The sequence below is a fragment of the Podarcis muralis genome, chromosome 3, assembly GCF_964188315.1.
Source record: "Podarcis muralis chromosome 3, rPodMur119.hap1.1, whole genome shotgun sequence".
Classification (NCBI taxonomy): domain Eukaryota; kingdom Metazoa; phylum Chordata; class Lepidosauria; order Squamata; family Lacertidae; genus Podarcis; species Podarcis muralis.
In genome coordinates this window covers 18053301-18163278 of record NC_135657.1, presented here as the reverse complement: position 1 = coordinate 18163278, position 109978 = coordinate 18053301, and the positions used below count along the sequence as shown (strand labels likewise).

The 109978-nt window shown below is 45.4% G+C and overlaps 2 protein-coding genes across 6 annotated transcripts; both read right to left on the bottom strand.

The window, feature by feature from the left end:
- Positions 1-24830: 24830 nt before the first annotated feature.
- Positions 24831-50060, bottom strand: FBLN7 (fibulin 7). 2 transcript variants are annotated; one of them, XM_028724921.2, is made up of 8 exons: positions 49702-50059; positions 42010-42169; positions 40826-40996; positions 33729-33854; positions 33133-33270; positions 30960-31097; positions 29588-29726; positions 24831-27434 (listed from the first exon to the last, which is right to left on the bottom strand). In XM_028724921.2, the coding sequence occupies exons 1-8, from the start codon at positions 49774-49776 to the stop codon at positions 27062-27064; spliced, it is 1320 nt and encodes a 439-aa protein (XP_028580754.2). In that variant the 5' UTR covers positions 49777-50059; the 3' UTR covers positions 24831-27061. The 2 variants fall into 2 exon arrangements, with proteins under 2 accessions (XP_028580754.2, XP_077781628.1); XM_077925502.1 differs by lacking the exon at positions 33133-33270 and having other exon boundaries at positions 49702-50060.
- Positions 50061-55676: 5616 nt separating this feature from the next.
- Positions 55677-107783, bottom strand: MERTK (MER proto-oncogene, tyrosine kinase). Of its 4 annotated transcripts, none has more exons than XM_077925501.1 (20): positions 107374-107783; positions 104071-104124; positions 101342-101789; positions 99700-99800; positions 97727-97900; positions 93936-94022; positions 89266-89381; positions 82314-82497; positions 81696-81847; positions 77061-77214; positions 74846-75002; positions 71314-71399; positions 70055-70150; positions 69122-69202; positions 66123-66215; positions 65548-65666; positions 61751-61860; positions 59288-59447; positions 58182-58318; positions 55677-56392 (listed from the first exon to the last, which is right to left on the bottom strand). In XM_077925501.1, the coding sequence occupies exons 1-20, from the start codon at positions 107423-107425 to the stop codon at positions 55891-55893; spliced, it is 3063 nt and encodes a 1020-aa protein (XP_077781627.1). In that variant the 5' UTR covers positions 107426-107783; the 3' UTR covers positions 55677-55890. The 4 variants fall into 4 exon arrangements, with proteins under 4 accessions (XP_077781627.1, XP_077781625.1, XP_077781626.1 ...); XM_077925499.1 differs by having other exon boundaries at positions 77061-77211; positions 107374-107593; XM_077925500.1 differs by having other exon boundaries at positions 74846-74969; positions 107374-107592.
- Between the last annotated feature and the right edge of the window lie 2195 nt (positions 107784-109978).

Sequence of the window (109978 nt, the reverse complement as noted above, 5' to 3'; positions counted from 1 at the left end):
TGTCTGTCTAACCTGTCTAGCTACCTAAACAACATCCATATTTGTAGTGGGGGTAATTGCGGACTTTTGCTAATGTTACGGCTAAACAGTTGCTTCTCAGTAAGAATCAAGTTGTAGGCAAATTAATTTCAGGGACGGAAACTGTAGATGCCTTGCCACTTTGAAGGGCTTACATTTAAACACTTTCCCTAAATCCAAGAAGCGAGAACACATTCCAAAACACTTATTAATCCCACTGCTGACTTTAATGAAACTTTGAAGCATAATATTTTTATTTGTTATGGTTGCTAAGTATGTTGCTAAGTTATACACTCAGAAGCCTGGCTCCTATGATGTTTGTGTAATCTGACCGTGTATACTGTACTGAGGGATTTCTTTAGTCGAACGGGCCAAATTTAGTTGTACTTCGAAGCTACGAAAAAGTGCCATTTATTCGCTTCCCATGTGCTATTTTTTCCTTGACAACACAAACACATGTAATTATAGGTAAACAAATGTTTGTTGGAGGGGCTTGGTCTTTACATCGCCTTCTGTTAATTTTGTACAGTATTTGTTTTGCACCTGTAAGAGGAAAAAGTTTGACTGTAGAATATACTGTTAGAGATTTATTCAATAAACTAACAAAATAGAAATGAAATATTTATTGGGTAACACAGTGCATGTGTATGGAGGTTTCCTCTCTTGACTTTCTTAAATGATAGTCACTTTGAGATGATTCTTTTCCATATAAATAACACCAAGGTTGCAGGTTCAATCCCTGTATGAGATAGCTGCATATTCCTGCATTGGAGAATATGGTTCAAATGCAGTATTTTAATGAAAGATGTACGGTAGTTTGCATGCTTCCCTTCAGTTTTTCCATTGCCCTGGTCATTTGAACCAAGGAAAAGAATATTTATATGATTCTTTTCCATATAAATAACACCAAGGTTGCAGGTTCAATCCCTGTATGAGATAGCTGCATATTCCTGCATTGGAGAGATTATCCTCAGGATCCCTTCCAACCCTAAAATTCTATGATTCTATAAGGTAAAGGTAAAGGTAAAAGGACCCCTGACCATTAGGTCCAGTCGTGACCGACTCTGGGGTTACGGCACTCATCTCGCTTTATTGGCCGAGGGAGCTGGCGTACAGCTTCTGGGTCATGTGGCCAGCATGACTAAGCCGCTTCTGGCAAACCAGAGCAGCAGACGGAAATGCTGTTTACCTTCCCACCAGAGCGGTACCTATTTATCTACTTGCACTTTGACTTGCTTTCGAACTGCTAGGTTGGCAGGAGCAGGGACCGAGCAACAGGAGCTCACCCCGTCGCGGGGATTCGAACCGCTGACCTTCTGATCGGCAAGTCTTAGGCTCTGTGATTTAACCCACAGTGCCACCTGCGTCCCATTATTCTATAAAGCAGCTAACAAATGTGCCGTATTTTTCCATCTATAAGACGCCCCCATGTATAAGACTATTTTTGGGGACTCCAATTTAAGAAAATGTGGGGAGATACTATCTGTGTATAAGACGAGCCCAGATCTTGAACATTATTTTAGAGTAAAAAACCATAGTCTTATACACGGAAAAGTACAGTAATTAATAACAACACCATCCTTCCTTTTTATGTGCATGAGAAGACTAAAAATACACTGGAATTTACATGCCCCAAACAATGACTTGAGTTGAGTAGGAATGACACTATGGTAAATTTAGAGTAGCCTTCCTTCTCCAGATTTTGTTGGACTCTACCTCCAGTAAGTCTCAGGCAGCACAGTACTATGCAGGACCAAGAATAAATGATTTTAAAACTTTTTAATTAATTAATGGCTCAGTTTTCCATGGTCAGTGTATGTCTTGTTGTCATAAACCTTCCTTAAATAATGTAACTGCTATTTAAACAAGCCATGCTCAGCCAATCCCAAGTTTCCCTGACTTTATTTCCTACATGAGTAGAGTGATGTTAACAGATTTGATCCAGCCGTAGTTCAGTAATTTTTAAACACCATTGATTTCAGTGGGGGACAGTTAGTCTGCAATCCGATACCCATGTACCTGGGAGCAAGACTCATTGAACTGAGGCTTAATTCTAAAAATGCATGTATGGACATGAATATATGCATTGTCACGAAGCAGTTTCCTGCAAAACAACATCCAATATAGCACACTTCTGCATGTTATTTTTTGCTAGTATATGCATTTTTAGGCAAACTTTGTCCCAGTTTATGCATTTCTGTACACTTTAATTGGCTAGAGAACCACACTGCAAATATGGAGGCGTGTGAGTTTCAAAGAATAGAAGTTTCGGTTCACATATTGTTTTGCAAAGTGAGAATTGGGTAGCTTCAACTTTTTTAAAAAAGATGCACCTCTTTACTCTGGCTTTTGGTGCTTGAGATCCAGCTTAATTATGTGATTATAAATTGTTTTAAGCTGGTTTTAATTGCTGCGATGCACTCTGGGACCTTAGGGCGAAGGGAATTAATAATAACCATACTAATGAATGCAAACTGAATCTATTTTCTCCCTGATTCTACTGGTAGCTCTCCTAGCAATTTGCAATAGATTGGCAAGGGCTTATGACTTCCGGTTGTCTAACAATGGCCCTATTCCTGCCTATAATCGTCAGTCTACAGAGCTTGGACTGTTAGAAGTGTCGTTTAATGTTCATTCCACATCTGTTAGGAATCCCGCTTTACATGTGGCAGCATCTATATTTTGGAAGTCCCCGCCTATTAACATGAGACAAGCATGTTCTTTATACTGTTTTAGACTCATTTTTAATTGGACCATCTACAGTAGCTTTGGATTGTTTATGTCGCTGGCAGTGGCTCTCCAGGGTTATGGATGGCAACGGAGAGAAGGGGGACATGTATTCAGATTAACTGGAACAGTTGGACGGGAATCACCTGGTGGGCTTTTCAAACAACCTAGGGGATCATCTGAGTCTTGCTGATGCAAGTCTTTGCTGCAGCAGAGGAAGGCAGCCCGCACCAGAACTGGAGACAGTATTCCTGGTGTGGTCTGACCAAGGCAGAATAGAGTGAAACTATTACTTCCCTTGATCTGGACGCTATGCTTCTGTTGTTGCAGCCCAGATTAGCTAGACTCAGCTTGGCTCATGATATATTGGCCCTACATCTGAACAATTTATGAAATTACAGTGGTACCTCTGGTTCAGAACTTAATTCGTTCCGGAGATCCATTCTTAACCTGAAACTGTTCTTAACCTGAGGTACCACTTCAGCTAATGGGGCCTCCCGCTGCTGCTGCTGCCACGCCGCTAGAGCACGATATCAGTTCTCATCCTGAAGCAAAGTTCTTAACCTGAGGTACTATTTCTGGGTTAGCGGAGTCTGTAACCTGAAGCATCTGTAACCTGAGGTACCACTGAACCTTTTTGGGGACCAATATACTAAAAACTGATATAGAAAAAATAGGGGTGCTTGGCTTTTGCTGCCCAACTCCCCAAGGCACTGAGCCCCCTAAGTCCATGATCATTCAGAGATGAATGGATGGAGGCAGGATGCAGTGGAAGCAAGGCAGATCTTTATTTTTCTGTTGCAACTGAGTTCCCTCCCCTCCTTGCAAGGAGGCAAGAGCAGTGGCGTCGCAAAGGGGGTGGGGGTGGGCGGTTCGCCCCGGGTGCCATGTCTGGAGGGATGACAAGAAGGCACCCCGCAGGGTGCTCACCCCGCCACCCCTGAGCGTGGCAATGCAGGCAGCTATCACGCTGCCACAGCCGCATGTGTAGGATCCCTCCGCTATCACCACCGTGAGCAGAGGATCCCGCCACTGTCTGTACGGTGCTCGGGCAGCAAACCCATATGTACAACACATGCGCAGTGTCGCATGCATGCGCTGTACGTAGCAATGCCGCACATGCGTCATACTTAGCGACACCACACATGCGCTGTATGTAGCAACGCCGCACATGCATTGTACGTAACAATGACACGCATGCGTCATACGTAGCAGTGCAACGCATGCGCAGCCAGCGGTTTGCCCCGCCCCTGGTGTCCGTTAACCTTTGTTTGCCCCTGGGTAAGAGAGAGACAGAACCAAGAAGAAACATCTTTTTTAAGGGTTTGCATTTTGGCGTGGGGAAGAAGCACATCTCCTGTACAAACAGAAATTGCATCACACATAAGGTGGGGTTATCATAACAAACACACGTGCAGAATCCCAGCGCTTGACACTGCTGCTATTTCATCAACACTCTCTGTAGCCTTCGGCAGCAACATAGATGATCACGGGTTTATTAGGTAACAATACGGCACTGACAGGCCTGAAACCAAAGGTGATCTTGCAGGCTTGAGAAAAAAACGAGTATTTCCTACGAAGAAAGAAATCCTTCCAGGAAACAACATCGTCCGACAATGGATTCCATATGTACAAATAAAAACCTGAAGGTTAGCATGGGATTGTGCAGGATCCAAAACCGTTCTCAGCTGCCACAGGAGCATATTCTCTGCGGTCAGCCATGTGACTTCAACGAGCTTGACACTAATGACTTTTCAGTGTTTCTTGGAGATCGCCCACACTTGAGGGCTTAAGGACTGTTCCAAAGCCAGCTGAACTCAAGGCAACATTTCCATCTAATGGTAGATCATGTCCTAGTAGTGTAAGCTTTATTAAGGCACCGGGATCAGATTATCAGAATATCCAGGGACTCGCAGTCACCACTCGCTAGCGAATGAGCCTCTCTGCTTGCCGTTATGTAATGCTGTGTGCGCGTTTCACTTTGGCTGGTAAGCTCCGTTTTTATGTAACTCATCCCAGATCAGCTGATTTCCTTCAGAGCCCTAGAGCTGATTCTCCACCAGTATAAGTGGATAGAAGAACTTGTTTGAAATTAACCTATCCATTCAAGGTTTTTGTTCATAGAATCATAGAATCATAGAGTTGGAAGAGACCACAAGGGCCATCGAGTCCAACCCCCTGCCAAGCAGGAAACACCATCAGAGCACTCCTGACATATGGTTGTCAAGCCTCTGCTTAAAGACCTCCAAAGAAGGAGACTCCACCACACTCCTTGGCAGCAAATCCCACTGTCGAACAGCTCTTACTGTCAGGAAGTTCTTCCTAATGTTTAGGTGGAATTTTCTTTCTTGTAGTTTGGATCCATTGCTCCGTGTCCGCTTCTCTGGAGCAGCAGAAAACAACCTTTCTCCCTCCTCTATATGACATCCTTTTATATATTTGAACATGGCTATCATATCACTCCTTAACCTCCTCTTCTCCAGGCTAAACATGCCCAGCTCCCTCAGCCATTCCTCATAAGGCATCGTTTCCAGGCCTTTGACCATTTTCGTTGCCCTCCTCTGGACACATTCCAGTTTGTCAGTGTCCTTCTTGAACTGTGGTGCCCAGAATTGGACACAGTACTCCAGGTGAGGTCTGACCAGAGCAGAATACAGGGGCACTATTCTGCTCAGGTCAGACCTCACCTGGAGTACTGTGTCCAGTTCTGGGCACCACAGTTCAAGAAGGACACTGACAAACTGGAACGTGTTGTTGTTGTTGTTTAGTCGTGTCCGACTCTTCGCGACCCCATGGACCAGAGCACGCCAGGCACTCCTGTCTTCCTCTGCCTCCCGCAGTTTGGTCAGACTCATGCTGGTAGTTTCGAAAACACTGTCCAACCATCTCGTCCTCTGTCGTCCCCTTCTCCTTCTGCCCTCCATCTTTCCCAACATCAGGGTCTTTTCCAGGGAGTCTTCTCTTCTCATGAGGTGGCCAAAGTATTGGAGCCACAGCTTCAGGATCTGTCCTTCCAGTGAGCACTCATGGAATGTAACCTATGGTACAAAGGTAAGCATCAGATCCATTGCCCAAGCCATGTTTGCCTCTGGCCTCACTCACTACTAGCATGGAGACCCCAGACTGAAAAAGCCCCCCCCCAATTTATTTCATCCAGTTTAATAATAATAATAATAATAATAATAATAATAATAATAATAATAATAATAATTTATTATTTGTACCCCGCCCATCTGGCTGGGTTTCCCCAGCCACTCTGAGTGGCTTCCTCAAAGACCAAAAATACACTAATATGTCATACATTAAATTCTTCCCTGAACAGGGCTGCCTTAAGATGTCTTCTGAATGTCAGGTAGTTGTTTTTCTCTTGGACATCTGGTGGGAGGGCATTCTACAGGGCGGGCGCCACTACCGAGAAGGATCTCTGCCTGGTTACTTGTAACTTGGCTTCTCACAGTGAGGGAACCACCAGAAGGCCCTCAGTGCTGGACCTCAGTGTCTGGGCAGAACGATGGGGGTGGAGACGCTCCTTCAGGTATACTGGGCTGAGGCCGTTTAGGGCTTTAAAGGTCAACACCAATACTTTGAATTGTGCTCGGAAACGTAGTATTCTACAGTGCCAATTATTTTATATAAGCTCAAGTTTATCAGATCTCCCATCACCTAAAAACTGCACATGCCATGCTATTTGGCTTAGATTGACCAAAGATTGATTGGGGAGGAGAAGAAGCCCAGTTTCCAGCTGCTTGCTAGCACACATATGGAAGTCATTCGGACCAAAGCCTCATCTTTGGAAGACGCAGATGAGCCCCTGCTAAAACTGAGTGCTAGAGGAATTATATAATGGATCCATCACCAAGCAGACCATCTCAGGGTATGATTTATGCCTTTGCATTTTTCCAGGAGTTATTTTTGTTTTCATTTCCTAAACGCTCGCACAAGTAGTGCTTCCTCTCTAAGGGCTATTGCTTTATTTGCGACTGCCTTTCTTACGCACAGATGGAACGATGCATTAGGGTTTTGCTTTTCGATAAAAAGAGATTGGACAATATGCAGAGCTGAGTAGACCGCCGGTCTCCAAAGTGCTTTGCTGGCATCAATTTCTGGTAGTGCTTTAAAGTATTAATTAGGGTGGGTCATCACTAATTCCTTGCAGGCAATTTGTCTCCCCCTCCAGATTGTGCTTCAGCTGTAGGGATTTCATCAGCATTTCCGATAATATTTTGAAAAATATGGTGTGTAGGTTTCCCCCTCACAGCTACCTCACCCTGACAAATTCATAGAGAATAAGGCTTCCAATGGCTACTAGCCGTGATGGCTATGCCTACATGGTCAGAGACATTCTTGCTTTCGAATACCAGTTGCCTGAAACCACGGGAAGAGAGAATGCTCTTGAGCGTGAATCCCGCTTGCGAGTTTCCTCCAGGCGTCTGGGTGGCCACAGTGAGAACATAACGCTGGACCTGGTGGGCTACTGGCCTCATCCAGCAGGCTGTTCTCATGTGATTATTGTTGTTGTGATTACAGTCATACCTCATGTTACATTTGCTTCATGTTACGTTCTTTAAGGTTACGTCCCGCGACGACCCAGAAGTACCGGAAAGGGTTACTTCCGGGTTTTACCGCTTGCGCATGCGCACAAGCGCCAAATCGCACCGCACACCTGTGCAGATATGGCGCTTTAGGTTGCACTCTTTTCATGTTGCGAACGGGCCTCTGGAATGGATCCTGTTCGCAACCCGAGGTACCACATGACCGAGGGTTGCTCCAAGTATTCATGGCAGCTAGCGGATAGTGTCAGTGCCGCACTACTAAGCATATTTTCCATTGCACCTGAATATTTTTTTCCTACGTTTGTTCTACATCACAGGTTCTTTTACCTATGAAACCATGACTGTTTATCATAATGTGTTCAATGTGTGGTGTGAATGTGGCTCCAGTTGTAGCAGAAGGCCTCTGAAAGGTTAACTCACTACTTTTATAGCTTGCTTGCTTCCATAGGAGCCAACTCCCAGGGGCCGAGGTCCCTTTGCCCCCCACTCAATAAAATATTTGAGGGGGCTGCTCCCCCAATATTTTATTCAAGTTGGAACCCTCCCTCCCTCCCTTCCTTCCTTGTAATCAACACTAGCAAAGAAGATACCGTATTTTTCGCTCTATAAGACGCACCAGACCACAAGACACACCTAGTTTGGGGAGGAGGAAAACAAGAAAAAAAATATTCTGAATCTCAGAAGCCAGAACAGCAAGAGGGATCACTGCGCAGTGAAAGCAGAGATCCCTCTTGCTGTTCTGGCTTCTGGGATAGCTGCGCAGCCTGCATTCACTCCATAAGACGCACACACATTTCCCCTTACTTTTTAGGAGCGAAAAAGTGAGTCTTATAGAGCAAAAAATATGGTAATCTATTATTGCCCACACCAAGTTATCCACTTTACCATTACTGGAATCTGGGAATCCTGGGCTACTGTGCTTGCATACTGTTAGAGATTTTTTTTTTTTTAAAGAAACTAAAATAAACAACCTTGAAGGATTTGGACTGAAACCAAGCTGATGTTGCTCTTCTGCGATTTCTTTTCCCTCCTTTTGCCTGTGTAGTGTTTTTACTGGATTGGTAGATGAGCCCACAACGGAAACCCTCGGAGGGGAACAAGACTGTTTTACAGCTCACTTTGCAGAAGCCAGCTATGTGTCCCAGCGTGATTGGGTGTTTGGTTTTCTTTAACCCAATTTCCTGGCGCAGGTTTTACAAGAGATCTTAGGCTGTAATCCTATATACCAGGTGCAGAGAGCTTTTCTCAACCCGAGGGCCACATTCAATTCTGGAATGGGCTCCATCAGGGTGGTTAGGGGCTCTCCTTCCTTGGAGGTTTATAAGCAGAGATTGGATGGACACCTGTCATGGATGCTGAAATATACTCAGAGTCAAGAGTGGATTGCATGCTCTTTATTCAGCTCATAGTGGTGAGGAGGAATGGAAGTCCCCTCAAAGTATCTGCTTTATATACATTATTTACACAATGGGCTGCACGTGATTGGCTAATTCCAGAATTCTCCTGTAGGCCAATCAGGTTGTGGATTCACTTCCATCTGGAGCTGGATTGGGTGGCTCCTGCAGACCAATCATACTGCTGCATTGTTCTAGGACCAATCAGACTGCTGCATTCTGAATCCTATTGTTCTGGGACCAGACTGCTGCATTTTGGATCCTATTCACAGATGCTTTAGCTGAGATTCCTGCATTGCAGGGGGTTGGGCTAGATGACCCTCGGGATCCTTTCCTATTCTACAGTTCTACGATTCTCTGATTCTATTTCCACAACAAGTAAACTGCTTTCAGGGGACGCCCATAGGAAATGCACACTCACTCACTGATTGCACAAAAAGCTTCATTCTGCGGAACTGCCTGGAGCCACGTAAAAGATGATAGAAATCAACTGCCTCGCAGTTATCGAAACAATCAACCTCTGCCAGTTCTCGCTGTTATTCAAATGTCTGCATTTAGGAAGTACAGCGATGAAGATTTCTCTATTTATTTATTTGTTTTGCTTCAGGCGAACATGTTCCCCGCTCTTTCTTGGAATAAAAGGAAATGCAGGTTTAAGCAGCAGTGGGTGCTTGATGGGCCAAGGCCACAGGGCCTGGCGAAAGGTTCAGCTGTGCCTCGTTTGTTGCTCTCGGATGTTCAAGCCAAAAAGGGGGAGGGGGGGTTGGCTTTCATGCATGCAGGCAAAGCAGCCTGTAATATCTGTTGAATGGTTTCTTTAAATGTAAAGGTTCATCATTGTTCTACCCGATGTGTATGTCTTTAAGGGGCCAGAGTAAGGGCCAGAGCAAACTAACGAGACCCAGCTTTACAGCTGTGAATCATAGCAGGTGCTGCTGAGTTGTATTTGATTAAGGTGTGTCAGCATTTGGGTGTAGTATATAAGGAGCAGCACCTAGCTCTCCCATTACCCTGGGGGATGGGTTGGTGGTTGGGTCTGGTTTGTTGATGTATTAGTGTAAATGGAGTTTTTGTTTTTCTTATTAAAGCCTTGTTTAAGTTATTTTTGAGTCCCTTTTTTTAATGCAAGGTCTCCCCAGCAAGCTTTCCGCTGCACTACCATACTGCAAATAGTCAACAATATCAACATCTGATGAAGGGATGTGATCTCAAATGCCACAAACCAAATTGCAGTGTCAAATAAGAGGCAATATTCAAGCTTTCATATGGAAAATGGAAGCTGCCTTTTACCTGTTTCACCTGTTTGCTCAAGCGTCCCCAGTACAATGGTTTTGCACGGCTACAGGTGAGAGAGAAATGTGGTTCAGGTTGCATCTATTGTTGTTAGTCGTTTAGTCGTGTCTGACTCTTCGTGACCCCATGGACCAGAGCACGCCAGGCACTCCTGTCTTCCACTGCTTCCTGCAGTTTGGTCAGACTCATGCTGGTAGCTTCGAGAACAATGTCCAACCATCTCATCCTCTGTCGTCCCCTTTTCCTTGTGCCCTCCATCTTTCCCAACATCAGGGTCTTTTCCAGGGAGTCTTCTCTTCTCATGAGGTGGCCAAATATTGGAGCCTCAGCTTCAGGATCTGTCCTTCCAGTGAGCACTCAGGGCTGATTTCCTTCAGAATGGAGAGGTTTGATCTTCTTGCAGTCCATGGGACTCTCAAGAGTCTCCTCCAGCACCATAATTCAAAAGCATCAATTCTTCGGCGATCAGCCTTCTTTATGGTCCAGCTCTCACTTCCATACATCACTACTGGGAAAACCATGGCTTTAACTATACGGACCTTTGTTGGCAAGGTGATGTCTTTGCTTGCATCTATAGGCTGCATCTATAGGCAAGCTAACCTAATTTCTACTGAAGCACAGCCCAGCATCCTGTTCTCACAGTGGCCAACAAGATGGCAAAGAGGACCCAAGAACAAGGGCACCCTCTTCCCACCCAGAGAACTTCTCTGAATTTTGTAATGCAGCTTTCCAGCCAAGGCACATGCACAAAAATTCAAGTGTTAGAGTGAAGTGAGCATAAATATTCATATATTAAAGAAAAGCACGTGCATTTTATTTGGCACTGCTATTTTTCTAGAAAAAGAGTTCACCATAAACGCATCCCTTGTTCTTTTATAACGGCAATGGCCGCCTACCTGAGAGGTGTCAGAACTAAGTTCTGGCGAGTTCTGGCTGAAAAAAGCCCTGATACTAGGTATACTTGCATACACAAAGGTATATGTTACAAAAAAATTCTCACTAAAATGCTGGTGTTTTTAAAAAATCGCAAACTGATGTGGAAATATGGAGTATTGAATTTAGGATTGGAAAAAATGAGAAAGCGAGAGAACTCAAGTTTGACAGATTAACCCATCCCTCCTGGCAGCGTCTGTCTTTGTGGTCTTATATGAACCTCTTTCACATTACCTGCTGCCTGACCCTTTTTCAACTGGAGATGTCAGGGACAGAAGCCGCTGCTATTGTTGGACAATTGGGAGTCTGAAATCCTCGTTGATTCAGTTCAAATCACTAGGTCAGGCGTGGATTTCATGCTCTTTATTCAGCTCATAGTGGTGAGGAGGAATGGCTAGTTCCCCCACAGTATCTGCTTTGTTGTTGTTGTTGTTTAGTCGTTTAGTCGTGTCCGACTCTTCGTGACCCCATGGACCAGAGCACGCCAGGCACCTCTGTCCTCCACTACCTCCCGCAGTTTGGTCAAACTCATGCTGGTAACCTCGAAAACACTGTCCAACCATCTCGTCCTCTGTCGCCCCCTTCTCCTTGTGCCCTCCATCTTTCCCAGCATCAGTGTCTTCTCCAGGGAGTCTTCTCTTCTCACGAGGTGGCCAAAGTACTGGAGCCTCAGCTTCACGATCTGTCCTTCCAGTGAGCACTCAGGGCTGATTTCCTTAAGAATAGATGCGTTTGATCTTCTTGCAGTCCATGGGACTCTCAAGAGTCTTCTCCAGCACCATAATTCAAAAGCATAGTTCAAAAGTGATCCCCTTCATGGATCACTGCCTTGCTGTGGCGAAGGGGCTTGAAGAACTCAGAGAAGCTATGAACTACGCCGAGTAGGGCACACAAGATGAACAGGTCATAGTGGAGAGTTTTGACCAAACGTGATCCACCTGGAGGAGGAACCGGCAAGCCACTCCAGTATCCTTGCCAAGAAAACTCCATCTGCTTTATATACATTATTTACACAATGGGCTGCACGTGATTGGCTAATTCCAGGATTCTCCTGTAGGCCAATCAGGTTGTGGATTCACTTCCATCTGCACCTGGATTGGGTGGCTCCTGCGGACCAATCAGACTGCTGCATTGTTCTAGGACCAATCAGACAGCTGCATTTTGGATCCTATTCAACTCAGTACATAACACCTTTTCAGGGCTTAATCCAGCCCGCTGGTCAATTTAATCCAGCCCTCGTGGCAGTGTAAAATTGTAAAAAAAAAAGCTCAACAACTTTGGTCGGCCCTCATGCATGTTCATTTCAGCAAACTGGCCCTCTTTGAAAAAAGTTTGGGCACACCTGCACTAGGTGATCTGCCTTTTGATTATCCTTGCAATGTTCACTGACACTGCATGTGCTTGGGCATTCCGTGCATGAAGGATATTAAAGACTACCAAGACAAGGGAAAACCAGTCTTAAAGGTTCTGTAAGCGTTTAAAATTCCACCAGGTGAAAAAAATGCATTAGATTAACACTTTGCCCTGTGTTTTGCTTTTTCATATGCATACTCTTGGACCCAACAGCTCGGGTGTTAAGTCTGTCTTGTCAAAGGTAGAGGCTATTTTTATGACACTGGGACATAAATGGAACTTTTGCATGAACACACTTGCGATTCCATCGCTACCCCTGCGTCAACAACTTTCAACCTCAAATATATCGCCTGGGGAATTCTAGCTAATGTAAACTTCCTTATGCAACCGAAGTCAGGTAAGAGCGACTGAATAAACACAAGTCTGCCTTATTTAAGCCAAATGCATATAAAACAGCCTTTGCAGTATATTAAAGGGGGGGGGGGGAGCTCAGGGCATGTAAACTCTCTATTGTCCTGGAGACTGAATGTCTACCCTTGTACTGCAATAAAGGTAAAGGTAAAGGACCCCTGACAGTTAAGTCCAGTCGCAGACGACTCTGGGGTTGTGGTGCTCATCTCGCTTTACAGGCCAAGGGAGCCGGTGTTTGTCCTCAGACAGTTTTCCCAGGTCATGTGGCCAGCATGACTAAGCCACTTCTGGCGTATCGGAACATCAAAACCAGAGCAACGCACGGAAACGCCATTTACCTTCCCGCTTGAGTGGGACCTATTTATCTACTTGCACTTTTTCGGCGTGCTTTCGAACTGCTATTGTACAGCAATAGGCAGTTCCATTCTTCATTTCAGGTGAAAGTAGATGTGATGTCACTAAAAGATGCAAAGGTACAGACACCCTGCAACACTGGAGCAAATTGTCTTCTGCAAGGATCTGGTACCCGACGATGGAGCTTCTCGCTTGCAAAGTGAGCCAGAAAGCAGTGTGGGTGGTATATCTGGACTTGTGTTTGTTTGTTTGTTAATAATGTAAGATTCACTTTATACCAAGACACATAAGATATAAACACAAACAAGAGCAAATGTAAGAATACAGGGAAAATCAGAAATGACAAAGGGGTCTACGTATCTTGATTTGTCAGCAAAATTGGAAGATGTGAAGAGATGCCTTTGAGTAGAAACATCAAGAACATTTTTTGTGTGCTGTGAATATTCTAGCTGCTGCCAACAGCCATATTACCAATTCTTTAGATTGCAGTCTTTGAGTGTGACCATCCCATATATTTCGAAGCGAACACTGTTGGGTCATTTGTAACATAGCATATAAGGTAGTGGATACCTTACATAAGACCAGATATTTGTGGGGGGCGGGAGCAGGGACATTGATAATCTTTGGCCAGTTCCTTGGCAAAATATCTGCACTTTGTGATCATATCTTGAGTACTGCCAGGATCAGGAATCCCTTGGTCTGTGTGGTGGAACACCAAATGGTGAGGCATTTGGAATTGTACTGTAGAAGAAGAAGTGGGGTTGATGCTCTTCCAAATCCCAGCATACAGCTACTCCTCAAGAATCCCATTATTTCCTCCTGTCTTGGGCTGGCTAGAAATGCTGTCTAGGCTTGAATTTTGGGCTGAGCAACACTCCACCTAGTATTGAGCTCAAGCAATCGCTTTTTGCTCTTCAACCCTAGACTACAGCCATCATGACGGAAGGCAGGAGTGGGGAACCCTTTTCAGCCTGAGGGTCACCTGAATCCCTTAACCAAAAGAACGCCCAGGGTCAGAGCCCACTCAAAGCGCCAATGAATTGGACCAGCACCACATTCAGCACCAAGGAGAGCAACAGGTAACCATAGTTGTTGCTACAAAGCCCAATGACAACTGTAGTGATTCTAATTCTCCCTCCTGTCAGCTGGAATGATCTTGCAGGGGCAGTGCCCTGATTTCTAGCGTCACATGCTCATGGCACTTCATAGGTGATGTGCCTGGTGCTGCCAGATCAAGCAGAGGTTCCTTGAAATGTGAGGGATCTTGAGTGTTGGTAGATTCCTAGGGAATAGAACTAAGGCTCCATGTACAGAATTCATTGGTCATGGGTAAAGGACCATGTCTCCTCTTGAGTACGTTTCCGAGCACAATTCAAAGTGGTGGTGCTGACCTTTAAAGCCCTAAACAGCCTCGGTCCAGTATACCTGAAGGAGCGTCTCCACCCCCATCGTTCTGCCCGGACACTGAGATCCAACTCCAAGGGCCTTCTGGCGGTTCCCTCGCTGCGAGAAGCCAAGTTACAGGGAACCAGGCAGAGGGCCTTCTCAGTAGTGGCACCTGCCCTGTGGAACGCCCTCCCACCAGATGTCAAAGAGAAAAACAACTACCAGACTTTTAGAAGACATCTGAAGGCAGCCCTGTTTAGGGAAGCTTTTAATGTTTAACAGGTTATTGTATTTTGGTGTTCTGTTGGAAGCCGCCCAGAGTGGCTGGAGAAACCCAGCCAGATGGGCGGGGTATAAATACTAAATTATGATGATGATGATTATTGAGGGGAAAGTGGTTAAGTTCTGAAACACTTCTACCCCAAATGGATCCAGGGGAGGCATTGTTTTCATTCCTCCTGCGTTTTTGTTCTGATATATGCCGTATTTTTCCGTCTATAAGATGCCCCCATGTATAAGACACCCCCTAATTTTTGACATTTTTAAAGGGAAAAAAACTAGTCTTATACAAGTGAAAATATAGTAGTTCTTTCATAAATGGGCTCCAAGAAGCAGCTTGTGAACATGGTCTTCTCCTTGTCGTTCTCCTTCCAAATACATGATCTGTGCTAATCACAAGAAAGCAGAGGAGAGGAGGAAAAGGAAGTGTCTGGATTCAGCCTCTTTGTTAGGGGATCATTTGTTAGCAGAGAATACACTGCTGATTGTTCAGGGATGCATGTGCATTGCAGAACCCTCACGATGTGCCCACAGGATCTTAACGGACCTCCCTTCTCCATCCCACACTAGCATACTTACCTACCTCACCCTTTGGCATAAACATAACTCAGAACCATAGGTATCATCTCGCCCTGAAGATTGTGGGTGCCCACAACAAAGGGTTTCAACTTTGCCCATTGATTTCGTAGGGGCCCAGCCCCACAAATATATTATTGTGGGTGCTGAAGCACCCTTGGCCCCCATGGGTGGTGGGTGTGGAAATTGCTTTTCTCCATAGCTTGCCCTTGCTGGGTCAAGACACATGCATCTTTCTGGTGGTCTTCTGATGTAACGTTGGTGAGTTTTCCACTCACAAGTTCAATTTTAGACAAAGGAATGTCAGTGGAAGGAGGATTTGTTGCCCAGTTAAACTTTGTGAAGACCTAAAACCGGATGAATTCTGTAAGGGTCCCCCCCCTTCTCAAAGGCAGAGTAATAAATTTATTTAACAGAGACTAAATGCTGGTGAGAAAGCAATGGGCAGATCTTGGTACACAGCGTTTCCAACTGGAAATGAACTCTGCATGACAGCTTTATTTTATTTTCCTGGGAATTTAAGGCCCCTGATCTCCTGGATAATAATATTCTGAGTTTATTTTTTTTAAAAAAATAATATTTATTATCTTTTCCAAAAGGTACAAAGCATATAACAAAAAACATAAAAAACACACACAATCATAATAAAAGAAAAAAAAAACAAAAAAAGATTACACCTTTTAAACCTCATTTTCTGTAACATCTTGTCTTGACTTCCCCGCACTTCCCCTTCTTGTATTCCACTTCCACTGTTTTGTCCAGCAAACTTTTAACCTTAGTGTCATAACCGTATATTATCAATACACTTCTTTATAATCAGTTTTAACCATTGTTTCATTATATTTACTTCAGTTTAATCAGTAACTTTTAAATTATATACCTTAATCATATATAAAAAAGATGAAAAGGCAAAAAAGTACAAAAAAACACAGAAGAGAAGAAAGAAATAGCAAAAGAAATAGTACTATTCCTAAGGTTGTCCCTGGTTCCCCTCCATGGATTCCCCATTTTGAAAATAGTAATTGACGTAAAAACATTTTTAACACTGCATAATAAAACAGGCCCCGTTTGGGCTCCCACACCCTCCTTTTCCCTCCCCGGTTTCAACCCCAAACCAAAAGCCATTAATCTGTCTTTTAGCCTGGTGCCCTTACGTCCGAGGCTCTCAAGTCCTTTTCCGTCCCTCTCAGCCGGCTTCTTTGAAAATCTCTTATATTAAGTCCCCAAATTCGAAAAAGAACTTTCTCATTCCTAACAGTGATTCTTTCAGCCAAGGCTAGTTGTTCAAAGGTGAAGCTCCAACTCTGTTTCTTAAGTTCATACATCCCAACTAGTCCAGCTGTCACTCTGGTCGGGTTCAAAATCATCTTGGTAGATCTTCGACTCTCCTTTGTCTTCTGTATCTTTCCGGTCGCCCCCTGTTTGGCAGGTATCATTTCCTCCTCTTCCTTCTTTAATTTCTTTTCTTGTCCAGCTTTTGGTTTCTTTTCTTGTCCGGCTGCCCATGTTTTGAACATCAAGCCCTTTTCCATCTCAGTAGTTACATTTTCTGTTGATTTCGACTTTGTAGGGCTTGTAGACAAAACATGACCTTGCTCATACATCTCTCGCAGTTTTCCCACGAGAACGACCAGCTCTTGCAACTCCGCTCGTATTTCCCGACCGATCTCCATTCTTGTAATGTCCGTAGATCCCCTCTAGAGGGATTCTAGTTACTTAGTATTCCTTTCACTTCCAAACCAAAAGTCAATTTTGTTTGTAACAATCTTCCTTTACTTTCATTACTTTATAACATAATAACCGGCTAGAATTTGAACTTTCAGTTTTTTTGAGCTTTGACACCTAATTTGACAGCTGTCAAAAGCTTCCTGTAGATCCTCAACAGGCTCTTTACACGGGTTACTCCCGGTCCGGGAAAAGTGGTACTTGGTCCAAACACATAAACTCTTGCCCTCCAGCACAATATCTTAGTCTCTTTAAATCCGTGGAATTAATATGTCACCGAAAAGTAGCAAACAGCTCTTCTCACAACCTTAGTTGGCAGATCCTTGCTGTTAAGCTGTTTACAATGGGGGGAAATGGACTTCCTCTTTTCATCTCCCCCGCTCGTACCAAATCCAAAATAAAGTAATTTAAATTCAGTTCCGATTACTCACGGGTTGTTGATTTTGAGTCCAAATTTTAAAAGGAAGAAGTCAGCGCTCACCAGCAAATGGCATGTGGCTTCACTCGGCAGGGGAAGCAGAGGACTCACAGCACCACACCGCTCCCCGGCACCCGTTCCGTAGCCTTTAAAAAGGCTCCTTCGCGAGTCGGGAGGGCGCTAACAGTGCCCGCCGAGTCACCACGTCCACGGGTATTCGCGCCCGTGGTTTTTAAGGGTCCCCGTGTCGCCGGCACGGCAAGACCCAGCCCCCACCGAGCCGATTCCCTCCGGAGCTCGGAGGGAATCCGCCATTAGCCGATCGCGCTAACCCGGAAGTCCAATAATATTCTGAGTTTAATTGCAGATAAATCACAAGCCTTGCTCTTTTTTTGAAATAGACAAATATCTTTTTTTTAAAAAAAGCTATCGCTCCTGAGCATTTTCCCTTAACCCACTGCGCTTATTTTCCTCTGTTGGAGGACAGAGCTATGTTTGTCACATGACCTGCCCTATGTAGGGAAAGAGAGAAATCTAGTTCAGTTCACATTTTAAGGTGCATTGTCCAAAACAATATGAGAACTGAAACACAGTCATTCTTCTGCCTTTGCACTTGTACACATTTTACAATGAAGTTCTACCAGTTTACAAAAATGCATATAATAGGGGGAAGGGTATGCAAAAATGAATATATTAGTGACATAACATAGAAATGTAAATTGTATTCAGGAAATTTGCTTGCCAAAAATGTGTAGGTGACTCAAAACTGCTTACAAAAATGAGTTTATAGTAAGAGAAATTCACACTAAGCTGCCGATGAATTTCATGAGATATATTTTTTTTAATTGCAAATTGCCAAAATGCGGGGAACTGAATTTAAGAGGGGGGAAATAAGAAATTGAGAAAACAGAAATGGACAGATCCTTCCTTCCCTCGTCTTCAGCCCCCTAAATTATCCAGCTGCATCAAGCGCAATGAAGGACACTACCCTGTTGCCAGTAAAATGCAGCTGCCGATCTAGTCATCTTCTGTTTGAGTGAGTACCATGGGCGTCACCTTCGAGGGACACTTTTCTCTGCCGGATGAGCATTAGAGAAACCATGCGCGCACTTAAATGTCACTTATCCAAGAGATTGCGCTAAAAGCTGGACCTGGCAGGATTAATCTGAGCACATAGAGCTGAAAGAGGAAGTGGGAAAGAGCGTCTCTCTTCCAGCTTCCTTCTTCAGCTCTATGTGTTTTCCCTTCAGCTTTATGCATTTTTTGAAGAAGGAAAAAGGCAACCACCCTCAGCAGCTGATGGTCCAGGGGGCAGTGGGGGGGGGGGGAGAGATGACAAAGACCCTTCATAGGTACCAGGGGAATATCTCAAGGGTGCCATCATGTCCATGGGCACCATGCTGGCAACTCCTGGATTATGTGTTTAAATGCTGGAGGTACAAATGCACAGGACTTGTGAGGAACTGGCTGTACATATTGTTATGTATTGAAGTTCTCACCCTGGCCACCAGGAGTATTGTGCATGTAGTTTTCACTCAGGTCCACGTCAGTTATTTTAGGCGGGAAACCCTGGGTTGTTGTTGCTACATTGTTGACAGCCGGCTGCCTATAAAAGCAGGCAGTCTGGCTGAGCTGTTTGCTGTTCAGTTCTGTTCCAGCTTACAAAATAAAGAGCTGCTTTGGAGAAATCGCTGTGTCGTCTGCTATGTCAACCCACAACTTAACACATACGAAGCCCCATCTAAAAAGAAGAGGGAATCTCAAGGAGAGATTTGTTGGCTTATGCTTCCAAAAAAAAAAGGGAGCACAGCTCCAGGTTTGCCTCCACATTTGTTGCATTCCATTCTAACACGATTGCACATGTTCATAGGCAAAAGATACGAGCTGATAAATATGTTATTTGACCTACATAGTTTGAGTACATAGGTACATTGATTTTATTATTTTTATTTTTAAAAAAACCCCTCAGTTTGCATGTTCACTTCCAAGGTACAAATTGGCAAGGGTTCAGCGATTTAAAGAAATCGAAACTCCCAGGCCTGGTATTTCAAGGACACGCTGTTCTCTGATACATGATTTCAAGGGATGGATTGACATGTACAGCCATTGTGTTTCTCTGAGTGGGGAGCCGTGTACATTGTTCATGATAGCACAGAACTTGTCAGGGGGAGAAAATGACATGATTTTTTGGGGATGTTTGGGGCAATTCACAGGACTCAAATGCATGCTAATACGAAGGCCTTCTGGGAAATGATTTATAATGAATTGAAAAAGGTATTTAGGTATACCTTCCCTAAGAAACCAGAGGCCTTCCTGCTGGGCATGGTAGACCAGAAAGTGTCAAAGAAAGACAGAACTTTGTTTATGTATGCTAGCACAGCAGCAAGAATACTCATTGCAAAGAACTGGAAGACACAAGATTTACCCACGTTGGAGGAATGGCAGACGCAGCTGATGGACTACATGGAATTAGCTGAAATGACCGGCAGAATCCGAGATTTGGATGAAGAATCAGTTGAGGGGGATTGGAAAAAATTTAAAGACTATTAGCAAAAATATTATAAGTTGTATGAATCTTAAGATAGTGCATGTTATTGGAAATGTTATGCTTTAGCAAATATGATTAAGCAAATGGTAAAACAAGTGACAAATGAGAAAAGAAGACAAAGTGAACTAAACATATTATGTTTATTTTAAAGGTATCAAAATTGAGACACAATATATTGAACACGGAGACATAATAATTGAAAGTTGCAATAAGGTTTAAAATAAGGTAATAAATTGCTGATATTGTTATTACAAAGAACGCAGATCTGGAAGGTGTGGGGAAGTCCAATGGGGATTTACGGAAAGTGGAACTTATATATACTTATAATCTTATTAAGGTTTTTTCTTTTTTTTTCTTTTTGTTAAAAAAATCAAAAAAATTGTTTCTTGTACTTGGTTTTCTCTGTACTGTTTGGAATATACAAAACTATGAAAAGAAACGCAATAAAAAATATTTATAAAAAAAACAACAAATGCATGCTAATACGCATGGACGGAGCGAGTTGGAGAGACAGTCATGTGACTACTGTTTTCAGTGTCGTTTCACTGTCAGCTCGACCCAAGGCGTTTTGCTTCCTGAGGTGAAGGATAAAGATGGCACCTCTCCCAGTCTGTGTAGAAAAACTGACGAGTGAGCCAAATCTTTTTGTTGAGACAGCACCTTCCACTGCACTTGAAGGCAGCAGGCTAGCTGAGGGAGTGCAGCGTAGGAAGCAAGGAGTTTCAGTGTGCTAGTTTGCTGTGTTCATGAGAAAATAGTAGCTAGTCGCCATTTATAGCCGTCTCCTCTGTGAATTTGTTTAATCTTCTTTAAAAGCCTTCGAAGGTTGAAGATTGAGTTGTGCCATTCCATTTCTGCCCTCAGCAATTGTTACAGAAAGCATGAATAGGTGGATAAAAGTAAGTACAGTGGTACCTTGAGTTACAGACACTTCAGGTTACATATTGTCAGGGCTGCCTCAGGTCCCAGCTCACAAGAGACCAACGCCAAGTCCAGTTTATATACAAAAATGTTTATTGAAGTCCATTGTACGCTCCACAGCCGAGGCGCGCAGCCCCACGTCTGTTACGCTTAGACCGCTGAAGTCCCCTCTGAGTCAGTCCCTCCTCTGCACCAGTTTAAGCGGGCTGTGCTGCTCCACCTCTTCCTTTCTTTCCTTTTCCGCAGGGTCTTCCTGCCCCCTGGGGTTTCGCCCCTCCTGGATTCCCCTGACGCTGAATCCCCAGACAGCTCTTCCCCACTCCTGCGTGCTTTGGGACCTGGCTCCTCCCCCGGGCTCCCTGTTCTTCCGCGCGCCTCCACATTTGAACTTGGCGCGCGTTCGCAACCTCCAACCTTCCTCTTGACAGTTACACTACTCCCTGCACTACTCCCCTCCCTTTCCGGGAGGATGTCTTGCTCCGATCTTCCCTCCCTCTCTGCTTTCGGATCTGCTTCCCCTGTCACACTGGAATCTCCACCCCCTTCACTGCGCTCTGGCGGAGAAGCCGGTCCCGACTCCCAGCTCCCACTTTGGGTTCCCCTGCTGGTCCCCTGCTCCTGACGAGTCCCCCCTGTGACTCCCCTCGGCCTGACCACAGGCGCCCCCTTCTGGGAATCCTCCGATTCACTTGAAAGACTCATGGAATCCCTCACATCATTGTCATCCTCTTCCTCGCTGTCCTGGGATTCTTCCCCCTCGCTCTCCGTCTCCCCCCTCACCTGTGCCTCTGTCCCTGAACCCCTGACACATATGCTTCAGGTTACAAACTCCGCTAACCCAGAAATAGTATCTCGGGTTAAGAACTTTACCTCAGGATGAGAACAGAAATTGTGCGGCGGCGGCGCAGCAGCAGCAGGAGGCCCCATTAGCTAAAGTGGTACCTCAGGTTAAGAACAGTTTCAGGTTAAGAACGGACCTCCAGAACGAATTAAGTTCTTAACCCGAGGTACCACTGTAAATATATTCATGGAGGGCCATAGTGCTAATTTTGTACTCTTGGTTGGAAAAAAAAAGAATGCCAAGTTTCATTTGGTTAATTGACGCGGCTTAGTTAGATCAATTCCCTCTAAATGCACAAGCTAGTTAGCAAAGCACTCAGATGTCCCATAGCCTAAGCTGATCCCTTCCAAACAAACGGCAGCCCTCACATGAGATTTTGGATAGATGCTGATGGGAACCACTGCTGCATGGGAAACTCGAACACCCAGGCCCATGAGCCAGAGGGAACATCCAGTTTTGTTTGCTCCTGTGTGCAGATGACTTCAAATTAGTCCAAGCTTCTTAGCCAATAGCTTAGTCACATCATTGACCCAAATGTTTTGAGATCGCTGGATGTAAAAGGGATTGGATGGAGATAAAAGAGGTATAATCAGCATCTATTTATTCAAAGATTTCCCACTAGTATTGTTAACCTAAATTTTCCTTTTCTCTCCTAGCTCTCCCCGGCAACTCTGTTTTGGGTGGTTTCTCGGAAACCTGTTGCATCAGCTGTCGCTTGAAACCAAATAACATGTTCACATGGCAGGTAAGCAAGAAAAGTCACCTCGTCCCTAGCCTTTTGTATAGCTTATAGCTAGGGGTGTGTGAATATGCCAATTTTTGCCTGTCGATTTCTCATTTTGCCAGCCTTAAATTCACAAATGTCCTCATAAAAAACCACCAGCATTTTAGTGCTCATTTCTCCTCATATATGCAACTTAGTTTGCAAATTTGCCCAGTGCACATCTTTCTGCATAGCTGATTTCCACAATATAATGTCTTTTTGGAGGTGTGTATTCATATGGGCACTTTGTGCATTTATCTACACATTGATTGGCTGGAGAATGGCATTGCGAAAATTCAGAGAAGTGTGAACGTCGAAGGACAGCTTGTGTTTCAGCTCTCATACCATTTCAGAAAAGGTGGCTGCAGTAAATTCATTTTTAGATGCAAATGGAATCAAAATTCTCTCCACCCCTATTTATAGCAGGGGTGAGCCACAAGCTGCTACGGGGCTGCGTGTGGTCCTTGGCCTAATTTCACATGGGTGAGGGAGCTTGGAGGAAGAGAAGTGGGGGGATGCAAGGATGGGGAGGAACCCAAAATGGATGGGGCTTGGGGCAAAGGAGCAGGGAAGTCATCTGCAAGTGCCCAGTTAAGACCTCTGAGAAGAGCAACGAGTCTGCATCCCAGCTAGACAGGGAGAGAGAAAGGAGAGGAGAGGATGTCAGAAAGAAAAACAAAAGGGATGGTCTGTTCTGCTCCACCTTTCCTCTTCTTGTTGTTAGAATTCCTGCTTCATGACTGCAGTCATGGGATTGTTGTCTATCACATGACGGTGTATGTTTAACTCCGTAGAGTGTGAAGTGACAGAGACAGGATGTTTGTGTTACTGTGTTCCGTGAAGTGGGACTATTGTCCTTTGTTTCTTTTCTCTTTGCTGTCTGATGCTAGTGAGAGAGGGAGCCATGTTGCAGTGCTCCATGTGTGTTTATATGTAAATAAAGTAGATTAGCCAAAATGCTGAGTGGCTGAGGTCTGTTACGCAAGCTGTGCAAACTCTGCGGATCCCTAAGTGTGCCAATGTTTGTTGGCATCAGTCGCTGTGATGTTTGGGCTGAAGAAAGCTTTTGAAGCTCCTGAACGATCGACCGGGTGGGAGAGAACATGCCAGTTGGGCATGTATCTCTGCCAGAGTCCTACTCAAGTGTAGGACGAGCTCCTGACACTTGTCACCGCTGGTATGTAGCTTGCAACAGATTATCTCCTGAGGGAATGTGGCCTCCTACTGCTGATTTATAGTGAAAGATGCAACTTCAACGCAAGGTGGGGTAATCTCAGGTCTAGGGGCTGAATGTGGCCCTCCAAACCTCTCTGTCAGGCCCTTGGCGCTTTCTCCAGGCCACACACCCCTGCTCCAAACCCTCTTTGAGTGCTTTTGCCCAGTTGGAAATGGCCCTCGAACTTCAGTAATGACTCTGTAAGACAGAGAGACATGTGTGAATGTGGCTAGAAACCAGCCTATTATACAAGACAAAATTTGCATTTGTTGCTCCGCCCACATTTCCTTCTGGCCCTGCCCACCACTGATATGTGGCCCTCTGGAGGTTCTCCAGAAAGGCATTCTGTACCCTGGCTAGAAAAAACACACATTCCCTAATCCTGCTTTAGTGGGAGGTTGTTCCCGGAGGTGGTTTACCTATCAATCCTTCTTCACAGGCACCTTGGGGAATTGCAGCTCTGGGATGGGAATAGGGGTCTCTTCATAACTCTCTTAACAAACTGCAACTCCTAAGATTCTTTGGGGGAAGCCATGGCCTCACAAAGTGGCACCGTAGTGCTTTAAGTGTATGCTGTAAATTTGGCGTCCATGATATGCTCCTTGCTGGAACTGCTCTGAGAAAATCTAGCATGACTTGCCAGGAAATTTATATAGATGCTCCCCTTCCAATAAGAGACTTTAAAAAAAACCCCGAGGGAACAGCAGCTGATATAGCCTTTTACCAGGTTTCTTATTCTGGCAGAAGCAGATACCTAGTATGCCCCTGGGCGCTGATACCAAAGGAGTGCCAGATTTCTGTGCCAGTGTTGTGACTGTTTCTGCCACTGACGTAGAACTCTCACTCTCTCTCTCTCTCTCTCTCTCTCTCTATATATATATATATATACACACACACACATTTATGTATGCAGGTATTAAAGCAACCTGGATGCTCAATAAACAAGGCAGATCTGGATGAACCGATGCTTGCCATTGTTCATGTTATGTCATAATCCAGATTTCTGTCATGTCAGTTTCGGTGAAACTACATCTGGGTTTTGACGATCCATGATCCCAGGGGCATACATAACTGCAGAAGAAGATAAAATCCAAGGCACTCAATGAAAAACACACACGAAATACAAACAAGGACATGTTTAATGGAATTGTGTTCCCCACATCCCTTTGACCGAACAAGATATCAGAGTTGGAACAAAATTCTTATTATTTTGGAGCTAGGGGGTGGACACAGAGCTATTGCAGAGAGAGTGTAAACAGATCCTTATAAGAGCGATTTGCATTGTATATATAGCCCACTAAACATAATAGGCTTCTAGAAGTAGGAATACCTCAAGGAACCATAATGGGAAAATACATTCATATGTACGTCGGTTCTTTGGGCTATTCCCAGTTATAAATACTCTTAAATTTAGTGGGATTATGAAGCGGGGGGAAGCAAGGTGCAAATCTGACAATTTACTATTTAGCGTAATAGTGTTACATGCCACCCCAGTCTCTGAGTGGTGAGAGAATCCAGGGGTTCAAGGCTCTTTTTTGGGGTTGAGTTTCCTTGGAATGAAGGCCATAGGAAGGAGACTGTGATGCCTCTTGGATAAATCGTTTTATTTACACATATATACAACCTGAGCATAAGATGGAGGGGCTCGCAGCATTAACACCCCGATCTTGCTTCTCTGTTAGTTATAACTTTGGATCCAGCACAGAGCAAACATGTCTCTGCACCTACAGCTTCCAGCCTGCTTCTCCCTCTTTCAGACATGCTACACCGGCTATTATTCTCCTTCCTAGCAGCTGGGGGCAGGGAGACCCACCCACCTGTGCTATGGCAGAAAGCAACTTCTTTGGTTATGCTAATCGTGGTGATTAACTAGTCAGCCAAAACCTTTACCTAGACAAAAGGACTGGTTTGGTAAGTTTGCTCCCCTACGGTTTAGCCCCACAGATACAGGATCCCAATAACTGGAAGGGACTCAGGGCACCATCCAAACTCATAATAACGGTTTCTACAATTCATCATCAAGGCTTAAGATTCGGTTTCCTCAAAGTGTCCCTCAAAGCTATTATTTCACAGGCAAACTATGAAAAATATATATTCAAAATCTAGTTCTGAAGTATGGCTGGAATGGTGAGTTTGTTGCAACGTAATTTAGAACTGATCCAGCTCAGTACTTTAGGGAGCGATCCTAGAAGACCCACTTACCTTGGAGTAAACCCCATTGAACTCAGCGAGACTTACTTGGTCTGAGAGTAGATGTGCATAAGATTGTCCTGTTGTGGTCCCACTGATATCAAAAGGAGGGATGTGCAGTGTAACTCTGTGTACATTGACTAGAGAGTTAGGCTGCAAACTGAACCCCACTCTCAGATATTCCACCAGAATTCAGTAGGACTGGCTTCTGAGTAGACATGGCTAGGGCTGTACGTACGAAATCAGTGGTGCTCACTACCAGGCAAACATGCATAGGTTTGCACTGTTAAGCACACCATTGCTTGTCCTTCCCATTGAAATAAACAGGAATTAAAAAGCGTTTCCATGGTTGCTGAATCATGCTCATGGTTTGTGACATCAGATCAGCATTAGTACTCTACAAACAACAGAAAGTAGAATCAGGTCCCTTGCAACAGAGATATGATGTTTTTGCTCTCATACAGCATCAGAGAGAGGGACAGGGAGAAAAAGAGAGATGACCTGTACTGTACTCTTCCTTAGTTGAACTTCTGCTTGGGATGAGGGCAAAATGTCTGCATTAAGGACAGGTTGTCTGTTTATGTGGCATGCTGGATTGGCTAACAAAGGGCAGGTTAGACGCAGCGGTTCTCAACCTCTGGGTCCCCAGATGGTGTTGGACTACAACTCCCATCATCCCTGAGCTCTGGCCTTGCTAGCTAAGGGTGATGGGAGTTGTAGTTCAACAACATCTGGCTGATGAGAAAGGCTGGGTTAGAGTAAGGGGGCGTTGGTCAAGTTGGGACACCAACCATAGTTGGCAGTCAATCACATTATTATCCCTCCAAGGCACTCAGGACATCGAGTGTTTAAAGTCAAACAGGGATAGCCAATGTGGCACCCTCAAAATGATGCTGAACTCAAACTCCCACCAGCAGCCCACAAGACTGATGGAAGCTGTAGTCTAACAGCATCAGGAGAGAGCCATGCTAGCTACCCCCGGAGGAGAAGCAGAAAGGCGACAGCCATTATATCTGAGGCTGGCATTAACACAGGCAAGTACCCAGACAGCAATGCCTGTTCGGGCTTTTGTAGTACAGCTGGTGGTTAGAACCAAAAGTTCTGGGTGAATAAGAGCAGGCCGCAAGCTGCTTCTTTTCCTCCCCTGTGCAAACGGCTTCCGTTAAAACTCGTAAGCCGACACGAAGACGGTAATCTTCGAGACATGCTTCGCTTGGAAGGTGCGGTCCAGGTACTCGGTCATGTCGACTTCCACTTCTGTGGTCTGAGGGCCTTGCAGGCTCTGGATGAGGATGAGCTCGCCGGTCTGCCTGTCCGAGCGCTGCATGACAAAATGGCCCCGGCCGTTGCCGGCTGCGATCCCAAAGCGCAGGCCGTCGGGGCCAGGCCGCCCAGGAGCCGACGCGGTCGCCATGCGGAAGAGGGCGGTGGGAGTGACGAGGTTGGACGGCAGAGGGAGGTAATGGAAGGAGATGGTCTTCGGGGCGTGGTGGCAGGATCTGCTGTCCATTGGGCATGGGTTCCGTTCACATTGGCTAGGAAGGAAAGTGAGGGAAGAAGCATTTATTTCTTCCTCGTATGGAATATCTTTACATCCTGCCCTCCCTCCAGTCTGGAGCACAGGGCTACAAACAGTGATGACAATAAAGCAGCAGTATAAGTGAATCCGGAGGCGCGGAGTTGCCTCCAAGATTGAGGGTACCCAACGCTCAATGCATTTGCATGGTGTCACACACATTGCATGTTGGGCATCGTGAGTGTGTGACGATGCATGCGCAATGCAGGAAGCCATACACTCTGGAGGAGCCAGCGCTGGACCTGTGCTGTGCATGTTATGTCACACACATGCACCCCATGCAGGGCGGTATGAAGATAAGGGGGGGTCCGATCCCCTTAAAACAAATATCAAGGGGGCCAAGGTGCCTTCAACCCCACAGAGTTGGTGCACCTGAGCGCATCAAAAACCAGAGAGTTGGAAAAAGTGTAGTTAGTGCCAGTGAGAATATATGTTGGGCCCGGCATACCCCTAACGTAATGGTCCAAACACTTGGCCAAATATCTAAACAATATATTAAATCTTTTTTTCTTTTTTTTTTAATACTGCTAAGATTTAGACCCCAGGAGGTCTTTGCAGAATCTTTAACAATGGCTTTTCTTCTTCCCAATAAGGCTCTGAGATGTTGTTGGATTCCATACAGGTCACCCACCTTTGTTTTAGAGTCTGAAGGTGAAATCCAGATGACCTTAGGCACTTTTCATTTCCATTTATTTTGAAGGGTAAAAATTTGGCATACTGGATCGGAATTCAATGTCACGCTTTGATGAATTGAGCGTTCCATCTGCACAAGGGTTTCTGCTTGCCAGCTGGAACAGCTCCCCCCCCCCAGCACCCCCATGCTGTTCTGGGGGTTCTCCCAACCACCTCTCAAGCCAATTTCGGGGGGGGGGGCATACAGCAGGAGAAGAGGCAGGGGAAAGCTCAGGGTGCAAGCAGAAGTCCTTGTGTAAGGTTTCTGCTGATGGGGTTCATGAGGTGAATCCTGCCCGTTACAGTGAACAGCACTAACCTAACCACATCTACTCAGAAATAAGTCCCATTGAATTCAATGGGCTTACTCCCAGGTAAATGGGATTATGGCTGCAGCCTAAGGCTGAAGACACACTGTACATTTAAAGCACATTTTTCATCTGTAAAGAATCCTGTGAACTGTAGTTCACCACTCACAGAGCTACAGTTCATCGTACCCTTTAACAAGCCACAGCCCCCAGGATTCTTTTAGGCGGCGAAGAATAAGGATATGGTGCGTCTGCAGAATAAACCTCTCATGGAAATCAATTGGATTTAAAGGTCTTTAACTTCGTCTGGATTGTGCCCAAAAAGTTGTCTAAACTCAAACAAAGCTCCGTTTGCAAAACACAGCGATGGTGCATAATCAAGGCACAGAACATTGGCCCTGTATCAAAGAAAATATAACAAGTAATCTTACTGGCTGGAGGGGAAATATTCATAAGGTTGTCGTAATGTTTGATCACAGACCAGAAAACAATATGCCAACAGCCTGGATCATCAAGATCTTTTGGTTCTTAGTTTTAAAAGAAAGGAACTGGAACTGCACAGTGGGCAGTCATCATTTCTTTCATTATGCCCAGAACTAGGACCAGCTCTGGGGGACGTGGGTGGTGCTGTGGGTTAAACCACAGAACCTAGGACTTGCCAATCAGAAGGTCGGCGGTTCTAATCCCCGCGACGGGGTGAGCTCCTGTTGCTTGGTCCCTGCTCCTGCCAACCTAGCAGTTCGAAAGCACGTCAAAGTGCAAGTAGATAAATAGGTACCACTCCGATGAGAAGGTAAACGGTGTTTCCGTGCACTGCTCTGGTTCGCCAGAAGCGGCTTAGTGATGCTGGCCACATGACCCGGAAGCCGTATGCCGGCTCCGTCAGTCAATAAAGCGAGATGAGCGCCGCAACCCCAGAGTCAGTCACGACTGGACCTAATGGTCAGGGGTCCCTTTACCTTTAGGGCCGGCTCTATCATTAGGCAGAGTGAGGCAAGGGAGCAGAGCAGGGAGTATGATGAGGTGTTGGAATATAGAGCTCACTCTGTGCCATGCATGACCTGCCCCGGGTGCCTTAAACTAGCCTACTGCCGTCAAAGGTGGCAAACGACAACTTTCCCGTTATACTTACAACGGCGATGTTTTCACATAGCTGATGTTTCCACTGGGCTTGGGGCACTCTGGATTAACACACTGAAAGCTTCCTCCTGTATTAATGCATGTTGTTCCCCTGGTACAGTTGTGCAATGAGAGAGCACACTCATCGATGTCTGTAAAACAAATGGAAACATGGAAAGCAAAGGACCAGAGTCGATGGTTTAGGTGATGCGCTTAACACAGAAAGGGGAAGGTATGATTTTCTCCACCCTTTGGCTCTCAAGGCCAGTGACAATTTGGACATTCTAACTGTTGCACAGAAGTTCCACCTAAATCCTTTCTATGTACATGAGAAGTAGCTGGAGCTGAGCTCTGCCAAGGAAGTTTTCTCCAAATTGGTACCCTCTGACCTCTTCTTTTGGTGGTGCATTTCCTGTTTCCAGATGATGGCCTAAGTGGTCACTCCATAAATATGAGAAGACCCAAGCCTAACTCTACCTCATAGGGTTGTAGGAAGGATAAAATGCATGGATAGCTTAGTCAATAGAGCATGAGACTCTTAATCTCAGGGTTGGGGGTTCAAGCCCCACGTTGGGCAAAAGACTCCTTACATTTAAAGTACCCTCCCCTGCAAGAATCCTGGAAACTGTAGTTTACCCAGAGCTATAGCATCACTAACAAACTATAGTTCCCAGGATTCTTTTTTGGGGGGAGGGGTATGTGTGCGTCAGATGTGCTTCAATTGTGCGGTGTGGATGCAACCAAAGTAAATAATGAGTGGAAATATTCCAGGTTAATTGGCTTGTGGAGTGGACAGAAAATATTTTAAGCTGTGCAATGTCAGTCTGGTTCCCTTACACAAGATGCTTTAATTTTAGAAACAACAACAAAAAAGCCAATCAAATCCCAGCGATTAGCTCTGTTTTATCATAATCTGAAGGCATTTTCTGTAGCCAGCGAGAGCACAGAGTGCATGCTTCAGGCATACAATATCACTATTCAATTCCTTTTGGCGCTTGACCGCCATACCTCCCGACATATCTAAATGGCATTACAATGTCTACCTTGTTTCAGCGGGTCTCCCTCCCTTGGCATTAACAGCCAGAATTTTAAGTAGCCGTGCATTACAAACCGTTACAAAAATCTGGCTTCTTGCACGGCATTTGGGAAGTCCAGCTTCTATTCTGTTAGCATTTCCTTGCATTTATAGTCATAAAATGTATACACGCCTAACCAAGTCCCTGCTGCTAGGAGAGAGTGTGCAGGATTGCAGCATAAACCCTGGTTGCAGAGAAACACACTGCATACAATCTAAGCAGTTTTTGGGGACCGAAAAGTCTGCCTGAAGCCTGCACATTTTGTCATTCAGCTTCTGCGAAATGCCATCTGCCTCATGCTAAAGTCACCTTCACAGCTTTTCCCGTCGCTGAAGATCTGGTATCCTCTGGGGCAGGAACAGCGGTAGGAGCCAGGAATGTTTATGCAGGTGTGCATACAGAGACGAGGGGCTCCCTCCAGCTTGTAAACTTCACATTCATTCACATCTGCAAGGGGGAAGAAAAGCGACGTTATTTCTGCTTGGACAAATTTCATGACAGGCTGCGCAAGGGGTTCTGCGGAATTCTGAGATATGCTACTAGTGTTATATATATTAGCAGCATACATTTTGCCCTTCCAGATCTATGAACTGTGTGGGTTTATTCAAAAGCACAGCCCTTGGTGCTTCCTGCTGGATAACAACGTAAGGAGAGCCTTGCTGTACAGATCTGATTCTTAAGTTGCTGGCCCGTCTTGAAATTGCCTGCCGCTGGAAAACTCTGGAGGGCCTTTTTGTTAAAGCCTGGGATGCTCAGCTTTGAATGATAAATTAGCTCAGGAATGCAGGCCATTGTGCAGATAACAGCAAGCTTGTTCCCGCCAGTAGCTGCCTAAGACACAGTGACCCGGGAGTGACCCAAGGCAGTCCGCAAGGTGGTGTTGAAACCCTTTGGAATTTCTTATATGTGTGGCAGAGTTTGCCGCCTTCAGACATTTTATTGCCAAGATGGTGCCTTCAGCCCATTCTGGCTGGACTAGCTGTTGAATCTTACTTCTCAACACCTGTGATGGGAAATCACCCTCTACCACACCTGAGGAGCAAGGCTAGTTCAGAGGGCCAAGGGTATGTTGCGTATCCAGGGGGAATGGGAGCTTAGGAAGAATAGCTCTGGTGGTGCCCAGACTTGCCCGTCAGCACTTGCCATTTGAGGTGGTGCTAAACCACAGAGCCTAGGACCTGCTGATCAGAAGGTTGGCAGTTCGAATCCCCACGATGGGGTGGATGAGGTGAGCTCCCATTGCTCGGTCCCGGCTCCTGCCAAGCTAGCAGTTCAAAAGCACGTCAAAGTGCAAGTAGATAAATAGGTACCACTCCGGTGGGAAGGTAAACAATGTTTCCGTGCGCTGCTCTGGTTCGCCAGAAGCGGCTTAGTCATGCTGGCCACATGGCCCTGAAGCTGTACGCCGGCTCCCTCGGCCAGTAAAGCAAGATGAGCACCGCAACCCCAGAGTCTGCCACGACTGGACCTAATGGTCAGGGGTCCCTTTACCTTTTGTCTAACGATAGGGCCGGCTGGCCTTTTGCCTTCTATAGTTCTTATCTCCTTATCTTATTACCTTCTGGTTCTTATCCCCAACTGAAGCTAAGGTTGGACTTCTATGTTCACTTGATTTTGGAGTAATCCTCTGTGGTACTTGTTTCCAAGTAAAGGTGCTCAGGGCTTCACCATGAGCTCAAGTGTGTGTGCTGCAACTGCGTTTCGTTTATTGATTTGAAAATGTATAAATCCGCTTTGCTTTTCTAAATCAATTCAAATGGGTTTGCATTGTACATCAATATCAATTTCAAGTCTTCAGCCGCTTGTGTTTTATGTTGGCAAATCTGCGCCACTCATGCTCAAGCAATGGAGCGAGAAGCTTATAGATAGAAAAGTGGTAGAGAGAACCATCTCATTGTCCGGATAGCTTGTTTACTGGTTCAAGCTGAGAAGCTATTTTTAAATATGCTAGGGGACAATTTGTCCTGTCCCCAGTAATCAGTGGAGAATTCCAAGGTTTTAATGTCTCTGATATTGGGCACCTGTGCATACACCCCACCAAAAAATAAACATGCAAAAGCAAAACTGAACTAAATAGCCCAACGAGGACTGAGGATACTTTGGAGATACAGAATTGTGGTTGATTGTTTGGGAAGAGTTGGGGGAGAACTGGAAAACTTTAAGAGAGAGAAGGAAAAGAATGGAGTGCTGGAACCCTTTAACAGAAGCACTCCATGCTGCAATAAGTTGTTGCAGTTCCTACTGTTGTCAACTTTCTTACTGTTGGAATTTACAGTGTTAAGCTCCTTGGATCAGGGATTCATCTTTTTTTTTTAAACTTACGTTACTCTATAACACGCCCCCCCATACAGCACTGAAAGTCTATAAATGAAAGGCCACACCACCATATTCTGAAGTTTAGACATGGCTTTAACTTCGACAGGAAGCAGAAGCAGCTTGTAGCAGCAGACTCCTCAGAGATCTCTTGCAATTGCACTCTTACCCTGGCAGATGCTGTTTTCTGCAGTGCCGCTCATGTGGAAGCCTGCTTCGCAACTGCACTGCTGCATCCGGTCAAACTTGGCGCAGCGAGGTTTACGGCTGAACGCCGGATCATCTGTTACGCTCCATTCTGGTGGTACTAAAGAACAAGTAGGGGAGGGAAGAATTCGCCTCCAGGACAGTGTAAAATCCCAAACCGCAAATGAGAAGACATCCTTACTTTTAATTTTATTTTTACGCAGCTAATAAAATGGAGTGGTGGGCTTGTTCTACATCTGTGACAATGAGGGGAAAACTACATATTACACACAAAGTGTGGGGACGGAGATGGGCAAAACCAGCATTCCCATGACAAGTCCTCTGCCTCTTTCTGTGTAAGCTTTTTGATCACTTCCCCCCACATGGAGGGAAAGGATATCAGTGGAAACCAGCAACTATGGCTATATGGTCACTGTAGCTAATATTGAGCTAAATGAGCAAATCGTCTGATTCTCTATAATGTCCTGTGTTTCCAGGGCCTGCCCTCCCCCCTCTCTCACATTAAGGTTTAAATATTCCTCTTTCCCACCCTCCTTAACCCCTTACCACAATACATACCCGTCTGCGTTTGATATTGGCAGTTGGGGCCTGTCCACTCCTGGGGACAAAAGCATTTGTACTGTTCACCTCGGTCAACACATGTTCCTCCATTCTGGCACAGGTGACTGGTGCAAACCCCAATATCTAAGGAAAGGCCAATAAAATAAGGAGGTTTCAGAGCTTCAAATTATTTCTGTAACCCATAGCCTGCTTTTTAAGTTCTTCAGTGAAAGCCTACAACATTTTAGTACAAATTTCTCCTCATAATTTTCTTTTCGGTATGAAATTTGGATTAAATCTACAGATTTTTCTCAAGCATTTCCCTCTAATTTCTCCCCCAATCCCTAGTTGTAATCGACAAGATCCAGACGGCAGCTCATTGGCTACCCCTGCTCAAGGGCAACCTGTGGTGAACACAACCAACAGCAATATGGCGGCTATTTGCATGTTTGCAACAAGGTTAGGCAGCTTCCTCCTGGTTTTGCAAATGTGCATATCCTCCCCAAGGAAAAATACACTTTAATGGAAGAAGCAAAATCTTTTATTTGCAAGAGCTGGCCAGATTCTCCCCTGCCCCCCCTTAAAAAATCTCTATTCACCTGAGGCACCCTTTCACCTCTCCCTGGCTTATTATGTGTTGAAATAATTAGCGCAGTGGAATTCCTTGAAGAAACAGACTGCGTGAGTGAATGCCTCATGGATTGCCACTGCTTCCCATCTGCCAAAAAGCCAAGCTCCCCTGATCATCAATAGAATACTCTAAATAATCAGGGGTCGCCAGACCATGAAGTTATTGAACAAGCAGCCAAGGAGTTGTAGCCGAATTTTTCCACCCGCTCCTGCTTCCTTGAACTTTCTACAAAGCCGAGATCCGCATCTGGCTTTCCGTGCTGAGTGTGTGCACTAGGCCTCATCGACACCTGGGCAAGGCAACGTGAAGAGGACCAGACACTGCCCAGACGTCCTAAAGAGAACAAATGGTGGTTTTTCACCTGCATAGATGCCAGCTACCCAAGGAAGACATTGGCCATACTGAAGCCATATATGCAAAAACACTATGATACCACTTTAAACAGTCATAGATCCATAGAGTTGGAAGGGACTCTGAGCATCATCTAGTCCAACCCCCTGCAATGCCGGAAGAAGCATATGGGGATTGAACCTGTGTCCATGCCATTATCAGCACCATGCTCTAACCAACTGACCTCTCTACTACTGACAACCCCCAAAGGCTTATGGGAAATGTAGTTTCCTTAAGAGTGCTGAGAGTTGCTAGGAGAACCCCTACTCCCCTCCCAGAGCTGCAATTCACAGAGTTCCCTGTGAAGAGGGATTAATAATAATAATAATACCCCACCCATCTGACCAGGTTTCCTCAGCTACTCTAGGTGGCTTCCAGCACATATAAAAACAGAATGAAACATCAAACCTTAAAAACCGCCTGATACAGGGATGTCTTCAGGTGTCTTCTAAAAGTGGTGTAGTTCTTTATCCCCTTGACATCTGATGGGAGGGTGTTCCACAGGGTGGGTGCCACTGCTGAGAAGGCCCTCTGCCTGGTTCCCTGTGACTTCACTTCTCACAGTGAAGGAACAGCCAGAAGACCCTTGGAGCAGTGGCGAAGCTGCATGCTCCGCTACTGGGGGCGGAAAGCAGGCAGGGGCGTGGCATGCTGCCTGTGGGGATGTGGTGCCCGGTGCATGGGGGTGCACAGCGCATGTCTGGGGGGGCCACCGCAATGGCACCCTACCGGAATAGTGCTGCCGGGGGCTGTCCGCTCCCTCCGCACTCCCGTTCCTCCACCAGTGCCTTGGAGGTGGACCTCAGTGTCCAGCTGAATGGTTTGACCACTCTGAGAATTGTAATTCTGTGAGGGTGAAATATACTCGGAGTTGAGAGTGGATTTCATGCTCTTTATTCAGCTCATAGTGGTGAGGAGGAATGGAAGTTCCTCCAGAATGTCTGCTTTATATATATTATTTACACAATGGGCCCCACGTGATTGGCTAATTCTGGGATTCTCCTGTAGGCCAATCAGGTTGCGGATTCACTTCCACCTCGAGCTGGATTGGGTGGCTCCTGTGGACCAATCAGACTGCTGCATTTTGGATACTATTCAACTCAGTACATAACAGAGGGCAAAAGGGTCTCAGCACCCTTGAGAATTACAGGTCCCAGAATCCTTTTGGAGGGGCACTATTACTATTTACAGTGGCATCATGGTGATCTAAATGTATGTTGTGAATGGGACCGCTGTGGACAACGGCAACGGGCATTCTCCTAATTCCCACTGCTCACTTGATTCTTGGCCAAAGGTCGCAAACCTTGGGCCAGAGGCCAACAGCATCCCCTCTCTATCCGACCTCTATCCAGCCCTCCTGCCTCTCCACAGGCGACACCCCCTTTTAACCCCATCCACTCTTCCTGTGCTTTTGCCCTGCTAGGATGTCTCCTTGAACTCTGGTCATTCCTCTTGGCTGCATGGATGGAAGAGGTGATTGTGCATAGAAACCAACTTACTGTACAGAAGTAGATTTCATCGCTTTGCACCTATTGGCTCCAGCCCCTCCCCACCACTGCCATGTGGCCTCCAGAACATTGCCCAGATGGGGAATACGGCCCTTGGTCTGAAAAGCAGCTCCCCACCCCTGTTCTAGAGTCACATCTGGCTGGCCGTCTAGCGCACTGTGCCATAATCTCTTTAGAAATGTCTGTCTTCTCGAACACAATGGAGAGTGGCAGGTCTCTGGCCTTCGCAGCCGCTTGGTCGGCCAGCGGCTCAATGGCTCATTAGCATTTTGCACAATGAGGTAGGAATTCACTTAAACAAACAGCGCTGTCAATGCACAGGGGCCTAAGCACCCTATGGGGGAGCGTGTGAAAATGTAAACCACACAGACCAGGGCCAAGAATTTTTGCATTGAGTTAACTGAGAAAGACAAAGTCAGGAAAATGGATGCAAATCTCTCTCTCTCTGACGCACGCACACAAACACACACAGCGCGCTATGATACACACTAATTTAATCCAGTGTTTGAGATGGCAATCTCTCCATCAAATGGCAATGTGTGGTGAAGGACCAACATTAATAGGAAATAAAAATTAGCTAGCCATAACATTCCATTTATTTGATGTTATTTACCTGACCCTTGGCTTTAAGGTTTAAGGTGGCTTACGAATACGTATAGTAAGACATAGCACAATAAAAAACCAGCAACATCTCTAAAAAGGAGCAATAAAAGGCAGCTCCCATGATCAGGGTGTGGCTCATGGGAATTGTAGTCCAAAGGATCTTGAGGAGCACCAGTTTGGGGAAGGCTGAAGGCGAAGAATTCCATGTGCTACAAACATTTTTAAATATTCTAAAATGCTCAACAGGGGTTCTAAGGCAGTAGTCCGCAACCTTGGATTGCCAGCTGTTTCCAGACTACAATTCCTATCATCCCTGACCACTGGTCTTGCTAGCTAGGGCTGATGGGAGTTGTAGTCAAAAAACAGCTGGAGACCCAAGGTTGGGAAACACTGTAAGGGACAGAAACCAAGGAAGTAAAGGATTTTTTGGCACAGAGATGATTGATGAGAAAGCTTTGCTGGTGGGATTTTTGTGTGTGAGGCTGCTGTAAAAGACACAGGAGCAAGGCCAGAGGCCAGTTTCTATGGCTTATTGTAGTTAATTTCATTCCCCAATTGCATTTCAATAAGCAAAATACAAGGAAGGCACGCTTTAGGGATAAGTGCAGGTTCAATTCAGAATAAATATCTGTTCAACCCAGAATGTTCATACTAGTAGTTTCAAAATAAAGAAGCATTTTTGGAGAGTCAAAAGACAACTAATATGTTTAAAGAAATTGTAATCCAATATGCATTTTAAAGGTAAAGGTAAAGGTACCCCTGCCCGTATGGGCCAGTCTTGACAGACCCTAGGGTTGTGCGCCCATCTCACTCAAGAGGTCGGGGGCCAGCGCTGTCCGGAGAAACTTCCGGGCCACGTGGCCAGCATGACATCGCTGCTCTGGCGAGCCAGAGCCGCACACAGAACGCCGTTTACCTTCCCGCTAGTAAGCGGTCCCTATTTATCTACTTGCACCCGAGAGTGCTTTCGAACTGCTAGGTTGGCAGGTGCTGGGACCGAGCAACGGGAGCGCACCCCGCCGCGGGGATTCGAACCGCCAACCAGACGATCGGCAAGCCCTAGGCGCTGAGGCTTTTACCCACAGCACCACCCGCGTCCCTAATATGCATTTTGCTGTGCATTAATAGTATCTTGCATCACTCAGGATTCCAGCAAAAGCAATTCTAACAGTCATAATAAAATTAGTCAAGCGATTTCAAATGGGATGGGCTAGCCATCTCTTTTCTGCACCCAGAATCACCGATGGGCTACCGTGGCAACACTGCAGATATACTATTTGTCTGCATTGTATTCTGCATCATATCTTTTTGAATTCCTGCCTGTATTGTATTCCTTTGAAGCTGTCACACACCCTTTTAAAGTACAGTTCTGCATTCAAGTCTCCCTACAGCTAAGAGGCAATTGCTGTTATAGAGGCCCCCCAACCAACATGCTGCACCTGGTCCCTTAGTCTGGTCTCAGATTGGCCTTTCCCATTGTCCCTAGTCCCCATCTGTGGTACAGTATTCTATCCAGAGGTGGGAATCCTCTGGCCCGCAGGTCTAATTACACCAGGCACAAGTTCCTACTTGACCCAAGAGACCATTTCCCCTAAACCACACCTACTTTATGTCATATGTGCTGGCTGGGGCTGATGGGAGTTGTAGTACAGAGCATCTGGAGGGAACCAGATTAGAGAAGGAAAGCTCTAAAGCAGTGTTCCCCAACCTTGGGCCTCCAGCTGTTTTTGGACTACAATTCCCATCATCCTTGACCACTGGTCTTGCTTGCGAGGGATGATGGGAGTTGTAGTCCAAAAACAGCTGGAGGCCCAAGGTTGGGGAACACTGCTCTAAAGCACCCAGCAGGAGAATTCTAGTTTGCAGAGACCTTGGAGTTTAAATTCTCAGCAGAAGTTGAATTTGCTGCAGAATTCCCTGCTGGAGGAGCACACTTTGTTCTGGATGGAATCACATTGTGACTCTTGGAGTTTGGAAAATGAGCTACATTTATTGCAGGAAATATTTACTTTACTGAATTTATATCCCACCTTTTTCTCCAAGGAGTTCAAGGCGATGTATAGGGTTCTCCCAATCTTCATTTAATCCCCACAAAAACCACATGAAGTAGGTTGAACTGAGAGGCAGTGCCTGGCCCAAGGTCACCCAGAGAGGTTCATGAAAAAGTGGGGCCTCCTAGGTCCTAGTCTGACACTCTAACCACTCCACCATGTTGGCTCTTGATAAGAAGGATCCTAGTTCTATCCAAGATGCACCATGCTTGGTCTTCCATCTCAGTGGAAAAAATCTTCAAGTATGTCTGATGTCGTGGCATGGATAGGGTTGCCATATGTCAGCTGAAGCTCACCAAACTTTCTGTCCAGATTTGAAATATGGCAGGAGGAGAAGGAGAAGTGAGTGCCCAAAGAGAATTAATACAGTGGTACCTCAGGTTAAGAACTTAATTCGTTCTGGAGGTCCGTTCTTAACCTGAAACTGTTCTTAACCTGAGGTACCACTTTAGCTAATGGGGCCTCCCGCCGCTGCCGTGCCGCTGCCGCGTGATTTCTGTTCTCATCCTGAGGTAAAGTTCTTAACCTGAGGTAATATTTCTGGGTTAGCAGAATCTGTAACCTGAAGCGTCTGTAACCCGAGGTACCACTGTACTGAAGGAAGAGCAAAAGGTGAGCATAAATAAGCTCGGAGAGTCGTCTCTATGCTTCTCATGCAGGCACACCAGCCTACAGTGTAAGCAGAGTTGCACCCTGAGGCTTCCAACCACGTCTTCCCTCCATGGTTTGACGTTTCTACCACACTTCTCTTGCCTTCTTACAGCTACAGGCAAGCACAGTAACAATGGCTGTTCAGGAATATAAAATGTGTGTGTTATGCCAAATGCCTGCTCATCATCAACAGAACCGACTTCTGCCCAGTAAACAATTTTTTTTAATAGAGGTAATTATGTATGAGTTTCTCGTTTGCCAATCTGGATAACCCTCACGTTGGTCCCCCCCAAAAAAGCACATAAGATTAATTACTGTGTTTGTGCCAGTCGATTTCTCAGATGTTGTCATCTGTTTCCTAGAAATAAACTGCCTATTAAAAGATTTGACATATGCTTGGATCTGCAGCCTCACACACAATGAACAACAGTCGTGTGGATTTAGAGCAATCGGCAATAATTTGGGCACAACAAATCCATTCTGTGAAACAGCTTTTTCTCTTTTTTTTCTTTTCGCATTGCAAAGAAAGCCTCCATTGGCATCAATAGCAGTTTACCCTGCTTGGCAGGGGGTTGGACTCGATGGCCCTTGTGGTCTCTTCCAACTCTATGATTCTATGATTCTACCCTGAAATGCAAATATCAGTTTGGGAAAGAGTTCAACTCGCCCCCCCCTCCTTCACCCCCATCCCTGCAAGTAGTCCTAAGGCTGATCAGCTTCCCCATGGATGCTATTTCCATTCTACAAAAATACGCATGTTCAGTGCATTCAAATTCACTTCTAGTTTGGCCCTAACCCTGCACATCAATGATGAGTAATGCCTGAGGATAAATGCTAAAGTCTTCTAACCATATAATGTGCAAGAAGGATTAGGAGCCTATGACTCCCCAGATGTAATTGTACTCAAGCTCCCATCAGCCTCAACCTGCATAGCCAATGATAAGGTGTTCTGGAAGCTGTAGTCCACAAGAGCCAGCACCGCGGTGTAGTGGTTAGAGTGTTGGACTAGGACCCAGGAGACCAAGGTTCAAATCAGTCATGTAGCTCACTGGATAACCCTGGGCCAGTCACTTCCTCTCAGCCTAACCTACCTCACAGGGTTGTTTGAAGATAAAATTGGGAACAGGGAGAACCATGTATGCCACTCTGAGTTTCTCCGAGGGAAGGTGGGATACAAATTCATTCATCTTCAGCATCTGTGGCTGCTCCTGAAACAGCTATGTTTGATAATCTGAAGGTGAGTGTTTATGCCTGAGCCAAGGGAATAAAAAAGTGAATTACCTGTGCACTCAGGAACATCTCCTGTCCAGCTGCCGTTTGGCTGACACACTCGAGAACTGGAGCCGACAAGTCGGAATCCAGGATCACAGGTGAAATGAACTTCATGGTCCACCATGTTCTTGGTGCCAAATCTTTTGCCATTCAGTGGGGCATCAAGGGCAGGGCAGAACACTGTGAGTTGGGTACACACAAAAAAGACGTGGTTAACGGTGGGCTCGTAATCTGGGGAACCGGGTTCGCGTCTCTGCTCCTCCACATGCAGCTGCTGGGTGATCTTGGGCCAGTCACACTTCTCTGAAGTCTCTCAGCCTCACTCAGCTCACAGAGTGTTTGTTGTGGGGGAGGAAGGGAAAGGAGAATGTTAGCCGCTTTGAGACTCCTTTGGGTAGTGATAAAGCGGGATATCAAATCCAAACTCTTTTTCTTCTTCTTCTTAGAGGAAAGAGGGCAAAAGCATCACCATCACAGAATCATGCTGGGCTGCAGGGGTGTGGTTAGAGGGTGACTCGGGGGGGGGGCAAGACCCATGTCTTTTACAATGGGCCTTGGATCTTGCACCGTCCCACCATTTTATACCCATAAGGTAAAGGTAAAGGGACCCCTGACCATTAGGTCCAGTCGCGGACTCTGGGGTTGCGGTGCTCATCCCGCTTTATTGGCCGAGGGAGCCGGCGTACAGCTTCCAGGTCATGTGGCCAGCATGACCAAGCCGCTTCTGGTGAACCAGAGCAGCACACGGAAACGCTGTTTACCTTCCTGCCAGAGCGGTACCTATTTATCTACTTGCACTTTGACGTGCTTTCGAGCTGCTAGGTTGGCAGGAGCCGGGACCGAACAACGGGAGCTCACCCCGTCGCGGGGATTCGAACCGCCGACCTTCTGATCGGCAAGTCCTAGGCTCTGTGGTTTGACCCACAGCACCACCTGCGTCCCTTTTACACCCATAGTTGTTTTTTTAAAATGTTACTTGTTTTGTTCTAAGACTTTCCTACCTCTATATCCAAGAGAGACTTGCAAATGTCATTTAATAATGGATGGGCAGTATATAGGGGTCATATGACACAAGGAGCCAATGGGGTCTATCTGGTCCTATAACGCTGCTGGCTGTGCCCTGGGTTCTCCGTCTGAGCAATGTTGCTCCTGCTCTTGCACCGCCATCACTTTAGGCTTGTTGTTTTAATTACCAGCTGGTGGGTCAGGGGTGGTTTTCATGACTGTGTTTTGCAGAGTCGTCAGCCGGTGTTTCATGACACGGAGCCCCTCGGCGAATCTCGTTTCCTGCCCCTTTAGAAATTGCTGCATTTGGCGGATGGCAGTCAGAAGCTGCTGCTTGTTCATGCAGTTCTGTGGAAAACACAAAGACTTTAAACAGCTGGATCAGGCCTTTAAATGTGCCTTTATATGTACGGTGTTAAACATGATGGTTGAGTACAATTAGAAAGCCATTTCCCCCAATGTCTTTGTCAGGAGTGCTTGCAGGAGCTGGGCACTGTGACCAGTAGGGCTTCGCAGGACTGGGACCTTCCTAAGTTTGTTCTGGAGAGGCAAGGCGCGGCCTCACAGGTGAGACCGCTTGGTAACTCACTGCACCTGGTGGCTAGAGCCGGAAGGGATATAAGGTCAGAATTTCCCTTCGGCTCTTTGCCATAGCAACACGTTTCCTGCCTTGCTGTGTTTGGCTCCTTGTTTCCTGATCCTCGGACCCCAGCTCCTTGGCTCCTTGACTCCTTGCTTCTTGACCCCCGGACCCTTGACTTTGTGACTCTCTGCTTCCTGATCCTCGGACCCCTGGCTTCTGGACTCGAGTTCCTGTTCCCACCCCACCATCTTGCCCCCGGTCCCAACATCCTCAGCCGGGACTTCGATCACCCGTTGACCGGACCGTGACAGTCTTCCCCTCTTGATTTGTATCATAGAACTGTAGAGTTGGAAGGGACCTTGAGGATACAGGAATATGCAGCTCTCCCATATGGGAATCGAACCTGCAACCTTGGCATTATCAGCACCACACTCTAACCAACTGAGCTATACCGACCTTCCTGCACCTCCTTCAGGGAATCCACAGTACCAGCCTTGTAAGGCAGAATAAGCTGAGTCATTGTGACCTGCCCATGCCACCCACCAAGATCCGTAGCTCAGTGGAGCACGACTTGAGCCCAGTGGTCATTTCACACGTTATATTTTTTATAGCTGGAACCTGAAACAATTTGTGTACTCACAACATTGTAAGATGAGCATCAAGGACTGGCTGGACAAAGAGGAGTGGTGGGAGGCACCAGCTGGGGAACCCCCAAGGGAAACCCCAGAGGAGGAAGGCTCAGAGCCAGGGGGCGGGTGGTGGGACACTGAGGAGAGGTCAGAGGGAGAGGATTGGGAGGCAGGGCTGGATGCTGAAGGGGCAACAGGGTTTAGTGAGCAGGAGGAACCTGTGACAGGGAGCAGTTCAGACACCAAGGCTGAAGCAGAGGAGAGGGACTGAGAGATTGCTGAAAAGACTTCTGAAGAATCCAGGGAGTCTCCCTCTCCTGCTACAACAGGCTCCCCTCCCTGCTGGTCTCCAAGAATGTGCAGGATAATAAGGAAAAGGAGGAGGGCAGAGCAGAGGCCAAAGGTGGGCAGATGCAGTTTGAGACTGCTTGGGAAACATCCGGGACAGGAGAGCCTTAGAAATGGTTGAAGGCAAGGTCCTTCAGTCCTGGCAACTGCTCCATAGAGGCAAGATCTGCTGGGAGGTGTTGCTGAGTTGTACGCCATGTCCTTGAATAAAGAGTTAACCTCACTGACAACGAAGCCCTGCATCTTTCATGCTGACCTGTGTCTCATGCATGTGACAAATGTGTTTCAAAGCAGTTCTGATGTGAGCAATAGTTCCAGCAATTGTCTGGGAACTCTGGACAGCTCCGTGCAGTGCTCAGGTTGAATGCTGTAGAACTTAGATGTTGCTTCAGCAAGAGCAGTTCTTAGGCTGAGGCTTATGGAGGGGTCAGCTCCATCATCAGTGAAAGGTCACTTTTCATTTAAAGGGCCCAAGCCTTCTCTAACATTTGTCAACTCTGACAGAACAGGTTGGCTGAGGCTGATGACAGTTGTAGTCCAAAATATTTGGAGGGTTCCAAGTTGGCAGAGGCTGACCTGGTTCAACATTCAAGCCAGGTGACTGTTGTTTGGCTGCCCTGAGACGTTATCCTTTTGAATAGGTTATAGTTTTCTTCTACTACTGATTTTGTACGGTAATTCAGTAGTATTTATCTATTATAAGGGTGCATTTCATATCAATGGAGGTTGCCAAAAGCAGGAGTTGGCAATCTGTTTTCTGCTGACAGCTGCATTCTTTGGGGGCCACATGCAAGGGGTGGGCAGGGCCAGGGACAAAAATGGGTGGAGCCACTGCTTCCCCCCCAACACCCTTCTTGCTCTTTCACCCATCCCCACCTCCATTTCTTTCTTTCTGCCACCCTCGTTCCCTACCAAATTGGGCTGGGGTGTTTGGGTGTTTTGTTGGGCGAGGTTGTTGCTGCTGTAATTTGTATCTTTATTTTAGATCTGGCTGTCATTTAGGTGGAAATTGTTCAATTTGGTCGTGCATTTTTTAATACTTTGCTTATTGTTTATGTCTACGTTTGTGATGTTGTAGTTATGTATTTTTTCCATGTTCCAGTCACCTTTGAGCATGGTTTGAACTGTGGAAAGGTGGCATAAAAATAAAGTTTTGTATGTATGTACCAGGAGAGGACCAGATTGCTCTTGCCAGGGGTCTGAATTGTACAGGGATTTTTTCATCAGGCTGAAAGCCATACAAGGCTCTAGGACTGAATGTTGCCCGGCCCTGGTCTATGGCTATTTACAAGACTGGCAGAGAACAAATTAAATGTATTAGTGTAACAAATACAGTGGTGCCCTGCAAGACGAATGCCTCGCAAGACGAAAAACCCGCTAGACGAAAGGGTTTTCCGTTTTTGAGTTGCTTCGCAAGATGATTTTCCCTATGGGCTTGCTTGCAAGAAAACGTCTTGCGAGTCTTGCGATTTTTTTTCGCTTTCCCCGCCCTTTTTCTAAGCCGCTAAGCCGCTAATAGCCTTTTAGCCACTAAGCCGCTAAGCCTTTAATAGCCGCTTAGCCGCTAAACCGCTAATAGCGCTAATCCGCTAATAGGGTTGCTTCGCAAGAAGAAAAAACCACTAGACGAAGAGACTCGCGGAACGGATTATTTTCGTCTTGCGAGGCACCACTGTAAATCTGTTGCTATTAAGATAGTGCAAACTTTTCCTTGGTCCAGCAAATGTCAGAATACAGGGCCTTGACAGGGGCCAAGAGTCATAGCTGTCAACTTTTCCCTTTTCGTGCGAGGAATCCTATTCAGAATAAGGGAATTTCCCTTTAAAAAAGGGAAACGTTGACAGCTATGCCAAGAGTGGCTAGCATAGCCGTGAGCTGATGAGATCGTTGGCATATGACTGTCATTGTCACCATGCTAGCATGCATGGCCTGACCCCTTCCGATTCTCCTCTCCTGTGCTAATCAATATACACAACTGGTACTGGCCTTTCCAGCTGGGCCAATGCCCGGGCAGCCAACTTTGGAAGTCAATAATATTGATCTTCTTGGCAGAGTGTTGTACTTGATGGTGCAAGGGTGGAGCTGGGATGAAATCTGGTGAGTGGTGTGTGGACCATCAGATGATATGGCTGGTCCCATATATTTTGTTTTGTTTAATGGGTATTTGGCTGCCCATGGCACTTGATCCCCTTTCTTCCATGGCGACAGGCTTGGTGCAAAGTCGGTGGGTCTCTTGGGCTAGGCAGCTCCTTAACTGGCTGTGGCTCCGATCTGGTGGAACACTCTGTCACAAGAGACCAGGGCCCTGCGGGACTTGACATCTTTCCGCAGGGCCTGCATGACAGAGCTGTTCCGCCAGGCCTTTGGCCAGGGCACAGCCTGACCCCCTCCCTCGGCAATCTTCGTGGAGCTCTGGCCCAATGGTTGCCAGTGGCTTGAATTAATTAATTTATAATGAATGATTTTAGATTGTTGTTTATACTGTACTTTTGTACTGTTTTATTGTTGTTAGCCGCCCTGAGCCCGGCTTCGGCTGGGGAGGGCGGGATATAAATAAAATTTATTATTATTATTATTATTATTATTATTATTATTATTATTATTATTATTATGGTCCGGGTCCCCCAAAAGCACCCAATTTTTCCAGCTGCTAGCACTGACTTTGCCATGCTGGCACAAGCAAAACTGTGAGTGTCTGATTAAAACAACAACATCAACAACAGTTATTTTCTGCTTTGTATCCCACAACATGCTGGAAGAGCCCCCAAAATCACTTTTAGTGTCACACGAGAAATACTTTCATGTGAATGACTGCCAAGAGAGCAAATGGAATGCAAGGATCGCATTCAACAGCTGCTGCCCCCTGCCTTTCCTTTATGCCCTGAGAGTGCCAAGATGTTCAGTTCTGTTTGCCTCCTGCAAGAAAGGAATGTTACCTATTGCACAAGGGTTTAATCCATCTGTTACGCTATTTAAATCCTATATCCACTCAGCCATAAATGCATATCTATGGAGCTGTCTGTGCAAGTGTTATGTGTTGTTGTTTAGTTGTTTAGTCGTGTCCGACTCTTGTCGTGTCGTGTCGTGACCCCATGGACCAGAGCATGCCAGGCACAATTGCTGGAACAATTGCTCACGTCAGAACTGCTTTGAAACACATTTGTCACATGCATGAGACACAGGTCAGCACGAAAGACGCAGGGCTTGGTTGTCAGTAAGGTTAACTCTTTATTCAAGGACATGGCATACAACTCTGCAACGTTTCCCAGCAGATCTTGCCTCTGTGGAGCAATTGCCAGGACTGAAGGTCCCTGCCTTCAACCCTTTCTAAGGCTCTCCTCTCCTGGATGTTTCCCAAGCAGTCTCAAACTGCACCTCTGGCCTCTGTTTTGCTTCCTCCTTATCTTGTGTGTTCTTGGAGACCAGCAGGGAGGGGAGCTTGTCGCAGCAGGAGAGGGAGACTCCCTGGATTCTTCAGAGGTCTTTTCAGCAATCTCTCAGTCCCTCTCCTCTGCTTCAGCCTTGGTGTCTGAACTGCTCCCTGTCACAGGTTCCTCCTGCTCACTAAACCCTGTTGCCCCTTCAGCATCCAGCCCTGCCTCCCAATCCTCTCCCTCTGACCTCTCCTCAGTGTCCCACCACCCGCCCCCTGGCTCTGAGCCTTCCTCCTCTGGGGTTTCCCTTGGGGGTTCTCCAGCTGGTGCCTCCCACCACTCCTCTTTGTCCAGCCACTCCTTGACACACATCAGACAATGTTGTGAGTACACAAATTGTTTCAGCTTCCAGCTATAAAAAATATAACGTGTGAAATGACCACTAGGCTCAAGTCATGCTCCACTGAGCTACGGATCTTGGTGGGTGGCATGGGCAGGTCACAATGACTCAGTTAATTCTGCCTTACAAGGCTGGTACTGTAGATTCCCTGAAGGAGGTGCAGGAAGGTCGGTATAGCTCAGTTGGTTAGAGTGTGGTGCTGATAATGCCAAGGTTGCAGGTTCGATTCCCATATGGGAGAGCTGCATATTCCTGTATCCTCAAGGTCCCTTCCAACTCTACAATTCTATGATTCTATGATACAAATCAAGTGGGGAAGACTGTCACGGTCCAGTCAATGGGTCCTAGAACAATAGGATCCAGAATGCAGCAGTCTGATTGGTCTGCAGGAGCCACCCAATCCAACTCCAGGTGGAAGTGGATCCGCAACCTGATTGGCCTACAGGAGAATCCCAGAATTAGCCAATCACATGGGGCCCATTGTGTAAATAATGTATATAAAGCAGACATTTCGGGGGAACTTCCATTCCTCCTCACTACTATGAGATGAATAAAGAGCATGAAATCCACACTTGACTCCTAGTATATTTCAGCAAGTTTATCAATATCTGTCCATCTATCGCAAATAGGGGTGCACAAACCTGTCATTTTCAGTTTCTTTCGATTTCCCATTTCCCCAGCCTTGCCTATTTCTGCATCAATTCAGCTTGTCTATTTCTGCATCAATTTTAATAAAAAAAGTCAACACGAAAATCAGCATGCATTTCCATGCAGGTTAAGCCTAATATATGCATCTCTTTTTCTTTCTTTTTCAATTTTGCCTATTATACATATGTTTGCAAGCAAATCCATAGGTTAATATAGGTGTCGTCATCCCCGTGCACTCTTCTTGGTTTGAAAACTGCATTGTGAAATCCAAAGAAGTGCAGGTTTTGAAATATAGCTGGGTTTGCAGGGCAGCTTGCATCGAAATCAGGCAAGGTCAAAGTAAAATGTGAACTGAAGAAAATTCTTCTTATTGCTGATCGCACATGCACAGACACACCCACACAAATGCTGCTTTTGCTATGAAATTGACTTTCTTTATCCGTTGCACAACTTCTTCACCAGGATCAAAAGTCAGCACTAAGTACTGGGACAGGAGCCAGTCAAAAAGGAACGACTGCAGACACAATAAACCTGACATTTCCTTACAATTTGAATGAACAAGAATTTAATTGCCATGTTTTATATGAAGCATGTTCTCCGGGTTTGGGGAGTGAACAAGTTTTCTCTTGCCCAAGACTCTTATCATATGTAGCATGCAGCAGGCATTTTTTAAAAAAGTCATACTGGATACCTTTATAATAAGCTCTTTGTTAAAGAGTTATTTTTAACCTGAACTGTTGCGCTACAGTTAAGCATAATAAACTTCATCACTGTGCAGCTCGCTCAGCCCATGTTGATATTCCTGCAAAGTGACTTGAACTCACAAGCTCTGCAATCACTTGACTGCGCTGGTTTATTCAGGCATTAATGGAGGAACAGGTTGAGTTTCTTTCCTAACCCAGCAAGAGGGTTGCAGTTGCATTATTAGCAGGGATACAGGGCAAGAAATGTAAGAATTTTCAGAGGCAGATAGTTTGCAAAAGTAATTACCTGCCCTACACTTCTGGAGGGAGCTGCATTCTTCACCTCGTACCAGTGTCAAGGGATTCGAGAATTAAGTGATGGGAAGGCTATATTTTTAGTCTTCAAATTTCTCCTGATGAAGATTTGCATATTAGTCTGGACTAATGGTGCTTATTTAGCCTTGGACTGGCCTTGTTTCCTGCGTGTCTTTTCTGATTTACACAGAATATTAACCACACCTCTTGTCTGCTGGTGTGAAGTTGAAAATTAGCAACCATCATTTTACTTACCTGTTGCCTTTGCAGAAAGAGACACATGAGGCCGGGGAGGGGGAACTAAAATAAAGTCCAGCCTTTTAAGCAAGAGTTAGCAATAACAATTATAATAAAAAACCACCATTCGTTTTACTGTCAAGGGAAACTTGTCCTTTTTTTCTTTCATGCATTGCATTTATACCCCCTTTAAGATTTTATAGATGTTAAAGATAGATAGATAGATAGATAGATAGATTGATAGATAGATGATAGATGATAGATGATAGATGATAGATGATAGATAGATACCATAGATAGATACCATAGATAGATACCATAGATAGATAATAGATAATAGATAATAGATAATAGATAATAGATAATAGATAATAGATAATAGATAATAGATAATAGATAATAGATAGATAGATAGATAGATTAGATAGATAGATGATAGATAGATTAGATAGATAGATAGATAGATAGATAGATAGATAGATGATAGATAGATAGATAGATAGATAGATAGATAGATAGATAGATAGATATAGATAGATGATAGATAGATAGATAGATAGATAGATAGATAGATAGATAGATAGATAGATAGATAGATGATAGATAGATAGATGAAATTGTATCCAGACCTAACTGGTTGTTGATTGGGAGAATGGGGCTTACCTGGGATGCTGGAGATTCCTGACATGATGTTAGGCACAAGAAGAGAAAGAGGCTGTACTGCAATCCAGAAGGCATGGCACTACTATTCCAAGATAGGTAGATAGATAGAAAAAACTCTTCTCAGATTGCACGGGAACACCTGGCAAAACACTTTCCTCGACAGCCAAGTTGCCCTGGCTGCAGATCAGGAGGGATAGAGAGCACTCCTGTGCTCAGATCAGAAATGACTGCAGCATCACACAGCAGGTTTTCCAAAGATCCAAAGAGTAAAAAAAAAAAAAAGAGAGAGAGAGAGAGCTCAGTTTCCACCTCTCATTGGTAGGCTGCCTTCGCTGCCAGTGTGCTGCCTCCTAGGAGCTGTCCTCCACAGAAACACACCCCAGAGAGAGAGAGAGAGAGAGAGAGAGAGAGAGAGATCTTGCAAAATTGCATCTCAGACTGATGCCTCTAACATGGAAGTTTAGCTTGCTTTATTTCTGCTACTCAAAGACGATGAGTCGCCTCTTCCCCACCACAGTCAAAAACTTGTGTGTGAGAGAGAAATAGGATGACTTTTAAAAATAATGATCACAGTGGCCCATAATTTAGGATATTATTTAGCTATATAACCTGCCCTCCCAAGCCAAGAGCTCACACTAAACATTAGCGTTTAAGTAGTCAGGATCAGTAGGTGCCACTCACGTTTTCTTTAATAGGTTGGAGATTCCTGTTTGTTTTGGCTCGCAAGGATTATTATTATTTTGCATTCATCTGGCATTTGACAAAATTAGCTCAGCAATCCTTACGGCAATAGATTCATATTTGTATACTAAGCTATATTCCAGCCATGCAAAAAGAATTCAGAGGTTTTTGCACATTAAAGGTAAAGATAAAGGACCCCTGGACAGTTAAGTCCAGTCAAAGGTGACTATGGGGTTGTGGTGCTCATCTCGCTTTCAGGCCGAGGGAGCCAGTGTTTGTCCACAGACAGCTTTCTGGGTCATGTGGCCAGCATGACTAAACCGCTTCTGGTGCAATGGGACACCGTGACAGAAACCAGAGCACACGGAAACGCCGTTTACCTTCCTGCCGCAGCGGTCCCTATTTATCTACCTGCACTGGCATGCTTTCAAACTGCTAGGTTGCCAGGAGCTGGGACAGAGCAATGGGAGCTCACCCCATTGAGGGGATTTGAACCGCCAACCTTCCAGTCAGCAAGCCCAAGAGGCACAGTGGTTTAGACCACACCCACACACACCTCTCAAGGACACATTCCAGGCAAAAGCACTCAAGAAGTGTGTGGCTTCTGGGACGCTGTGCAGATCCCCTTTGGCCCATAGGTCTAAGGTTCCGCACCCCTGACCTAGTGTGTCCTCAAGGTGAACATGGTGGGCAGGGAAGTTGGCTGGAGTCCAGGACACGCTGTGTCACCATTCCCTGTGGATACGCTGCAACATTTTGTTGTCGTCATCCCCCAACCTTCTTGCACAAAACAAAATCCCGATAATTTGCATGGGCAAAATTGTCGAGGATTCCCAAAGCACAAGACCCCACTATCGAGATTTTAACAGCTAGACGCATCTGATTGCAACGATTAAGAAAAGTATTCATTTATCCTGACCTCTAGCACCATCTGCTGTAGAAACAGTTAAAAGCGCCGCCAGTGCGAAAGCAAAAGCCACAGATTCAGTAAAGAAAATGAGAGGGGGGGAAACCTTAGGACAAAAGAGAAATTTACCTTTTTTTTACCTTTACATTTCCAGTGAAGAGGTATTACCTTTGGCAAGGAAACATAGGTACTTTGGAACATAGGCTTCTTTCGTATCCTGGGTCACACCATTGGTCCATATAGTTTAGTATTGTCTGCACATACTGGCAGCAGCTCTCTGGGGTTTGGGGTAAGGCCCTCTTCCTGTCCTCCCAGGGCATGCTGGGGATTGAACTCGCAACCTTCTGCATGCAAAGCGGATGCTTTGCCATTCACCTGCGACCCCTTCAGAGCAAGCCAAGCTGCATTATGTCATGGTAGCTTGACGTCTGGTGCCACTCTTATCAGGATAAATTAGTGGACATAGGAAAAAATCACCGTCCTCACTAGCTTACAAGTGTGAACTGCAAATTACTTGGAAGATGCAGTTTGGAGACCGGCTGCTTTAAACATAGTATTAGAAAGATCCTATTGTTTCTATGTGATTTATATTTGTAAAAAAACCAGAAGCATTTTTGTTAGGGATTGTAGGACAAGACCTGCCAAGAAAAACAAAGAACTTATTTATGTATGCTACAACCATAGCAAGATTCTTGATAGCACAAGGATGGAAGAATGAGGAAATCCCAACAAAAGAACAGTGGCAAGAAAAATTGATGAGCTATGCAGAGTTGGCTAAATTGACATACAAATTGTGGGACAAGGACAACTGTGACTTTAAGGCAAAATGGGAGCTTTTTACAACTTATCTAAAAAGACAACAAAATGATTTGGACTCCTTGGCAGGTTTTGAATAAACATACACAAATTTATTAGTTGATAATATGGTAGATGGATAATGTAAGGACATGTATAATTTTATAACATGCAGAGAGTAATATGTGCTGAGAAATCAGAGAGAGGAGCTCAGGGAAGTCTTGGGGGGAGGGAGGGTTTGAACGGGGGGTGGGGGGAAAGGGGAAAAAATAATGAATATGATTTGACAATTTGTTATGTGGAATTTGTTAATAAAAACATTTAAAATGGGGGGGGGGGGCAACAGTATGTGATTTATATTAAGATCTTAAGGTATGGTATCCTCCAGGAAGGAAGATAAAAAGGTAGCAACTGATGCAATATTGCCTTATCCTTGCCTTGTCTTTATGTCAGGGGACGTACAGCCTGCCAGAGATCCCAAAATCTGCCATTTTGCTGAAGAGCAAAAGTGCTCCACCAGTAGAGAACTGAAACTGCAAGTAGCATAGGGTGCCAGGGCCTGCCTAGCAAAAGATGGTTTGGATCTACAGAACTCTGGGTTCTGAATGTAGCACACTCCCTCTGCACCTCTCTGGTGCCTCTGAGCACATTCCCAGCCTAGGAATTTGTTTCAAGCCTGCAGGGATTTTGCACAAGAACCCAAAGCTTTCAATCGATTGGCATGTTTTCTTCAATGGAAATTGCTGCTATACTGTAGTAGTATTTAAAGGAGCAGTGGCCTTTTCAGGGACTGATGTCACACGCGGGTGGCGCTGTGGTCTAAACCACAAAGCCTAGGGCTTGCCGATCAGAAGGTTGGCAGTTCAAATCCCCGCGACGGGGTGAGCTCCTGTTGCACGGTCCCAGTTCCTGCCCACCTAGCAGTTCGAAAGCACGTCAAGTAGAGAAATAGGTACCGCTCCGGCGGGAAGGTAAGCGGCGTTTCCGTGCGCTGCTCTGGTTTCCCAGAAGCGGCTTAGTCATGCTGGCCACATGACCTGGAAGCTGTCTGCGGACAAACGTTGGCTCCCTCGGCCTATAGAGCGAGATGAGTGTGCGACCCCAGAGTTGTCTGCGACTAGACTTAACAGTCAGGGGTACCTTTACCTTTTTAGTATTTAAAAGAACAGTGGCCTTTTCAGGGACTGATGTCAGAGATTTCCTCATGTGATTTATCCTAGGAAATGAGGATGATTGCGCCACTCACCAGCTTTGCACACCATTTTTAAATCATCTTCTGTTCCCCAGTCTCTTTCTACTAGTATATTATGAACATTGTGGTAGTTCCTGTTGCCCTGCTGCTTTACTTTTCACAGCCATTTCCCTCCGCTATGGTGCTTTTGCTTGCTTATGCTTACCTCCAAATTATTTCCTAGTTCAGGGATGAGGAACCTGCTTCCCTCCTGATGTTGTTAAGAGCCTCCCCCCACATCAGCTCCAGCCCGCAGGACCGATGGTCAGGGATGAGCAGAGTCGAGGTCCTACAATACAGTGGTACCTCGGGTTAAGAACTTAATTCGTTCTGGAGGTCTGTTCTTAACCTGAAACTGTTCTTAACCTGAGGTACCACTTTACCTAATGGGGCCTCCCGCCGCCGCCACGTGATTTCTGTTCTCATCCTGAAGCAAAGTTCTTAAACCGAGGTACTATTTCTGGGTTAGCGGAGTCTGTAACCTGAAGCGTCTGTAACCTGAAGCATCTGTAACCTTGAAGCGTCTGTAACCTGAGGTACCACTGTATCTGGAATGCCACAGGCTCCCAATTCCTATTCTAGCTGAAACAACTTAATGAAAAATGAGATTCCAGCTAACAGCAGGAGGAACTTTATGATGGCAAGAGCTGTTTGACCATGGAACGGTCTCCCTCAGGAGGTTGGGGGTTCTCCTTCCTTAGGCAGGGGTTGGATGGCCATTTGTCATGGATGCTTTGGTTGAGATTCCTGCATTGCAGGGGGTTGGCCGAGATGGCCCCCGGAGTCCCTTCCAACTCTATCATTCTATGAATTCCTCTCCCATTCCACTGTGTGCTATAGGAAATACAAACTTTGCTAGCATTTCAGATCCTCGCTCCTTGCCCTATGCTGGGAGATTCTGGTACATGCTCCCAACTTGTAGAGCACTGATCTACGTCCCTAGAGCAGAGTGCTATTGGACTACAGTTCCCACCTGCCCCTGCCAACATCGCCAATGGTGGAGCATGATGGAAGTTGTAGTCCAGTAAAAAGGTAAAAGGTAAAGGACCCCTGGATGGTTAAGTCCCATCAAAGGTGACTATGGGGTTGTGGCACTCCTCTCAGTTTTCAGGCTGAGAGAGCCAGCATTTGTCCAGATAGCATGTGGCCAGCATGACTAAACTGTTTCTGGCGCAATGGGACACCGTGACAGAAGCCAGAGTGCATGGAAACGCCATTTAGCTTCCCACCACAGCGGTACCTATTTATCTACTTGCACCGGCATGCTTTTGAACTGCTAGGTTGGCAGGAGCTGGGACAGAGCAATGGGAACTCACCCGACCTTCTGATCGGCAAGCCCAAGCGGCTCAGTGACTTAGACCACAGCGCCACCCGCTGTCCAGTCTAGATGTCCAGTAATATCTAGAGAGCACCGCCACGTTCACCATCCCTGCTCTAGAGAGATAAACTGTCTTCTTAACTACAAGATGCAACCGTGCTTCCTAATGTTCAAAGCACTTTGTATCTTATTTCAGTAAAACTTACAACCACCCTGTAAGACAGACCACTGTTATAACTGCCATGCTTTAGATGGGACAGGTCTTCTAGTGAGTTTGTGATGGAGGCGAGCTTTGAATGAGGGATATTCTAGCTCACACTTGTAGTCACTGTGCTGTCTTCCTTTGCAGAAGCAACCCCAACCCTTGCTAGAGGTAAGAAGTGCCTTATACTGTCTAGCTCCCACTGACTGTGAGAGGATCCCCAGGGTTTTGGTTAGGGGATATTCCCAGCCCCACCTGCAAATGCCGTCGATTGAACCTGGGGAACTTCTGCATTCAATACAAATCCACTACCACGGTACCTAGGTTCTCAAACACCTTGGTTCTAAATGCCGAAAACCCGGAAGTAAGTGTTCCAGTTTTCAAACGTTTTTCGGAAGCTGAACGCCTGGTGTGGCTGTCGGCTATTGTTTCCGGGGTGCCTGCACCAATCACACCTTGGCTTTCAAACATTTCAGAAGTCAAACGGACATCTGCAACGGATTACATTTGAGAACCAAGTTACCACTGTACAGCCCTTTCCTTGCTATTTAAACAGAAAACAGGATTGCCATATATCCTCTTTTTCATTTTCATGGGTAGAGTCGTCATAGCGATCCCTTGTTAAAAGCAGAAGTCGGCAAATGTGTCCTCTTTTTTGCTCTTCAAAATATGGCAACCTTAATATGTTAACACCATGTTTGGTGAGGATAATACAGAAGTTGTGGAAAGAGCCAGAAGACAATCTGTAGGCAATACCATATCATAGTGAACAGGGGGGGAGAGAGAGAGAGAGAGAGAGAGACCAAAACCCCGTGAAAAGAGCAAATGAAAGAGACCGTCCTAAGGGGGGTGTTGTTTATTAAAATATAATCTCTATAAAGATACTGTATTATACAAAACAGAGAGATAGAACATTCTATTAATCACATGCTGTACACAAGGCTTGGAGAGGTTGCTACACAGGGCTGGCTTTGCACGGCGAGAGCAGGACAAGTCCATTCAGAACATTTCTGGCTGAGGAGACTGCTGCTCATCAGAAAGTCCTGCTCCTTCTTTCACAGCAGAATCTCAGAGTCCTCCAAAGAGTCGTCCGCGTACAGTAGTTCACCGGCTAACGTGCTCCCGACAGGAAGGGTGCTGGCTTGAGACCACAGCAGTCCATTCTGTGAGGGTGTGTGCTGCAGCAAAGGGATATCTTCCTCTTCTGATCTCCTCATACTGCTGAGGTGATCTTCGTTAGCCCCGCTCAAAATGTATCTGTCCCCCATCCCATTGCTGTCATGGACGTCCACGGTGACCACAGTGGTCTCTGGTTTTTGGGAACAGGACTCTATGATGTGGTTAGGGTCAAGGTCCGTGTCTATCCGGGGAAACTCAGAGTCTTCTGTCAGCTCTTCCACACTGTCCTCCATCAAGCTGGTGTTAATATAAATTACGTCCTCGGGTTCGCTGAGGGCGGGCAAACTTTCCGACAGCTTCTCCAGGTGAAGCTTGAGTTCGGAGAAGACGGGCCGCTCCGCGGGATCTGCCCTCCAACAGGAGTACATTATTTCGTACCTGAGGTAGAAAGGAACAGGGTGGAGTGAAGCACGTTCTGTTTGCTTTAGAGAGTTATTGGCCAAAATTCTTCCTGCTGGGGCTTACAACTTTTAAAGCAATTAAAAAATACAATAGAGTCTCACCAGAACAGCAGCAGTAAAAGCATTGCAAATACACCTGTGCCTTAGGAACAATGCTTTGGAGTGGAGAGAACAATGGAGGCTCTCTCTCTCTAATCTGGAGTTTCCCAAACCTGGGTCTCCAGCTGTTTTTGGACTACAGTTCCCATCATCCCTGACCACTGGTCCTGCTAGCTTAAGGACGATGGGAATTGTAGTCCAACTGGAGACCCAAGTTTGGGAAACTCTGCTCTAATCAGTAATAAATTATGGTTGTTGATGTTGACATGAGTCTGAGCTGAGGTGATGCAGCCACCTGCTGAGGCTAAGGAGTTTTTGGCCTAGCCAGTGGTTGATTGGGAGTCCTAGGTGCGCTGCCTTTGAGTTCCATGAAAGAAGGAAGGTGGAAGACAAATAAAATAGCTCTGGGAGTGGTTTTTAATTTTACTTGTGTGTGTACTGGAGAGGAATTCTCTTTATTATTTATTAGACTCCTTATCCTTCCCTTCACCATGAGGATCCTTCAACATAGTGGAGGAGAAGATGTTATAAGGAGGAGGAGCTATAGCAGAACGATGCCCCAAAGTTGCATTTTGAGGACCAAGTGGTCAAAAATAGGATATGATACCATGTATATATATGGCGCATAATACTCAGAAACATAAAGGAGACAAGGCATTCACAAATGCTGGAAATCAGGAGTGGTGTGGAAGGTCAAGCGAAGAAACAGACAGACCTCAGAGCTTCCAGCTTCCCAAGCTGGCAGACTGCAGCAGTGACAATTGTCTTGAGCAAACCATTGTGTTTTGCATTACTGCAGAATCTCAGCCAAATTACAGGGAGGGCTGTATGTAGCTCAGTGGTAGAGCATCTGCTTTGAATGCAGAAGGTCCCAGGTTCAATCCCCAGGAAGGGGGGTTCAGACCCCTGTCTATAACCCTGGAGAGCCACTGCGAGTGAGCACAAACAATACTATGCTGGAACAATGCTGGACTCAAGTATAAGCCTACTTTTTCAGGACATTTTTTATGCTGAAAAAGCCCCCCTTGGCTAATACTCGAGAGCCAGTGTGATGTAGTGGTTAAGAGCAGTAGACTCGTAATCTGGTGAACCGGGTTCGCTTCCCCGCTCCTCCACATGCAGCTGCTGGGTGACCTTGGGCTAGTCACGCTTCTCTGAAGTCTCTCAGCCCCACTCACCTCACAGAGTGTTTGTTGTGGGGGAGGAAGGGAAAGGAGATTGTTAGTTGCTTTGAGACTCCTTAGGGTAGTGATAAAGCGGGATATCAAATCCAAACTCTTCTTCTTCGGGCTGCTCCTTCCTCCTCCTCCGCCTTTGCCGCTGTCGGCAGCGGAGGACAGGCATCCTGAAAGCAGACCTTTCGGGCTGCTTGTTCTTCCTCCGCCACTGCCGCCACCAGCCTCTGCCCCTTGGCACCACCCTAGGTAGGCAGGGGGACGGGAGGGGCTGGGGGGAGAGAGAAGCCCCCTCTGTCATATGCGCATGCACACACACACTCCGGCCCACCAGGAGGTTTGTGGTGTGGTGAACCGGCTTATACTCGAGTCAATGTTTCCCCAGTTTTTTGTGGTAAAGTTAGATGCCTTGGCTTATATTCAGGTCGGCTTATACTCGAGTATATATGGTGCTTCCTATGCGTTATTATTGCAGTGAGATAAAATACTTACAACTCATCTAAGCAGCCTTCTGGCTGCTTCAGCCTGTGCCCATGAAGGAGGTAGTCATAAATTTCATGGTTCTGCACTCCTGGGTACGGAGTCATCCCTCGCGTCGCTATCTCCCACATTGTAACACCGAAAGCCCACTGCAGGCAACACAGAGATAAACATATATTTAGTTGGCGTTACAAAATACCTTGGGAAAGATTATCTCCTAAAGTGCAACCCTCAACACACTGACCTGGGAATAAATCTCACTGAACTCTGTGAGACTGGTGCCCAAGGAAGCTAGGATTGGGCTCTGTTCCCTCATACATTGTTTGAAAATTCTATTTGTGATATTCTCCAAAGTATTTGGTACAAATGTAGTGAAGCTCACATTGGGGGGCGGATTGTAGGTGTTGTCTTCAGATGCAGTTCTTCTGCATCAGAACTAGCTGCACAGGCAAGCGTTAAAATGGACATGAGTACATAAGGGCTACTTTTTCAGTTCAAATGAATGGATAGATGTTGCATGAATTTCTCGTTTTCCCAAATGTCATACAGTATTGAGTTTGCTACATTTTCCACACCAGTTTGCTAATGTCAGGGTGCATTTATCCTATTACAGTCATACCTCGGGTTACAGACGCTTCAGGTTGTGTGTTTTCGGGTTGCGCACCGCGCCGAAACCCAAAAGTACCAGAACGGGTTACTTCCGGGTTTCGGCGCTCACGCATGTGCAGAAGTGCTAAATTGTGCTTTGCGCATGTGCAGAAGCACCGAATCGCAACCCATGTGTGCGCAGAAGTGACGATGTGGGTTGCGAATGTGCCTCCCACACGGATCACGTTTACAACCCGAGTTTTCACTGTATACACTTTTTGGGACTAATTGCTCCAAATACAACACATTTGTGTATATTATTTGCACCAATATATTCATTTTTATGCATACATTCCCCTTATATATACTTTCTTTGGGTGACATGAGTGGAGACATGCATTGCAAAATTCGGACAAGGGCTACTTTCAAAGAAATGCTGTGTTCCATTTTGCATGATGTTTCAGGAAGCCTGAATTACATCGGTGTGCATTAAAATGCAAACCAAACTGAATGTCCCTCCCATTACGTACCACGTCGCTTTTTGTGGTGTAGACGCGGTCGGCAAGACTTTCTATCGCAATCCACTTCACGGGCATCTTTGCGATGCGCCCCTGCCGGTAATAATCGCCGCTGTAAATCTTCTTGGATAAACCAAAGTCTGCCACACACACAGTCATGTCGTCCCGTAACCTGCCATCGATTAATACGAAGTAGCATTAATACAGATTCATGTGAAAAAGACAAAGACAACTGAAATATGTAATATTAGGTGCAGGCTTCTGGAAAAGACAAAAGGCATGGCAATGATGTAGCTTTGAAACCCATGTGGCCCTTCCCACACGGAACCCTTGGGAAAATGAAGACCTATTAAGGGATTAGGGATTTCTAATAAGACAGTTCACAGCATTCTCACAAAAACACAACCCCTGAGAAAGCCCTTGAGGGTTAAATTAGGCCTTTAATTTTATAGCTTGGGTGCACCTTTTAAGTGACTCATGAATACTTCCAAAATAATAATTTGCACTGATGGGAGGTCTCCTGACACGATTCCCATCAATCTACCCATTTATTATTCTCATGCTGTTGCTCCATTGTTTGCCTTTTTAAATTGGTATGTTCTTAATTTATGTTTTATGTACGATTGCATTTTGTGCATTGGCGGAAACCACCCTGAGTTCACATTTACACAGTCAAAAGCTATCTACAAATTGGAGAAAACAAAATAAAATAAATCGCACAGGTCCACAGATAAAGATGTCCTGGATCAGGCATAGGCAAACTCGGCCCTCCAGATGTTTTGGGACTACAACTCCCATCATCCCTAGCTAACAGGACCAGTGGTCAGGGATGATGGGAGTTGCAGTCCCAAAACATCTGAAGGGCTGAGTTTGCCTATGCCTGTTCTGGATCCAGGCAGCTGCAGAAAATAAAAGTGTTCCCCCCTTTTAAGCCCCAAACAAGCTGGAATTGTTGGGTAAGGCCTGCTAGGATCTTTATTGCTGCCTCAACAAATTGCTAGACAGCAGTCTGAATAGCTAGGAAAACCTGGGCTAGACCTGATCCAGATTCTGGCACATTTTGGGCATATCCTTTTATTTGAAGCAGTTCTTCCTTGCAGTTCAGCCAAAAGGGCTCTGAGAGAGGTTTGCATAAGATCAGAGACAGTCCATGCCTGCAGGCTTACAGTCTAAAATAAATTACACCAAAGCAAACAGGGATACAGAAAGGAGAGGGAAACAAGCAAACTCTGACACCAATTCTTAAAGTCACATGACCAGTGTGATAGGAATTTTGAGGTCTTAGATATATGGTAATGTTCATAAGTGTACCAACCAAGCACATACATAGATCAGCACAGGAAGACCGAACTGGAACCATTTTTATTCCTAAACTGACCAAATGTTTTCCCTGCAAGGGGGGGGGGGGGTCAGGGAGCCTTCCCCATTGTCTCAGGAAGTGAGTAATCAGCATTTTAATGGGTGACAGACTATCAGGAAAGGCAAGCAGATAACCTGGCAAACAGGAAAAACAACATTCAAAGTTCTGTTTTAGACTGCCTTTTTTGTGATGTAGGTGTGATGTATCTGAGGGGTGGTCTTAGGTTACACCCCTTCTGTGATGTATGTATGATGTTTCTGGGGGTGGTCTTGATCTACAGAATGGCAATTTCAAAAGTCTTTATAAGGCCTTGCGCACCATTTTTATGGGTCCCTCCTCCTCTCCTGAGTGTGAGGGGAGCACCCTGTTGCAACAGATCAATAAAGATCAGGCTTACTAGCTGCTTTGCTTCTCAATATTCTCTGGTTGGCCTCTGTTATCTTCTCCTACCAATAGGGAACCTACGTAAGGACTCTATATGGGCTCTTAGTTACCCCATAAGGGGAAAAGGGCAATTTTTGTTTACAACACCAGCTTGAATGGAAATAGTTTAGGAAGTGGAGGCCACTTCCCACCATGTCTTTCCTCTGCTCCCTTTTCCCCAGCTACTGCCTCCAAGTCAAGGTCTGCAGTGGTTTGTAGAGAAGAGGTCAGGGAAGTGAAAGTCACTCTTTTACACATCTAAATCATAACTCACTTCCCACCATCACTTTTCACCAGTTCGGTGCCAACCCAGATTCTCAGATCTGGGTTCTGCACCTGGTTCATCTAGGCCAGGCCACAGAAATTTGCAAACTTGAGAGAAGGATTCCTCTTTAATGTGTAAGTTTTCTAAGTGCCGGGAGCCTTTTTGCCTCCGATAGAACATTCAAATCTGAACACTCCCCGCAAATGCAGACTGAAGTTCCAGCATGATTATTCTGAATCTGTTCTTAAAAAAGATGTTCCAAAATTCAGAAATAAAGTAGTTTCTGCTCGACTTTTGCTCAAAGCTGCAGATTCAGAGCAAGATTAACATGCGCTTTTCATTCCTCTTTCTGGAACGGCAAAACCCAGAAAGAAGACTGAAGCTGGACTGTTTATTAAGTGTTGAAGGAAGGAATGTAGAAACTCACATGCAGTTTCGAGCTGCCAGGTCTCTGTGGAGGAAATGCCTGTTGCTGAGGTATTCCATTCCTAGAGCAATATGGATCATAAACTTCAACAAGGTCTGCAGTGGTACATACTGGGAAAGAGGAGGAGAGAAGAAAAATCGTAATGAATTCAACGTATTGTTAACAAGCAACAACAACAACAACAATACAGTCATACCTCGGGTTGAAGTAGCTTCAGGTTAAGCATTTTCGGGTTGCGCTCCGCGGCGACCCGGAAGTAACGGAGCGCGTTACTTCCAGATTTCACCGCATGCGCAGACGCTCAAAATGACATAACGCGCGTGCGCGGAAGCAGCAAATAGCGACCCGTGCACACGCAGATGCGGGTTGCGTTCACTTCAGGATGCAAACGGGGCTCCGGAACAGATCCTGTTCACATCCAGAGGTACCACTGTAATGAAAATTAACAAACCTCCATTTTTAATCAGAGATTTAAGGCTGTTTACAAGGATAAAAGAAAACCCATTCAAGAGCAACCAAAACACATTTCCCTAAACGTTTCCTAGGACAAGGGTGCCCTTCCAAATTTTCCTGGATTCCAATTTCTATCAGCCCTTTTTTCTTAATTCCTTACCTATCAATCTATCAGGTACTTATCTATATATTTGATTTATATCCCACCTTTCCTCAAAGGAGCTCAAGTACATGATTCTTAGTCTCTCCTTTTTATTTTCACAACAACCCTGTGAGGTTAAGCTGAGGGACAGTGACCAGCCAAGGTCACCCGGTGATCTTTGAGGCTGAGCAGGGACTAGAACTCTCCTCTCCCAGGTCTTAGTCCAATGCTCTAACTGCTACACCACACTGGGTCTCAGTGAACTGATGACAAAATATATCTCATGATTCCTTGCACAACAGAAAACCTCTTCCCCAGCCAGCTCCTCACTGACCCTGTATCAAACGTACGTGCTCCTTCAGAGTTGGGCTCTAGTAAATGATAAAATGAAATTCACCCTGCTCCTTTTAGAAGAGGGAGAAATGTGGCCCCCGTTTTCCATTCCAGCACAACGGCAGGCAGGATAAAGCTCTCTTTGACTATTCCCAATTACATGCAAAGACATCATTTAATTTTCCACTTGTTTGCAGCTCACGCAGATTCATACGCTTAGTTATGAACAACTCCTTTGTTTACAGCCGCTGGACAGAATCATCATTTGTTTATAGCAGGATTCCTCCCCCCCCCATATTTTCTTTAGTGAAATAAATGTGAGAAATCAAATTAAGCTATTCGTTTATCACAAAAAAGAGCATCGTCAGCTATTGTGACGATTTGCTTTCCACTGAAAGGCCCTTCAGTGCCTTGTCCTGTTTCAATAGGACTCCTTTGTGAAAACAACGGAACTGCTTTCGCCACAAAACGTAGGACAGCCATCTCTTCCAGAGACCTTGTCTCCAGAACAATTAAAGCCTTTCTCTACTGTTCCAGTACAAGGATAAGAGTCCATCCGTTTTCGACACTAACAAGGAAGACCACAGCCTGGTCACTTACAGGAACAAACCTCCAGAAAGCTGTCATATTTCTTGCAACTGGACTTTAGCATCAGTGGGGTTTTGAACAGACATCAGATTTCCTTCTGTCTGGCAAGATTGTGGCCTTTATATCTCGCCAAGTGCGACATAAGTAGGCAACACTCAAAGGTCAGGAATCAGTAGCTCAGCAGATGCACACAACAAGAATGAAGTCCCAGCCCGTTCCAAACCAAGCTGACAAAGCAAACTGATCTGAATACTCATTCTGCCTGGCAAAAGTACCTGTTCGCTTAAAGTTCCAGAGTGCAACATCCCTTTATCCATCCAAGGCAATTGTGAGAGGTGAGAAGAGCTTCATGGGCCAGTCTACCTTTTTCCTCCACTGTCCCCCACACTGATGCCTCCATGAACCTCTCTTGCCAAACGGTATCCCTCCAGTTATTGAATTTGGCCGCGGAACCTTTGATGGAGCCCTTGTGCCTTTATAAAGCCTTCTCCACCCTTAGGGCCCCAGGTGTTGTTGGACTACAACAGCCATCGTCCTTAAGTCAGCATGGCTAATGGTCAGGGATGATGGGAGTTGTAGTCCAACAACATCTGGGGAGCCAAGGATGGGGAAGATTGCTTTATAGGAGATGTTATTCTTGTGTGGCTGTGCCTTAAGCTCCTATGCTGGTGCAGTCATGTGACTACGGGCAGGTGACTAACGGGTTTCAGAATAGCAGCCTGAGGAAACTTTCCTGGAAATAAGCTGCACTGAACACAGTGTAACTTTAAGGTGCTGGTTTTGACCTTTAAAGCCCTTCACGGCCTAGGACCCTCATACCTACGGGACCGCCTCTCCTGGTATGCCCCACAGAGAGCCTCAAGGTCCATAAATAACAACACCCTAGTGGTCCCGGGCCCTAAGGAAGTTAGATTAGTTTCAACCAGAGCCAGGGCCTTTTCAACACTGGCTCCGGCCTGGTGGAACGCTCTGCCTCATGAGACCAGGACCCTGCAGGATCTGATTTCTTTCCACAGGGCCTGTAAGAGTTGTTCCACCTGGCCTTTGGCTTGGAGCCAATTTGATTCCCTCCCCCTATTTCTTTTTCCTTTCTCCTCCTGTGATGAGGCTGCATTTTAATATTTTAATGTTTCAGTATTTTAATTGTTGTATTTTAATCTTGTTTTTAAGTTGTATTCATTCAACTTGTTTTTATTATTGCTTGTTAGCCGCCCTGAGCCCAGCCTTGGCTGGGGAGGGCGGGGTATAAATAAAAATTGTTATTATTATTATTATTATTACATAGGTTTGCACTGCATATCACTTAAAGATCTTCATTTGTTCACCCCCCTTTTTTTTACATGGAACCACAGACAACTTGTATTTTTCTCTCCTCAAAACAGTTTTGCTTTCTGCATGGCACAGCACGCCTTTTGTTTTGTTTTCTCAGCTGCAGAAAAGCAATGCTAAAAATACACTGAAATGGCATAGCAGGATTCAGATCAAGCCTCTAAATGTTTTCCTGCACTGGGCAGTGTTGCTGGATGAGGACCTCCTCATTTCTTAGGAGGAGGAAGCAGAGTTTTGTTCTCTCTCGCAATACAAGCAGTACAACCTTTCCTAGGCAGGTGGCTGGTCGCTCCTTCCTTGGAGGTTTTTAAGCAGAGGCTGGATGACTATCTGTCTTGGATGCTTTAGTTGAGATTCCTGAATTGCGGGGGTTAAACCAGATGATCTCTGGAGTTCCTACACTGGCTCCCAGTACGTTTCTGAGCACAATTCAAAGTGTTAGTGGTGACCTTTAAAGCCCTAAACGGCCTCGGTCCAGTATACCTGAAGGAGCGCCTCCACCCCCATCGTTCTGCCTGGACACTGAGATCCAGCTCTGAGGGGCTTCTGGCGGTTCCCTCACTGCAAGAAGCCAAGTTACAGGGAACCAGGCAGAGGGCCTTCTCGGTAGTGGCACCCACCCTGTGGAACGCCTTCCCACAAGATGTCAAAGAGAAAAACAACTACCAGACTTTTAGAAGACATCCGAAGGCAGCCCTGTTTAGGGAAGCTTTTAATGTTTAACAGACCACTGTATTTTAATATTCTGTTGAAAGCCACCCAGAGTGGCTGGGGAAACCCAGCCAGATGGGCAGGGTATAAATAATAAATTATTATTATTACATATTATTATTCCTTCCAACTCTACGGTTCTGTGATTCTATGAGCAATACAAGCTCTTATCACATTTCTAGACAGACTCCCAGTCTTCTGTTCTGCCAACAAGGCAATTCTCTCCCAAATAATTGATTACCTGTGGGCCCATTCCAAGCCGTGAGCGAAGGAGGAAGCTATGCAAATCTCCATATTTCATGAATGGGAGAATCACCATGGGTTTGGGGACGTGCTGAGAACTTGGTTCTATACACACACCTAGAAGGGATGGAAATAAAATCAGCACAGCGCTTTCATTCAACAAATGTCTGCTGGAAAACTTGAATGGGGGATTGGTCCAGCAGAATTTCATCCCAAGGATCCCAAGGCATCTATCTGGTGAAAATGGGGAGTGGAGGGCTCCACTTCAAATCTCCTGGTCTCCGCATGCTTAAGGGAGAAGGCAAGGGGCTTTAATCTCTGCTCATCAGATTATGAGCGGAGATTAAATCCTGAGCATGGTTCAGGGAAAATGGCCTGGTGGACCAAACTGAGCGTCCCTCCTCACTCCGGCCAAAGATTGGTTTGCAGGCTAGATGTCCCCCAACCCTGATTTATCAGAAAAAATAGCCACTACTTAGGCCTCCACAGAGATAGTGACACCCACCCACACCCCGGCCTTGTGCTATGAATAAAATCTTGTCCCTGACAACTGCCACTTGTTGGGTGACCCACCCAGAAGTTTGATGACATTTGGATGATCAAAGTCTTTCATGCAAGCTGCTTCTCTGAGGAACTCTTCAATTTCTCGCTGGGAAAAACTGTCCACTGAAAAATTGCAAGAAAAGGGAAAAAATGCTTATTACAAAGGGTAATACCCCCTTCCCCATTTTTTAAAAATTGTAAATATCCCTTTGCCTGTGGCAATCAATCCATTAAATTTATTGTATATGGCCAAAGGCTTTCACAGTGAACAACAGAGGGCAAAAGCAAGGCATTGTCCTGATATATATTTTTTTTCCAGCATTTGCCAGTTTAACTATGAAAGGAAGAGGCTGCCTGGCTAGAAATTACAAAACATACTCCCCCCTCACACATACTGTGAGTTTATTGAAAGGTCACCATATATCCAGACCGGAGTTGTTACCTCAGCAACATTTTTTTGGCATAACTAGATAGTTTGGCTGAATATTTCAAGATAGATTTTCTGTGTTCAGAAAGCAACCCTTTCACTCTGTGGCTAAATAGGGATCCAGATCTCCGAAGCCCCAAAACTCTAACTTTGATCCTTACAGGATTATATGTATTTTTAAGATAACTCCAATATCATCAGATTCTGTTGCAAATTTATTCTACGATTTCGGATTCCCAAAACCAGAAATGTGTGACTACTTCAGGTTCCAATTCCCCTTCTTTTGGGGGAATGAGGACCATGGATTCAGAGGAAGTATCAGAATGAAAGAGAGATTTAGGGCAAGAAAAGCTCAGTTTTCTAATACCTCTTTGGGCTCCCATTCTCAAAGCAGGGCTGTGGGCACCACTGATTTGGTGTTAATGAGCTCAGTTTTTAGGGCAAGTACCGTATTTTTTGCTCCATAAGACGCACTTTTTCTTCCTAAAAAGTAAGGGGAAATGTCTGTGCGTCTTATGGAGCGAATGCATGGTCCCTGGAGCTGAATTGCCCAGGGGCGAAAAGCAGATCATGCTTTTTTTTTTTTTTTTGAAAGAGGGAAGTGGGTGTTGAAACAAAGCCGCTGATCGGCAAGCGATCGGAGGGAGATAAGGGACGCTAGCAATAAAGGAGGCTGCCTGGGAGGGGGAGAGATAAAGACAGCGAACTTGCAAGGAGAGGAGAGAGAGAAATTAGAAGAAAAGGAGGAGCAAAAAACTGCTCCAGCTAAGGAAAAGACACTAAGGCAAACAAGAGGGAAGTGAGTGTTGAAAGGAAGCAGCTGATCAGTAAGCGATCGGGGAGGGAGATAAGGGACGCTAGCGATAAAGGGGGCTGCCTGGGAGGGGGGAGGTAAAAGCCCATGGATCCTCAGGATTTTTACATTGGGTCACCCCAAATTCACCATCAGATCACATAGCATGTCCATGGCTACAGACTGCACCAAAAAAATCATGCACCCACTGTTGCGTTCAGAATATTTTTTTTCTTGTTTTCCTCCTCTAAAAACTAGGTGCATCTTATGGTCAGGTGCATCTTATGGAGCGAAAAATACGGTTTGATGGAGGCAATCACATCAGGAATTTTGGGGCTGGGAGGGAAGCAAACTTTCGTCAAGAGAACTCTGGTTCACGGTTTAAGCAGGTCCAAAGGCCTGTCCTAAAGGCAGAAATGTTTTTATCTGCCTGTATCCCATGCTGGAACATGGGAACAGAAGGCTTGGCAAGGCTTTAGTCAAGCTGAAACCATGTACCAGGGTAGAAAAGATAATTTGTTTGCAGCTCTGAGTGACCTTCACAAGACGCCCTAAGAACAATGGGAAACTGTTTCTGCCAAGTGTTCATCTCATCACCTTCTGTGTACCAATACAGTTTAGTTGTGAGCAAGGGGGAGGTTTAAAAGGAACCAATCCATGTGTGCAGGAAAAGGTTTCTGGGATGTTGGGGAACAGAGTCGATGTCCTTTGTGCTCTGGCCTCCATTTTAGCTTCATCTATTTTCTATCCAAGCAGCTTTTCCTAACGTATTTTCTGCACTGTAACTTCACATGTCTCGGGAACACGCACACAGAGAAGAAAACTTTGCTTTTAGATTACTGCTTGTAATAATTTTACCCCGTGTTATGTCTTCTGTGCTGAGATATGTAGGCCATCGATCTCTCCATGTACTTGCTGGACTTTTAAATCTAGAAGGATTTTCTATCATTTTCTTTTTTAGAGAAGCTCCACAGTACTGCCAAACCTCCCTCGCAACCAGTGCCGGATTTACATATAAGCTAAACAAGCTATAGCTTAGGGCCCCACTCTCTTGGGGGCCCCCAAAAAATTTAAAGGAAAAAAACCGGGATGTACATTTCCAAAATATAAGATAAAAAACAAATAAAATAAAACCTACCAACAGCAACAGTGTTTTGTGTTGTGTAGGCTCCTATGATGTAAGTAATGGGCCCCATCCGTATTTCACTATTAATATACTTCATCTTAATTGTATTTCAGTTCAACAATTACTTTGATAAAATACATATTTTGTTATGTGCAAATGGCTTTAGATACCTATTAGGTCCATAAATTACCATATAGCATATATTCAACAAATCTATCCATTCTTAAGGAGATGAGACCTGAGTGCTCACTGGAAGGACAGATCCTGAAGCTGAGGCTCCAATACTTTGGGCACCTCATGAGAAGAGAAGACTCCCTGGAAAAGACCCTGATGTTGGGAAAGATGGAGGGCACAAGGAGAAGGGGCGACAGAGGACGAGATGGTTGGACAGTGTTCTCAAAGCCACAAACATGAGTCTGACCAAACTGTGGGAGGCAGTGGAAGATAGGAGTGCCTGGCTAAACGACTAAACAACAACAACATATTCAACACAAAAAACAGCAACAATTTGTTGTTGGCAAAGGACAGCTGGACATATATATAAAGGGCCCCATTATCTTCAGTCGCTGAGGGCCTCATCAAACCTAAATCCGGCCCCGCTCGCTACACACCTAGGGGCATCTGAATGTTTCTTATAAAAAACCCCAAACAACTCTAGGCCTACCAGATCTACTGGTACTTACACTTCATAGTTTTCACAGCTACTTTCTGGGTAGTTCCATCAGGATTGCTGAGATTCCCTTCCATGACTGATCCAAACTCCCCTAAATGAAGAAGGGGAAAAAACACCTTGCATTTATATCTGTACTGCACTTAGAAATCAGTCATTAGCTTTATTGGGCTCTCTTAAGTAATGTTTCATTCTGGATGGTTTTATTTGAAGTTTTAAGTATACGTTGCACACCGCTTTGAGATTTTAAAATTAAAAATATAAAGCGGTACAGAAATGAAAAGAAATGAAAAAAGTGGAAAGAAGCAGAAGTCCCAGCAAAGGAAGAATGGATACAAAAACTTATGGAATATGCAGAAATGGCGGAAATATGCAGAAACCTACCGGAAGAATAAGAAATCAAGATAACAAACTTTTAATGAAAGAATGGAAATGGTTTATTGAATATTTACAGAAAAATTGCAAACAGATACAAATTTTAATAACCTGCAGTTTCACAAGAGTATATATTTAAAGTAGATAATTAAATGAGGAGATTAAATGAATTTGGAAATGCGGAAGATATTAAAAAATAAATTTAAGGAACCGCAGAAAGAGGGGGAAGGAAGGATGTCAAACTTTGAAATGTTAAATGGATTGTAAAACTAATGAAATGTATAAACTTGAAAAGTAGAAATAAAAACTTTTTTGAAATAATGAAATGAAATAATGAAATGTAATGAAATGATGATAATGAATTTAATAATGATGATGATGATGATGATGATGATGTAGCCTTTCCTGTGAGTTAAGTGTGCTTCAACCCTTTGGTGTTTTCCCAGGGAGCAAGTCTGGTCTTTTAGATGCTAATGGGCTAGATTTCACCTTGCCCAGCAGAGGGCAAGCAGGAGCTTTCTCCTGCCAGTGGGGGGAGCAGAAGAACTCACTTAGTGTATGCCATTCTTACCTTCTCCCAAGATCTTCCCCAGAGCCAGGTTGGTCCTAACAATCACAACATCCTGGAGTTTCTCCTGTAGCTCTTCGCTCACACCAAGGCTGCCCACTGCAAGAGAGGCCTTCCGATGAGTTGGGGAAAAGGGAGATGGCATGCATTTTGATTCAAAAGCCTAAGACAACCAGAGGACACCTGCTGGCACCCAAGGAAGCGGGGGGCCTCTTTTATGCTTTAACTCATTGGTAGGCAAACTAAGGCCCGGGGGCCGGATCCAGCCCAATCACCTTCTAAATCCGGCCCATGGACGGTCCGGGAATCAGTGTGTTTTTACATGAGTAGAATGTGTCCTTTTATTTAAAATGCATTTCTGAGCTATTTGTGGGGCATAGGAATTTGTTCATTTCCCCGCCCCCCCAAAAAGTCTGCCCCCCCACAAGGGACAGTGGACCGGCCCCCCGCTGAAAAAGTTTGCTGACCCCTGCTTTAACTTTAGCTTAGTCAACACCAAGCTGCAAAGTTACGTAGTACAGCTTTTCCTTGACTATTCTACTTCAGAGCAGGGGTGAATAATCTAGTGACTGACTGACCCTTGAGAGGGGGATTTTCTCTTCCTTACCAAAAAAGAAAAGTAGAGTATCAGCAAGTGACTTATAAAACTTTAAGAGCGTCTAGCATAGCATAGATAAAAGCCATACAAAAAACCCATAAGGCAGGCAGCAGCATTGTACATATATATCTCCATCAATAAGCACCGTCAACCGCCAAACGCCTGGGAGAAGACATATGTTTTACTTGACAACAAAAGGATACTACTGATGGTGCTGGGGGGGGGGGAATCTCTCTAGGGGTCCTCCACAAGTGAGGAGCCACCACTGAAAAGGCCCTGTCTATCATTGCCACCCTCTGTGCCTCCATCTTGGAGGGGGCACCCAGAGGGCGGCCTCAGATAAATAATTTTAATCCACCAAATGCGTTACAGCGGTACCTCGGGTTAAGTACTTAATGCGTTCCGGAGGTCCGTTCTTAACCTGAAGCACCACTTTAGCTAATGGGGCCTCCTGCTGCCGCTGCGCCGCCGGAGCACGATTTCTGTTCTCATCCTGAAGCAAAGTTCTTAACCCAAGGTACTATTTCTGGGTTAGCGGAGTCTGTAACCTGAAGCGTATGTAACCTGAAGCGTATGTTACCTGAGGTACTATTGTACCACTGATTTTTTTTTTAAATAAAGAAACAAAACATTAAGCAGCTGTAGTGACACATCCAAAACTTACGTGTCAGTTCAACAGCTCTGCGGCCGTAGGACTTCTTTGCTCTGTAACTTACAGCCAGTTCTGACTCATCACTGCTGAAGGCGTACCTAAGAGCGGGTGGGTGGACAGAAAGCACAACATTGTCATGGCGCCGTAACAGTATTCCCCTCAGCCTGAATTCTCTGGAAAGCACGGGATTCACAGCTGCAGAATGAGGCCCAGGGGTCGTCACAGACAGGTGTTGGGCTCACAATGAACGAAAAACAATAGGAAACGTCACTATTCTCATGTTTTTCCTTTGAATGGATTGACCAATACACTCGGTTCCATTACTTTACCTCAAATAGACTCCTGAATTAAACTTGACTATGAAAGAATGCTGAGTCACTCAGCTATTTTGGGGCAGGGGGGGAAAGCTATGTGGATTATTCATTTCCTATTCCTATAACCACGCTCTTATGAATAGCAATGTAAAACCCTATAAACTTTCGCTTCCGTACACTGTTGTGTTTTCCCTTCCTGGCTCGCAGTTCCAAGCTTCTCAAAGAGAAACCAAGACCTTCTGAGCTGGAAAGGCCAAATCGATTAACCTGAAAGCAATTAACATGCATACAAAAAGAAAGAAAGAAAGAAAGAAAGAAAGAAAGAAAGAAAGAAAGAAAGAAAAGGAGTAAGAATCATAGAAGAGGGACGAAGCACACAATAAAAGGTTTACCTTTTTCTGAAATCCTGCCCCTCACCTCTCAAGTGACTATTCTTATTGTTTTTAAATGTTTAGAGCTTTTAGTCTTTGAAATATGTTTATATTTTATTTCAAATTATATTGTTTTGCTGCTTTGCTGTTTGTTACTCTGTGCACCTTTGGGAGGAAGGTTGCAAGAGACATTTACAACAACAACAACAACAACAACAACAACAATATTCACCCCAAGAGGGAAGTTTCTATCTAAACAAAACTAAGAGAGTCATCTGTGCCATCCATGTACCCAGCCAATACAAACTTTCAGTTTCCTTACTTCCTCTAATATCCCAGATCAGTGCAACAGAACACAAAAGACCAACATTTCACAATATCCGAGCTCAAATCACCCATAGTGCCCTCCAAAAAGCTGTGGTTTTGGTGATGTGATGGAGCTTGGGAACTGAGCAACTTGGAATAGCACCACTCAAGTGTACTAAGCTATTGGGAGTTTTGCAAAGAAGGCAATAAGTTTACTTTAAAGCCAAACTCAACAAGTGTCTTTACTGAAAGGTGGTGTAGCTCAGAGGTGTCTGAGGAATCGAAGACCTGTTAATATTTCTGCAGCAGGGTCCCAGCAACCTCCCTGTCTCCAGCAACTTAGAGCCACCCAATCGGCAGGGAAAGGGAGACTTTTTACCCACTGCTAAGAAGTCTTCTCACTTAAGAGTGAAAGGAGGAAAGTAAAAGGAGGAGAGTCAGCCATTAAGGAGCGGCTCTCAGGGTCATTCTGTAGAAGGGAGAACACCAAGGAAGAGTTATTCTGTATGTTCCAAAGCAAAGCATTTAGAGACACTGAAAACATAAGGTGCTCCAGTTTCGACAGAATGATGTGCACGTTCCATTGTGTGCAGTTGAACCGCAAGGAAAATACAACTTACATTGCGCCAAAATAAGACATTGGAGTGCCAAATTGTTTGCCCGCATGAAGGACAGTGTGTGGAGTTGCAATGCATCTCTAAATATTATTCTTGCATAATTGTAGGATTATACTGTTGTCTTAGAAGGGTCTGTCATGAAGCGACACTGCACTTCTGAATTTGCCACTGCACTACCAGTATAACTTGCTAAAGGGCAGACCAGATGTGTATCTGTTTATTAAATATATGGATACGAAGAGTTGGTGGGAGGGTAGCTTTCTACACTAAAGGAATGCATGGGGAAGGGAGTGACCTGACCTCCCTACACTCTGCTGTCTAAAGACATTTTTGCCAGAGAGCTGGCAAGGAGGAAATGCCTTAAAGCCTTGGAAAGCAGAGGGAGGTGGTGGCAGCTGTCACACTGATCCTGTAAGAAGTTCTCCTCTCCATCTCTTTTAATAGCCAAACACCCCTCACCATCCCTGCTTCATATACTTCTGGAACGGGTCCTAAACACTGGCAATGCCTAGAGAGGACAGAGTGTGCATGTTGCCCAAATAAGAATGAAAAACCTTTTTTTTTCTGCCTGAAAAAAGTTCCACACCCCTTTAAACAAATGTCACAGCGACTTGTTCGCTATGATTCTCCAGGGTTCAATCTCTTAAAAGTTAGATCTGTGTAAGTTTGCGGGGGTGGGAAACACACCTTGTCCTTCTTGAACAGATGTGCAGAAACATGTACACAAACACCAATTAGGGCATTATTATTCTGCATCAAGGCTTTGCCACAGCCCGGTTTTCAGAGGCACATTAGGAATATACTTCTCTCTCTCTCTCTCTCTCTCTCTCTGGCCCACTCAGAACAGCTGCTCATTTCAAAAGGTCTTACGAGAAAAGGGCAAGGGCTGATCTGTTTGGAACTTCGTTGTATAAGGTCACAAGGGAAGGAGTTTTGTGAGCCAGGATTACAATGGGCCTTTGTTGATGCAAGAAAACAATCCTTGGATAAAACAACAGCCTCCCATGTTAAAAGTGACTAAGGATCAGAAGAGGTGTGTGTTGTAAACAGGATTCACAGTTGCAAAGCACAACCTGTTCTATTTCTAGAGGGCTGCCCCCCTAAAATAAATCTGATTCCTGTGATTCCTCCCAATTCCTCTGATTCCTGATTCCTCCCAATTTTAGAATGACCAAAAGGGGACCTAAGGCAGAGGGTGCAGATTAGAGTGGCCTTAAGTTCAGAGAAACTTGACTGTGTGTTTTTATTATTTTGTAAAAATATCCAGGACAATTAAAACCTTTAGCAGTCAGAAAACTGTTCACAATCACATGCTCAACTGAATCATGCTTCACAAAAAAGGTTACAGAGCCTCTATTATCCAAATCTACTCATTACATGAATTTGGGCTCTGTGTCCTTTCTTACTACTCATGACGGAACTAAAATCCAGTTTATTTAAATCCAATTTTGTTTCAGCAGGAGGAAATTAAACGGATGCTTAAGGCTGCCATCCTGTGCATTCTTGCTGGGGAGTCAGTCCTACAGACCTCTGTAGTTTTACTCAGAAGTAAGCCCCAATGTGCTCAATGGCTCTTACTGACATGCAAACATGCATACCATTTCAGCCTAACTTACTTAAGTCTTGGGCTGAGCCTGGGAGTTCAGCACTTAACTAGCCAACCACACTGACCTCTATTCAATTATCCTGCTTAATATAGACTTTAGAAAGTAGCTTTTATCACAGGGGATTATGACTATCCCAGATGCATGGAGGTTTTCTGGCTCAACATTAAAGGTGGACGTTAATGCCAGCTTTATGGCAGATTGCTGCTGAAACCCAGTGAATTTTTGCATCGCCCAATCAGTGAATTTTAGCTAAAGGTGTGAATGGGCCCCTAGAAACCAGCTCCCAAGCTTAAAATGATTAGAATTTTGTCTTTTTTGTGTGTACTTACCCAAACTTGGTCTCTTCTGTGAACTTTTTCCTGATAATCACAGACACATACAGGATTAACCCGACGACGACAACTCCACATATAAACCCGAGGACTATCGTCAGTGAATGTGTGCTTCTTGATGCTGGAGTTGAAGAAGAGGCAGTAGATACGAAACCTAAGACAATAAGACGCGTTACAGAGAAAAGGGAGTGGAGATCTTCATACAGTTTGGGGACCTGGAGAGTGTTGAAGCGATGATTCTTCAACATCAGCTACCTGGGGAGCTGCTTATGAGGGAGATTCACAAGAAGATTTCAAATATGTTCAGAGTAGGTGCAAGTGGATGGCTTCACTAGATTTGCCTGTTCCGAACTGGCCCTATTGAAGGTTCAAGATGTGACTATATTGCAATACACATCTCTCGGTTCAGTCACAGAATCATAGTAGAGTATTTACGCGGCATGAGCCCTGATTTGTTTGCAAGGATGTAGAGGAACATTATGTCATTCGAAAGCTATCTCACGCCACAGCGGCAAGAATGTTAATTGCCCCCAAATGGAAAGAAGCAAAAATCCCAGCAAAGGAAGAATGGATACAAAAACTTATGGAATATGCAGAAACGGCGAAACTTACCAGAAGAACAAGAAATCAAGATAACAAACTTTTTATAAAAGAATGGAAATGGTTTATTGAATGTTCACAGGTAAATTGTAAACAGATAAAAACATTGGCAGGATTACTGTGATAACCTGCAGTTTTATAAGAGTATATATTTAAAGAAGGTGAATAAATGAGCAAATTAGGTTAATTTGGATATGCAGAAGTTATAAAAAATAAATTTAAGGAAACGCAGAAAGAGGGGGAAGGAAGTCAAGTTCTGAAATGTCAAAATGATTGTAAAATTAAGGAAATGTATAAAATTAGTGAAATGTATAAACTTGAAAAGTGTAATTTTTTTTAACAACAACAAACAAAGTTGTCTCCCGCCTTCCACTGCATTTCTCCAACACTTTTCTTATTGCAAAAAAGTCTGATATGGGGGTGGCAAGCATGTGTGTTGCGCAACAGCTCCAAATAAACTTTTATTGCACAGCCTTGAATTTGCCAGGTTGTGATAAGAACATAAAGATGAGATTGCTGGATCAGACCAATGGCCCGTCTAGGCCAGCATCCCGTTCTCACAGTGGCCAACCAGATGCCTGTGAGAAACCCTCAAGGAGGGCCCAAACACAAGAAAACTCTCCCCACTTGTGGTACCCAGCAACGGACATTCAGAAGCATCACTGCCTCTGACCTTGGAGGCAGAGAACAGCCATTGATATGCAGATGACACAACTTTGATGACAGAAAGTGAGGAGGAATTAAAGAACCTTTTAATGAGGGTGAAAGAGGAGAGCGCAAAATATGGTCTGAAGCTCAACGTCAAAAAAACTAAGATCATGGCCACTGGGCCCATCCACCTCCTGGCAAATAGAAGGGGAAGAAATGGAGGCAGTGAGAGATTTTACTTTCTTGGGCTCCATGATCACTGCAGACGGTGACAGCAGCCACGAAATTAAAAGACGTTTGCTTCTTGGGTGAAAAGCAATGACAAACCTAGACAGCATCTTAAAAAGCAGAGACATCACCTTGCCAACAAATGTCCGTATAGTTAAAGCTATGGTTTTCCCAGTAGTGATTTATGGAAGTGAGAGCTGGACCATAAAGAAGGCTGATCGCCAAAGAATTGATGCTTTTGAATTATGGTGCTGGAGGAGACTCTTGAGAGTCCCATGGACTGCAAGAAGATCAAGCCTATCCATTCTGAAGGAAATCAGCCCTGAGTGCTCACTGGAAGTACAGATCCTGAAGCTGAGGCTCCAATACTTTGGCCACCTCATGAGAAGAGAAGACTCCCTGGAAAAGACCCTGGTGTTGGGAAAGATTGAGGGCACAAGGAGAAGGGGACGACAGAGGATGAGATGGTTGGACAGTGTTCTCAAAGCTACGAACATGAGTTTGACCAAGCTGCAGGAGGCCGTGGAAGATAGGAGTGCCTGGCGTTCTCTGGTCCATGGAGTCACAAAGAGTCGGACACGACTAAATGACTAAAAAACAACAAAGCCTTATGCTTTGTTCATTCGCCCAATCCTCTTTTAAAGCCATCTAGGTTGGCCACTGAATTCCACCTGAAGATACTGTCAGGCTGCAAGTGTCCCTTAGCTAATTATCACGCTACATTAGTCCAACTTACCATTCCCTGGAATAAAAACTGCCACTGGATCACTGAATGGCCCCACTCCGCCATTTGTAATGGCAGCGACTCGCACCATGCAGGTTGCATTGATGGCCACGATTGGAATGTGAACGGCACTGGAATCTTTACCGGTACGCGAAGAGAGATTCTGCTGCAAAGGGGGGAAAGTTCTTTAAAACACACAGGAATTAATGGGGAAAGACTTTGTAGACCCATTTCCTCCCATTAGACTAGATAATTAGCTGAAAACCCAACATTTATCCCCATCCAACAGATTTCCAGATCAGATTTCATGCTTGTTTGCTGAACATAAACAGGCAGCGCTCATGTCAAGAGAAGAGCTATTGATTCACGGATAGCCACAGTTTCTGTAAAGATAGGACTCCAAGTACGAGATGGTAGCTCCGGCCAGCATTTTTTGTAAACGCTCTTACTGCCAGAGTCAAAACTCAACATAAATTTTACCCAGTTCTACAAGCTTCCAGCTGTGAACTATCAAGCTCCGTCATTGCAAACCTGTCCTCCTTACAGGCAGACCCAAATAATCAAGAGGGGGGTACAGACTCCCCAAACTGGAGTGCTATCAGAAAGCCGAGGATGGGAATGGTTTGTAAAATTCCTTGCTTTTTCTCCCTGTGCTCAGCTTTTCCCCACTCCTTTCTGAATTTGCAAAGCCACAAGAATGTTCCCAGCAAGAAGTACCACTTAAACTGCAAAATTAATGTGTTTAATTAGAGAAAAACCATTACTGACATTGATTAAGGATTGTAAACCTTTTATGGATTTTTTGTGTGAACGAGAAAATGAACTTGGAATATCTGGATTTGAAGACTGAAAAAAATTGGTTTATGGAAAATAAAGTGGTTGGAATTTAATGAGTGAATACGATATTTAGCTGCAGGACAGAGAACCGGGAGTCTTTATATCTTTCTTTATTCTTTTTTTCCATCTCTCTCTTCTTTCGTTCTTCCTTCCCTCCTCCCCCCCCCCTTTTACTCTTTTCTTCTTCTTTCCACCTCCGTTCCTTTTTAGATTAAACATCTCTTTTATTTCAGTGTATTATGAAAAGATACTTTGTATTGGATATGAACTTTTGTATATCTTTGGACAAGGATCAATAAATATAATTAAACACATAAAAAGTGCCACTTTGAAGATAAACAAATGGGGCAAAACCAGTTGCTATACAAGGAACAGAGAACAGGCAAAATAACTGGGCTTCAGGAATCTTGAGAACCCAAAGCCAACCTCATCTCACATGTTTGCCCATGAATATTTGACACAGAGCATCAGAGTGCAACCTTATGTCCACTTGCTTGAGAATAAGCCCAATTAACAAAAATGAGACTTATTTCAAAGTAAACATGCACAGGACTGCAACCTTAAGATATTCTTGAGCGTTTACTAATGGTCTGGAAATTACCTATGTTTAAAGCAGTACTGCCATTAACGAAAATATTAATTCTGACAACTAGGCATTCTCTTAACACTTGTTTGTGTACATGGGAATGCAGCAGATATGCAAGATGCCGCTTTTGATCTTAGATGCCATGCTTGTAGCTAGAATTCCTCCAGAGACGAAATGGGTATTTGGGCACTTACAGCTGAAGCAGCTTTACGCAGGAGCAAAGCAAATTGTTTTAATAAGCTTAAGTGACGAAGCGGCATCCCAGCCAGATATCCCTCCAAGAACGCTAGCATATCCGATTTGAAACAAGAGATTCCCTTTCTCGTAAATTCCCTGTTATTTCCTGGACATCTAGTGAGTCAGCTGAACAGCTGAAAGAATGACAGGTCCTGCTTCCTGCTGAACCGCTACTGAAAACCAAAACACTCAAAAAATAACTTCTTCTGTGACTCACAGTCCAGCTGGCAGGCTGGCATGTAATGCTCAGTGTCTTTGTAGGGCAATGTGTTACAGTAGTACAGCTTCAACTGAATAAGGCTGCATCAAAGGTCTATGTAAACAGGAACTAGGCAAAATTATGAAACAATTAAGGCTCTCAGCTGATCATTAATAGACCGACTGGCACACACACCACCCCAAAATGGGGAAGCTTTAACAAAGGAGGGATTGGATACTGGTTAACATGGAGTGATGGTGGGTCGCAAGTCAAATCTGTTTATATACCCCATTATATAGCCAAGGTTTGTTCTTGGTTTACAGCTCGTGGTTTATCTGGAGCAGGGCCAGATTTAGGTCTGATGAGGCCCTAAGCTACTGGCGCTGTGGGTTAAACCACAGAGCCTAGGACTTGCCAATCAGAAGGTCGGTGGCTCGAATCCCTGCGACGGGGTGAGCTCCCGTTGCTCGGTCCTTGCTCCTGCCAACCTAGCAGTTCAAAAGCACGTCAAAGTGCAAGTAGATAAATAGGTACCGCTCCAGCAGGAAGGTAAACGGCGTTTCCGTGCGCTGCTCTGGTTCGCCAGAAGCGGCTTAGTCACCCTGGCCACATGACCCGGAAGCTGTACGCCGGCTCCCTCGGCCAGTAAAGCAAGAGGAGCGCCGCAACCCCAGAGCTTACTTGCACTTTATCTACTTGCACTTTGACGTGCTTTCGAACTGCTAGGTTGGCAGGAGCAGGGACCGAGCAACGGGAGCTCACCCCGTTGCGGGGATTTGAACCGCCGACCTTCTGATCGGCAAGCCCTAGGCTCTGTGGTTTAAACCACAGCGCCACCCGCGTCCCTTGCACCATCTTACAAGCGTATTAAACTCTTGCCTAAGCAACTTCTGCTGCATAATAAATCCGTCCTGTTGCTAGAAGCCACTTGTCTTTTGAAAGGGCTTCATTAAGAACTTACAGCCTGACAAATGCTTTTCTGTCGTACTCAGGAATGTTCAAGAGCAAACAATGGAGTGTGTTTTATTACATCTCAGAAGCTGCAGGCACATGCAGAATGTGAAATGCCTAGATATTAAAAGTTTTGGCATCCAGCGTTTTTCTAGAGAGGCAAGATGCTTAGATTTATGCCTTCCTTCTCTGAGGATGAAGGAAGTGACCTTTAGTTAAGACAAGTTGATGAGTTTGCGTCTCCACCCTAGACTAGTCACAAGACCATATTATCACTTTGCTGATTTCAGTGGGTTTGAGCCCTCTGAGTTCTAAATCCCAAAAACATTAAAAAAGGGAACAGAAAACTCAAGTCGTACAGAAAACAAGCATGAATCACATTCCCCCCTTCCATGGGAGATTTGAAAACAATGAAAACATTTGCGCACTGACCTGAGCGCAAGCCCCAATGAACACAACAGTGCTTACTTCAGCGTAAGCATGCATAGGATTTTGGTGAGCTGCTGTCAGTTTCTTTTCAATACCTCAAACTTTGGACTCAAAAAGCCAATCTAATAAAAATAAAATCAACTCAGTGGAAACCCAAACTAGGAATCAGGATCTGTTTTGGATCATGCTTCTATCACAAGTATAAACTTCTTGTTTTCTTTTTTCCTTCCTCATGGGACTTGTAGCTATGTGATGCCACAATTTTTCTGATGTAGGCCAACACATTTCAGATAAAAGTGGGGACTTCATTGCTATTCTCTACCTGCTCAGAGGCTGGGAGGGATGAGTGAGGCTTGCTGTGAGTAAGACTCCCCACTCGATAAGGTCTCGAAATTCAACAGGCTTTTTGCAATGCTCTCATAAGCAAGCACAAAAGGCTTCAAAGTATTAGATCGCAGAGTCTTCCCAAACATCCTTTTAAGCTACAAGCAGCTGAAGATCTTAGGGCCTAATCTTCTTCTCTCATTCATAAAGCCAGAGATATAGGATGAATGCCAAGTCTGGAGTAGTGCAGACTTAAGAGCCTCACGGTGCAATCCTGTGCATGTCTACTTAGAAATACGTTCTTACTGAGTTCAGCAGGACTAACTATGAGGTAAGTGGGTGTAGGACTGCCACCTCAATCTCTTAGGTAAAGGTAAAGGGACCCCTGACCATTAGGTCGAGACGTGGCCGACTCAGGTGTTGCGGCGCTCATCTCGCTTTCTTGGCAGAGCATGACTAAGCCGCTTCTGGCAAACCAGAACAGCGCACGGAGACGCCATTTACCTTCCTGCTGAAGCAGTACCTATTTATCTACTTGCATTTTGACGTGCTTTCGAACTGCTAGGTTGGCAGGAGCAGAGACCGAGCAACGGGAGCTCACCCCGTCGCGGGGATTCGAACCGCCAACCTTCTGATTGGCAAGTCCTAGGCTCTGTGGTTTAACCCACAGCGCCACCCGCGTCCCCCTCAATCTCTTAACTGCTGCTAAATATCTGGGGCCATTTGGAGAGGGTGCATCCCCTTCCCTGAGCAAATTCACCATTCTGCCTTAGCTGCATTTATGCGATACATCAGTACCTGCATTTCCCTTAATCAGTTCAAAATAACTTTAAAAACTCTGGTTAATAGGAACCTGAGTTGTTCACTGGCCTGGTTTGCATATAACACTAACCCATAGTTTATAAACCATGGTTTAGCAAACCATAGTTGATCATTGGGCCCAGCTTTACTGCTTCTCTATGGTTTATAAAATACAATTCAGATATGCTTGGCAAACCAAGGTTTCCTGTTGGTCTTAAAACTTGGCTATCGTTAACCATTGTTTAGGGTGACATGTGAATGAAGCCATTGTTTCAATACTTACAAACACCTCTGAATTCTGCCACACATGAGAGATGCTGTAGCCTTGAAGTTCACCGTTCATCTGTGCAGAGGGAGGCTTTATCCACGTGATGATCACAGAAGAGCTAGACTCGTTGACGGAGAGCGTGACATTCCCAGGCGGAGCAGAGGGAGCTGAAAAACACACAGTGGAAAAACAGAAGGCTGGTCATTTCCCCATTTTGTTGACTTTGGGAAGATGCAAGCTGCAGAATTGTTGGGGTGGGAGCATACAGCATTCAAAGAACAAGACAAAAACAAATGCAAGTAGATCACAAGATAGGCACAGGGTATGTAGGGCTTGTTGTGTCTTCCACTCTTAATTTTTCTTTTTTTTAAGTGCTACATGCACTGCTTGAGCGGCACAGAAAGTGAATACCCATCTGCTAAGAAAATGGCACAGATACGAGAGCAGGGTGTGTGTGTGCACTACTCATCATCAGTGATGTCACTGCCGCTGTCCAATAGGTGCCCACAACATTTGCACAACTACATTCCCATGCAGCAGCCACTATCCTAATTGACAGTACAGTGGTACCTCGGGTTACAGACGCTTCAGGTTACAGACTTTGCTAACCCAGAAATAGTTTGTTTTACTTACCTCCTTCTGTTGTATTGGCAGTTATCCACGGGCTGAAGGCAGACCAGCCTACTTCATTCATACAAGAAACACGGATGTTATAATCCTTCACGGCCCCCAGATTCTGAATACGGTACAGATGAGGGGGCACAGAAGTGTTGAAAACCAACACAGAGGCATTGCTTGGTGCAAAAGCATCCGTCACCTGGAATGAAGAACAAAAATGGTTAAGGCAAAGATGATTCAGCAAGGAGTTCCAAAGCTACTTCCAAATTATCCACCAGCAGCCCTGTGTAATTTGCAAGAGAAATGGCAAGCCCACACTCTCGCCACAGAAAATAAGCATGTTGAACGGCAAGGAATGGCTCATGGCTGAGCACACGGGGAAACTTTCCCTTCCACAGAGTTACAGCAAATGCCCAAGGCAAGAGGAAGAGAGGTTTCAAGGCCCAACACAAGCTTCAGAAACACATTTGGGGTCAAACCAAAGTTTCTCCATGCGTTACTCATGTGAATAGGGAAAGCAACGAGAAATTCCTGAATCTGCCTAAGCCTAGCTCTCACCTGAGTCATAAAATGAGCTGCAAATCTTCACAGTGAGGGCTTATGTGACTAGAGGTGTCCAGAGAGAAAACAAACATACAAATCACTGTAGCTAGAAAATAAGCAAGGCAGGGAGAAACTAGAACCCTTATCCCTGACATGCTATCTTTTTGTGTGCAGGGTGTCTGCTTGTTTGTTTTCGCAAAGACACTTAGTCTTTGTATTTAGCCACGTGGTTTCCCACCTGCAGCCAAATAAAAGTGAAGGCAATGATTCTTACCTTCACCCTGAGTGGAGAACCATTTTTCTCTGTTTTGTTGCCCCTCTCTCCAATTATCATTAAAACAAGCCAAGTACATTGTACAAGGGATGTGGGTGGCGCTGTGGGTTAAACCACAGAGCCTAGGACTTGCTGATCAGAAGGTTGGCGGTTCGAATCCCCGCGGCGGGGTGAGCTCCTGTTGCTCGGTCCCTGCTCCTGCCAACCTAGCAGTTCGAAAGCATGTCAAAGTGCAAGTAGATAAATAGGTACCACTCCGGCAGGAAGGTAAACGGCGTTTCCGTGCACTGCTCTGGCCAGCGGTTTAGTCATGCTGGCCACATGACCCGGAAGCTGTACGCCGGCTCCCTTGGCCAATAAAGCGAGATGAGCGCCGCAACCCCAGAGTCGGCCACGACTGGACCTAATAGTCAGGGGTCCCTTTACCTTTACCTTTACATTGTACACGGCACATTTATCTTAATTTTTTAAAAATTTTCTTTTTGCAAAACCCAGTCTCATTCTCCCCACCTGTATTGCTCAAATCTAGTCTCATCTCTGGCAACGTTCACTTCAGTGCTGCACACCACCAGACAGAAAACGAAAATTAAGCAGCCCTTGATGCTACCAGATGCTCTGGCAGGCAAATACAGAAGAGTAATCAAAACCAGCTGTTTCTGTTTTGGGTGTATTACATTTGCCATCACCTTACTGGGTCTTGTGTTCCCAAAGGTGTCTGAGGCCATTTGGACCAGGGAAAGGAACCAAACCAAATCACACAGCACACCGCCTTTTAAAAACATCAACACCACAGTAATTCTGGCCTGGTTTTGTGAGTATCAAATGCTAAGAGCTCTAAAAACGGTCTTGCCTTGGGGATTTGGAATGCTCTCGAATTCAGAAATTCTCTTCCTTTATTACAGTATCTGTAAAGTGGCCAGTTACAGAATATTAAGTCATAGGGTTTCTTTAAAAATATTATTATTTTCCAACCTATTTCCGGAGTTTCAGCAGGAATGCAGCATCAAATACCATTGACGTGACAACATCGAGAAAGGAAAATCATCACCCTGTTCCTGATCCACCCACCGCAACTCACAAAAGCAGCTTATTAGAGTTTCCAGAAAGCAACTGGTGCTGCTTAAGCTGATACTGTGGAAATATCACATAGGAAACGCAATAACCAGGCTCACAGATGCTTTTATGTTTCGGCACTAGAAGGAATACATCTGTGCAAAATGAGATATGGGGGAAAATATGCCCTGACCTTTCTTAGGAACAAGTCCCAGCTAGAGGAAATCCTGATGCTGCCCAGTTATCTGCATGTAAGGGCACTTCCTCAGCTGAATGAAACAATTATTTAAAAGCGGAGCATGATCACAAAGGGTGGCCTGCTGTGCGGATGTGACTCTGCACCCCTGCATTGCCCCGGACGTTGGGTTTCTGCCTGCATCCTGGGGCTTTCCATTGGTCTACAACCAGCCATGGAAAGAACAGGGAGCAATGGGCTTGTGGCTTCCAGCCAGGAGTTCTTGTGACCTGTTTTAGCCAATCGTGGCAGCTTCGGAGTGTGTTGCTCGGTCACTGATCCATGAGATCTTGTGGCTCTGCAACGGATCTCTGGCTGGGGTTTTTCTCTGTTCTGCACAGAACCTAGCTGGTGCAAAAATTTATTTTATAACTAGGGATGCTGGCGAATTCTGACGGAAACGAGAGCAGAAGTCACTTATTCATCCAATGTCCAGAATGGAAATCAATCCAGCGAATATTTACTCTTGCTGTTGCTTTTGGTCTGCAAACAATACACCATTGAATTTAAGCCCCCTGCCATTTGCATCGAGTTTCCTTTGCATTTAAATGAATGGAGTGGAACAACGAAATTAAATGGGTTGCATAATTTCACCACAGCGGGCAGCAAGATGAACAGCATAGTTTGTGGCAGAAGGCGGACTGCAGCAGAATGGAAGCGGCGGTGCATGTGACAAATACAGGGAATAATAATAATAATAATAATAATAATAATAATAATAATAATAATAAATTGTATTTATACCCCACCCTCCCTGGCCAGAGCCAATGCCTTCTTTCATTCCTTTCATCCCTTTACATAGGGATCTACTTGGTCCATTGAGCTAATATTGTCAACATTGACTGGCAGCAGCTCTCCAGGGTCACGGCCACAGTCCCTTCGCAGTCCTACCAGGAGATGCCAGAAACTGAAGCAGGTACTGCCTGCTTGCAAAGCAGAGGTGGTAGTCAACTAAGTTGTACTCAGAGTAGACCCGTTGAAATTAATGGCCACGAGTCTATTAGGTCCAGGGACGCGGGTGGCGCTGTGGGTTAAACCACAGAGCCTAGGACTTGCTGATCAGAAGGTCGCGGTTCGAATCCCCGTGATGGGGTGAGCTCCCGTTACTCGGTCCCTGCTCCTGCCAACCTAGCAGTTCGAAAGCATGTCAAAGTGCAAGTAGATAAATAAGTACCGCTCCGGCGGTGAGGTAAATGGCATTTCCGTGCACTGCTCTGGTTCGCCAGAAGCGGCTTAGTCATGCTGGCCACATGACCCAGATGCTGTACACCAGCTCCCTCAGCCAATAAAGCGAGATGAGCACCGCAACCCCAGAGTTGGCCATGACTGGACCTAATGGTCAGGGGTCCTGTTATCTTTACTATTAGGTCCACTAATTTCAATGGCCCCATTTTTCTGTTTTCCAAAAGTGTTTTCTGCCAGAAACGATAGTGGTGAGGAAAGAATCAAGGGAACAGGTACCTGCCACCTTGCTGCTGTTCTCCTAGTCAAAATCACCCCTGAAAAATCTTTTTTTAATAAAGAAAAGAATAAAACAGTGCTGTTAGGATACAGTCGAAACATATTAAAAAATCTCCAGTAGCACCTTAGAGACCAACTAGGTTTGTTCTTGGTATATGCTTTCGTGTGCATGCACACTTCTTCAGATCCTAACAGATACTGTTAGGATGCAGTTACTTGAGTTTGTGTATAAATGTGCAGCTGGACACTAATGAAGTTGTGGCTCTGTAGCTTATTGCCTCCAACCGGAGAATCCTGTTGCTTTTCTGGCAATCGCTAGCATGCTTTCGAAACATCCTTTTCCCCATCTCCAGCAGCAAATCAGTCTCCTCCCGACCACTCAGAACATGCATAGGTGTTTCGTTGCCTGAACTAGCAGCTTCCATGGGATGTGGGTTGCCACCAGCAGCATAATGTAAAGAGCAGAATGTTAAACAGAGCAGGGAGACTTTGTTCACAATCCCTGTCCAGTTGCAAAGTTGGCCGGTTATCTGCTCTCAGCCTAACCTCTCCTGCAGGGTCACTGTGAGGATATGAGGAAAAACTTCTGCACTGCTCTGTGCTCTTTGTCTGGAGGGAGCATGGGTTGAAATGGCAGCAACGGAATAATTGAAGCATCCTTGTGTTTTCGAGGTCATAAACGCTGGATGGCAAGAGTGTTGTTCCTCGTATCCCATTTCTCCAGGCGAAATAAACAAGCAAACGCCCCCTGATTCAGCATTCAACAGCTACATTAGGGGCTGCAGCCCTAATATACAGGCTGCCTCCACCCCCCAGAAATCAATGGGATGCAAGTTGTTTAACCATGTGGAGGATGGCAGCTCACAAATACCCTCCCCCCAGGAATTTAGGATGCACAAACTGTTATTGTGAAGCCGGCGGCTTCTGAGAAACCCCAAACGCCAACCGCTTAGATACCAAAACTATTTGGCTGCGCTCCAACATCCACACAGTTCTGTTCATTTGACACGGCGTGACCGAAGGGAAGCGAGATAAAATGCGTTCAGCGTTACTGTGAAATGTGTCAAATGCTTAAGCAGACGGTGCCTCGCTTGATAACTTCTGGCCATTTTCAAACTGCAGAGCGTTTCGCCGGTACAGTTTGAAATAGTTAAGGCAGAATTCACAGGAGGGGCAGGATCCAACCTGTTGCTTTTTTCTCCAGCCACCATCCCAGCCAGAGGGCACTCGAGGCGACATGCAATAAAAGCTAAACTCATCGCCATAAAACCCAGAGTTAAACATTTAAGAACAGCAACAGGAAAACACACAGACACCCGGCACACATTAAGCCAGCGCATTCAACAACTTGGCAAACAAAAAGTTTTCTGCTTCTAGGAAAAGCATTAAAAAGAAGGGACCTCATCTGATCTCCTGAGGAAAGGAGATCCAAAGTGTTTTCTGTACAATATCATAAAAGAATAGGCAGCTTTCTAACGCCAGGTCAGAACATTTAGCTCAGTACTGCCTACACGGTCTGGCAGCAGCTCTCCCGAGGGTTAGACAGGTTTCTCTCCCAGGTATGCAACTGAACCTGCGTTCTTCTGCATGCAAACTACCATCATCTTATAGCTGTGCCAGCTTGGAGATGGGGGGGGGGGCTCAGTGAGAGCCTCTTGCTCAAGGCTTCCCAAAATCTGGCACCAGTAACTATACAGTTCCGACCCACACTGTTGACCAGGGCAGTTTGTGCGTAGGCAGCCTTTGGGTGTGTGCACACAGACTCTGGCACAAAGGATGCCTAGAGCATGTGGAGTTTGAAAGCCAAGCTAGCAAGTGCCACCTTGTTTCTCTTCACTGTGCACTCAGTTACACCTGGAATGGATGTTTGCAAAAAGCTTACGTATCAGATCCTGAGAGCAAGGGCAAAAGATAGGCATTGCTTGTGCCTGTCCCAGATATAGAACCCCTTTGCGCCTGAAACTCGCCCCTCTGGGCACATTTCAGAAGTATTTTCATAGAATCATAGAATCATAGAGTTGGAATAGACCACAAGGGCCATCGAGTCCAACCCCCTGCCAAGCAGGAAACACCATCAGAGCACTCCTGACATATGGTTGTCTACCATTTTGAGGTCTACCAGTTTGGGCTGGCCCTCAATGCTTTGGGTTAGGTCTGCAAAGGATTTGTGGGATGACAAGGTTTCATTCTGTTACGCTGGGATCTTCTGCTCTTGTTCTCCCCCTCAAGCCTGACGGAAGGGGTGGGCTATGGATGTAAGTAAATCAATGAACTCAAAGGGAGCTGTGTTGCCATTTCACCTGCATGACTGAGCCAGTCATCACCAGACGCTTGCTGTTTAATTTCTTGCAGGCAGACACTGAAGGAGTTGACGCCAGGCTTTTGTACCCTGAACTCATAAAATGGACAACAGCCACTTGGACCTCGGTAGCTCGGATGACTCACTTATGAACTCTGATCGGAGTTCCTCCTACATGTGCCACCCAGAATTCTCTTTAAGAAGAACTGAAAATGCCAGTTGCGCATATTCCTCCCAGCTATGAGGAAGGGGACTCTCTCTTTTTATTTCCATCCACCCTTTCTTTCTTTTTCTTTAGCCAAGCCTGGCTTCCAGGAACCCAGGTTATTAGAGGAGAAGCAGTTTATTCTTTATTTTCAATTTTATTCCTTGCTTTAAAAAGAGCCTCAAAGCGACTTACAAAAAAAATAAAAATATGATAAAATAACCCAAACAGTAAAAATCATACTTAATGCTAAAAAATGCAAAGTATCATTTCCAGTCCAGCCCAAAGATGAACACGAAGAACAGGCCGAAAGAACAAACCACGTCAAGGTCCAAATGGCTGCTGACCATCGCAGGGTCTAGATATATTTCCCTTCTGCATAACACTAGTTCTGTTTTCAAGCTTCCCTTTGCAGGAAGGCAAACTAAGACATGCAGGGAAATCCTGATTTGCAGCAGTGCACCCAGAAGAATTGCCACATCCCTCCATATTCTGCAGCCTTGCAACAGAGGGCAGGGAAGTACCAATGACTGCAACGTTTATGCTCACTTGCTTGGGAGAAAGACTCAACAGGACTTACTTCTGAGGAGATTTGTATATACAGTGGTACCTCAGGTTACATACACTTCAGGTTACAGACTCCACTAACCCAGAAATAGTACCTCGGGTTAAGAACTTTGCTTCAGGATGAGAACAGAAATCATGCTCTGGTGGCGCAGCAGCAGCAGGAGGCCCCATTAGCGAAAGTGGTGCTTCAGGTTAAGAACAGTTTCAGGTTAAGAACAGACCTCCGGAACGAATTAAGTACGTAACCAGAGGTACCACTGTATGACGCCACTGGAAGTACCATCAGGTAAAAGCAACCACACAAATGCTGAACAACGAATAAAGGCATACCTGAACTCTGCAGCGGCTCAAAAGCGAATAGCCATCGAAGCCTGGGACCCAGGACACTGCTATCGTGTGAGCTGTTCTGCTCCTCACTTGCACCTCAAGAGGAGGGGAAGGGATTCCTGCATTAGAAAGAGCAAGATCTTCAGCAATAGTGCTTGAATATGGCAGCCAGCACAACACACACACACACACACCATTGCCAGACCTTCTGGACACCATGCAAAACCATCAGAATTGCTTGATTTTATGCGTAGGGGAGGGGGCAGAAATAAAAACGGCCAAGCTATCTGCTTGCCAAATTATGACCAGACAGTGCCCACTATCCTATATGGTGGTTTTCTCAAAATCAAATTCCACTGTATTCTGTGGGGTTTAAGAGTCTGGGAGTGTGCTTAGGATGGCAGCCAAAAAAGACATTTAGTAATAAAATAATAATAATAATAATAATAATAATAATAATAATAATAATAATAATAATAATAATTTATTATTTATACCCCGCCCATCAGGCTGGGTTTCCCCAGCCACTCTGGGCGGCTTCCAACAAAATATTAAAATACAGTGGTCTGTTAAACATTAAAAGCTTCCCTAAACAGGGCTGCCTTCAGATGTCTTCTAAAAGTCTGGTAGTTGTTTTTCTCTTTGACATCTGGTGGGAGGCCGTTCCACAGGGCGGGTGCCACTACCGAGAAGGCCCTCTGCCTGGTTCCCTGTAACTTGGCTTCTTGCAGTGAGGGAACCACCAGAAGGCCCTTGGCACTGGACCTCAGTGTCCGGGCAGAACGATGGGGTGGAGACGCTCCTTCAGGTATAATATGATTTTGTGTTTGTATTTGTTCCTCTCCCTTCCTCCAAGATGCTCAGAGTAAGTTTACGTGGTCCCCCCCCCCACATCCCGGCCTGCCAAGCACACACCCCACAGTTTTTTACTCACAACCGTTGCAGAGGGGAGAGTGCTATTGCATTCAGGGCACTGTGAGAACAGGATGCTAGACATCCAGTGGCCTGATCCTGCAGGGATCTTCTTCAGTGCTTATGCCTGCAGGGATTTGAACTCAGGTCTCCTGAGTCTAAGCGCAACACTCTAGCTCAGGTATGAGAAAGCTGTGGCCCTCCAGAGGGTGGACTTCAGTGCCCACCCGTGTGAGCCAGCATGGCTAAAGATCAAGGATAATGAGAGTTTTGGTCCAGCCACAACTGGCTCCCCACGTCTGATTTTGCAGCTTCAAAGCACTGTTAAGAAAAATGACACTACAGTCACAGGGTTAAGTCTGAGCTCTGCAGCATCCTGACCACTACCTGGGACTCTGGTTTTCACCTAAGTGTTGCTCTTCTGCTACGGAGGAGAAAGTGCCCATGAAGGACTTTAAATAAGTGTCTGAAGGTCTCTTCTGTATGAGTGTTCCAGACAAGGCACTTTCTGCTCCCACAAACACACACTGCTCCTGACTATACATCTACACATCGTCACAGTCTGGTTTTAATGAATTTTGAGTTATACAGTTTGATTTTTAAGTTGCTGTTAGCTCCCAGAGCAAGCTAGAAACTCAGGTAATTTTAGAAAAATAATAGAAACAGTGTTATCCAAACCAAAAGCCAATCAGTCTCAAGCAAACAAGAGTGTCCCCCCCCCCCAAAGGCTTGGCAACCAGTTTATTCAGGGATCACCAACCTTGAACACATTTGGAGTCTTGAGAGAGTGTTTTGGGCAACAACCCCCACCCCAGTTGCTTCTCTCCCCCTTCCCCTGAGTCACCACTACTCTGACAGGGAGGAGAGAGAGAGAGAGAGAGAGAGAGAGAGAGAGAGAGAGAGAGAGAGAATGTGTGCATACACAGACATATTGCTTGCTTTTCCAGTTGAATCTGGGTAAAAGTCAGATCCATTAGGATAAATACAGATTTGTGTGATTCTGCTCAAGGTTCCCCATCCCAAAAAAGCCAGCATCAAATTAAAGTTTACATCAGTAGACTGTGCAATAAAAAAATCAAAGATCTGGTTCTTGACAGTACCACAATACCACTGATCCAATTTACAGATCTTTATGGTTTTAAATAGGATGACAACAAAAAACAACCAATCACAGAACAATCAACCTATGATTGTGGGTTTGAGAGAATCCCTTGTAAAAATGATGAGAATCCATAAGGATCTGTGCCTCGGGTCCCATAGGGGAAAAAATCAGGCAATTTCAAAATCTGTTTTATGGTGGGTGGAACTGGTTGGAAAGAAATAGTGGAATAACTATTAGTTGACCATTTGAGGAGTTACAGAATTATGAACTATTTTTGGAACACATTGCAAGAGACATTGCAAAGCAGAGCTAAGTAGGATCTCTGTTCAGGACCCAAAATAACAATTTGCCTTATTTAGAAGTAAACTGCGTTCTTTCTGAGTCCTAAATCTAGGAAGATCCCTGGAGAGCAAACAAAGGAAAGGGGATTTTTATATTTTTACATTAGGCTGCTGCTGAATGGAATATCTTAACAAACTTGAGCATCTATCCCAGCATCTTTAAAAAAAAATCTCTCCCACTACATAAAGTCCCCTACACTGTGTGTCAATCAGGGACAAGAGGATTTACTTCTGCCCAAAGTAAATTGGGGCCAATCATAACAGATAAAACATATGAATTTAAATCAATCTATTTGATATTCAGCCCCATCCCAAATCAACAGACCCCCATCATGCTTCCAGTGACATCAATGAGAGCCAAATAGGACCTAGAGCAGAGCTTTCCAAACTGTGTGTTGTGACACATTAGTGTGTCAGCTGCAGTGTGTTGTGCAAACGCTCCCTGCGCTCCTCCCGGGGCTGGAAAGGGGTTAGTTTAACCTCCGGTTTGCTAGTAAAACCGAATTACTGTGTCGTGAGATGATGCATGTCTAAAAAGTGTGTCATCAGCATGAAAGGTTTGGAAAGCTCTGACCTAGAGGTTTCTCCAAACATTGCAAGGGCAGAGGCAGCGAGAATCATCGCCTTGACATGGCTGTAAGCACATGCAGGGTCAGGGACGAGGATTCCTCTTCGTTGGCTGATGGAGGTGAGGACCCCGAACCTCAAGAGGAAAGGCATGCAGGACTAGCCCCCCCGACTCCTGCTACCAGTCGAGACCTTCAGGACTGATGCTTCCTTGGCCTGAGGATGTAGCAGTGGTACCCTCTGACTCAGAAGACTCCACTGTAGAAGACCCAAGAGGACCTGAGACTCCATTGCTCCATCATTGTAGGAGATTCCTGGAGCCTTCATCACTGCAGGACACCATCCTTGGGGCAAACCTGTTTGCCTTTTAACCCAAAATTCCCTAAATTGCTCTTCCCGAAACAGTGCACAAACTGAAATACAGCTATTCTAAATGGTCACTCTTCCAAATTTTGTGGTGGCAGTTCCCCAAGCAAATGAGGTGTACAAATATGTGTCTATTAGCATAATAATAATAATAATAATAATAATAATAATAATAATAATAATAATAAATTTACTATTTGTACCCCACCCATCTGGCTGAGTTTCCCCAGCCACTCTGGGCGGCTTCCAACAAAGATTTTAAAAAGTATGTGTCTTACACCAGCGTGTGAGGAGACACTGCAACAACATCGGAGAGTCATACATATAAAATTCACACAGAAACACATCATTGCTTATTTCAACTTGCTTGTGGAAACAACTTGGAGGCTATGAAAGAAGGAAGGTTAACAACAGGAAGATTTAAAGGAACTATTGGAAAGACTATTCAAGTCGGCAGAGATATGAGATGATCAAAGCCCCTCCGAACTTGAAGCATGGGAAGTCCTAACAAAAAAATTTATAATTTAGGCAGACTATTTGGACTATTTGATATGTATTTGTATAATTTGGAACATTTAATGTGATTGGATTGGATTGTTAAAATGGGAAACTTAATAAAAATGATTTAAAAAAAATAAAAAAAATAGTATGTGTCTTAGGGAAGATAGCATGCAGAAATGCTATTCAATAATAAAAAATCACTTATTCCAGCAGGCATTTTAAGGTAGTGTTTGGGCCTCCTACGAAAGGTGCAAGAGCCTTATCTTATTTTCCACCTGAATGTTGGGGGTCATAATGTAAAGGTAAAGGTAAAGGTACCCCTGCCCGTACGGGCCAGTCTTGACAGACTCTGGGGTTGTGCGCCCATCTCACTCAAGAGGCCAAGGGCCAGCGCTGTCCGGAGACATTCCGGGTCACGTGGCCAGGGTGACATCGCTGCTCTGGTGAGCCAGAGCCGCACACGGAAACGCCGTTTACCTTCCCGCTAGTAAGCGGTCCCTATTTATCTACTTGCACCCGGGAGTGCTTTCGAACTGCTAGGTTGGCAGGCGCTGGGACCGAACAACGGGAGCGCACCCCGCCGCGGGGATTCGAACCGCCGACCTTGGGGGTCATAATGACAGATCTGCAAATTTCAGTCTGAATCATCTTTCAGGCTCCACCTCATCGCTAACGACAATTGTTGAGAAATCACGCAGACCAAATGCTGTCCAGAAATTGGCCGTGCAGCTTCCCACTGATATACAGGCAGGTTCTCAACACTCCCCTTGTGCTCATCACAGAATATCTGAACCTAGGCCAGTTGGAAGCAGTCAAGAATTGCAGGCGTGCACCAGCAAGGCTTTAGCGGGAACAATCAAGCTCATGTCATACTTATGGCTGACCTTTTATATTGATTCGGGCTTCCGTCGATGTAGCCACACCCTTCACGTTATGAGCTTCGCAGTGGAAAACGGCGGTTTCGTTAAGACCTGCAGCCCAATTAAAACAAGGTGATAAATCATAAAATCAAAGTAAGGCGGAAGAAAACGAGAATCTCAGCAAGGTGGCCAACGGGAATGTGACAGAGGAAGAAAGAAAAAGCCATTGAAACCACTTCTCCTCCAACTCGGCTTTCTTCCTGAACACAAGACCACAGAAAGAAACCCGACTCCCAGGTGTTGTTTGTGACGATTTGGATAAACATCTCGAGTGTGGCACTTTGCTAACCGCAAGGGAGATTCTCTGTGGGAAAGACTGGCTCATTTTCTTTTCTTTTCGTAAAATTATTTCCCTTTGCCAAAGAAGTGATTGAACACTTTGACGGAGCTATTTAAAGACCTGCCCGTGCCGTCTGCTGTAGATATGGCCAAGCGGAGAACAAAGTCATGAAATGGAGAATGTTTGACAAACCGTCAGTGAATAAGAGAGGAAGAAGAAGAGTTTGGATTTGATATCCCGCTTTATCACTACCTGAAGGAGTCTCAAAGCAACCTACATTCTCCCTTCCCTTCCTCCCCCACAACAAACACTCTGTGAGGTGAGTGGGGCTGAGAGACTTCAGAGAAGTGTGACTAGCCCAAGGTCACCCAGCAGCTGCATGTGGAGGAGCAGGGAAGCGAACCCGGTTCACCAGATTATGAATCTACCGCTCTTAACCACTACACCACACTGCCAGCTCGGTTGCTTTTACAGCAGCAGCCTTCCCCAGCTTGGTAGCCTCCAGATGTTATAGACTAGGGGTCAACAAACTTTTTCAGTTGGTGGTCAGTCCACTGTCCCTCAGACCTTGTGGGGAGCTGGACTATATTTTTTTTTTTTTTGGGGGGGGGGGAAATGAACGAATTCCTATGCCCTACAAATAACCCAGAGATGCATTTTAAATAAAAGCACACATTCTACTCATGTAAAAACACGCTGATTTATGGACCAACTGTGGGCCGGATTTAGAAGGCAATTGGGCCAGATCCGGCCCCTGGGCCTTAGTTTGCCTACCCATGTTATAGACTAGATGGCAGGAGTCCTAAACATCAGGGGATCTTACATAGGACTTGCATAGGATTGTATTGTAAGGCTATCCTATACACACTTACTCAGGAGTTGACTATAGTCAGACATTCTTCCAATCAGCACTCAAATATGTGTTTTTTAGACACTTGGGCTTGTAGAAAGGGCAATACAAATTTTTTGTTACTACAGTGGTAAAAGGGACCCCTGACCATTAGGTCCAGTCGTGTCCAACTCTGGGGTTGTGGCGCTCATCTCACTTTATTGGCTGAGGAAGCCGGCATACAGCTTCTGGGTCATGTGGCCAGCATGACTAAGCCGCTTCTGGCGAACCAGAGCAGCACACGGAAACGCCATTTACCTTCCCACTGGAGCGGTCCCTATTTATCTACTTGCACTTTGACGTGCTTTCGAACTGCTAGGTTGGCAAGAGCAGGGACCGAGCAATGGGAGCTCACCCCGTCACAGCGATTCAAACCGCCGACCTTCTGATTGGCATATTCTAGGCTCTGTGGTTTAACCCACAGCGCCACCCACAGTGCCACCCGCGTCCCTACTACAGTGGGTTAAGTACTTAATTCGTTCGGGAGGTCCGTTCTTAACCTGAAACTGTTCTTAACCTGAAGCACCACTTTAGCTAATGGGGCCTCCCGCTGGTGCCGCGCCGCCGGAGCACTATTTCTGTTCTCATCCTGAAGCAAAGTTCTTAACCCGAGGTACTATTTCTGGGTTAGCGGAGTCTGTAACCTGAAGCGTATGTAACCCGAGGTACCACTGTATAACCACTGCTTTTCCATTCATTCATTCTCCTTTAAACTCTACCTAGGGTGGCCAGATGGAAAAGAGAACAGGGCTCTTGTACCTTTAATAATTGTGTGCATGAGATGGATGTTCACCAGGTAGCCAGCTATTAAAGGTACAGAAGCCTTCTGTCTTTTTCCCCATCTGGCCAGCCTAGTTCCACCTAAGATGGAAGGTTCTGGCTTTGGGCAGAGGTAAGATTCACTTCTTGAGAAGCAACAAAGCCAAAAGCAGAAGAGACAACTGAGATCCCCCCCCCTTTTTTTTATGTTGCTTGGGTGTAAAAAGAACAACTTGTCCTTCTCAGGCACAATGTGATCCACCCAGCCCTGTCGTTGCCCTCCCTTTTAGTGGGGCATTATTCCACCCAAGCACTTGTTGAAACTGTTGTGAGCTGAACAAGCAGCAAGGCTTGGCAGAATTCGCCTTGTGGCTTCTCCTCCTGTGGGAAGTGCTGTGCAGTCTGGCTGGTGGGTGGACAGAGTTATTTGTAGATGGCTGGGGTGACCTGATTTTTAAAAAGACAACTTCCTTCTTTTACTTATTTTCTTTTTAAAACCAAGCAAGAAAAAATTTGCAGAGCTTAAACAGCGGGAGTTTTCCTGATGTTTTAAGGTCTGCAACCTTTTCCCCCCTGCCAAAAATCTGTATCTCTCCAGGGATAACTCAGCGGAAGGTTCTCTTCATTCCAGCTGAATCACGGGAAGATTAAAATACCACACTTGGAATCACGTACCCAAAGTTAGATAATTTAACGTTGCCTTAAATTCTGATTGATTTCATTTATTAATCCACCCATCCCTCCTCCACCTTGGAAGAAGGCAATTTTAAAACTAGCCTGCTAAGAGGCTAGCAGCTTGCACTTCTGTGTTGGATAAAAGTTCTCCTCAATGACCAGCATGGAAACACAGACTAGTGTCTTGGCAGGCTAGTAACTTTGGTAAGTTTAATTTACAAGGCTGATAGAAGCACAGGAAGCTAGAGCTGGGCTCCTTGCTGTCATCTAGTCCAACCTTCAGGTCATTGGAGGAATCGCGCAGCTACAACACCCCTGAAATATGACTGCCCAGCCGCTGCTTAAATACCTCCAGTATGGAGAGCCCTCCCCATTGTGCCAAGGCAGTTTCTTCCACTGCCAAACAGCTGTAACTGATGTGAGGTTTCCAGCCTTCTTCCTGCAACTCCTAATAAATTTCTGAAGAACCTCAGATTTCCCAAGCATGCAGTTTGCAAGGCCTTTGGCTGAAAGCCAAGCAAGATAAGCAGCAGCTCGCTTCAGAAAACAAGACGTGCGGCCATGGAACGAGGCGAGATTTCATTCAGGTCAGCAGAAAGTAAAGCTCAAAAGAAACACTGCAATCGAAGGCAATCCCTGGTTAACTGGAGTTCGTCTTCTTTCTCTCTTCGAGTTCTCAAACCTTGAAAGTGACTTCACTGAGAAAATTAGCTAAGCTATTTAAAAATGGTTAAGAAAAAGGAAATGCCTACCACATTCTGCAATACTGAAACGATTTTCTCCAAGGCTTTGGTAAGAACCAGATAAGCCACTTGAAGGGACCACACCCATTATAACAATCCTTTAAACCAAGGAAATTGTGTGGCTATCTCAAGGGGGAAAAATGCCACAAGGGCTCCTCCTTTTCCCCCAGCAATAGCTCTCTAGAACAGCCTTCCCCAACCTTCAGTTCCCAGAAGCCCAGATAAAATGGTCCACAGTCAGGGATGCTGGATGCTGTGGTCCAAAGTATTTGGATGCCATCTGGTTACAGAGAGCTCCTGCACCTTTAATGCTCAGCAAGCGACACCTGATGAAATTCCTTCTTCAACATACCAACTAAAGACACAAGAGCCCATCAAAGGGACTTGTCTCAAAAACGATTCGGCTCACCTGGCACAGCCAAGACAGAAGGAGAAATGTCAGCTTTCTTGGTAATTTGGCTGCTGTTCCAATGCCAGTGAATCGCAATGGGCTCAGGGGGCCCCACGGCATGGCAGGTGAGATTGAAGGGCGTGTTCCGGGTCACGTTCAGCCCCTGGGGCTGCTTAATGAAATACGGCAGTCCTGCCACGCAACAGGAGAGAAAGGATGGTTAGGCAGACTTAAGAGACCAAGTGCAAACTCCAAAGAGCAAACTGTAACGACACAGATCAATAGGGATGATCCCATCATGGCAAACTTCAGATCTGGAACCTGGGTGGCAGGGTGTATCCTGGGTTTTTTTCCCCCAGCGCAAGAGTGATTATGTCATCTGCCAGAGAGCCAAGGGCAACTGGCAGACCCTCCTTGCTCCTCTGGCAAGTGAATCAAAGTGATAATGAGGCTTTAGCATAAAGGAAGGGAGAGAAAGAGACTAATAATAATAATAATAATAATAATAATAATAATAATAATAATAATTTATACCCCATCCACTCAGGGCAGCTTTCAACAGAACACTAAAATACAACAACCTTTTAAACATTAAAAGCTTCCCTAAACAGGGCTGCCTTCAGATGTCTTCTAAAAGTCTGGTAGTTGTTTTTCTCTTTGACATCTGGTGGGAGGGCATTCCACAGGGCAGGTGCCACTACTGAGAAGGCCCTCTGCCTGGTTCCCTGTAACTTGGCTTCTCGCAGCGAGGGAACCGCCAGAAGGCCCTCAGCGCTGGACCTCAGTGTCCGGGCAGAACGATGGAGGTGGAAACGCTGCTTCAAGTATATTGGGCTGAGGCCGTTTAGGGCTTTAAAGGTTAACACCAACACTTTGAATTGTGCTCGGAAATGTACTGGGAGCCAGTGTAGGTCTTTTAAGACCGGTGTTATATGGTCTCGGCGGCCGCTCCCAGTCACCAGTCTAGCTGCTGCATTCTGGATTTGTTGTAGTTTCTGGGTCACCTTCAAAGGTAGCCCCACATAGAGCACTTTGCCGTAGTCCAAGTGGGAGATAACTAGAGTATGAGGTGGACACTTCTTTCCTTTCCTTTGATGCCCCCTACCATTTTGAATGGTAACACTTCTTTTGCAAGAAAGCTTTTAATTAGAAACGCGAACTGATGACGTACCTTTTGCTAAAGTGTTTGACAAGTCGACCCCGTGGAATCAGAGATAAGCACCACTGAGATCAATGGAGCATCCCAAATTTGTGTACTCCCCTATGCGAGCCACTGTGATTTGCTCCCAACACTTCAAAATTTACCACTGCATGGAAAGAGTCCCAGATTCCTTATCCCTGGTCTAAAGAGAGGGTTTCCTCGAGGAAGCCCCACTACAGTTCACAAGCACGAGAGAACTGTCCAGAAAACATGGTTCTGCCTCTGACGGCACAACTCTGTGCACTTCTACTCAAGAAGGAAATACACTGCCAGGTATGGATTGCAGCATGATCCTGACTACCTGGGCATAGGGAAAGTGAGAAGCCAGGAGGCAATACTGACCAGGCGATCCTGCAGTTGAAACAAGGATGCCTGCCCTCTGTTCTGGAAGCAGATGGATAAAATACTGTATATGCATTTGCCTTTTTGAACGTAACATGGGTTGCAAACAGAAGACCATTCATACAAGGGGTCTTTTCTCTCCCCGTCTCCCTCTTGCAGATCCCTTTACTCCTCAAAAAGCTTCTCCACAGGATCGGGGCGATCTACTGACCTTTGTAGGCTACGCCATGTGGGTTTGCCGGAAGATAATGGGGAGAAATTGCCTGAAAATGGCATCTTCCTCCAGGTTTTTATGAAATTCCCCAGATTGGTTCTGCATTTAGTTCAATTTTTTTCTTCCAGTTCTCTTGGAATAGTCACTCTCATATTTGTTATACAAAATCTCCCAAGCTAGCTATTCATCCACAGTTTTACATTATCAAGTGCTTTCTTTCAAAACTAAACATACCTTCCAACAGAACCAAAATAGGATCTGACACGATTTCTTCGCTGTTGACTGTCAGTTTGCAGGTGTAGGACCCATTATCAGAGCGTAGGACGTTGGGTATACTGCATGGGAGAAGTGGGGGAAAGACTTCAAATTTGGGTTTTTTATTATGAAAACATTTCTATTCCACCTTACATACACAGTAAGAAAACCTTGTATCCTCCCCCATGCCCAAAAAAGAACAATAAAATTGCAATTCAAAACAGAATGGCCAGTAAGTTAATAAGAAACCAATGGATGGTATTATTATTATTCAATACTACCGAGTGCCAAGAAGACATAAAAGTTAATTGCACACAATTGTTAAATTATGGGATAATTAAAATATACTATAATTAAAATACACAATAAAATGATTCAATTGAAACATTAAAATATAACTGCCCATGATTAAAATGTGCAATAAAATAGCACAGCAATAAAAACAGCAGGCTTTTGGCTGTGAGTCCTAGAAGACCTGCTCCCTTCCTTTGCAAGCCTTTTTCCACCTGGCCTGGAAGGGTAAGGCCCTGACTGACTCCAGCTACAAAATATGAGACTGCTGAACAGAATCTTGGACGGTGCTGTTGTTTAGAGAGTTTTGTTGTGGGTGGGGGGTTGTCGCTGTGAAATTTTTGTATCTTTATTTTGTATCTGATGATTTATGTGGCAGTTGTTCGATCTAGTTGGTTTGGTTCAATTTGATATTTTGTTCATTCTTCATGTCTACTATTGTTATGTCTGCAGTTATGTAATTTTTTAATATGTTATAAACTGCCTTGAACACAGTTTTAACTTTAGAAAGGTGGTATACAAATAAAATGATTGATTGATTGATGGTAAAGACATCAGCGTAAACAGGTGCATCTTCGGAGGCCGGCGGAATGCCAATTAAGATGCAGCATCCCATGGAATGCAGTTCCTGCTTAAATACAACACTGGTGAAAAAGCCTGCCTTTGCATCAAAACAAACTAATCAGCCATGTTAAGGTTACGTGGGTTCAATCTGTTGGTTTTAGTGTCCTTACTGGGCCATGGAGTGGCCAGTAAAGGCGCAAGAAAAAGAGAGAGTTTTCAGCAAATGCCAAAATTGCATCAATGCAGGCATTTGTTACAATTCAGGTAGACCAGGGGTCAGCAAACTTTTTCGTCAGGGGGCTGGTCCACTGCCCCTCAGACCTTGTGGGGGGCCGGACTATATTTTGAAAAAAAATACAGTGGTACCTCGGGTTAAGTACTTAATTCGTTCCGGAGGTCCGTTCTTAACCTGAAACTGTTCTTAACCTGAAGCACCACTATAGCTAATGGGGCCTCCCACTGCCGGAGCACAATTTCTGTTCTCATCCTGAAGCAAAGTTCTTAACCCGAGGTACTATTTCTGGGTTAGCAGAGTCTGTAACCTGAAGCATATGTAACCTGAAGCATATGTAACCCAAGGTACCACTGTAATGAACAAATTCCTATGCCCCACAAATAACCCAGAACTGCATTTTAAATAAAAGCACACATTCTACTCATGTCCCAAGTCTCCTGAGGCTTTATGATTCTAACTCGTGCTTTTCCATATTTTCAAGATATTAAGCAGCTGCTGACCCGAATTTTGAACTGCACAGAGGCTACTTACTTGAAAGTAGATATCATGGTGGTCACTTCATTGTCATCAAACTGAAAATACTGGCTGGCTATCCTGTCAGCGCCAACGAGCTCCTTCCCATTCTTCCACAAGGAAATGAGCGCCGAATCGTGGTTGATTAGCCATTTAGGAACACTGATAGAGCAATTAAACTTTATGTCCATGTGCTCAGCAACCACGATACTTCCTACTGTAGGGTTGAATTTAAACGACCCAAGAGGGTGCGCAGCGTTGCTTTCAGTAGACGTGAGCTTATTCGTTTTCACAGTATTGGAGTCTACGGGACGTGTCGGTGCATAGATTGTGGGAGTGCTGTTTATCCTGACCTCCAAGGAGCGGGGAAATTGGTGTGCGCCATTTGAGTCCTTTAAAGGTGAGTGTGATTTTACGGGTGCCGACGAGTTGAATCCCTTCGCTTCTTGTTTCGCTTCAACAGGACCTGCAAATTAAGACACATGGTTTTGTCAAGTTTTTTGTTCCAACATTCCCCCTTACCTACAGCATCTTGCCTTTGTCTACACTGGACGATGGAATACAGATTATCAGATGGTTTGAGGTTCTTGACAAGGGAGGCAACTTTGCAAAGAATCATAGACTTGGAAGGGACCTCAGTGAAGGCTGGGCCATTGGGGCAAATGGGGCACTGCCCTCTCTCAAACACAGCCTGCCTCCATGTATCCTACTCAAGTAATAAGTTATACATTTTAGATAATATCTTGACCCTGGATCCTAACAGCGCCTTTTCAACCTGCAAATTCTTTTCCGCAAATCTATATTTTTTAATCAAGCTTAAATATTACACTCAATTGTTGATAAAATAACCAATCTGTCACATGATCTTTTATCTCTCCATACTCTTTCGATTTGTAATCCTCCCCAGTGACAATTAGCAGGTCTCTATATGTACTCCATGGACATGGGTGGCGCTGTGGGTTAAACCACAGAGCCTAGGACTTGCCAATCAGAAGGTCGCGGTGTGAATCCCCACAATGGGGTGAGCTCCCGTTGCTCGGTCCCTGCTCCTGCCAACCTAGCAGTTCAAAAGCACGTCAAAGTGCAAGTAGATAAATAGGTACCGCTCCAGCAGGAAGGTAAACGGTGTTTCCGTGCACTGCTCTGGTTCGCCAGAAGCGGCTTAGTCATGCTGGCCACATGACCCGGAAGCTGTATGCCGGCTCCCTCGGCCAATAAAGCGAGATGAGCGCCACAACCCCAGAGTCGGTCACAACTGGACCTAACGGTCAGGGGTCCCTTTACCTTTATATGTAATCCAGTCTGTCTGTATTTTATTTTTTTCCCCTTGCCAGGGCTTCTGTTGATGACAGCCACATCAGTGTTTTCCTTTCTAATAGGTTTTTATATTTCCCCCATACCCTAAAGAGATTTTTCCTGATTACGTGGTTTGAAAAGCTCTTATATATCCTAGCCTTCCTGTACCACAGGCACGCATGCCATCCAAATCTTAGATCATGCCCTTCCAGGTCTAACAGGTGGCTGTTCTTTAGTAAGATCCATTCTTTCAACCAGCATGAACATGATGCGTCAAAGTAAGTCAGGGAGGGCAAAACTACCTCTCTCTTTGGTGTCAAACATAATTTTATGTTTCATCCTGGGTTTTCTTCCCTGCCAAATAAACTTAAGACAGATCTTTCTGCCATTTCTTAAAATTTTGAATATCATTAACTATAGGTACCATCTGAAATAGGAATAGCATCTTTGGGAGTATATTCATTTTTATTGGGCGTTTTGTTTTGGTGACAGTAGCCCTGGTTTAAGGAGCCATTTGGTGCTGAGTTCAACCAAAATATATCATCCTGTAACTGAAGTCCATTCTGTCCCTCTGGGGGAAAGGAGTACCAGCCTTTGCCCTCTTTCATGTGGCAGCCCTCTGGTGATTTCAAGAGTGCTGCTACCATGCTCCTTCTCAGCTGTCCTGCTTCTCTGGGTTACACAGATCCAACAACATCCACTTTTCCTCATAGGATTTCACTCCACCGACCCAGAGGGCTAGCTGTGCTAGGCCCATCTGCCCTGTACATTTTAAACAGTATCATACCAACAGCCATGGCTTCCCCCAAAAAATCATGGGAACTATAGTTTGTTAAAGGTGCCAGGAGGGTGCTGGTATCCCTCACAGAGCTACAGCTTGTAGAGTTCCCTCAGAAGAGGGATTGATAGTTAAAACTATTCTCCAGTTTGCAGCTCTGGGAATTGTGGCCATCCATTCTGCAGAAAGAAAACAGGAGGGATTTGCGCTGTGTGCCCGAGCAGCAAATGAGTAAGTGCTGTTCAGCAAAAACTGAAATGCAGCACGCCTGAATATGCTTAATAATTAACTAAACTTTTTGCTTGAACTTTGCCTGTGAAGAATTGTGAACATTCGTCCCAGTTGCTCATGGCTACTCAAGGATTTGCAGCCTCCACTGTTGAAGGGCAAAAGACACCCACAAAAAAACAAAAAACCAGTCATGCAAGTACAAGCCAAGGAAGTCTCTTTCCCCATCTGCACTATGCCTTTAAAGCAGTATCGTACCACTTTAAACCGCCGTGGCTTCCCCCAAAGAATCCTGGGAGCTGTAGTTTGCCAAGGGTTTCTGAGAGGACCCTATTCTCTCCATGGAACGACAATTCTCAGTGTGGTTTAGAAACCAATCTCTTTTCCTTTGTGAAAATCACATCTATAAAACCAGTAAAACTTTAAAAAACGAATACAGTCATACCTCGTGTTGCGTGTGCTTCAGGTCGCGCGATTTCAGGTTGCGTCCTGCAGCAACCTGGAAGTACCGGAAAGGGTTACTTCCGGGTTTCGCCGCTCGCAGACGCGCAAAATGACATCATGCACAGGTGTGGTGAATCGCGACCCGTGCATGCGCAGACGCGGGTTGCATTCTGCTCATGTTGCGAACGGGATCCGTTCCGGAGTCCCGTTCGCAACCAGAGGTACCACTGTATATGTTATGGAAAGATATGTGTTGGCAGGTTTTTCAGGAAGCTTTCAAAACAACGTGGTGATGACTTCTGCCTAATGCCAAAAGGCAGGGAGTTCCAAAGTTTAAGCTCTGCCCACCAAAGGACTGACTTTTCACCAATGCGGAACAAACATTACGGGGCACTTGTAAAAATCCAAGTTTTACTTCCGGTTCACTTCTGTTATAGGCAAGATTGCATCTATGCCATGACTCGGGGGTGTAGCACGGGGAGCCCCGAGAACATGATTTTGAGAGGACACGAATGAAGCACCCCCATGCAGGGATCTCTAACCTGCCTGCTGCTGGGGGTCTCTGGGCCCCGGAGCCCGGCCTGGCCTTCCCGCCACGGCCCCAGCCCCCTTGCTGAATGACTGCACAGCTAGTCCTGGGGGGATGCGCCCGCCAAGGGCTATGTCAACCGGTCAGGTTTCCCCCTGCATGGGCAAGCAGGAAGTGTAGCCCTGTGAACCCTCCTTGCCCCACACCTGCCCAGCGGGGGTAAGGGTTGGGCTGGGCGTGTTGGGTTTTGTTTACCCTCCGTGCCCAGCCCCTGGTCCCACCTGGTACAGTGGTACCTCAGGTTAAGAACTTAATTTGTTCTGGAGGTCCGTTCTTAACCTGAAACTGTTCTTAACTTGAGGTACAACTTTAGCTAATGGGGCCTCCCGCTGCCGCCACACCGCTGGCGCGCAATTTCTGTTCTCATCCTGAGGTAAAGTTCTTAACCCGAGGTACTATTTCTGTAACCTGAAGCGTATGTAACGTGAAGCGTATGTAACCCGAGGTACCACTGTACAGTGGTACCTCAGGTTAAGAACCTAATTCATTCCGGAGGTCCGTTCTTAACCTGAAACTGTTCTTAACCTGAGGTACCACTTTAGCTAATGGGGCCTCCCGCTGCCACCGCACGATTTCTGTTCTCATCCTGAGGTAAAGTTCTTAACCCGAAGTACTGTTTCTGGGTTAGCAGAGTCTGTAACCTGAAGCGTCTGTAACCCGAGGTACCACTGTACATGTGTGCACACATGTGCACACCAGGTGCCAGAAAAGGACACAACGCTGGTGCTATGACTTCACCAGAGTAAGGGGAAAAACCACACTGAATGTTATGTTTGGAGTCGAATACGGTTTCCCTGGACAAAGAATATTGGGAACAGTAGTTCACACCTCACAGAGCTACACTTCCTAGCACCCTTAGCAAATGATAGTTCCAGGGATGCTTTGGGGGAGGTCATGGGCACTGAATGTGCTTTAATATACAGTGTGGATTTGCTCTATGTGGCATGCATTTCCTATCATATGCAGACGTGCCGCGGAGCATTATATTCAGTGGTACCTCAGATTACAGATGCTTCAGGTTACAGACTCCGCTAACCTTCAGGTTAAGAACAGTTTCAGGTTAAGAACAGACCTCCAGAACGAATTAAGTTCTTAACCCGAGGTACCACTGTAATTTCAGTTCTTTGCATGTGCAACTTGTAACATACAGTACATGCCTTGTTAAGGAGTGAGTTTATTTGGTGCACACATCCCGCTGCAGTGTGTATGTATATCTAGGGCCTCCAAGAAACTCAGATGAGAATCTTCCCCCCCCTTTTTTTTAACAAAGCTTACAAAAATCTTGTGAGGGTAGGTGAAGGTGAGAGGCAGACCACCCAAAGAGTTTCACAGCTGAGCTATACTGTAACCACTGACCGTATCACTTGGATTAGAAGCACATTGCGCAATGCAGCCCTTTAAGGCAGGTTGAGAAGGTATGCATGCAATCTACTGCAAGGATAGTAATCTACGGCTATTTCTGTCCACAGCAACTCCTTGGTTTTACGACAATTTTGTTTTGTTTTATTGTCCCCTTTTCTGTGGATTGTTCTTGCGTACGCCGCTTAGAAACGTAAACAATTAAGCAGGAACATAAATGCCTGAGATGAACAAATAAATAAAAGTAAGTTCCCCTCTGCCTGCTTGGCTCCACCCTTCCTCTGAAGGCTGCCAGGGGGGTGAAGATGTGATCCATGGCTGGAGCAAACATCAGGAGGGGATTCCGGGCAAAGTCAATGGGATGGAACCAGTGGCGTAGCGTGGGGGGTGCAGGGGGGGGCCGGCCGCACCGGGCGCAACATCTGGGGTTAGGGCAAATCCACAGGTTAGGGGGCGCAAATCCACGGGTTAGGGGGCGCAAACTACTTGCCTTGCCCCGGGTGCTGACAACCCACGCTACGCCACTGGATGGAACAGAAGTGCCAGGCAGGAACAGAGATGCCCAACAGCTTTCTTCATCCCCCTGTGCTCCCAAAAGCAGCTGCACACCCTCATGAGGTCAGTTATCCATAGCAGCTACACACTGTGTTTATCTCTCTATACATTTGCACACTAAATTTAGGAATTCATTGTATTCCTAGTGACTGTTCAAAAGGAACCAATGGCCATGCACTGCTCCCGCATATGCAATGGAAACTGTGGCCAGAGCAGGGAGAGTGTGTGTTTTGTGGGCTTAATTTATGGAAAGTTGGGGGTGGTACTCAGACCTACCGAAAGGAATGGACCTGCCTTAATCGGGTTTGTTCATTCCAACGAGTAAAAACTTCGCTGAATACCACCCTTTTAAAAACCTTGCCTGGAAGTTAAGGTCTCCCTACTCGAGAAAACTCTATTCCAAGGGATGTATAAGAAGAGATGGAGGCAATCGATCTCTGATCCCCCTCAGATCTCTCTCTCTCTCTCTCTCTCTCCATTCACAGGCAGGTGCCAAGCCCGAGCTGTGCTCGGATTAAAAGCGAGGCCAAAAGTAATCCTCTTCCCCCCGCCCCACTTTTGCAAACTCCCTTTTCGCGCAGAGCCCGGGAGGGTGGAGGGATAACGTTCCCCCCACCCCGAGTCCCAGCGCCTTTCTGGAGCCCATCAAATGCGAGGAAATGAGACGCCCTCCAAAACGAAGAGTTGGAAGACGGGGTAACCCTGCCCGCCCCCCAACAACACCTTTCCGACATCCAGCCAACTCCTGCTCCAGCACTTCGGACGCGTAACCAAACGCGGGAGGAGAAAGAGGCGCCTTACCTTTTGCGCAAAAGGCTGACGCCACCAGCAGCAGCCCCCAAAAGCCTCCCATGGCGACTTGGAAGCGGGCTTGGCAAGCGTCCGATCTGGGCACCGCCGGGTCCCCCGCTGGCCCCGCTCCAGCCCCGCCAGGCCACCTCCAAAGCCGGGTTTCCCTCCGGAGCCGCCGGGCGAAGAGTCCCCCCGGGGCGCACAGACGCCGCAGAAAATCGCCCTCTCCAAGCCGGAGATCGCTGACCCAAAACAAAAGTTCTGGGCGAAACTTGAGCGGAGGCGGGGACGGAGAGAGGTCCCTCCTCCTCCGACTCCGGGGCGGGCGCGGGGAGGCGGATTTCGGGGGGTCTGGGAGGGTTGGCTTCCTTCTGGTCGGGCAAGAGAAGGGGCTCCGATTCCCGCCAGGGGGCGAATAGGACTTGGATGGAGAAAAGCAGCAGGTCGTACAGGAATCTTGACGCGCCTTAAAGCCTCCCCGCGGAAGCTTGCATGGTTGTGGCAGGAGCTTTTACGCGCTTACACACACACACGTACGTACGTAGAGAGGATGGCATTGTAAAGCAGCCCTCGCCATGTTTTGGACGAAAACTCCCCCTCGGATAGAAGTTGTCCAAGGAAGTTGTCTGGAGGGCGCCAGGTTGGCAAAGGCGGCATCTAAACAGGAAAGCCCTGCAATGCAAAGCTGTGACGCGACTGTGCAAAGCTGAAACGTATACAAGACGTGAATCGCGGGCGCAAAGCTGTCAACGTTTCCCTTTTTTTAAGGGAAATTCCCTTATTCCGAATAGGATTCCTCGCAAGAAAAGGGAAAAGTTGACAGCTATGCGCGGGCGTAGCCGAGATTTATTGGGGGTGGGGGGTGGGAGAACTGAGTTATCTGCAATGTTATCTGTTATCTGTAATGTAATGTAATGTAATGTAATGTTATCTGTTATCTGCAATGTCAGTTAGTTAAGTATTTATTTACTTTTTGGTTAATTTAGGGGGGGCAGCTGCCCCCCTGCACTCCCCTGGCTATGCCCATGATGTGAATGGTCACCTTTTAACTTGTATCCATTTGAGCTTCCCACGGTGAAATTTTATCTCTTTTGTGTGACCTTTTGACCCCACTGTTTACGTCCCCCCCCCCCCTCCGGATCCCTTTGTCTGTGTGTGGATCTGCCCGGTTAGAATCCGCTTTGGCATCTGAGGAAAGCTTATACTCAAACATCCTGCTAGTTTCTAAGGTGCCAGAAGACTCCCTTTTATCCTGAAAAGGGAGATAGCAGGATCTCACCTGGCTGCTCAAATTATTGGGGTGGAGTGATGCTAACCTTAGTTAGTTTTAAGCCAACTACAGTGGTACCTCGGGTTACAGACGCTTCATGTTACATACGCTTCAGGTTACAGACTCCGCCAACCCAGAAATAGTACCTCAGGTTAAGAACTTTGCTTCAGGATGAGAACAGAAATCGTGCAGCAGCGACGCGGCGGCAGCAGGAGGCCCCATTAGCTAAAGTGGTGCTTCAGGTTAAGAACAGTTTCAGGTTAAGAACGGACCTCCAGAACGAATTAAGTTCTTAACCCGAGGTACCACTGTATGTGGCATAAGATTTTGATAAAATTGTGGTGAGTCAGGGTTCATTAAGGGCACCTTTACCCCATTTTGATCACAGATCTCAACTTACAAGCCAATGATAGCATTTTAAAATTATTATTTAAAGGGCTTCCCTTTATCTCGAATGTTCTAAACTTCGGGGCAGATCCACATCATGTCTTTAAAGCACATTTAAATCTGTGTCAAATGTGCTTTAATTGGTGTGGATCTGTCCAAAAGGTATACTTCTTATTGCCCATCTCTGTAAAATGTTCTCTTTTGATTATTGATAATACTGCATTTTTAACTTTCTTTTCAGGCAATTGTTGTATCTCAAAGTGGCTCACATAAACTAAAAAGCAGGCCCTGTCATCGGGTTTACAAGCTAAAAGGACCAGAGCCCCAAGGAAAGGAGAAGGGAGGGAAATGTGTACTTCAGGGCTAGAAAAAAGTGGCAAGCTGTAAGCATTTATGGCCATATTCTCACATCATATGTTTAAAGCCGTATAATAACACTTTAAACAGTCATGGCTTCCCCCAAAGAACTCTGGGAGCTGTAGTTTGCTAAGGGTCCTGAGAGTTGTTAGGAGACCCCTAGTCCGCTCAGAGAGTTACAATTCCCAGAATTCCCTGTGAAGACGGATTGTTAAACCACACCTGGGACTAAGTTTATAAATGCACTGGAAGCTGATATCATCTGTGAAAGGCTTTTCTGGCGGGGATGTCGGGGGGGGGGCGTGGAGAGGAAAAAAGGGTTTTCTATACTTTTAAGAGTTTCACAATCACATTATAAAACTGGACAGTTTTGTTTTTTTTAATGGCTCCCAGATTATAGATATAAGCAGTCTGTATATAGTCATGTCTATAGTGCGTCCCAGATATAAAGTACCTTTCAAAATTAAATAAATAATGGTGAGGCCAAGCGGGAGGACAAGCAAATTGTTCCCAGATGCCTTTTAACGTCTGGGAGGGAAAAAAAGAAAATGCTTATTCAGTATACAGTCCAAGCTGCACTACTGGCGGATATTGAATTTC

What these genes read in the sequence shown, in the direction of transcription:
- MERTK (XM_077925501.1), bottom strand. Translation starts at nt 107,425, where the DNA reads ATGGGAGGCTTTTGGGGGCTGCTGCTGGTGGCGTCAGCCTTTTGCGCA. An exon ending in TGCCAATACAACAGAAGGAG is followed by an intron (nt 81,848 to 82,313) that starts GTAAGTAAAACA and finishes TGTGTTTTTCAG; the next exon opens with CTCCCTCTGCTCCGCCTGGG. An exon ending in ACACCACAAAAAGCGACGTG is followed by an intron (nt 58,319 to 59,287) that starts GTACGTAATGGG and finishes TGTTGCCTGCAG; the next exon opens with TGGGCTTTCGGTGTTACAAT.
- FBLN7 (XM_028724921.2), bottom strand. Translation starts at nt 49,776, where the DNA reads ATGCCTTCTGGATTGCAGTACAGCCTCTTTCTCTTCTTGTGCCTAACA. An exon ending in AGGAATCTCCAGCATCCCAG is followed by an intron (nt 42,170 to 49,701) that starts GTAAGCCCCATT and finishes TGTTTTCCACAG; the next exon opens with AACTGCATGAACAAGCAGCA. An exon ending in TATGTGAAAACATCGCCGTT is followed by an intron (nt 27,435 to 29,587) that starts GTAAGTATAACG and finishes TTTCCTTCCTAG; the next exon opens with CCAATGTGAACGGAACCCAT.